The sequence below is a fragment of the Falco biarmicus genome, chromosome 2, assembly GCF_023638135.1.
Source record: "Falco biarmicus isolate bFalBia1 chromosome 2, bFalBia1.pri, whole genome shotgun sequence".
Lineage (NCBI taxonomy): Eukaryota > Metazoa > Chordata > Aves > Falconiformes > Falconidae > Falco > Falco biarmicus.
In genome coordinates, this window is record NC_079289.1 from 106,461,905 (window position 1) to 106,606,083 (window position 144,179).

General features: G+C 41.6%; 1 protein-coding gene across 3 annotated transcripts; it reads right to left on the bottom strand.

Moving 5' to 3' along the window:
- Positions 1–28,008: 28,008 nt before the first annotated feature.
- On the bottom strand, positions 28,009–102,078 carry CXADR (CXADR Ig-like cell adhesion molecule). 3 transcript variants are annotated; one of them, XM_056328033.1, is made up of 8 exons: positions 65,026–65,181; positions 46,857–47,026; positions 45,986–46,190; positions 45,467–45,622; positions 43,259–43,381; positions 42,795–42,933; positions 41,677–41,863; positions 28,009–28,560 (listed from the first exon to the last, which is right to left on the bottom strand). In XM_056328033.1, exons 1-8 carry the CDS (start codon positions 65,075–65,077, stop codon positions 28,519–28,521), a joined length of 1,074 nt encoding a protein of 357 aa, XP_056184008.1. In that variant the 5' UTR covers positions 65,078–65,181; the 3' UTR covers positions 28,009–28,518. The 3 variants fall into 3 exon arrangements, with proteins under 3 accessions (XP_056184008.1, XP_056184009.1, XP_056184007.1); XM_056328034.1 differs by lacking the exons at positions 28,009–28,560; positions 65,026–65,181 and adding exons at positions 90,356–90,447; positions 101,936–102,078 and having other exon boundaries at positions 37,428–41,863; XM_056328032.1 differs by lacking the exon at positions 28,009–28,560 and having other exon boundaries at positions 37,428–41,863.
- Between the last annotated feature and the right edge of the window lie 42,101 nt (positions 102,079–144,179).

A 144,179-nucleotide genomic window follows, 5' to 3' on the forward strand; every position in this document is an offset into this window, starting at 1 on the left:
TGTGAAAATCCTGAGAAACACCATCGTTCTTTTGTTAGCATAAACAGCAAAATCCTAGTTAACTTCTCAGTACTTGTAATACCCAAAATTTTCCATTCTGCCCTTCTGACGCTCAGCTTGCACTGAGGGTAGCCTGCAGGTACCTTCCCTGCTCACCCCTGCACCATTCGGCCACTGGCCTGCCCCGGGTCCTGGGCATCACTGCCCAGCCCCTGCTGCAGGTGCCAAAACGGTGCTGCCACGTGAGACAGCGCCATGAGAAAGAGGAGAAGTAAATCACAGGCTGAAGTTGGATTGTTGACAGAGCAATTTATTGCTAGCTCAAGGATTCAAGAGTAAAGCATGAACATGAAAAGGTAGGAAATTTGGAAGAAATGAAGGGTGTCGAGCCTGCAGCTGGCGTTCAGTCAGCTCATTGGTGTCAACAGCATCGGTGGATTTAGGGTGTGGGTGTAGGTCAGCAGTCCTCAAGAGCTGTGGCTGTGTTCTCGCGGCCGGCGCCCCGATCCCCACCACCCCTCCCCAGCCGATGCCCGCCTGCTCAGCAGCGGCTCTTCAACATCTTACAGGGTGTCAGCGCACTGGTGCTTAGCTGAGTAGCTCAGCAAGCCCTGCTGATCTTGTGTGTGTGTGTGAGAAACAGTAAATATTTACTTTGTACTTGTATGTTTGTATACGGCTTGCAGAGCTTCCGTGTGCGGCTACAGATGGTCAAATATAATGACTTAAGCAGTAGAAGATGTCTGCTTCTGTATGGCAAATGCATCTCTAGGTAGGTGCAGGCATATTGTTACGTGCTGGCTGAACCTGAGATAAGCACGCAGAGAATGTCCTTGATGCTACATACGGGTATCGGTGCTACAGGTCAAGTATTTCAGAGGGAAAAAATCCGATGCTAGGTTCAGGTCATAAATTTGCAGTGAAGGTGATCACTGACAAAGTTAAGAAAAGTGATGTTTATGCACAAATGGAGACAAAACCTGAAATTTAAAGTTGTCATTAAGCATACAACAAATGTACTACCGGTACACCTAACCGAAAAGATTCTTATTATTTCATTTGCAGTAGCATACCTATGTGCCCCTGTGCTAATGGAAAGAATGCATAAGCACACTGGTTGTGCATTTCTTATCCTTTGATAAGATGTGTGGGTAAGCTTCAATTCTTCATATTAAAAAGAGGGACAAAAAGGGCAATACTCCTTCATACATAGTTTTTGTCTAATGGAAGAGCATCGAGGGAGATCAGGTCAGCAACATGCTACACTAATGAAGTGCAGCTGATGATGAGGTGAAAGAGGGCCTACCTACATACTAAAGGAAGTGTTGAAAATATGTTATTTTGGGGAAGATATTACTTAGCATGGATGCAAGATGTGCATGATTCTCAATAATCCCTGATAAGCGAAGGCTTACGCAGTTCTGTGTGCCTCTGTCCTGTTCTCTCACTCTACCCCAGTAACTCAGGAATCCACTAATGTTGTCCAGATTTGATAGAAATTTCGTAGAAAGCTAAAAAAAATCTCAAAATCTTTAGGAGATTTTATGAAGTCCTCTACATGGTTCCACTTAAGAGGAAAGAAGTCTGCAGGACAGAGTCACACCAAAGCATCAGCAGAAAGAGACCGGGGCAAGGGGAGTGTTTGGGAATGCCCCAACCACAAAGAAAGCTTTGTCAGGTGCTTAGGAATAAAGAGAAGTCATGAAGCTGTGGGCAAAAGAGCTTCGCTCCTCTGCAGCTATGTTACCTTGCTGAGAAGCTCCAGTGCTGGTAATGCAGCCCCACGGTATCCCCACAAGCTGAGATCAACACGCCGTGTGTCCGATGGATTTCTTGCTGTGGGTTGACGTGGCAGCAGAGCAGTTCCCACTGAGTTACTGGGACAGCCCTGTGATGTCATGTTCTTTTCAGAATGCATCGGATCTATGGATCGTCATGCCATCAGATGGAGGCATTATATGAACTAGTGGCGTTTCACTTCAGAGCAGCAGCAGTGTCACTGTTAAACCTGTACAGGGACACTTGACCTGCTGTGTGGAATGGCAGAGAAACACCAACTTACCAGGATGCATACTCAGCTGGAAGCTTTTCTTTTAAAATTGCAGACCTCGTACACAAGAAATGAGGTTAACGAGATTAATGAAGAGAGTGTTTAATAAATGTGATGCAAAGCCACCTTGAGTCTTTGGAACACTTCTTTTTTACAACCATAACTTCCAGCAGTTCTAAAATCCGACATGACCCAATGGTGCCTTTTCCAGCTCTTTAAAGGGTAGTCTGTGTATTAGGCTAGCATTTAAAAAACACTCTCATTGTAGTGTTTAGTTTTACTCACAACAATAAAATAATTAATGCAAGTTCAGTTCAAACCTAAGGTACTATATTGACTCTAGATCAAGGTGCCTCTGAGTAAAATCCTCAGGAGTAACAAAAGACCTAGCAAGACTGGTCCTGGAGTAAATCGTATGTGAACCTTTATTACAATAACTTCAGGACCTTCATCATTTTCATCCTTATTTCAAAAGTAGATTGCAATGCTGAGAGACTAAGCAGAAATAGGTTCTCAGATAGAGGTAGCCTTTGCAGTCTGAGTTCTGTGATGCATCTATATGTCTATATTCATAAAATTGATGAGATACATTCATATATATCTAAAATATATAAATATAAATATATATATATAAATATATATATATAGAAATAGAACTTGGCTAAGACTTTTCTGCCTCTTATTTGAAAGTGTCTAAACATGTATTGTGCTTTTCTGTCTAGTTTGAATGTACACGAGTCAGTGCGTTGGTCGCATGGTCACTCAAGCACATAGCAGCCTTCATTGACTTCTGGTAAGGATACACAATACCTCTGTATATAGCACGTACATATAAAGTATGCACAACAGTGTATGTTACCAAGCATGAATCATTGTATCCCGTAAGTGAAGAAACATGGCTAAAGATTGGGTTTATTAACCAAGGGCAGCCTAACTTCCTTTTTTTTTAATAACACCAGTTCAGTACAGGTTCCTGAGCAGAACAGTTCCAGTAATTCCTCTTTAAATACTTTTTCTTCCTGATATAGCAGAAAACGTAAGTGGTATGTGAAGCCAAATGCCAGCTTTAAATTATAAGACTTCTTTAATCCCCCTTAAGAAAGATGACATTTTCAAAAAACAGTTCCATGGTTTTCGCCTATTTTTCAGTGATTTCTTCTAATCTGCTGAAGCTAAAGGATATTGTGGGAAGTCAGTTTTAAGGGGGTTGAGGGAGGAGTGGTAACAGTTTGATATTAATTAGAATTCTAAATCAAAGGCAGCCAGACTTCAAAATGAAAAGATCATAGACTGAAAATTATTCTGTTTATAGCTGTGTATTGAAATAAACAATATGGGACTTCTTTCCCAAGATGGTTTTAAATAGTGATCCTGAATATATGTTTATGTAGGCTGCAGTTTTGAAAAATATTTGTGCTCCTAACTAGAGATCTGTTTGAAGTGCCATCTCTTGAAGTTCTTTGTGTCATTAATCTTGAACATGGCTTTTGTACAGGTGACTTTATTTAAAAATATATAGTCTTTCCATGTGGAGATAGGTGAAGGAATACTACAATTTGAATTTGCAATTAACTTTGGAACATGCAATATTTCTCCTCTCCCAGCACACTACAGGCTTCAAAGAGTTTGAGAAGCAGCAGCATCCTTCATAATGCTAATGCAGCAGCCATTCAGAACAGCTGGACTGTATTCTTTGTCCAAAAGCTCATCACCTAAACATAAGTCAATTTGTTACAATCTTTTCATAATTAACGGTTGACAGCAATGTGCAGCAAAACCCAATGTGCGGGGCTGTGCCTGCTGGCACCCGTACCGCAGCTGTGGATGCTGGGTTAGCGGGAGGGGAGCGGATGACTGGGAAGCCCAGCTCCCCTGAGCTCACTACACAGCCTCTTCTCTTGCCGCTGTTGTGGTCACGCTACTGGGCTAAACGGGCTGTTGCTCTGACACAGCAGGGCATTTCTTACATGTTTCTCTTTCCAGACAGATTAGTTGGAGCACACCAACAGCCAAGTAAGAGCCCTGAATAGCCCTGTTTGCTGTCACTGCTACTATTCTCTTTCTTCTGTCCCTGCTGCCCAAAGAAGAAATTGGAGGAATTCTTTCTCCCTTCAAAAACCTGCTTCAAAAAATCATCCTTTTGTAGAATTGTAGCTACTGAGAGGGGAAAAAAAAAAAAAAAAGAAAAAAAAAACCCAAACCAACTTTACAAAATGCTGACTCTAATTGTGAGAAAGATGAGAAAGAGGCACTCACCTGTACCACTAACCAGCAGGCCAGTCAAACTGGTCTCCATTAGGCTGAAATCATCCCATATATATTGTTCTCAGCAGTAAATGAGCACTTATTTTTATTACTGTATGTAGTTACGAAGCATCCCCCTTACAAGTTTCATCCAAACTCCTCAGTTCTCAAAAACTGTATCTTCTTTGCATAATCAACTCTTAAGAAGGAAAGGAAATTCATTTTTGAAGGCACTGTGGTGCTATATATTGGTAGGCAAAGGAAAGGGAAGGAAAAGGCAAGGCCTCTTTTTCTTTTGCTTATCTTTTTTAAAAAAGATATTAATAAGATTTCTCACTGCAGTAACAGGTGACCATGACTTCAGAGGAAGCAGTGTACGTCCCCAAGCGAGCTCCTATCAGCATCAGCTACCTTTGTAGTTGGCTTCACTAACACTTTACCCTGAGATAAGTGAGACAAGGAGGAGTGGAAGTCTGGTCTTTCCCAGCCCCCACCCCTCCCAAATGTAGCTGTAACTGCCTTGCTTGAGATCGCTCCATGTGGACCTCAGGAGTTGGGTCTGTGAGCAGCAGGCCTGAGACTGGCTCCCTGCACCCTCTCTGCCCAGCAGAGACAGTAGCATTGTCCTTGTACTGTCTCACAGCACCCACCACCTGTCTCTGGGCTTGCAGGGAGAGGGCTGGGGGCAAAGAAGAACAGCCCATACCAAGGACATGGTTTTCTGCTGGCTGTGACCCGCTGCACCGCAGCAGAGCTGGCTGATGCGCTTCGGCTTGGCCACAGGGACACACCTGCCCCGTTCCTCATGAACAATTACACTTCTTTTCTTTTAAAGTGACGAATGGCCAGGGTTGTTGACTTTCACATATTTTTGTACGTGTTAAAATAACACAGCACTGAAGAATTTGAGTTTTGGCATATGAGTCAAAGACATTGATCCAACAGGAAAAGCAGGACAGCTCTTGCTGCCAGTAATGCGATGTTCAGTGCCAGAAAAATAAAACTAGTAGCCAGATGCTTTCATCTGTTTCTTTATTTCTGTTCTGTCCTATTCAACCACAACAAATCTGTTAATTGACTGCATTGATCAAAATTAAGTGCCTAATGTTTGGATTCAACATTTTAGCGTTTGATGCTGCATCATGGTTAATGTAATCTCTTTGCTAGCTCTAGTTTTGTACTCGTTTTCTTACGCTCCACATAATTTAGCAGGCAAGGTTTTCCACAGGGGAAAAATCAGATGACAAAAATATTCTAAAAGCCTGTAATTTATACTCAGTAATAGTTAACATTTCTGTGTAAATAAAACACCTATGTGTCTGCAAATCTCAATCACAGGTATATTCATTGTTCTCTCTAGCCAAGGCACTTCAAAACAGCTCCAGCAGTGACAGCGAGGCAACCGGTTCAGTGTCATCTTCCACAAGACATGAGCAGGCTCTGCTGAGGAAATCACCATGGGGATGTGTTGCTTCATGTTGAAGGCCAGCTCAAGGCTTTGCCAGTTTAGATTTTAAATTCTTCATGTTGTTATCAGAGAGGCAGATCCTAGACACTGCACAGCCAAATGTGAAATGCAGCTTTTTACCCTGCTAAAAGCACATGGCTTAATCATCAGCTATATTATGTATGTTAACCTTTGACGCATCAGTTCTTCAGCACACAGTGCCGTTTTCTATAGGACTATGTGAATTTTTCAGTTTGGTTTGCTGATCACAGACCTTTTTTAAGGTGTTACTGGGGCAAGACTAATCTTTTTTAAAAACATGTTATCTCTTGAAAAAAATGTATTTTACATAGCTGATATAAGCAGGGGAAATAGCTTTGCCTTGCATTACAGTTTTCAGAGTCATTTGATCGTAACATGCTGCTGCAGTTGCTAGTTTGGCTGCTGAACATCACCCTGTTGGTGTACGCTCCTCAGCATGAGGTGCTTACTTCAGAGGCTGTCCTTTCTTACCACCAAACGCCGGTAGCCGTAGCTCTGACGAGCTTTTATGCATTTATGCATTGGCATGAGGATACAGAACCATCCCTGATGCCAAGCGTTTCCTGGAAGGATGCCTTCTGCCCCTGTGAGCCTGTGCCCAAAGCTGACCAACCTACGCACCTCTGAGAAGCCCTTTGTGCTCCAGCCACCACCTGCAAGGTTGCCACTTTGACCGTGGCTGGCAGGGCTGTCCGTGCCAGGCTGAATCCTGCCTCAACCTGAGCAAAGTGTGCTTTGGGGTTTAAGTGACGATGTAGGTCATTCCACCTCCTGCCAGCTCAGCACTGGGTCTGGTGGGGCGAAGGGACCTTCTGCCCACACAGGCCTTTGGTCACCAATGGGGCAGGTGAGGAACACCTGTTCCCATCCCATTCATAGCCATCCTGAAACAACAACAACCATAATTCCCAGTGTTAAATAAAGTCAAAATTAACCTGGCTTATGTTGAAAGAAAATGAATCAGAGACCAGCTGAGGTGAGCAGTTGCCCTGCAACGCTGAGGAGGCTGCAAAGACCTGGCGGTGCTGGAGATGGGCTGGGACCTGCTTCTTGCCACTCTGGTAAAGACCCCCAGAACTGTCATCAGCTCATTGCACTCCCACCTCCAAGACACTTGCAGACCACCAGCCAACACCACTCGGTACGAGTGGGAGCCCTGGGTGCCAGCTCTCCCAAGGACCCAGCACACAGGTCCAGCTTCCCCAGGCAGCAGCCCAGCACCACAGGGGCACCAAGCGCCGAGAGGCACACACTGGCAAAACCCTGCCGCTGAGCAGCCTAGCGTGATGGGCTTTGGGCTCGGGATGAGGGGGAGCTGCAGATGAGAATTACCCCAAAAAGGGGTTGGAAGCTGGTCAGGGCAAATAAAGCCTGCTGGCACACTCCAGGACGCCAAGTAGTCCATGTTGGTTTTCAGTACATGACCACACAGACTGGTCAAACACTGAATAAGGTTAAAAGACAACGTTGTTTGTTCAGTGAGTCCCATCCATCATGGTAATGAGGAAAGTACAGAAAAAACCCTTATGTGATGGTCTGAGCAAATACTGTCTCATGACTAACCACAAAGGGACAAACTGCTGCGCTGCTGACTTTAACTCTGGCACGGCAAACCAGAACACTTCACTTTGCAAACTTAGTTGCATGTGCTGTGTTTTCTACTGTGCCTTGTTGCTGGTTTTAATACACTTTTTGGAATTTTGAACTAAAACAGGAAAAAGCCCAAATGTAGTCCCTTCTTGCATCATATTCAGATGCAAGATCAGATCTATCCAGAAACACTTATCAAGCTAATATCTTTGCTTACGCTCATGGGAAAGGCAAATTCATAGTGCTCTGACAGAACCCTCGTTGCCAAGCCAGGCTTAAGGCTCACCCAGAAAACAGAGACTAAATTACAACCTGCAAATGAGTAGCATGCACTGGCTGTAGGCCACTGAGCAGCCCTTGCAGTCACGGTCACTGTCTCGCATGCACACGCACATCTCCCCCATCACAGGCTGGCTGAGGCAGGAGTGCAGCTCAGGAGATCACCCAGTCCAACCCCTGCCCAGAGCAGGGTCAGCCAGAGCAGGTTGCTTGATGCTGTGTCCAGCTGGGTTTTGAATATCTCCAGGTATGGAGACTTCACAGCCTCTCTGGGCATTCTCTTCTAGAAGTCAAACACCATTACAGAAGAAATGTGGTTTCTTACAATAAATGAAATTTTTTGTATTTCAGTTTGTGCTTATTGCCTCCCACCGTCCTGGCACTGGGCACCACTGACAAGAGCCTGTGTCCCTCTTCTTTACTCCCCACATCAGGTATTGTGGTGGACTTGGTTAGGCTAGCAGTTGGCCTCAATGATCTTGAGGGTCTTTTCCAGCTTAAATGGTTCTATGATTCTATGATTCATATACATGGATCAGATTCCCTTGAGCTTTTTCTGCTCCAGCCTGGACAGTCCCAGCTCTCTCAGCCTCTCCTCACTGGAGATGCTCCGGTCCCTTAATCACCTCTGTGGCCTTTCACTTGACTCTCTCCAGGACGTTGCTTGTACTGGGGAGCCCAGCACTGTACTCCCAGGCTAAAGCTCCTTCAAAGTAATAAAGCAACTCACAGACACACTCACAACACACACTCAGAGTGTGTCACCTCCTGTCGCAGTTGCACTACCTTTCAGCATCTTTTGGCTCACTGGAGCCAAAGCTGGTCAATGCAAGGCTGCGAAGCTGTCTTCAACTCTGGTCACTCTTTCTAGCTGTGTCACTGGATTTTTTAAGGGGATGGCCATACGCAAATCCATTACCAGTAACATACCTGTGCTTGTTTCTTCAACTACAAATTGTGGCAATACTGAATTTGATTGCAAAGCTTCATCTGTTTATGTCAGAGAGCATGTACAGCTGTGTGCTATGCACTAGTGTCGCTGCTCACTACTTCTCAGCCTTTTGGGAGGATTAATTCTTCCAAAAGTCTCTGAGATGAACTGCAGGGTTCTTCAGCCTTATTTAGAAAATGTAAAGCCCAAAACACAAACAGAAGGTGTTCTGTGCAGTACAGTCCTCACTGTAAATTCAATGTCGCCTGAGACCCAGTGGCAGCTACTTTCATTGTCCATAGTTTAAAGCAGTCTTCCTGAACAAGCTGTGTGTGCCTGGTCACCCATAACACAATGGCTTTTTTTCTGCCTTAGATGGGTAAATCTGCTTGTGTTGCTCTGTATTTTGAATGTAATGACAACCACCTTCTCCCTCTACCACAACTGCTGCATGAAATCAGTGTAAAAATTCCTATTATTTTCTCTTTGATAGGAGTCAGCTATTTTATATCGCAAGACTGTATGCCACTGCATTCTGAAATGCTGCTCTTTGGACCCAGTTTTTACCTCATGTTATGTCTTCAGCTAAGGAACATGCTGAAATTGGAAGCCCTTGGCTAAAATACTGATAGAAGAAAAGGAATTTTTCAGTCCCCTGCTTCAAAAATTGAGTGTAAACTCTCAACCTGGAACTGGCATTTAAGAAAGCAGTGCAGAGCAGCTTGTCTGCTATGTCACTTCCCCTTTATAAACGTCACAAAGGTACAGTTGAAAAGGATAGAGGACTCATTTGCAGGGAAAAGAAGTGCTGAAATCTATCAAGACAGATCAGGCACACTGGGCGATGAAACTGTAATTGAAATGACATCCTGAGCACTGGAGCCCCTGTTGTTTTCAGGGCTTTTCTTCCCCGCTCTCAGTTGGAGGATGCTTTATCACCCAGGTACAGAAGGTCTCAGACAGCAAGGATGCACCAACACCCCACTCCCTTAGCAAACCAAGAGCCTTCAGGTGCAGCAGCTTTTGAAGCAGGCTACCTCATGCTGGCACAGTGCTTTCCTGGCCAGCTGAACCAAGCTGCCCCATCTTCCCTCCTTCAGCACCAGATTACCCTGTCTCCCCACCGCTGCCGCCAAGCCAGCCCTGGCCTTTGCCAGCCCCTTCTGGGAGCTGCTCATTCAAGAAGCAGAAAACGGGCTGCAGCCTTTGCTGCGGTCCCGCTGGCTCACAGAGGAGCACCCAAGCCCCGGCAGGACGGCGGAAGGTCGGGCAGGCAGCAGCGTTGGTGTTGAGTCGGCGTTGGTGTGGCTGGTCGGCCGACGCTCTGTGCCTGCCCAGGGCACGAGGCGGGCTGAGGGGCTGCGTGCTGCCAGCTCACACCCCGCTTACCTGACATGAAGGAAGGCAAAGCGGCCTCCTTTGCTTTTGCAAGTGAGCAGGCACAGCTCCCGGTGGCACTGTGTTTTGCTGGCTTATTTTCAAGCAAATCAGTTCACTGAGCTGATTCCCAGTGCGATCTGACAAACGGTGGAGTTGATGCTGTTTCCCAGGGCAGCATCGCAGGGCTGGCCCTGGCAGCAGGCACTGCTGGGCAGAGGGAGGGTCCGTGCCCTGGGTTGGAAAAGTCCTTTAGGATCAACAGTAAGTCCCACCATAAACCCGGCACTGCCAAGTCCACCACTAAACCATGTCCCCAAGTGCCACATCTACATGTCTTTTAAATACCTCCAGGGATGGTGGCTCCACCGCTCCAGACTAAACCCCGGTCCCTCAGCCACTCCTCATAGCAGCTGCGCTGCAGACCCTTCACCAGCTTTTCCGCCCTTCTCTGGACATGCTCCAGCACCTCAATGTCTTGCAGTGAGGGGCCCAAAACAGAACACAGTATTCGAGGTGTGGCCTCACCAGTGCCAAATACAGGGGGACAATCACCTCCCTAATCCTGCTGGCCACACTCTTTCTGATACAAGCCAGGATGCTCTTGGCCTCCTTGGCCACCTGGGCATGCTGCCAGCTCATATTCAGCCGGCTGTCAACCAGCACCCCCAGGTCCTTTTCCATCAGGCAGCTTTCCAGCCACTCTGCCTCAAGCCCGTAGTGTTCCATGGGGCTGTTGTGACCCAAGGGCAGGACCCTGCACTTCTTCTTGTTGAACCGCATACAGTTGGCCTTGGTCATTGGTCTAGCCTGTCCAGATCTCTACAGAGCCTCCAGCAGATCAATACTCCCCAACAACTTGGTGTCATCTGCAAACTTACTGAGGGTGCATTTGATCCTCTCATCCAGATCATTGATAAAGATATTAAACATTCATAAACTTATTAAATAAATGCTTTATTTCACACCCTTACATCCCAGTTAAAGAACCACATGTCCTCAGGAAAGGTCAGCACCTACATGCCTTGAGCTGTGTGCTCAAGTCTCCTGAACATAGCAGCGTGTTGACAACTCCAGGGGCATCCCAGGGATTTTTCTAGCAAGGGATCCACTGGGGCACGTGATTTCTCAGTGCAAACTCAGTGGCATGACAGAAAGAAAGATTGTCCTTTGCCCATACGCTGAGCCCTTCATGAAATTATCAGAAAGACTGCAGAAGACTGCAGAGAACTGACAACAGGAGTAAAGATTTCTTTAATTATCATTAACTCTGAATGAGGAAAGTGGTTAAGAGGATAATTTCACATATTATCAAAGGTATTCAATATCTTGCAGGGTTGAATCCTGTAGTATTTAAGCCAGCTTTTCACCTTTTCTCTAAAGCAGTCCTGAACTGTAACAACTTTAAAACCACACTTGGAGCCGATGAGTTTTTTTATATGATCAGCGCTGATCACATATGGGGTCAATCAAGTGGTGCAGCAATGTGTCTGCTCTGTTGATGTCAAGGGCTGGAATACCACAGGACTCACAGCAAGCAGCTTGTGCAACACTCACGAATAAAGAGCTCACTCTGGGGTGAAAATTAGGGTGGAATGCATTTAAGAGGCCCATTTCTGTTAAAATAATTTTTTGAAAACTACATTGGAATACACGTACTGCCACAATGTTTTTTTCCAAGTAAGCAAAAAAAATTAGAGCCTGCTTCTGTAGTAGGATATTTGTGCAGTCACACAAACCTAGGAGGAACTGCTGAAGTTTGAAGCTTTGTATGACTCTCAAGCCAAAATTAATAGCTCAGGTTTTTTTAGGACTTCACAAAAATTGTTGGCTGTCAGTGTTGTTATTTATTTAGTGACACACACACAAAATAAAAACCCAGAACACAGCATTAAACACAGCCTATAATTAAGTTGGCTTGATGCAATCTGCCAGAATAATCCACGTGACCTGTAGCATGGTCTTTCTTCAGAGTTTCTTGGATGGCTGTATGTACATATGATTAGATTGTGTGGACTTTGGTCATGGTTTTGGCTCACTTATATCACTTCCATGATATGTGTTGCTTTGGTGGCTGTTTACTACATTGTTTGATCTGTTTCTAACAAAATAAAAATTGAGTACACTGGGACATTGCAATGAGGAATACTAGAATATTTAAAAGACTAAGAAATTCCTAGGTCAGGCATTCCTAGGACCAGATGGCTTCTGGAAGAGTACAGAGGCAGCTGCAATTATTCTACATGTACTGAGAAGTGTTTCTCTACAGGCCTGAACATGCTTATTTCCCAGAAGTGCCTGAAGTTTTAATGTGGGAAGGACTAGTGAGGGCCAGCTATTTGAAAGAAAGGAATGATAACAATGTTCATAACAAGATTATACCTGAGATCTCATGGCAAAGGTGCAGCATATGTCCCCACTCAGCCAGTTCAACTCCGAGTGCAGTTCCACCCTTCAAAAAATGCCCCTGGCTCTCTTGACAATACCAGATCAAACTAAAACCAAAAGAACCGTATCAGATAAGGACCTTTGTAGATATGAGTCATTCAGTTCCTGCCAGTTTTTCCCTCCAGCTGTCTGACCATTTTCTAAGCTATCCTGATAGTTGTCACAGGACCAAGTGTGCAATTAAAATGATTTGTATTCAAGTGTACACACACACAAACACACACACACACACGCACACACACATTGCACTTATGTTTCCTATCGGTGCTGTGAATTTTGCTTCTTTACTCTCCTCCTGATATCTAAAGAGGAATATTTTAATACTTATAAAACCTTGCATTAGAAGACCAGAGATGAAGTACTGCTTGGTGCAGTGTGCCGCTTCGCGTTAGCGAGCCCAAGGCTCCCTCTGGTGGTAGGGTTTAGTAATTGCATTTTCTTTTCCTCCCCCTTAAGAACGTTGAGCAGCCAAGTGCTTTCACTCTGTGCTTTTCACTCACTCATAGTACAGCTATGAGCCCAAGCTGTACTAGTGACAGCACTGTATGAAACAAAACAGGGCATTGTCCTGTTTGAATAGAGCAGCATATACTTGGGATATGATAGCGTATACATGGTGAGCTGGAAACTAGATGTAAAGCTGTGAGGTCAGAAAATTCCCATATATTGGCATTTATGACTGCTTCATACATACCGTTAAACACAAAGATGTCCAGGAACTCAGGAAACAGAAACTGCCCCAGGTTTCAATGATTTAGTTATTCTTACAGGTACAATTTCTTACCACAGCAAAATATCAGCTGGTTGCATTGTCAGCCACAGGAGAAAGCTTGGAGCAGAAAACATGTTTACATTCAAATCCAATTTTTATAACTATCACTGACTGCTGAGCAGCTATCACTCTAAATACATTTGCCATTGCCAGTGTGGAAACACAACTACAAGTAAGTTAACGCCCTAGGAGAGAAGAGGGACAGAGGTAGCCATAACTTGTATAAATTGCTGTGATTTCTCTGAGCTTAGTTCACATCAGCAGAAGGTTTATGTTTAATAAGGATAGTGTTAGTGAAGCTAGCAATAGAGTATAAGACAATATGTCTTCCAGTCTTTTCACATATCATTATGCATCTTCCTTTTGGGAATATATTCTCAAAAAAAAAAAAAAAGGAGACAAAATATCATCTACAAGATCAAAAATACACGACACCAAGGAATCCTTTTGTCTCTAAGTCAAAAGCTAAGTCACAGACTGTGTTGTTTCTTTGCATGCAAATAATATTCACTTGTCTGTCAGCTACAGCTCAGTTATGTTTGAACACTGGAAAAAATTGGATGTCACACAAATAGGCATATTATGGTTGTCTCCTTATTAGATATTTACCTGTATTCACTATAGGTTTGTCATTCAACATACTGTGTGAACAATGGATTTCACAAATTGCCTTTTCATTTCACCAACTTATTTGTACCTTTTGGTGCATACATCTATGGAAGCTAGGAGAAGCTGAAGTCAAATACAACTAGCAATGCTCAAAACCTCTTCTAATTGAATACATTAGTGTCTTTTGTACAGAAAGAGATATATATGTACATATACACATGTATATAAAGATTTGATTTTTGCTTTCTATGTTACAAACAAACACATGATTGGGAAAATCACATGCAGAACTTCAGACATGTGACTTCAGTAAAACTGTTCACACGTACAAATGAAAGATTTGCTTAGGGACTTGCTTATACTGGTACCCAGGCATCTTGGAATGATTTGCAGGCACAAGAAGATTCTATAAGCAAACATATTTACTTTTATTATTATAACAAATGATTGCACATGCCATGGTTCAGGTGCCTTTAGCACCTTGTCATATCTCGGAGGAATTTTAAGACAAGCAAATATATTTCATAATAATCTGGTGTCATCTCTTTCTCTGTCATGTACACGTCTACAGGTTGCCAATCTGCCACAAGAGCGAAACTCACTAAGTCTTATTTATTATTCCTTTAAAGCTTGTCATTAATGTTTAGTAAACAATGTATTCTACATACAGGTGGGTTTACAACACCCCTAAAGCAACCAAGGAGCTTGGGTACTGTGCCATAGTTCTATCAGTTCTTGCAAGCCCACAATTCCATGTCTTTGAAGAAGTATTTCTTGTATTAAAAAGACAGATTCTGATGTTTCTTTTACAGCAGATCATTGGTATGTTCCAGTAGCAGCACACTGCAGATGAATGAGAACATACAGAGCTGCAGTACAAATATACATAAAAGACAATATGTATTTATACTGCTTATTGCAGAAACACACCTGAACATCTGTGTCACAGCCCCAGTAGATAAAGAGGCTTCCAGTGGAGGTTTTGAACAGGCAGGGCAGAATATGTTGGCATGGCCAGCAAGAGCCTTATTTTAAAGGAGGATTTCTCCAGCTGATGTAATGCATTTTGCCAAACTTGACCTCATTCCATCCCAGCAGTTTAGAGGTGTAAATCTCCCTGTCACTTTTCATATTACTTTGTTCATTGCTGAAGCTGGTGTCTCACCTAGGACAGTCAGCACCAGGGGAACAAGGGTTTTGCCCATTTCAAAAGAAGCTCCGAGAGCGATTGCTATCTCCTCACACACTTCTAGGCTGCTAGTCCAAAGGAGACACCAAGCTGATGACAAGGGGGAGACTGGATGTTATCTGACAGAATGACAAGTTTGGGATTGAATCAGAAGCAACCCGCTGACCTTTATCTGGAGCAGGGACAAAGCTTCTCGCTGCTTGTCCAGGCTTGCTCTGAACACAGAAACAATGGTGCGAGTTCACCCGTCATTGGTGAATCCGGCAGTTTTAGCTTGTTCACACCTCTCCCCAGCGTGTCAGGGCACAGGGGTGCCACCAGGACTATGGTCTGGAGCTGTTCCTGTCTAAACAGAGGAGACGATAGTGCTGCTGGATCTGGACTTGCCTTAATGTAAAGCTGCCTGGATCTAGAGCTTCAGCACACATTTATTTCCATCATCACAGTAATGGCTAGCTGCTTTTGCTCTTCTTCCCCAGGGGTTTTATAATGCCCAGAAAATTGGAGTGTTTTCTTCAAAGACTGCCTTCCTTGCGTACTGAAACCACTTCATAGACAGATACCATTTCATACACAGAATATGCTTGGTTTCCCTACTTCTAGTGCATGATCTCCAAGTGAGTTCTTGCCCTTCACTTCTCTTCCCACCCCTTTACAGCACCCCAAGAGACTGCTTCTGGATAGATGGTGCTGCTTAAGACTTTGTGAGGTCGGAAATGCAGCCAGTAATGGTTTTATATCTATTAATAAATGGCCAGAACCTAGGCCAACAGGGAGGCAGCACACCAATTTGTTGTGTAAAACAGTGATGACACAGCTACAGGCATGATGGAGTCAAACATTAAACTACTGGAACAGGACATTGCTATTTATATATGGATAAATGGTGTTTCTAATCACCTTGTTACTTATATCATGACAGTCTTACTTAACTGAAAGGCAGATTAATTTAGCAACATACACTATCGGTGAAATGGTAATAAAGCTCTTCTTCAGACTTCACTGGAATATGAAAGACTTAAACTAGAGAACCAGTGGGACTGAACCCTGGCCAGATAGCACAGTCTTCTCCCTGTCTCACAAATCAAGCTGTAAGCCACAATGGACAGTCAAACAATGATCCTTCAAAGCAGCATTTAAACCTACATGCAACTGCTGTCAGCCAAACTGCAGCTTAGGCTGCTTCCACCGTGCCTCCTCCCTCTCCCAAAAAGTACGGTCATTAATTTTCAGTTGCTTAGTAGTATGTCACATAATCTGTCTTCTAGACACAAACACTGTCAAAATACTATTAATTAGTGTATGAAAATCCATTTGATAAAATAATGTTCTCAAAAAAAAAAAAACCACACACACAAAACAACCAATTAATGGCTCACATTGGAGCTGTCTGCTGCATTATACAAAGTGCCTGCTTCACTGGACAACTAATCCAAAGTAATCCTCTTTTGAGATCACTGATTCACCATCTGATTTGCACTCTGATTTGTACTGGGAATGCCTGCTGCTGCAAGTTATTCCAGAGTGGTAGATTATTTTTCACTGCCTACACTTTGATCCCTGGAAACTGAGAGACAGCACACTCATTCCAACAGCTGATGAAATAAAACTGAAAAAAATAAGATCAACGCATTTTTATAAAGTGTCCTACTGGAAATAAAGCTATAACATCTTATTTTGGCAGTCATACCTCAAATAGACATGAAAGGGAAGTTCATAGATTAAAAGCTTTGCTTTTAGCTTTTCCATAAGCCTATCCTCCACCTTCCAATTTCCTCTTTTTGCCTATTGACTCACAATTCTCAGTCATTTCAACTAATGCCCTGCTATACTTACTCTTCTTTTACTCCAGCAGCTGTTGTTGCTGGCAGAACACTGACCTGGTGAGTGCATTGGACTTTGATGCAGGAAACCTGGTTTGGGGTTATCTTTCTGTTGCAGGACATCTTTTTGATCTGAGGCATCTCACCTAACCAATCTGTGGCTTGGTTCCCCCTCTGTAAAATAAAGGCAACCATCTGCCCACCCCCTCATCTCCCAGCATTTGGTTGTCTTTACTATTTCACCTGTCAGGTTTATGTGGTAGGACAGGTTTCCTACTGTTTGCCTATAGGTCTAGCACAGTGAGGTCAGTCTGAGTTGGAACATTTAGACTGAACCCTCCCGTAAGAACAGCAACTGCACATTATTTGCTAGTGACACGAGTAAGCATGTTTAACATTTAACCAAATTAGCATCTGAAAGAACATTAGTAGTTTTCTGGCTTACTACATTCCTATTCCTTAACTACATCATAAAGGTAACGATATTGTACATGTGGATACGTGTGTGGATTTTTTTGTATGTAAAATTTGTGGGCTTTTTTTGCTTTTATACTTGTTTCATATTCTTAATTAAATATTCACCCCAATAATTGCCCTTTCATTAAATAATTTCAGCAGTTAAGAGACTGAAGTGAAAATCAAACATCATGAAATACAGTAAGACTGCATAATCTAGTACTTTCTTCACATTTGTATGGGCCATTTCATAACCAAGAACGTATAATACCATAATAAATCATTAAGGAATAAATTCATGTTGTGTTTTTCTCTTCAGTTACTTAGACTAAATTAACATTAACTAAGTCCATAAGATAAATCAGGATTACAAACTGAGAACAGAGGAGTACAGAGGAGATAAAAGGAAAGGGTTTTTTTCAGATTTCAGAAAGTTTTTAACTCATGGCTATGACACTTTTCCATATCCAGTGAAGACACCGGGTGCTGGTCCCCACTTGAGTTTCTGGATGATGTACAGCAACAATATTAACAGTCATTTTAAAAACCTTGACATTCCTAATTAGGTTGAGGCTAATTTTATGAAGGCTGTCAGATTTCTTAGATGGCTGTATGATACATCCAACAGAACTGAATATTGGCAAAAGGCTATTAACCACATTTCTCTCTTCAGGGTCTGCCAAAACACATTGTAGAGTCAGCAGATATTCCCTACAGTAACTTCCAAATAGCAGCAGCATTCAAATGCCTATAACCAAACACAAACTTCCCATGGAAGTTTTGCTGCTTCTGTGGTGAAATTGACTGAAATTGCTATTTTTGTAAGCACCCAGGTTAGATCTCAGAATGTGTTCAACACAGGTTTCCACAGGCAACCACAGTAAGCCCTTTGCACTGCTTTTAGTGGAGCTGTAGTTTTCATTCTTACCTACATCTTGTTGCCTAAGCAACAATGGTTTGGATTTGGCTTTCTTTGTTTTTCAATTCCACTCAATCAAATTGCAGGGGGGGGCAGGGGGAAGCCAAAAAACAAAGCCAAAAAACATCACAGAGCTCAGCAAAAAGTGCTGTGCTTTTGTAGCCCCATCTCCCTTTGATTCAACGCCTACCCTGTCTATAAGTTGTACCCCAACAGAAGTCAAAAAACCTGAAAGGATACTTGCTGCACAAGTTTACAGGCACAGCATCCATAACTTACAGTACACGTTGACTCTAATAGTAAAAGCTACTTGACAGGGGAAATTTTTATAAAGGAGAGATTCAGGAAGGTAAGGAGGGGAAAGGGAAAGTGGCCAGCAGGGAGAGCAGCAACAGGGTGCAGGAGGCTTAGGAGGCTTTCTCCCTTGCAGCAGTTGGCAGCGATGAAGACGATGACGCTTTTTTAACATGCTTTTCCTTTGTTATTATATAGCAGTTCTTACTGGCACAGCACTCATGACCAGCAGTCATGTGAAGGGATCTGCAGTGGCTGGAAGAAGGGGCCTCTCTGGTGAGATCACCTGGCCAGTGGGAACCAAGCTGAGAGGCATAAACAAGTTTCATGTAGGTTTCCGAGCAGTCTTCCAGCGGCAGGAACGCTTGCCTTTCATCCACTTAGACAGAAGTCAAACTGACAAGCTAAAGACAACTGCAGTCTTATTTGTGGTTTTGCTTTGTGAATCTTATCTTTCAGGGCTTGTATACCAGAACCATGGTGTCATGCCTGGGTTGCTCCCAATGAAGACAAGAGCTGAAATGTGCGCAGAATAACTGTTTCTAGCTTGATGTTTGTATACTGCCAATTTTTTTCTTTTTTTATTTTATTTTTCCAGAGGAGAGAGTTCAAATGCAGATGTTCTCAAAGTGTCTGTTTAACATAACATGCTATTGGAAATCAGGCACTCACATCCACATGAAAATCTTTCAGAGAAGGCTTTCTACTGAGAAATATGTTAAGCCTGAAGTTCCCTTTCCCTTCAGAATAAATTAATCGTACAGAAGGAAAATCAGCCACACTCAAATGCACAGCTTGTTATATCCTATGAATTTCCACTGTGCCTTAAAAACAAGTAACAAACATAACATGCATTTCTTACAGTGCTCACTGCTGGATAGAATTCATGCCAATTACAGGTTTATGTTAAGATCTCTGGGAAATCATGAATAGTATCAAAGTTGTGAAACACACTTATTTTGCTAAATATTAGCTCATATCTTAGACATTTTTAGATAAATAAGTTTGACATCTAGTTGCTGTATATTAACTTTAAATATCCAGCCTTATCCTAGTATTTTATGTGTTGACATTGTACTATTGCAAAATCATATAATAAAATTGGAAATTTACGTCAGGGAGTGCATATTATTAAAATATATACACATACATATAAAAAATATCTAAAATAAATAGAAATTAATATGTATATATTACATCAAAGAATAAAATAGCTATAAAACACTTTTTAAAAAGATTGAATAACAGCATCTTTAGTAGAAATGGTCAGACACACAATCATAAGATTTCAACTTTAAATTAAATTGCTTTTATTAAATACATTTTTTCCCTGCTCAGCTATTGGTTTATTGTTGTTTCTTATCACAAGCCTGTCTTTAGTGATGTACTCTTGAAATCTCACTCTTTCTGAATATGCGCATTCCCCATACATGAATCATCTCATAGCAGGACAAACCTAATCCTTATTCTTCTGCATGAAAACACAGTGTCAAGCCAGTACACTCAGGGAACACAACAGAAGAGCAGCCACCACCAATATCAGCACACAATATATCATTTACCTTCTTCCATGGATTTTCTTGCTTCTGGCAACCCATTGACATGCTAAAATACGGCTTTTTAGTGTAATGTAATAGGACAAGAATTTACTGGCATACAATGCATTTTATGAAAAGTAATAGTTTTATTTTAGGTCAAAGAACAGTTTGGCTTACTTTCCAGCTAAAGGGATCTGTGGAGCTAGTCCTAGGCATCAAGGAAAGTGGCTCTGAAGCAGACACTTTCTCTTGGTCCCCTGGAGCTCCTCCATGCTGTGCCAGCAACTTTCCTGCTACTAAAGGAAAAAAAGCAAAACATGAGTTTTGCATCCACCACCGCGGTAGCCAGGGAATCTGGGAGAGGTAAATAAGCACACTTTTACGGAGGCTCTGCCACCAAAGGGCATTCAGCACCCTGCCTCCAGCCCACGCCATCGGGATCCCACCCTGGTCCATGCCACCGGTGTCCCCTCCAGCCTGCAGCTGTGGGTGGCACAGGAGCACAGTGCACCTGTCTGATGCCTTCCTGACACTCCTGGCACCCCCAAACAGCTCACAATCAACAAGCCAGAAGGAAGATGAGATTGCCAGGTCCCAAGCTCATGTGAATAATGCTAAGCAAGGGCAAAGGCCCAGTCCCTGGACTACAGCTTGTCCACTTTGATTCCTTTTTATAGCAGAGTTGTCTTGGAGACACCAATTGGAGATCTAAAATAGCACTAGGGAGTGAGCTTTCTCCCCATCCCAGGCAGTCACAGACACAGTGCTCAAGCTCATTTCTCTTTTACTTAGAAGTATATATGTATACCTCTATAGAAGTATACATCCCCCCCCAGGATGCAAGGGGGAAGCCATCATCCTCCATTCCAGTCCCACACTGATTCCTTGTGGATGACCATTTTGCTTCTTTCCACAAATAATAATGTGCTACAGGAGACAGCTTTGGTGGGCAGCACTCCTGGGTTTATGAGGATGTGCAACCAGGGACATAGGCTGTCCATAAGGGGCCACAATGCACCAGAAAGACAGAAGGGGTGTTAGCTGCATACATGCTTCCTTAATCCCCTGTTGCAATAAGAACAACTGCTACGTTCTTGAACAGGGTGCTCGGTGGACCTCTGAGCCCAATTGTCCGCTGTGACAGATCACAGAGGATCTAAGTATCCACCAGTGGTCCAAGCAAGCCACTCAGTTGTCACCAGGGCCTGGGCTATGGGCTGATTGGCACAAAAGAGTCAATGGGATTCAGGAATTGGGGGACTGCCATTGCACGCATGTGTTAAACAAAATCATAGTTATCATCAAATAAACTGATAAAACCCTACTGAAAGAATTAAGAAGTTTCTTTCTTACATGTCTCAAAACTTCTATAAATAACGAAGGAATTACTACAGTTTTCTCTTCTGATCAGCTGTGGCGGTGTGCTTCCCCCCTGCCATCTTGCACCTTATTTCCTTAAGGGACCACCAGTGGCAGTGACCAGGGATGCCTCCAGTCCCTGACAGCAGCATTCCACTCAGAGTAGCTCTGGTGGTTTGCCTGGGGATCCCACAGAACAGGCAAGGGCTCTGACACCAGCCCAGCCGCGTGGGGCCTGGCCCGAGGCGAAGGCCTCACAGCCGCTGTGGCTGCAGGAGAGGCCGGGACGGCCCCTGCACGTGTCACAACGCCCCTGCCCCGTGCTGACACGCCAGGCCCCGCTGGCCTCCAAGGGCCGGTCAGCACAGAGTAACTGACTGAGTCCCACCTCGCCGTGAGCACAAACCTGGCGTTTAGAATCCTCTGTTTTGAGGATGAAACTCCAACCACTGGATGGGTGGAGGCGCCTGGACCTCTCCCACCCTGAGCAGGGACACCTTGTTGGGAAGACTCGTGCCTCCAACTATGTTGGATATTACCTGGGAAAGCGTTGTTTACTAAAGCACTGAACTCTGAACTCGAGCTCGATTGTTGCAATAAGTGCATTTATCAACGGCAATTTTGAATTTTTATATCTGTCTCCTTAATAAATCATCTATTTTTATCAACTTTGTGAAACCATTTCAGAGAAAGGCCTTAAACTGGGCTCTGAGAGGCACACGACAACACTGATGAGTGGCTGCACATATAATCCTTTAGACTTAAACCCACTGACCAAGTCTGAGACTTTGATTGGATCTAGGCACACCTAGACTCCTTTCTGGGAAGAAGGAGTTTAGAAAGTAAGAGGGTCCCTCCTGAACCTCACAACTTAATGGGAGAGCTGTGTCCCCCCTCCCCTGGCCACTTGTCAGACTCTTACCCCTCAATGTGCCATCAGCTATGTAGACAACAAAGCTATGTAGCTTTGTGGCTGTTCATACCACAAACATGGCATTTTATGTTAGCATTTCCATTGCTTGCTGCCGTATAAACCAGGCCAACAGCAGCTCTGCAGAGATTCTGCACAACAGTCATTAGAATTTGTATTCTGACATCGTCAAATCCTTTGCTTACGACACCTTTGTTCTACACAGGTGCCTTCCAACAACATCTCCTCTTCTGTATCTAGATGGAGCCGCTGAAGATATTACCTACCCACCAGCTCCTTTTTGCTGCCAGATAGTTCTGCGGACATAGTAGAAATTGTACACACACACACCAAATTTACTCCAGCAAAAACTTACCCAAGCCAGTTTAATCCATCCTCATCAGCTTATTGCACTGAAGCCAGAGCAGAGGCCCTAGAGCCATAAACAACCATCAGATGGTCAAACACTCGTCATTCAAATACGGCACTGAGAGACAACAAAAGAATCCTCTTGCTTTAAGAAAAGAATAAAAAAGCCAAGGAAAAAAAAAGAAAAGAAAAAAAAAAAACCAACCTCGTGCAAAATGTAAGACACCTGCCATGTCCTAGGGAAGTAACCTCCCCAGTTTTCTGCAGCATATAGTCCGGGTCAAGAGACCAAGGGCTAGGAATTGCCTGGAAACTTAAGACTTCTTATAAAAGGCCAAGATTTTTAATTGAGGGAGAGGCAGAAGAGCAGAGAAAGGAAGTCCCCCACCTCAGCTGTGGTTTCCCTGCCCAAGAGCTCTCAGGCTCCCTCTGGGACTAAAATCACCCGGGATGGCAGCCAGCACTTCTAACTATAAGGCAGGGGGTCTGTGGTTTGGGATTGCACGCTCGCAGCTAATCCAGGGTACAATTGCTATAGACCAGTGCTTTGCACAGTGACAATGAATGGCAATTCTTACTGTTAAATGCAGTCAGACCAGCAAGATTTTGCCCTAAGGCTTGAAACTAGCCTAGCTTCTTCTAAGCCTTCTCATCATGAAAATGTCTAGTTCCCAATTTAAATTATAAAAAAAAAAAATATGAAAATGTGGATTTGTAAATATGAAACTTTTCTGTCTGTCATAGGACAGGCTTCGGTGTGTTAGCACCCTTTCGCAGTTTCAGCAGCTCACATAGAGCTTCCTTTGAGGAGTCCTGCAAGGCTTACATGCACTTTGTTTCCATGTTAGTGACGATGTGAGATTTATTAGAGTTATCACCTTCTTTACTGTTAATCTCAGGAGTAAGACTATCAGCCTTTGGAAAAGTTTGTTTTCTGGTAAGAGGACTACAGGGAAAAAGGTTCAAAACTGAGAAAAACGTATGTAAAAAGAACATGATTTTTCTGTAAAGACAGAAAATTCTTGTTGCGTTAATGATGCCTCAGTCATGCGGACAGAGAGAACAGCAAGCTAGACTCTCAGAGATGGTAAAATGCAGCATGACCCAGTGTTAATGCAGAAGGCAGTAATTCCGTGGGGGTTTTTTGTCAGCCAAAACATTCATGGCTTATGTTGTGATAATTGTAATTGATGCCATTTACTTTGTAACTGGGGAACTACTTACAAAGTACACAGTACATTGTAAACATTTTTGCATAATCAATATTAGCTCAGGCTCCTGCTATTGTCTAGCTGCTTCCTGAATGTTAATGCAGCCTGCATTATACTATTAAGCAAGCAACTCAAAATAAATTACTTGGGAATTCTTAACATATCACATTTTCCTGTAAACAATGAAAGTCACATGAGGAATACAAATGAACTGGAATGAACCACAGTGAAGTTATAGCCATGTCACGCTAAGAGTCACGTTAAAATCCAGTGAGTTGGGCCTCATGTATGTGGATTTCAGCAAGCAATCTTTGAACATGGCATCAAATTGTAGTGAAAGACGCTGCGGCTTCCTTTTAAGTAATGGTTTCCCTCTTTACCTTCCACATATTACTGGAGTTGAGATTGAAGTCAGCTAATCCTCTTCCTTTGTATTTGATCCATCTGTATTTTGTAAGTAACACAGGAGGCCTGGAGCCTGCAAAGACAACTGCAGTGCCAGCGACCCATCTGCATGGCCGCTGAAGCCAAAGGCGATTTGCCCACCTGAATGTTTCACAAGATGCCTTAGGGAGAGACTCGGAATTACTTCATTCAAATAAAATAACTGCATACATTTTTGCAAGCTCATAGTTGAAGACATCATCAGCTTTATCATCTACCATCTCCTGTAAGTATTAAAAGAAAAGTGGCAACTGCTGCCAGTGTGCTTTGTCCCAATACTTACTGGGGCAGGATGGCCTGGGAACATGCTCCAGGTATCTGTGGCCGTTTGTGAAAGTTCATACGTGTGGCAGCCAATAAGATGTGCATGCGATACAATTCAAGCTGTGTATCCTATTCAGACTAAAGGTTTCTGAGCAGGGTAAGAGGCCAGAGGTGTCTGGAAACATCAGTGTCAAAAGCTGAGGTGTCTGTAGCCTTCCAGCATCTTCAACTTTACACGGCAGCTGTGGATTGCCATTTTTTGATGCAAAGAGAATTTGGGTACATGCATCTTTTTCACAGGACCACAGAAGAGCTGAAGTTGGAAAGCACCTCTGGAGTTTGCCGGGTCCAAGCCCCTGCTCAAAGCAGGGCATTCGAGTGTGTCCTTGACACCTTCTAGCACTGCTGCTGAAAGCAGCTCTCTGCCTTTTTCTTGTACTTTGATCCTTGTTTCCACTTTCACACTGCCTCCTTCCCCTGTTGTCAGCACAAATACTGGTGCAGCCGCTTGCTGAACTGAAATGATGAACATACCTGAGTTAAAACCACACTACATCACATGGAACTGATTTTAAACTGTATCGTGTCTCTGATGTGGCTCCCGGCAGCTGCACCAATGCTTACACTGACAAGATAGGAGGTAGCCCAAGGCCAGGAAAGAAAAGCCAAGACGCAGACAGGCTGAGCCAATTCCTTCTGTAGCATGCAAACTCTGTCATTCAAAATGCACATGCCAGAGTCATGATTTGAGGTTTCTTAATTTTATGCAAATAATCACAATGTTGATACAAATTCAGGCACGGATACAGCTGTAGCAGTATGAAATTGCCCTGCACTTGCACAGATTTTCCCATTTCTGAGCCTGTTGCAGTGGTATTGCCTGTAGGGCAAAGTTTAATCCGAATCAGCCCCTAGACCACGAGCCAGTTCATCTGCTGAACTACCTGACTCACCCTAAACCTCAGACAGCATGTGAGACACCACTGAGGCAGTCTGAACCCACATAACCAGCCTTGGTACACAGCTTGCAACACGTATTCTCCAAAGTCTACATCAAACCTAAAGGTCTACATGACTGCAAGGGTTGGTAACTACAAAGAAAATGCTGGTAAGCGTGAGAATGGATGAGCACAGTGCTACTCTTCAGATGTCTGTAATTATAATGGCTTTTGGAGAAATGAAACTGAAGTGGTCTGAACTAAATGGAGTAAAGTACCAGCTTGATCTAACAATTCCCATTTGATAGAACAACGTATTATGCAAGGATTGTGGGAAAGCACTGCAAGTTAGTTTACCTGTTTTGTGGCAACGATGCAGGCTACCAAGTATAGGCAACTATAGGCTTTGTCTGACTCTCCAGGTCCAGGCCAGTTAGCTTCCACATGAAACACCAGATGAGATATTTTTGGGTGTGGACAAGAGCACAGTTACCAAACAAGCACCTGCTTGAACTCTCCTGTGAAAAGCAAGCCCTGGCAAGAAATTAAGGTATGTGAAACACACTACTTCTTCTCACTTAACAGTACTGGCACAAGAGCCAGGGTGTTTTCCACCCACTGACCACGCATGACCAAGCTATTCTGCATTATTAGATACAAAGGATAAACGGTTCAAAAATTAATCTATAACCAAGTAAAAATGCCTCCTGACACCTGCAATCAGTCCTAAACAGCCACCCGGTCACAATAATCTACACAGGCACGACCTCCAGGCTTCATTATTGTATCCTCCAAGCCTGAGAAAGGTGGCAGAAAGCAGACTAACAGTCAGACTCCATCTTCAGAGCTCCTGTGTGTTATCAGACGAGCTTTCAAACTTGTCTCCTGTTTATGCCACAACAACATACAGCGAACAACACTTACTCAGTGACCTCACTGGGGTAGACTTCTGGGCTAAATACCCAACACACAGTACCTTTCAAGAGACTCAGTACTGGTATCTGGATATCTGGTAAGAACATGTGAATTAGCTAAGCAAGACGTTAGAAAGATGACAAAGTAGTTGTACAGTTACTAGTTTCTTGCAGAAAAACTAAATGCAAATTTCTTTGCAAAATGGACACACATATAACTTCAACAAAGTATTTGTTACACACTTTTTTACTTAATATATACACATATCAGAAGTTAATTTAGGTAGGAATTTGGGTACAAAAATAGTTTATTCCATGTATTCCTTCAAGAACATACTTTGGTGCATCGTTTTGCAGATTTTTCTGCAAAAAAACCATTCTTTTACAAAACTCAATTTTTAAACAAAACTATAAGCTTCCTACCTTTCTCCTCCCTTCCTAAAACACCAGCAATTAAACACTTAGACGATGGTGATCACTGAGGGGGGAGGAGGGGGGAGACACTTATTCACTGTAGCAAAAAGGAAAGTTATATCTATAAATCACTACCTTGAAGAATATACAGTTCAACAGGCACTTGCTGCTTCTTGACCAGGCAACTTTCATACTGATCCCAATGGAATTTTACCTTGATTAATTACTTGCCAGATTCACTCACAGACAAGTTCAGGCAGCATAGAGTCAAAGGAGAGAATGAGGAATGTAAAGTTTTGGCATAAAAACAAGTGCTTCTTAAAGGCAAAGTATCTTTTCTGCAATTATAATATCAAAATTAAATAAGATTTGGAATAATTTTATTTTGCTACTTAAACCTATGACATTTAGAAACCCTCCTCTGTTTCATTTTTCTCATGAAGATATTACTACTTCCTTAGATGATTTTACTTGTTTTTTCATGTGCAGTGACAAACCCAATTATATGGAACTTTTGGTCTGAACTTTTGCATCTGAGTGTGAGTTTATTCTAGTACTAGTTGTGCTCTTCTCAAAAACAGAAGCAAAAATAATTTAATAAGTAACATTTTTTCAGCCTTGGATTTCACCAGTTTCACCAATGGATTATACGGTTACCTTCAGACCACAAAATAACAGGTATCACTGGATTAAGGTTTAAATTAGTATCTACATATTATCTATGTAGATATGCACACACACCCAGTATTTCTCAAAAGCAAAGGAAGATGTAGTTGATCAAAGCCAGGTTGTAAGTTGCTCGCTGTTACTCTGTAAATGCTGGGGCACCCTTCAGTGTGCTCGTGTGGACTGTGACAGATAATGAGTTATCAAAAATGCATGAGTACCAGCAGAGCACCAGGCTCCAAAAACTAATTAATAAGCTCCTATCTACAGAGTTAGTCACAGTGATCATCCTTACATGGTTAGGTAGATTATTATTTTCATTATGAAACCAATACCCAAAGTTTCCATGCCGTAGGAGGCAACAAGGACCCTGCAAACAGCCTGGTTTAAAGAACGTGCTCTTCTTCCCTCTGGTGTCCTGCATGGTAAATTGGGGGGCAGAAGGAATGAGGCAGTGTACAGACATGAATGACCACAACACCTGCATTAACAGATTATGCTGAAGCACGTGTTAACTGTAACGTTCAAGTGCATTTTATTGTGTTACATAATATATACAATCTTAAAATGGAGAACATTTCACACACAGGTTTTAAGACCTCATTGCTGTCACTACAGCATTGAACAGATGATACACTTCCTATCAAATCATCAAGAAAACCCAAAACTACTCTATTTCAGATTACAATCTCTTTCAATGTCCCACTGCTTAAGGCTATAGTTCTACTACCTGAGCTGATTTTGTTAATTTCAATTTTTTTAATCTCCATGGTTGGGGGGCAGCGTGGAATGATTGCGCACACTTTTCAAAAAACAGGACTAGCAAGAAAAATGTTGGTAGTCACTTTGTAAACTTTGCATTAAAAATATGTAAAATAAAAAATGTGGTACTTACAAAACTGAATACAGCATACTTAACAATCTTGAATCTAAAGTGAAAAAACAGCACTTCATTTTATAATGTACTTCAGTCTCACCATACTTGAAAGTCATGCAAAAAATGGTGCCTGTTTCTTCATATTTATACCACTGTTATGTCACCAATCTTGTGAGCGATGTCATACTATAAAAAGAAAGAATATCATTAATCTATATTAACAAGAGGCTAGATACTGTAAAATACAGCAACTCAATGTACAATCCAGATCACCACCCAAATTATGGTCATTCAGATTACAGAGTTTACACCTGTGTCTTGCAGAAAATGAGTGCAGTGGCGTAGCAAATTGCCTCCATTTATCAGTGGATGCTAAATGACTGTAAGTTTAACTTCATAGCAAATTTTCAGTATCTTCACATCAGTTATTTGAAAATCCTCGTGGATTTCCCAGCGCATGCCAACTGCAATTCATTTTTAAAGTATCTGTCAAGTCTGCTTAGATGTCTCTTTCTTCAGTTTCATACTGGTAACTTGAATTACCAAAGAACCACACTTTTTTGTGGTTACTGCTATAAACACTCAGTTTTCTCAAAGAATCCAGTGACTCATCCCAATCTGCACACTTGCTTGTTTCACCATTTCCTTAGAAGTCAGTTCTAGCTCCTTGCCTATTTTTGTTGACTTTTTCTGGGGATACTTTTCTGCACAAAGATAACAAAAAATAATTCTTTGTTCCAATTACAGTCCTTTATCAGCTCTGTATTCTTTCAGTTAATATTCCAAGACTGATATTGTAAGAAAAATTATAACTAAGCATTTTTGCTACCACTCCATGCTGCAAACCTGCCTTACCTATATGCTGCCTGTACTCAAACTCTGCTGACAGTCACCAATATTAATTTTCCAAACATGATATGCTAACAAGAAACAAATCTTCCTAATCAATATTCCACAAATGTATATGGATATATTGCATTTACTGGAAACAACTCATATTCTAATCCATCATTGCAGCTTATTACAGGCTTTTGTGTAATTAAACCAGTCCTCACAGATTTTTAAAATGTGCCTCAATGCCACAATAGTTTCTCCGTAAAACCAGTAATTTAAAAAACTGACTCAGGCGACCTCTTAACATCTCACTTTCTTCCTTGCAAACTGTCACATTTCAATTAGAACTACACATCAAATAAAATCTTTCAGCTGCACGTGACAGTGAAAATAATTGAGTACCTTCACAAAACCTTGCTTGAAAGCACAACTCAAATTAGGACGAAGTACTGCTTGGCGTTAAAACCCCACATTTGCCTTCTTTCTATTTAAAGCTATTATCTAGCATGAGAATCGGTTTAACAGCTACATTCTGGGTATTGTTTATATACTTACTCTTTTAAGGAATATTAAGAGGCACATTAATTGGGACAAAGTGTCCTTTCTGTCTGTTTTCTTGCCTTTGCACCACAGCTAACACAGCACTCCACTTTCCCACCTCTTGCATTAATAGCTCTTGAACAGATAACTAGTTAATAATTAGTAAACGTGTGCCTTTTAAATAAAGATTAAACTGCTCCACACACAGTTCATCCTACCACACTCTATTAGAAAAGCCTGAATAAATAGAGTTCTTACATGCTAAAACGTTTCTAAATCTAGCTGTTCTCGGGGATAAGGCTGGGGTGCAAGTAGGGGCTCATGCAATGACGGCTCTCCATCAAGCACGTCCTGTTCGCTCCCTCTCATGAATGAGTCAAGAGACAGCATACCCTGCTTAAGAAGAAAAAAGTCTGCTACGTGGCACAGAGACAAGCTGGGACGGGGTGAGAGCTTTCGATCCCCCAGCTGTTTGGAAAAGCAAATTTTTTTAAAAATCAGATGCCTAAATGAGCTAGAAAGGCACAACAGAACAAATACAAGACAACATAATCTGTTCTCATTTGCCTGCACTGTCCTGATACTTTCAGTCTTGATTTTCTTCTTCTTTACTTCTCATCTAAGTGAATCTCTAGCAATAAAAACCAAAGAAGTAGTAAAGAAAAATGCAGTCCGGCAAGTGAACCCTAGCATGCAGCCAGAGGTTATTCACGCAGCTGTGGTAAAGAAAAAAAAAAAAAAAAATCCACCCACCAGTGTTGTCACTTATAAACAAGATGTGGTAACTCTTTTGGATCTTGCAAGAAAAATATCAATTAACGAGATACTGCTGTCTGCCCAGGTACTTGCAATCATAACTTTGCTACATTTGAGCTGATAAAACAGGACCCAGTCTAAAATATATCTGTATATAGTTCAAAGCACCTAGTGCCTAAACCAGAGATAAAGGAGAGAAACTGGCTAGGAACAAAAATTATGACAGAAAAGATCAGTAAAAGGCATGACCCTCCACAAACACATGATCAAGAGCAGAACTCAGAAAAAGGAAAAAGTGTCTAAAAATCCATCCTGCTTCAGCGGTGAAATCAATCCAGCAATCAGAAATAAAAAGGCAGCATGTGATAGAAAGAGGAAGGTCAGCTGGCAGTGTAAGTGGGAAGCTGACGTTGCAGGCAAAGTGGTATGAAAAGCCCAACACAAAGAGTAATTTGTTACGCGCAGGGCCAACGATGACAGGAAGGAGCTTTACATCTCTCTTTACATATCCCAGCCTGGCAGTGTGAGTACACACAGCCAGGCACCTCCAACAGCAGTAACGATGATCATCAACACATCTTGATTCTGTATTTCCAAAACAAATAGGAAGAACTACCTTACCCTGAGAATACCTTCCAACGTGCTAATAAGGGAGCAGGAAGGAAAAAGGTGGTGAGGGAGTGCCAAGGGACCCAGCTGAGTGCCAAGGGGCACCAGCCCAGGTGCATACCCTCTCCTACATGCTACTGAGCAGAAGGAGAGAGAAGCCACCTACTTCTGAGGTGATGCCAAGCAGGCATCCAAGCTGCAATCTCTGACAAAGCCTCCATTTCCCCTTGAGCTGGCAATGGGCTTTGGGGAATTTTCCACCCTCAAGAAACTGCCTAATGAGATCTGCCCTACTATTATTTTTACTACAACTTGAAATATCCAGGTAGCGCTGGGAAGTACTGGAAGAGCGACTACTGTCAGGACAGAATTAAAAACCAGCAAGCAGCAGGGGACAGAGACAACCACAGATGGTCTCACCAAGATAACTATCTTTAAATACATATACTTGAAAATTTTCTAAGATCACGAAAGAAGTAAAAATAAGCACTAGATGGGCAGCTGGTGAAGACTAAAAAGACCCATCACAGATAGTTTTAAAAAAACAGACAGTGCAATGGGACACACTAGTTCCAAAAGTCCCTAGAAGTCAAGACAACTATCTCTTATTCTAACAGACATGGAAGCTGAGGAATAAGGAAAAGATGTCAATGTTTAGAGAAAAAAAACCAACAACAAAACAACAGAAAAAACATCACACAGCTAAGTCATGACAGAGCCAGGATATCAATCCTCATCCTCCACTTCATTAATAAGACTCCCTTGCCTTGGAATTATTTTATTTTTGTTATTATTGCAGGTGAGTGAGCTTTTGTTAGCTATGCTGGGCATTACGGATGTCCTAAGCTTCCCTGCATGTTCAGCAATTTCCCCACCACCTACAAACCATAAAGCCAGCAGCAAGTTAGCTAGTTAATATGGTTGGCACAGACACAGGATGTTGTCAGAATAAAATTCACGTGTGTAACAGAATGACCCAATTTTCACTGTCAGTTGGATACCCCACTCAGGGTGCTGATTAAAATCCTAGCTTGCTCAGGTAACACCAGAGGCAGGGAAATTATGCTGATTCAGGCAACAAAAAAAGACCGTTGAGCGTAAAGGCTCTAACACTCCTTCCAGCTCTTTTATCTAGGAATAAAGGATTTTAGCGGGTGTCTGAGATTCCTGCCTACCCACCCACTTCACGCACTATTAAAAAAATCACACTGATATGCATATATCATATTTAAATAATACACCTAAAATATTTCAAGTAGCAACATAACCCTGATTTTAAGAGCATGTAATTGATGTTTAGAACTTCAATGTCTTTCAAGTATGCAAGTCTAGCATAATCAGAACTGCATGTTATCTGTACAAGAACCACAATTTTCATTGTCTTGCTCCTAAAAGAAAACCAACATATACAATTATGATGTCTGAGATTTTTTTTCCTGAATGAGCTGCAAATGAGGAACCATCTCTGGTGACCTTTGGTGACCTCAGATCTTCAGTATGAGGAAAACAGACATTTTAATGATGAACCCTAAGCTCTTGTCCATACTAGTCAGTCCGGCTTCAGATACACTTTTTTTTTTTTTTTTAAATGAATAAAAGGGATATAGGAATATGCACCTCCATCCTAGCAACGTTGGTAAAGGTAATACAGCATTTCTCACTCTTTTAAAGACTGTCAAAAACTACATTCATACCTCAGCTGTATGTTTCCTTTAATGATCTCTGTACAGCTTTACAGCTGTCGGTTTATACAGAAAAACAAAATGTCTTAATTGAAGCAGATTACAACAACCATTTCCTTACATCAATTATTTTCCTAAGTGCTACAAAAATAACTTTCCAGCACCTAAGGTGATTATTTTGCTTTCCGTTGGAAAACGTACCATTTCTTAGCAAGTCCCTGCAAACCACCTGCCGAGCCACACGGTCGCAACTCAGCCACCGAGAAAGGGAGGCAGGCTGCCGGACAGCCGCCAGAGGGCGCCCAGGATCCTCAACACTACATTTATTACTTTATTTCAATACAAAGCACTCGTAATTAGCCATAACACGTTTTTTTCCCCAAGTGGGCTGGAGACCGTATGGGAGACCACAGAATTTTTTTTTAAGGTTCTGTGCTTTAAAGACTGTGATTTTCCCCATCTTAAATAAGGATACAAGGTAATTAAATTAAATAGGTTACCTAAAGAGGTCACCCAAACCACACATCGAGTCTGACGCCAGAGAAAAAGATACTGCAATTCCTAAGCAATTTCATATTTAATTACAAAACACAAGGACGAAACCAGGGCAAGACCAAACAGTTCATCTGAACCTGCGTCCTTTCAGTAAGTTGTAATTTTTCTTGTGTACCAAAAAGAAACAGGCAAGAATATATTAAAATACAGTAATTGCAAGATTTACTTTGTATTTTACAGTTCTTACAGCTGAGACAAACTGTTTCTGGTCTTGACAGTTACAGGATTGGAAGTGACACGGAAAGGCATTTTATTTATCTGGGTAAGAAGTTTTGTGCTAGCAGCCACAACATAAGCTTTTTGACATGTTCCACAAACCATCAGCTATGCCCCAGAGTTGGTATCATCTTTAGCAGTCACAAGCAATTCAGTGGGTTTATGTATCGCCAACAGTTGCCTTTATCTCTGGCCTAAGCCTCCCTCCCACCTGGGCTATTCTACTGGTAAATGGAAATCTTAAGTAATTTTTTTACCTTGATTCCTACAGTTAAGCAAAGCACAGCACAAGTGTTCTGGCTTCAGCAAAGTTTCTTAGAAACACCACCCTTTCAGTTGACTAACGAGTCATCTGTGAGTTGATGATGATGATGGTTGCAATCAGAGACCTTAAACACCAAAGAGGGCTGCTCTGCTGCACGTTAACTTCTGTGACATCTGACTAATCCTGACTGCTGTTTCAGAAGTAAAATGTTACCAAGTGATATGGAATAGGGAGATTCAGATTCGTGTATGGGATAATAGTTTCACTGACAAATCATGGAGCAGGCCAAAGCGTAAGCTAGGAAGAGGTGTTACTTCACTTGTACAGCAGTAACTGGCCACAAGAAACAAAATGTCAAGTTTCTTTCCTATTCACACAGAACGTAATTTGCAAAATTGACATAATTGGAAGCTATTATACTAATGGTACTAAATTACCTTTATAGCTCTTTACTATCTGATTTAGTATTCCTTGACACAACACTCACCATGAATTGCTACCTAACCTGAGTGAACACTGCACCCCCAGAGATGTTGGTGCCGAGAGCAGCAAGTAGCCGTGCTGTCACCAGACAGCCCTGTCTGGGGTGTTCAGGAGACTCTAGTCTACAGTTTCTTCTAACTGCTTCTTTATACAGTATTGTTAGTAAGGATAACCAAAAATGTCACATGCAGAAATTATGCATGATAGGAAGAGTACAAGATTGCAATTTAACTAACAAAGATATGCTGACTATATAAGCAACTCTAAATGTAAAAAAGGTTTTGCAGAATGTCTGAAAACCACTAAATCAGATGCTGTTTTCCAGAGTAGGGAAATGCTTCAAGAAGTTGGACAGTTATTTGTGCTTCGAGAATTCAGATTCCTCCTACAAAGCTCCTCACAAACTCATCAGGCTTGCTGCTTTCCTCTGTTTTGCAATTAGAAAAAACACTCCAGGAAGCATCCAATACCCTTCAGGTACAGCACTCAACTTTCGTCCTACCCGCCTGCAGCTCACAGAACCACAGCACCCAGCCCTGAGAAGTGGGACAACTGTCACTGCATCACACAGCTTTTCTGTGCTTCCCAGTGGACATACTGCCTCCAGAGGTTTTTCCCTGAAGGAAAAATTAGATTACTGAAGGTAAAATGATGTGGTTTCAGATGTTAACGTCTATTCTAATATTGCCATGTTTTGAAATTGTTACATAATCAAGTTGTGTAACCAACTCATTCAACTGTTTCATAAAGCTACTCCCCTCCCGCCACCTAACAATCCTGGCATTGTACAAGGTTCCTGTATGAGTGGCACAGCTTTCTGATGCTTCCTGAATAATACAGTAGAATTGTCCTTCATCTGTTTTTTTTTTAGATAGCATTGACCAAAGGAAATTTCAATGACTGTTAATCCACTAAAAATGAAGACCCAGCTAGCGGCTGAATCTCCCTATTCCATATCACTTGGTAACATTTTACTTCTGAAACAGCAGTCAGGATTAGTCAGATGTCACAGAAGTTAACGTGCAGCAGAGCAGCCATCTTTGGTGTTTAAGGTCTCTGATTGCAACCATCATCATCATCATACTGACTTTGCATATTCGAAGCAAGCTGACCCACACTCAACAGCTGAAAACTTAAGCCTTCAAAACTCCAACTTACGAGGAGGGTGCCACCACATCGACTTACAACAATACGAAAATCACAGCAGGGACAATGCAATCCTGTTTACTGTCACAGTGGTCATTTTATAAAATGCAGGTTTATAGTTTTCTCCTGATAGCTGAGCCTGTACCGTTCTGCAAAAAGCCTAAAGCAAGTTTAAAAAAGCAACAGAATCATCATAACTCGTTATTTTTATATTAAGATGCAAGTCTTCATGTTGTTATTGTTCAAGCAATCATCTACAGTGAAATCACCCACAAGTGAAGAGGAATTTTAGAGTTAAGCTAGGAGTTGGAAAGGTAGGCAACATCCATAGACTTTCTTTCCCTCTACTCTTGTTTTTGCCCCTTGATCAGGTATTTTCTTCACAGGCTCTCTTGGTTGCACAAGAAAGCAAGGCTAAGTTCCTGTCATCAACTGTTTTCTAAAATAGCCTAACAATGCATTATCACAGAGCTTGACAGAACCTGAACTTCTCCATGTGTGAATTTGAACCAGTAAGCACAAATACGCAAAGATGTTCACAGAATGAAACCCTGCAAGGCAGACCTTTTAAAGAAACTTCACCCAAGGCATTGTCTAATACATATAGAAGGACCACAAAGGTTTTGTAGAACGACCACATAACGGAAAGGCCTCTATTCTTTAAGGACACTCTCAGGAAAGCGCTAGTGGATTTGTTGGAATTCCCACAGACAAGCTGGGAGTACTCAGCTTCTCTGACTCACAATCTTCTTGTCTCCAAATAAAAGACCTGGGGCAGCAGAGGCATGAGAGTACCATCTGTGACAGAACTGCCACCTAGGAAAGGATGGAAGTCTTGAACTTAACATTAAAAGGGCGTAGAAAGGTTTCTTAGAGCTCTACAAATGAAGACAAATCTGAAACTTCATTTTTATCAGGTTTTCTTTGGTATTTAAGCACAAGTCTTAATTTGAAATAAAATAAAATAAAAAACCTAAAGGTTTTTCCACCAGACTCCATTTAATTTTATATGTTTGTACACATGTATTAGGTTTTTTATAGATATATATACACAAAGAAGTGACCAAAACATCTGGCATGACACAGGTACATATATGAAGATACGCAGCCCTTATGAACAAATGTAAGTTAATTAGGCCTCCAAGTATTATATCACAGAACAATTTGGGTTGGAAGCAACCTTAAAGATCATCTAGTTCCAACCCCCCGACCCCAACATGGGCAGGGACACCTTTTACTAGACCAGGTCGCTCAAAGCTCCATCCAGTCTGGCCTTGAACACTCCAGTGACGAGGCAAAAGGGGGTCTACAAGAAAGCTGGAGAGGGACTTTTTAAAAGGGCATGTAGTGATAGCACAAGGGGTAATGGTTTTAAGCTGAAAGAGGGTACATTTAGATTAGATATTAGGATGAAATTCTTCACTGAGACACTGCAACAGGTTGCCCAGAAAAGTTACGGGTAATAGGTGCCAGACTTTGTTTCCTAAAACTAAATACGTGCCCAAGACAACACTGGATAAGTTACATTAATCTTAGGTAAAGCGGCAAGGACAGTAATCAGCTGGTTTACAAGGCCAAGGGGTGAGGAGTATCCCAAGTCAACTTCATTTGAATCAAAAGAGATGCACATTAACTGGCAATATAAACCCAAGCATTTTATCAGCATGCTCTGAGTGCTGTAAACCTGCCTGTTTGAATTTTAAAAGACAAGAATTTATCTGTTTCAAGGAATTTTTGGTTCTACCTAAAATAGAGAGGGATTAAATTTATTTTATAGTTCCTTTCCAACTTTACATTTCAGAATAACTGTTGAGACTGCTCTGGTATGGTTTTAAAATTGTAGATACACAGATGATATGATCAATCAGAAACCACAAATAAGCTCATGTTTTAAAATATCTGAAGTCTTACTTGCCTCAGAAATTGGGGGTGGGGTGGGGCAAGAAATAAAATGATTAATGCCAGCATGGTACACACAGCCATATTTATTAGTTCACGTCCAATTACATAAAGAGAAAGCTGAAGCCATACACAAGTGCTGCTTTAAAATAAAGACAGACTACTGTTTTCTCCAACAGTTTTATTTCAAAAAGTACACAAGTCTGTCATGGAACTACAGCATTTTAAAATTCTGGATTTTGTTTTTACAAATTCACTCACAACACTTGTATTGTAAAATACCATTCCCCCAAAAGTGTGAATAGAAAACCTCATACTGAAATTCATATCAATATTCAAGTCCATGCCTTGTGCATGGGAAGTGTAACGTAACATCGTAACGTTTTGGATTCCAGGAAATATTATTGCTCCCATTTCAATTGAGCTGTGCCTCAATGCTAAAGGACCGATAACCAAAGGGTCTCATAAAGCACCTATCAAGTGTATAAAACACTGTTTCAGTGACACAAATAGTATGTCTTTAGACTGAACAAAGATCTAAAGTGATCCAGAATATACACTGTTAAGAACAAAACCAAAAGCTTATAATGAAAACCAGTAATATACAATATTAAGCATTACAGAAAAACTTGCAATTATGAAGTACTTGTACTATTAAGCAGGACGCATACATCTAATACGAGTGCAACTATCAGAGCTGATAAAGATGTATGCATTGTACATTTCTTTCAGAAGTCATGTTTTACCCCTCCAACAAGGCATTTCTGTGCACTACACTGCTTTGGAAGAAGTGTTTATTTCTAGGTAATGAAGTTTCACACAAGTATCTTTAAATACCCATTTCAGAAAGTTTATGAAAATGCTTGTAATGAATGGACAAGTGTTACGTAACCTCCACAGTATTACAAGTCTAACACTTTATTCACACCATGCTAAAATTGAGAGGTTTCTTCTATATATAGTAGTCCTCAACAGGCAAGTTTACAGTCATGACATTAACTAGAGGTTTCTTGAGTTCACTTGGAGTATTTACATAATGGTACCACACACACACTTTTTTTTTTTTTTAAACCAGACATTAAAATGCCACCTTTTAACTGGTGTATCAGCTGCCGTTACTTCCTAAAAGAGTTCTGTTAGCAGAGTTATCTGTAAGATCGGACTCCTCACATGTTTAACCAGTTCATCTCCTACACAGCTAGAAATTCATTGCTAAACTATAGTAGCTGCTTTTGAGAATCATAATCCAGTATAAGTGAACAATCTATTGACAAAACAATTTATAATAGCGGTATTATGTTTTCATAGTAGTGTTGTATCCATTAAAAAAGGCATGATGATAGCAACTTGAGGCAAAGTTTACCCCAAGTCAGAGGTTCTTTATTTCAGATAAGGACTATGTCAGATTCTATTTCTTTTATTTTCCATGCAATTACATAAATAGACAGACACTGTCAAGGCTGCTAAACCTAACAGCTAGGCTCTGAGGGCACATCATGCTGTCCTTTGTCCATTTATTATTTTGTACAAGCCGACAGAGCATTAAGCATGTGTAAACTCTGCTCTGTATGCTTTAGTGAGACGGGTTTCTGTTCTTGAGTGTCCTAGGGCTTACCTGACTGTAAGTACAGGGTCTCAGGCCAAACAAAAAGAACCACCACCAAAACAAACAAAAAAAAGCAAACAAACAAAAACTAAAAACCACATCTAATCTCACGTATGTCCACAGATTACCAAGAACCAAAATTCAATAGGTTTGTTGCCTGGTTGCTTAGGTTTATAGCTATCTCTCAGTCTGTGGTTCAGTTTAGTTTTGTACTCAACTTGTATTTGTAACAACTATACCCTTTCAATTAAAGAAGGCCTTAGTCTCAAGGTAAACAATCATTGTATGATTAAAACCTCTGAAGTCTCTTCTATCACAATAATTGGATGCAAGACGATGTCTCCTCATCTATTGTTCTTCATAAGCATGTGTTTGGCACAGTTACTAAACCTACTATTTACGACACAAGTAAAAGTCAACCACCCATCTCACTGGTACAACTGAGCAGTTTTCAGGAATATAAACACCTAGATCATAATTAGCAACTGAAGGAGTAACTGACATTTTGAAATACAGAACAATACAGAGAGTGAGACTAAAGTCACATCCAAAATAGGCTTGGAGAGGTATAAATAGTACATACGAATCAAGAAATCAGATCACAGTGTCGTGTTTTAAAAACTGTACCATCATCTAAGCACCTGTTCAAACAGCAAGTTTAGGCACCAGAAATTTCATAAAAACTGAAGTTACAATCAGGTAAAGTTTATTGACAAGGCACACATGAAAGATTAAAAAATCTGATATCTAACAGCATCAGTTTACAATCTAAAAAAGTCCCAAATTTGTAAAACTGTAAGTCTAGAATACTTAATAGCCATTCAAGTTTTTAAATTCAGTATGAAGGGTATGTTCTTTACATTAATAGTGCCAGCCAAAAATTGTGCACTTAACTACAGATAGGACAAACATCTAGTAGTAAGCCAAAGGATTTATTACAGATCTATAAGCAGCTACAAAAAAAAGCAGACACTAAACCTAGAAGTCTGGGAAAATGTTTTCTCTCGCGCTGTTGCTACATACAAATAATCCTAACATCTTTCAACAGGCTATTCAGGTATTTCCTTCATCAACATGAGTGCCACATACTATATGCCTTTAGAGTTTTCCAAAATACCTTGCAGTTTAACATCTACAGCTGGAATAAGCTGAAGGGACTCCCCACTTCCACCCCCTCAGCACAGGATCAAAAAGGAGAAAGTGGAAATTAGGAAGGAAGAAAATAAAAAAAAAATCCACAAAGACTCAAACTGCACTAACTAAGCTTTAAATCCAGCTTCCACAGCTATATAGTATCAGTCATTAGAAGCTGTACATGTAGAAGATAAGGAATTGTTCTGTTCCTCCTGTAATGCTGTAAGTTTGCAAAACTGAGAAGGGTTTTTAATCTAGAAACACAAGATTTGTATTAACTATTCTGGATAACTATTAACTCTATCCCAGCCGAAACACGGACACTATTTCCCTCAGATTCTGGTTGCATGAAACTCTTGCTCTTAAAAGTCCGAACAACTGTTCATAATATTTAGGGCTGTTGAAGAGGCAAGGAGAAACAAGCTTTAAACTCCCTGCAAATTCATACAGAAAAATTTCAGCGTCTTAAGTAAAGGCTAACTACTACTTACATGTATATGGAAAAAAGATGTTTCCACAGTGATGTTAAGAGCAGGAGGACAGATATCAAATACCAGTTACTTAACAGCTTTCATTAAAACCACATGGAGCTTCTAGGTAATTGGTTTGGAAAGAAGTAGAGCACGCTCCCTTAAAATCTAAACAGGCTTTGGAAAATGCAAGGTACAACTAACTTAAGAACTGTATAAAGATACATAGTCATTCTTGCTGTGACCGTAACAGTTGGATCTATAGATTTTAAAGCTTAGATACCACCAACAACCACCCGATAGGACCTCTTGCGTCAGATAACATAAGCATTACATTATCTCCATGACTACAATGAGTTATTATTAAAAAAAAAATCATGTTTCAAAGAGCTTCTGAGGTCTCCTGTCACACTTCCACTCACTGGAATTTTAAATTCAGAGCAGATTAATTATATTACTTGAACCAATGAAATAACTGGTAGCCCCTGAAATAAGAGCTCAAGAAGCGCTCCAAACAAACATTACCAGGTTAAAGAACTGCATAAATACTCAGTTTGAACAGAACTCAAAGCCATCCTCAGTATTTCAGCCCCCTGCAACTACATCAGACAGTGGCCAGGTTCAAATATTTGTCATTGCAAAATTGAGGATAAAGTTTCAGGAACTCTGAGAAACTTCATGGTCTACATATGAAATGCCTTTGTTACTTCTCACTTGTGTCTCGCTGTTACATATTCGGAACTGCACATTAACTGGCATCTCTTCAGCAACCTACCAAAGGTCCAAATGCCTTCAGTGTCCGATATTTATTTAGAAACTTCAATGCTTTTAGCAAATTGTTCAACTGTCATATACTAGTAAGTTTAAAATTAAAAATGAGAATTGGTGGCTTTTCAAACTAACTTGTTCATTATTTTTTTTTCCAAGGAAAATTGCATGCCATTCTTTAAACGAGGGATGGAACACAGTAGTTTTCTCTAATACTTACAATGAACACTTTAAAAACAGCATTAAATTAACAATACTTTATACTATGGACCCATCTTTGCTTTGTGCTGGAATCATCACAGGAACAGCTCCCATTCTACTTAAATTAGGTGCAGCTACCTTTGAAGGTGCAAAGGTTGGGTTTTGACCAGGAGTACGTTCAAAGTCTTCACTTGGGACTTGGCTATATGGAGTTTTCGTATATCCTTCCATATTTGAGGGAGACATTGAACCCAGAGAAGAACGGTTGCTGCCTATGTAACTGCGGGCTGTTGAACTGCGACTTTTTGGAGGTGGAACATCTTCTCTAAAATAAAGAAAAAAAAAAACAGTTGTAGAACAACAGTGTTAAACAAAATGTATTTTGAATTAAGAAATTTAAAGTGCTGAAGCTGCTAAATGGCTGAACCAGGCCTCGTCCCTTGTATAGCCCTAATCCAAGGCTGGTTTAAAACTTGGTCAAGTTAATGAGCAGGACAATAGAAAAACAACAGATGATCAATCTGTGTACTCGGGTGCTCTCAGAAATGCAAGTGTTTCTAGAAAAATTAGTATATGTGAATAGGAATTACTTGTTCAAAGACTGAGTGTGCTTAAAGGATCGTGTTAGTTAAAGCAGGCAGAAAGATCATGATCCGAGGAGGACCTTGGAACCGAGGCAGAGACTGGAACTGAATAGATGAATCAACTGGGACAGGGTCAGGTGATGGATTCGCGCAACTGACAAGACCAAAGGAAACTTCTAAGAACTGCGGACATTTACTAATGATTTGATAAGTGTATCTAAGCTGTGCTGTATCCCTTTGTTCTCTGCCACTCACTGGGGTGGTGACCCAGCTCTGAGTTGTGATTAAAGCAAGCCTAGTGGTACCCACGTCTGTGTGAATTTTTCCTTTAACAAGGAGTTCAGTCACCATTCCTATGTGAAAGCAAATTTCCAGTTTGTTTCTTTCTATGGTGATACAGTACCCAGAAGAGGCTCACATATTACTTGAAGTTAAAAAATAAATAATAAAAAAAATATCAAGTATTCATTGCCTTTAAAATCTTTATTGAAGTTACACACGACTACCTAACACCACATGCAAAACAAAAAGTTCTCTGACAAGCTGTTAGTACGTTAATAAGCTTTCCAGATTAAGACAGAAATGTCAACTGTTAAGTATCTTATTTGCAGAAATACATATTTAAAAGTTAATCTTCAAATAATACTGCTCAGAAACTAGCTATGTCATTACCTGATATCGTGATGTACTTCTTTCTCATATTTCTTTTCTCTATGTTTCTTACAGCAACAGATGACGAGAAAAGCCAGTACAGAAAGACCCAGCAGAGTTCCTATAATAGCTCCAGCAATTATGCCAGCTGTATTTATAGCTAGAACAGATAAATAACAATACTGTTTAAGTGTCAGATTTGTATGACCAACTACTTTGCTCAAACTCAACATTACAAACAGTATGCTTCCATATGATCCAGGTTAATAGTATAGCGCTGAATCACAGCGGATACGCTTCACTCACATGCATTTAAAACAACTCTAAGAGTTAACAGTTTTCCACACAAAAAGCAACATTTTGGGAAGTAAAGGCTTCAAGTTACACAAGAGGATTTTAAAAAAACTTTTAGGAGTTCATTTAAACAAGATTATTCATTTCTAATACACAAAACACTATGTGACCATTACACAGCAAACACTTACGAGGGGTGACATTCAGCTCAACAGAACATTCATCCATGCCCACTCTGTTTGAGGCAATACAACTGTATGTACCAGAATAGTCTTGAGAGGCATTTTTCAAGAGAAGTTCCCCTGTATTTTTATCTACAAACAATGAAAGATAGAATTTTTGTGAACAGATAGAAAGATACCATTTCCCAAAGTTTAATTCCATATTTAATACTACAGAATTAATCCAGCACATAGATGAAATCTTAACTAAAAAATACCATATTGAAAATATCCAAATAAAACCAAATATGTATCACGCTGCAAAATACTGTTATTCGTAAAAGTCCTTTACCTTGTTAGAAATTTATTCCACAGCATTTGACTTTAACATTAAGCCTACAGACTAATTACTCTGTCAATGGATAGGATCAGATACTTAAAACAGCCAATTATCTCACCCTAACAGAGTTGTATGATACAAAAGATTAACTGCAACCCAGAAGTACCTCCTGCTCTTCTGTCTAAACCTATTCTACACTACCAGCTCAGAAGCCTGCAGAACCCATGCCAACATGAGGTGGATCTAACCTGAAAATTGCACCCCAGTGGGTCACCGAAGTCTAGCTATGCTGACAGGGTAGGAGACAATCAGTGAAAACAAAGGCTATTCCCCCAGGGCTTTAAAACCCATTGACAGCTAACTTTGTGAGGTTCTACTATATGAACTTCAATTGGCTTGCATGCTTTAATTGCCAGGAGATTTCCATCAACACTGCAAAAGGCTACATCACACGAACAAAGCACCACACAAATACTTTGCTCTTCCTGCTGAAGAAGTTCAGCAGTGTCTAGATTCTCAAGAACATGTTCAGTGTCCCCAGACCTACATCCACAAGCCCAAAACATTGTTTTATCAGGTTACATGCCACTTTTGCATACTTCCTCACTCATTCTTGTCCAGCACTGCTACAGCCAATTGATATTTTTGTTACCATGAGACCAGTTTGGGATCTGGAGATAGAAGGGGCATAACAAGAGAAGCTTAAGGTCTCGAGTGGTACAGAGGACACTTGTCAAAACAAGAAGATATCAAATAGCACTACCAGAAGGCAAGTTTTCAAAATTGAGAACAGTATGAGAATCTTCATATGTAGCTGATTTTTAGGGATCTGTGTTCTATCTAAACTATTACAGATTCTCATAGACTATAGAAGTTAAAAAGAAAACTGAAGAATTCACAAAAGTAAATTTTTGTTTGTTTTAAATGAATTAGACTGAAGCCACACCTGAATTTACTGAGACAAAAATTACAGGAGGATAGGAGACCCCTACGAGGAAGAAACACACAACTTCTTATTCTGTCTTCTAGGCATCCACTTTTGCTACTCTTAGACACAACACCACTTTGTCCTGTATGTCCTACACAAGCTGAGTTAAAGTAGGTCTATTACAGATTCTTAAACTGCCTCACCTGCAAGAAAACTTCACCATCAAGGTTTAAGGTTTTCATAACTACAAAGAAGATCAAGAAGAACTGGTACTGAGCAGTACTCTTCCAAAAAATATTCCAGAATAACTTTCACAAAGCCAAAACTCACAAATTAACCTTCTACAATGAAATTCTCCCAACAAAAATCCAATACTGCCCCTATAATAATTTAGAACCCATAAGTCAAAACTCAGAATATGTAACTCCTTCCTGTATGTCAGCTCTTGTAAGAAGAGGGTAAGCCTTCTCTTCTCCATTACTCTTGAAACTTTTCTTCTAAAGACATGTGCCTCTTTTTAACCAAGAAGTTCTGTCGCTTGATCAGGAATTGAAGACCTCAGTTCAATCTCTAACAGAATTCAAGCTTTTATCTCCCCTTGCCTGCAGGCAGCTCTAACCACTAGTCTAGACTGTTCTGACTCTTCCCTACTGTCCATACATGCATCAAAACTGCCAACATCAGCAAGCAAGAGAACTCACAATGCTTAGGCACGGGTTAGTATGATTCTGCAGCCTAACAGTAAGAATCTCAACTTAAAAGCTTGAAACATTTCCCTGTATGAATAAAAAAAAGCAAACCCACTTGTTTCAATGCCAATTTTATTAACCAGTGAGAGGGCAGAAGTGACACTTATCTTGACTACTCTATACTAATGTTAAGTATGAGATGCTCACAAGTCAAGATAAGCCAAAAACACAAATGCAATCTTTCTTAAATATTTCAGAGTAATAAATAAGTTTGACAGTACTCAGCATGGAAGTGGCAGGAAGTTCCTGTGAGCCAGATACTCTCCTCCAGTCATAAGACAAAAGCGGGGATCCTTCTTGTGATGCACATTTCAAGAGAACATCTTTTCCAATCTCCTGTGATCCTTCAACGGAACATTTAGTTCTTGCTGGCTTTACTAATAAACAAAGTACCATTGATCAGTCACAATCAAAATGGTTACTATTTGCATTCCAGTAGGTCAGTCTATTTTGCTTAAGACCAAGCTTGTGCAACAAACTGTTGCTGTGCATGGAAATGTATTTCTACGAAATACAAGCCAAGCACAGAATTTTAAAAATGCTCATTTAGCTGGAATATTGTTCCCTTCATCTCCCGGAACAGAATGATGTCCACCCCTCCCAAAGCCTCAATAATCGATGCATCATCACAGATTCAGTACGACTTTGCCCAATAAAAGTTTTCATTTTAGGTACCAAAGATAGAACGGAATAAACACATAAAATATGTCAATGAAAATTCAAGAAAAACATTATCTTACCAAGTACAGTCAACTGTATTTTTTGGCTTTGAACTCCAGGAGCCTTCTTCACTTTGCACTGGTATGTGCCCGTGTCTGCTGACTTTAAATTCAGGATATCCAACGAACCATCACCAGATTTGGGATCAGGATTTGTAAACTGCATCCGCCCAGTCATAGCAGCATAATAATGATTATAGATCCTGTCTACAGCATACATAATTATCTATAAAACAGAGAAATAAGATTCAGAAATCCACTTGGCATGTAAGCATTCAAAATAATTTGCCATCTTCAGATTCCTGACAGTTTCTTTCTGCTCTTTTAAATAATCTCAGAAGTTTGACATAGCCAAATACCTCTGTCTTCAAAATATCACTACACACAGCACTCTAACGAATACTTCAACTAAACACCTGCCCAAGTAGCAGTATGTCAGCATTTACTTCTAACTGAAAGAAAACTGTTTAAAATTACTCAGATTTCATTCTGCACAACCTGTCTACCAAAAGGAGTCATCTTATTGATACGAAAGGGTAGGGTTAGTAACTAAAAGAGTTAATATATTTGAAATTAAGTCCTCATAAATCAGTTTTCAATCAGGAAAATAATGCAGGTACAAAAGCATCCTTTGTTTTCTGGAACTGAAGCATATTTAATTTGTGAGTTCTTTAGAAGACACATTTATAGTGAGAAACTTCTTGACACTTCATACTTAATCTGCTATTCCAAAACTACCACTATATTTCATATGACTGGTGCTTCCAAGGAATTTAAGATCACAAGCATCCCAGCCTGAAAAGGTGGAAGTTTAAAAAGTCAGTTCCAAAGTTCATACATTAACCCACGCAAACAACTGAATTAACCCTGTCCAAAACAATTCTCTACTTACTATTTGTTCCTTCTTTTGATTATCTGCTGGTATCAATACCCACTCAATATCTAGTGGGCCTTCGTCTTCTTCCGAGAGTACAAAAGTACATGGCAATGTAACTTTCTCTCCTTGTGCTTTCTCAAACATCGATTGGTCAACTGAAGTTATACTTAGGCTTCTTGTTAGACCTATAAAAACCGTATTTTTTATATTTTAAAAACAGGCTACATACAGTTTTCACCGTAAGTGTTCTATTGTATATTATTATATATTCAGATCCATAATACTTTCCCTGTATAGAAATCATGCCACTAGTCAGACCTGTTACTGCTTAAGAGATGCAGCGTGTTACTGAACACAATGCAAAGTCACATGCTGTCCATTTGGAATCATACCCAACAAGCAGTTACATCTTTCAAACCATGTTTGGGTTTTGTACAATTCCAGTCCCATACAAGCTAAACCAAAAATTTCTGGCAGCAGGTTTTTCAAGCTATTAGATAATCACCTTATCACTACTCTCCCACTGTAAAATGAAAGCCTGGATGAAGCCCACCAGGATGGACAGACTTCTTGTGATGTCCTGCGTTAGACCAAGTTAAGCCACTCTGCCTTAAGGTGTAAGGCCTCTTCTATCTACAGGGAGCGAACAAATTAATCCTTTCCAAAAATCTCAATCAGTTTTTTTTAAAATTTGTTTGCCCTTTCTGCTTGTTTTAGTCCTCAAAAAAAAAAAAAAAAAAAAAAAAAAAAAAAAAAAAAAAAAAAAGCTGTGTAATCCTTACCTGCATGCCTCTAAGCAAAACATGTCTCCAAACAACAATTTTTCCTCAATTCAGTGCTGAACTGAGCAGGCTTACGCAGAAGGTCTGAAGCAATATTTCCCCAATTTTACAACAAATATAGGCTCCCCTTATCAAGTGCATAGCCCCATACATGACAGTCAGGAAGCGGAAAGCTCTCATTGCTTGTTATGGAAACGGGTTTGGCATTTGTACATCCACTGTTTTGTCCACCTTGCTGGGTACCAAGCTCAGATTTCCAGTCATTTTACATGTGTAGTTTGCTGCTCGTCACAGCTAGACAGTCACACAGATGTTACCACAGCCACAACAGATGCAAGGCCACAAGAAGAGTGGCCAGTGTAAAGATAGGATTGTTTTGGTGCATCTGTAGAATTATAGCCTCAGAAATAAAATTTTAAATTCTTATAAACAGTGCATTTATGCTCTAACTTGCACTTCCGCACTAGCTCAAGTTATTATCTAAATTGCACTTCTCCATATCATTTAGAAAGAAGAAGCACCTGACAATTTACAGACAAAAGCCTGCAAGAAAAGACCTTCACAATAGTTGATTACGAACACAGTTGCAAACTAGGTAGGATTATTTTGCTTCCTACCATTCATGGTATTACTCTACATGGCATTACCTTCTTTCCAGGAAGGAAAAAGAAGAAAAAAACCCAAACCACCGAACACCAAGAAACATCAATTTCAGGTACAAAAGAGATTTAGGCACAATGGTTCTTACCAACTAGTGTACATCTTTTCAAAGATAGTTCTAACAGGTTTGTATCACCTCTTTTTTGACCGCAGTAAACATATCTGAGCAACTAACTGCTACTGTGCTGAATTAATACCATTTCCGAAATGATACTGACCTCCACGAATGCTGGTTGACTTGCCACAGATGCTATCCCCTTCTAAAGGATCCTTTCAGATTTCCAACTGTAAAACTAGCCATTCTAAACGGCTTAAAAACGTCATTTGGCTAGTGAATTATATTACAGTGTAATCCTTAAGTTTGATCAGCATTGCATAAACAAAGACAATATTACTACCAGCCATCATCTCTAGAAATGGGTATATTCAGAGTACATTCATGTTTCCATAAAGCACAGTAGCAAAGAATGAAAATTCCCAGTCTGTTTTTCAGTGACTTCCATACTCTTCTGTTCCCCTCTCCCCTACTGCCTCATTAGGGAACTCTGATACAATATTCTCAAGTTCCATCTCAAATTGCATTTCTGCATTTTCATTTTACTATATTAAAGCAGCAAGATGGAATGTCAAGCACGATTTAGTGACTGATGATGAAATACATTATGATGTCACTTCTTTAAGAGCCTCAAATGTATAACCCAGGAAATGAGAAGCTTTTATCCAGAAGTAAAAAGTTAATTACCAAAGCAGTACTTCTGCTCTGTGACAGTATCTCCAAGAACAGTTACTTTGCCATTTGAAGTTCCACAGGGATGACCACAGAACCACACTTGCTTTCCCCTCCGCACGAGAGGATCTGCTGAGGATTTCTCAAGGTGCTCGGTAATTTGGTTACGAGGAATACACCACCTGCCCCTTCACAATGGGTAGTGGGTAGCAATTCATGTTGGAGATGCTGTAATACATCTGTACTACTAAAAAAGCATAACATCTCTGATTTTTAGTTGGCACCTGCTGAAACACACAATACACCCAAAACAAACTGGACAGCCAAGTACTCCTGTATTCCTATGTTGATATTGGGGGTTTTACTAATTTTCTAAACAAACACAACTTGTACAGTGTTTTACTTCTCTCCCTCTTCTGCCATGACTTTGCTTCTCTGACAATTTCAAACAAATACCGAAGTAGAAATAACAGTCCAGTGCAACCAGAAGTCCCTGAAGTTACTCATTTGTTCTGACATTGCTAAGAAGCACGAGATCCTTCAACTATCTCTTGCCTCTTCATTGTCAGACGACTCCCTGCAAGTATAATTTCAAAGTGGACATTACACGCGCTCTTGTTCAGACAGCAAAACACTGAGAAAGGGACACTGGGAACAGGGAAGAAAAATTATGGTAAACACTGGAAGTACTCCATTTCAGAGGCATACTCCTAGGAAACTAGGCTTAACAGTCCCGCCTATCACATGGCAGCTTGCTTAAAGTGCTTTACAAGCCACAAACAGCAAGAAGTTCAGTCACAGCTTCTACTACAACGATCATTTCTCTGATCCAAATCATATGAATCAACGTAGTAACCATAGGCCAAACACAAGCAGGACCCAGCAGCCCGAAATTACTTGCCAGAAATTTATCACACATAGAAGACTTACAAAAAATGAAACTTTTGAAGCACGAGTAGTATGTTCCTGCACACTGACTGCATGTAAATTTGCCAATGGAAGATGAAGTACGTGAACCTCAAGATAGCTCTCAAAAATCACTCCTGCATGCAAAGTTTGCAGCACACATTAGCTGGTAGGAGAGCTTCCCAATCTCAATTCCCTTCTTAACACATGTTCCCCAACACCTCGTTTTTATTACACCAGCACTCCACAGTCTTTCTTATTAAGAACACAAGCATATAAAGTTATTTTCCACTTCCCTTTTTTTTGTCAACATTAGAATGACAGGCAGAAGCAGCAAGCACCTCAATTAAGAGCTAGGCGTCAGAGCTAGCTGTTTGAACTAACCGTTAGCAATATGAGGGAACTGCAGGTAACACTAGTCGGGGAGATTCTGTTCTGCAGAGGAGGCACACGCATCTGCTGCCAGATATGCTGCTGAAGGAGGTTTGACCAGATTCAGCATGTTAAAGAGATTGCCAAGGGTCCTCTGGCCACTGGACTATTAACTATTAAACTACTAACACTTATTATTAGCACCACTACTGCCTTCTCCCACCTCCCTCCCATAACTATTACTATTACCTGCTCATGCAGGCACCCATGCTATTAACAAGAGACCTGAAGCAAATCAGAGTGACTAGAAAACTCCAAGGACAAAGAAGGATATGGAACCCCAGGTGACATTTGTTCTCCTTGCTCTGTCATGTGACGGTTTGGGAAAAGGCTTGTAGAGACACATCCTACAAGTTAACAACTCGCTGTAGGACTGGCACTGCAGGCAGTGTTTTAATTTTTATGGCTCCACGTACCTCTGAGAAATGAGGGCTGCTAAGTTACATATGAGATCTACTTGACAAAGTGGTTAAGAACATCCTCATCAGATGTGGTGACAAGCGCTTTAAATGAGAGGTCTGTCAGGGAATAGGGACCGAAGTTTGAATCACTGTTCTCTCCCTTAACTGCAGACGTGTTAAATACACAGGTCAGGTTGGCAGGAGGAAAAAAAAAAAAAAAAAAGAGACCTTGGGAAGGATAAAACACGCTGAAAGGGGAACCCCCTCAAGTACCTGTACAGAACTATGACACCAGAGTAACTGAGACATGTGGGATAGCTCACAGAACTGGATGCATGCTAGCTTTTCAAGAAAGCCAGGAAGGAAAGAACAGGAGGTGAATTGCCCTCTACCTGAAGGAGCACCTGGAACACAAAATGCTGTTCTACGGGATAGACGACAGGCTGGTTAAAAGCTTGTGGGTCAGGATTAAAGGAGAGGTCCATATAGGCAACATCATAGTTGAAGTTTGTTACAAATCATCTGTTCAGGGTAACAAAGCAAAATCAAGTCTACTTCAGGAATTGCAGAAAGTCTCTAAATTCACAGAGACTGGTTATTGTGGGACACCTTAACCTTCCCAACATCTACTGGCGGGCAATACAGCAGGACACAAACAATCTAGGAGGCTTCTGGAATACTTCAGGGAAAAACAGATGCTAAATGGGTCATTTGATACTTTCCTGGAATTGCTTTCCACAAAAATAAGGAAGAACTTGCTGAGGATGGGATCAATGGCAACCTTGACTGTAGCGACCATGAAATATTGGAGCTTAAAATCCGGAGACGAGCCAAAGCACATCCACATAGACCCTGCACTTCAGAAGGGCAGGCGGACTTATTCAGTAGGCAGAATTCTGTGGGACACTGTTCTGAAAAGCAAAAAAGCTCAAGAAAGGTGGTGGGTATTTAAGGACCATGGCTTCTAACCACAAGAAAAATGCATCCTAACACTCAGGAAAAAAAGCAGATCAATGATCAGCTCAGCCTAAGGAGGAAGAAACGAGAAGTTTACCAAGGGAGGAATACACAACTTTTGCCCCAGCATGCAGCGTACCTGCTAGGGAAGTCAAAATACCAATAAAGTTGACTCCAGTGCAACATGAAAAGCTTCTACTAGTACACGAGCAGTAAAGAATCAAAAAGGAAAATAGGACAGGTGACTTAGTGACAGCAGGTACTGACAAGACCAAAGTACTCAGTGTTGGCTCTGCTTGGAGCAGAAGGCTGGATGACCGAGGTCACATCCAACACAAACAACTCTGTAACTGCATTAAAGATCTATATGAAGCCAATACACACAGTGACAAGACGGCATTTTCCCAAAGTTTTCCCACACCTCACCCCCTTCAGTTTCCACTCAAATCAGGAAGATTCCATTTCTTTTCACTCCCCTAGTGCGCTCCTCAAAACATGAGTGGATCAACTGTGGCATCTAACATTGCGAGTATGCGACAGAAGCATTTTATCAAGCTGAGTGAAGCTGTCTATTTGTTTCGGCTAGCAGGGTTTCATGGCTAAAATTTCGGACCTTTCTCAAACTTGTTTTAACACACCAGAAAGATGAGGGTTCTTCAAGTTCTTCAAGTTCTTTCTATCCTGCTTATCCAGAGATGCTTAGAATTAAAATATCTGATTCTTAATTGCAGCAAACAAATCACTGTAAAGCTTAAGACTCAGAAGCATGCAACAGATCTCAAAAAAAAAACCCCAACTGAAAACAACATAAGTGCAATAGTCCAAATGCATGTATACTGTTCTCCAAATATTTTGCAAGGAGAACACATGCTATACTCAGTTGGGGCAAATAGAAGAATGAACCCTCATGACTGGGTGAGAAGAGACAAGTAATATTCCTCAATGCAGGATAAGTATTATGCCTTATAAAAGTTTCTGTCAGAAGGTGGTAAGAGGTCAATACAAACCTGAATGCTTAGAATCCAAAATGTAAGTTTCTTAACATGAAATAAAATACTCTTTCTCCAGGAGATTGACCCTAAAAGAGCATTGCAAACTATCTGCATGACTGAACAAGTTTTTCACATCATTTCTGAAGGGGTGCAAACCAATATAACATCTTTAGAGAAACCGTATTTCCTTCTGAATATCTGGACATACCTTCAAATACCACTCAAGTGGAACACAGCTTGGCAAACTACATTATTAATCTTTTAAAAAATAATCTGGGGAAAATGAAATGTTTGATAGAATTTGATGGAAACTGTCTTCTAGTATGAAAGAATCCTCAACACAGAAAGCAGACAAAAAGTAAAATGAAGCCAAGATTTCTCCATTCCAGCACAGATACAAATAGAGCTATACTATATATAGTAGATATATACTAACAAATAACAAAGCAAATTTTCATCAGATGAATTACTTATGCATTTAGTATTTTCTTATTTAAATGAAAAAAGTTACACATTCAAGATACACTGAAATTCTGGATTGCTGGCTTACACAAATTTAAGTGTAAATTTAAACATGGCATGAACATTTTCTGGCATCAGATAGGACCACGTTACAGAACAGCTGTGTAACCCAATAAGCACAGTCCCCTGCTACAGTCGGTAACAGGAGGAACACAATCAGCTGGGACAGCGGAGAGTATGGCAGCTGACCTATACTGAAAGGCAGAAGTAAGGGAGATGCACCACAAAGGCAGGACTGCTGCCAGGTTCAACTGATGTCCAAACTGGCAATCACCGAGGAGCACAACTGCAAAGAAGCACAGACTGCCTCCACATGGGTTAAGAGTTGAGTTCAAAGATGCTGCTGTACTTAAAGCCACATGTGATCCACCTGCAATCTGCATTTGCACAGTACTTCTGACTTTACTAGCAGGCTCTCCAAAAACAATCTTGTTTGCCAATACCTGCTTGTAAACAAGGAATGGCTGTAAATACACAAACCCTTTTCTTCACAGAATCAGGCCTTAAGAAGTAAATAACAATGACAACCAGAAACACATGCTAGTGCTTTGAGAGATAACAAGCTATAAAGTTCACTTAAGAGATGCTTCAGCTTAGATTCCTCTTTCAAATACAGGTTATAGATCTGAATATGCCTCTCATTCACAGTTAAATCTCTTACTTTTTTCTCTAGCTTTAACAGTACTATAAAGCAAAGTTCCCTTACTCTCCCCTTTCCCACCCCCACTCACACGTAAGTTCTTATTTCAAAACCGCATTTCTGAAATAAGCCCCTGTAGAACTGGGGGAGTCAACTTAAATTTACACCCTTGGCAAGTAGGGAGTACACACCAAACTAAGTACACACTGAGGGGTGCCTAGCTGAGGGAGACTTCCCCGTGTTTACTGGTACAGTCTACTTAAGTCTTAAGTTTCCTTGATGGCTGAAATCCCTACAAGAAGCCACCACCACAATCTTCTCCTGCTTCCTCATTACATAAAACTTCACTATCCTCAAATGATGCAAAACAAGGCTCTGCAAGGCAGGGTGCCACTAATGAAGTGGGTTAAAAGTTAATTTTGCAAAAATAAAGGGAAAGGAATGCTTGACATTACTCACATTAGTGATTTTTACAGCACCCAGGAGCTGAGTCACATCAGCACAGCCAAGACGGCCAGAGGCTGAGGTTTCCTTATGCTGTTTTGCCTCAGTTTATCATAATTGACTGCACCACAAACTGAATCCTAGCTTTACCGGTGAAACCCCCAAAGGCCAAAAAAGCCTAGCTTCAGATTTGGATTCTCATGGTTTCCAGCATCTTGCTTACAACAGCAAGAGCAAGACTCTATTACTAGCTTTCAGGAACCTGGGTCCAAAATACTATGAAGCTTTGATGCATGTACTTTTCCATGTGTCATAAATCTTACAGCTTCTGGCAAGCATCACCATACCCCAAAAAATCCTGCAATCATCATGTCCCTGGTCCTGAAGAGGCCTAACAAAGATTAAGGCAGAGTCATCCCTACTTCAGTTTCTCTAGAAGTTATACCAGGCTTCGGAAACTCAGGCTGAGCAACTTAGGGGGGTACAGAGAGTGAAGGGAAAAGAGACAATGAGTTTTTCAACCAGCTCTGCTCATGCTTACTTTCTCAACTTCACTGTTTTTCCATGGGACACATGACATGGAACAATACAAAGAAAGGTCGCTAAAGACTCTTCTTTAACTCAGTGAACATCAAAAGGAACAATGGCAGTAAAGAAAACGAGAAGTTTAATGGAAGGATTAAAATCAGTTGCCTTCCCTTCAGAAAGCAAATTTAACAGGTTTGGGGACTTCTGAGGCACGAATGAAATTCTAAAATTCTCTTTTACAACCAAAGTACACCAATACTCTCACCGAATGTTTCACGACAGAATCCAAAATACATATTAGCTCAATACACGTCCTTTTAATTCAGTGAGGCACCTAGAATACAGAAGAACACTTAAAAGTCACAGCAACTTCACCTAAGGTAAGAATCAGGAAGAGACGAGGAAAAGAAACAAGCAAGCAATAGGCAATGAACTACCAATAATCAAACAGCAGTGAATAAAACAAGAAAAGAAAAAACAGCACAGCATTACTGCACCTGAATCTGTATTGGATATGCATCCAAAGAGCAGGTTTGGGTTTAGTATGTAACAACTGTAGAACTCTGCAGACAATTCAGATTTTTAGGATAACCCACTGCTGATAAAGGCAAACTGCAAAGCTTGTTCTAACAAAGAAAGTACTATTCTGCTAGTATTAGAAATGTTAAACAGCTAATGTTTAATACACTCCACAGACCGCCGTTTTCCCCATGTTTGACACTCAAACTGTGGTTACGAAATGCTACAATACAAATTTCATAGAAAAGCATGGTTCACAGTCAGTAGTTAAAAACAAACAAACAAACAAACAACAAACCTTACACCATCTAACAGAAGCATCAAGCACTTCTAAATCTACCATTCGCAAGCTACTGACATACTACATACCCCTCTATTTCAACTTCAAAAAGGCCCAGCCCAAAAAAGGTTAGAGAGAAGACAAAAACTTGCTTCTCTATACCAGGCCAAGTTCACTAGGCAGAACACTGATTAATCCCCAAAGACAGAGATTTAACATTCAGACAAAAGATGTTCACACTTGTATTTCATACCTCCCAGAATCATATTCTCTAAGCTAATCAGTCACAGATCTCCATGATGCCCTTCTGCTATGCAGAGAGGATACAGTTTATGGAGCCAGTGAAAGCAAAGACAACCCAGGAATAAAAACACTCGCCTAGAAGAGATTTGGTTCCCAGTCCTCCAAATGTTGTCTCCTCCTTCCTAGTCCATTTAATCTCAGACTAAATACAAAAATAGTTAAGGAAACTAAATCCACAAAGCAATTTCTGGAGAAAAGGGCTAGAGTTTGACGTGGACACACTTAGTGTTAGCAGAGACAAGATTTTAAATCCTTCTTTCTCCCATTTCACCTCTCTGCTTTACCAATAGCACAATGAAGCTGAGTGACCAAACTTCCAGAGCTCTGGTCTGATTAGGTTTTCAGGACACTTCTTCCACAGACAGTGCAGCTAGAACTGACACACATGAAGGAAGGTTCCGCCATAAACTACAAAGAGAAGGCTGATAAAACCGCAGAAGCACTTAAAGCAAAACACAGAAAAAAATCCTGCATGTTAGAAGAAACCTGGCAAAGTTCTACCACCTGGATAGTCAACTCTGCTGCTGCTGGGTTTGTATTTCCACACTTCACTTCCTCTGAGTAACCAGGAGGAAGCACCACTTTTCTGAGGCACAACTTACTGGGCAAAGTCTCCCAGTCCTACCTTCCCTTAAAGTAAACAGTGTGACATTACTTCTTCAAATCATGGATATACTTTCTCCCTGCTTATTTCTGACTTCTCTTTTTTCATCTGCTTCCACTATTAAGAAGGACTCCACTACTAAGTCTTAAGATTCCTTTCTACTTGTCTGATCCCCAGACTCACAAAAAGAAACAATTTTCAGCAACCTCTGAAATCTGATGAGTTCCAACAACGGAATTTTGCCACTCGAAACTCACAATTTCTACAGAACAGTTCAAAAAGACCTATTCCCCTTCGGAATACTACAAACACCACCTTAAGGTGGTCTGCTCTGAACAAAAGCCAAAGCTGAAGCAATCCTGCATTGCTCTAGCTTGAAAAATCTGACAAAATACATCAATTCAACAATAACCATTAAGTTACCGAGTATCTACCAGAGTTCACCTGAATCCACAAATCCTCTCAAACCACACAAAGAAAAAAAAAAAACCTAAACCAACATGAAACAGGCTAAGCATACTTCTTCAAGGACAGAAAAACAAAAAATGCTCTTTCAGTCTGGATATCCTCAGACACCATTAAATGAATAACTAGCTCTAATTCACGCAGCGTTGCATATCCATGCCCCACTTTAAAATGTACTGCACAATTAAGTTAGAAGTTACTCATCCTCCCAATCTAATAAAAATATTAACTTTAAGATTCATGTAAACTGAACTACAAATAACCCCAACCTTGCAAATACACAAGATGAGCTCAATATCATTCCCAAACACAATTCACTGATATCTGCTGGAATAGTTATGCAACTAAGAAAGCCTAAAAATCACGGGCTAAAGCTTACTGATATTTTACTTCCCCCTGCCCCCCCAACTTTCGCTTCTTCCCTGACATCCCCTTTGCCTACAGATTCTATCCCCTTCCTTTTACAATTGTTCTCATGCTCCTTACTTGTTCAGCGCATTCTTGAAGCTTTTTTGTTGCTAAACCCAAAGACACCAGCCCAGTATCCTAGCAACTGCAGCAGTTGATGACCTTACTTGAGAGGGACAGTACTTATCAAGTGTAGAGAGGGAGCATGTGTCCCTCATTGCTGAAGGAAAGGAAGGATACACTTTTGGAGGCCAACTAAAAGGGGAAGGGGATCCTGTAACACAAACTGGGGTTAAGATTAATTTTAAGCACAGGAGTACTGTTTAGCCCAACATCTACAGAAGATCACTTCAAGTCCTCAGTTTTAAGGCCTGGTCACATTTAAATGATCCAGCACGACCCAATTCAACCTGCAGCGTTAAAGGAATGACAACTAGAATACTTTGGACTTGCTGAGGTCCTGCCTGGTCGTCCTCGGGTTTGAACCCATCACCTCCCTTTACGCCAGTATAACACCTTATGCAAAATGGCAGAAAACCAGAACAAAGATTTGACTCGGCTAAAAACTGACACTGCACGGGAAGCTCTGCTCTTCCTCTCCTGGTGGGGTTTTCCAAACACAAGGTCAGCGGCAGGAGCACAAAGCCAGAGGCAGAAAAGTGAGCAGGTAAGGGTTCGCTTACGCTGGCGGGGAGCCCCACCCAGAGAGCCATCTCACATCACACCTAGGCAGCTCCGGAGCCAGCAGCACTGCCCAGTCGCAAAGCGGGTTAGATCAGTGACATCACCCAGCAGGAAAACAACATATGCCAAACAAAGTTTTCTTTTGTACCAGCTGAACAGACTCAACGCAGCAGCTGCATGACACTGCTCTGACACGAGGGAGAGAAGGAGAGACCCAAGACCACCACTGCAAGCAGCAGCAACCTCCACAGACACATGAAGTTACACCAGAGGTAACTGCATCGTATCTGTAATGCAGCCAGGTGTAAAGTGCAACTGCACCTTCAGACTGCACTTTAGAGCCATTAAGAAACCAGCTATACATAGTATTAAGAAGTGTAAAATGAAGTAGGGATCAATCTACAGACTTGTTTCAGCCAAAGGGAGGGGGGTGAGGGCGAAGAAAAAACACCATGACACAAACACCAAAACTCAGAACTCAAACTTAGACACAACTTACACAAAAGCCTGCCTCTCCTCTACCAAGTCTATATCAACTGCACGGGTTGTTTCTGCTTTTAGCCCTGCAAGTCACTGATTTTCCCATTACAAACATTGAAGGCTTATACAGTCACTAAGCAATCAAGTCACATGATTTGATTTTTTTTTTTCCTGCCAATTTGATGGCATTTAAAAGGCAACTGAATGAAGCAGCTCTTTTGCAGTGTGAATGCATTAAGCACATCTGTCAGTCAATGCATCAGAGAGTTAAGTACAATCAAACACTCAACTAGGCAGCCATATTATTTTCACTTGAGTAAAAGGGGGTTTGGCTCTTCAAGCTACTGAACAAGCAATGCTTCTTCCTAGCACATGCAATTTTTGCATCAAGACTGAAAATTATTTAATTCAGTAGCACAGGGTTGGGTGTTTTGGTCTTCATTGTTGCTGGTTTTTAAATATGAAGTTGAAGCATCACGATAACAGAAAGAATTGGCTGCCTGCCTGCTTTGGCTTCTCTTCCTGCCCTGCCCCACCCTCACCCCCCCATAAAAAACAGCCAGAAAGGAATAAGCTCAAAGGATTAGAATATGCACCCTAAACAGCCACAAAGTTAACAAGTCATTTCAAAATTTAGGGAGGTTTTAACATATACATACACATTATTTTTACATGCCTTAAAACAACTGAGATGAAACATTCTTTGTAGCTTATGCTGTTAATACATCTAAAAAGAAGAACTGAAAATGCAGGATCAGTGAATACATGGAATTTCAATTCCCTCTACAAACTTACTCTGCACAAGTTAGAACAGTTGTGAAGTTATGGAATTCTCATCCTGTTCTCTAGCACACCAAATACTCCTTGTTGATTGATCGCTGTTCAGCATAGTAAGCGTAGGTTTTAGCTAGAGGGCATGAAAAACAAATCTATTAAAAAAACGTAGCCTCATGTGGAACTGCAAGATTTGTGACCATCAAGTACCTCAGATGCTTCTTAACAGTAGCTAGAGGATATCACACCACTGGTGAACAGCTCCAGCCTACAGCCAATAAAGCTCCAAATCTTGCCTCTCTATCACATCACAAGTTTTGATTATATGATTAAAAAAAAATTAAAGTACATTAAAACAATAGTAATATATTCCACCCATGTGGGTTTGAGGATCCAGCTGACCCTCTTTTGTTACAATTCAGACTTCACCTCATTGTGCTGGATCAGGAAAACAAACAGGTAGAATACTGCATTTTTCTGACCTTGAAACTCCCTTAACTGGCTTGCCATACAGCCAGAAGAATGCCAAGTACAACATAAATTAATAATCAAAATAATGCAAAAATAATCTTTGTGGTAGCATCTAGCCATTCAGCCAATTGTGTGATTTAGCATTGCAGTCAGACTCCCAAACTAAGCTCGCCCCAGGCCAAGGTTATATAGATATGCCTCTCCTATGGGAGAACACTGATCAAGCAGAATAGGTTTTCCTCCTAATGCTCTTCTGCCAACCTTCCTATCACTCATTCCTGCCCTGTACCAGGACAAGTTGCTGGCAAAACTCTTTGTTTCAAAGCATGCAATCTAACCGGTTAAAAAATATTAAAGTTTTAAGCAGCCTCAACTCAGACCCATTCACCACGCACTCACACAATCAAGGCAGTTGTGCAGTAAAAGAAATGACCAGCAAGGATGCAGGGGCTGCTTATGCTCAAGCTGCTATTCAAACAGGTTTCCACAGAACTATAGCTTCACTGCCACTTACTCCCATGGCAACAGGCTGAAGTGGCTCTTCCTATAACCATCCCGCTAAAGATGCAAACTAGTAAAAAAAGGATTTCCCTAAAAAAAAAGAAAAAAAAAAGGGGAGTGGGGTGGGGAGATTAAATTATTACTTTACTTAGGAAGTATGATGAAACAATACTGGCCCTCAAAACAAGTTCCCACGTCTGTACAAATCTCTGTGGGCACTGTGGCAAGTGAGTTTTTAAATGCTCTAATATGGAGGCAGAATCAAAGATACTCATAAAGAATTTCATAGAATCATTTAGGTTGGAAAAGACGTTTGAGATGGTCAAGTCCAACTGCTAACCCAAGGACTGCCAAATCCATCACTAAACCATGTTGCTAAGCATAATTTCTCGGTTTCTCAAAGCACGGATGGAATCGGTAGCAAAGCACACAAGCCCCCATATGAAAGTGTATTTTTTGTAAAGCTGCAATAGAAGCTATACCAGCCATTTAGGAGTGGCAGTTTCACCTTAATATTAAGCAGACTTTGCTTTGCAAGAGGCTGTGACAAGCACTGGAAGTGAAGACAGGCAGCTGAAACCTGATGCAACACAGGGAAAGCTAGCAGAGGGGAGAGGGCAGTCAGAGACCGAAGTGACAGACTATAATAATCTCTGCAGCAGCATTCCAAATGCATAAAATACCTTCTGATAAACACATATTAGTTAAGGCATAATTAAAAATTCAAACCTCACAGCTGATGTCACTGCAGGAACTAGTTGATTAAGTCATCTCCAGTTAAAGCTTTTCACGTTTCTTGAGACACTTAGATCTGGGAAACCTAGGAAAGGAGTCCTGAACTTCAGACAACTTTTCATGTCAAGGGACACTTAAGAACCTGACTGCTGGAACTTGTTACAATTATTCCCCAAAGGATTAAGCATACCAGGTTTAGCAATTAAGACACCAGGATAGGAATGACCATTTAACTCCTGTGGCAGTCACATTTCTCCTAATTTAAGCTTCTGTAAGATCCTGTTACATGCATAAAAACATGAACAGGCTTAAGTTCCTTATTATACATATCTGACAAAGCGTACTAGCCACCAAATGCTGACTCACCATGTCTGTGTTAGGTCCTGCTCCTGCATGCATGTTATTGGAAATATTTTTGCAAGTTTAGTGACAGGGCTCTAATCACAGACTTTTCTCAAAGCTTACCTGAACTTTATTTTTATTTAAAAGCTTAATAGTCTATTAATAAAGAATCACACACTGCAGAATTTCAATACTACAAAATTACTTCCTACTACTATTGTAATAAAAAAACCACCACCAAAAAAACACCACCACAAAACCAAGAGATATCACCACCAACTAAAGACTCTGCTCAAACTCTTATCCTCAATTTAAGGATTTATGCGCACAGCATTACAGTTTTGTATAATGTATCCTCTGAAGACTAAAAGGATCACCACATATGTAATCACTCTTTTATACCTACACAAAGACAGATAAAACTGGCTATGTTAACATTTCACGGCTGTTTAAATTTTGTGTTTTGCCATTACACATTCCTGAAAGTTTAACAGCCATAGGTCACTATTTTATTCATTAAAACAGGATCACAAGTTAGGCACCTATACTTATGCTCAGTCTTCTAAAACCCTACACAAACTTGAATTTACGCCAAATGTAATGAGACTATTTCCCCAACACTGCATAGCCAGGAAAAGGTTACCAGTACATACACAGTCCCTCTGAAGTCACAGCATAGGCAAACATGTGCTCAGTGTAACTGACAATGAGCAACAACAGACTTCCTTTTGTATTAGTTCTGGAGATGACCACCCACTCTGGAAAGCTTAGAATTAATAAAAAAAAAACCATACACCACTTTATATACATCCGTAAGAAACAATCTGCCAGCACTTAACATCAGGACTGAGCCTTCCTCTCCAAACCAGATCTGTATTGCCCTTTGGAAAACAGTTTAGTATCTGTTACACCAATAAAATATTTCAAGATCTGAAGAGGCACATGATTTCTATTACCCTAGTCCAGAATTTGTTGATGACAGCTATACAATGTTCATTTAAGTTAAACAGAATTTGCGCATTTTGGGTATCCCCAATTACTTAAAGTAACTGATCATACACAACTACAACACATATCAAGAGACCCTTCAAATGGCCATCAAGTTCTCCCTCAGACTTGCAGGGCATTTTTAGATACAGAAGAATTAGTACAATTAGAAGAGCTGTTACGAGTGCAGAAATAGCCGCCCAAATGTAAATTAATTCCCTGCAAGGGAAAGGGAAGTTCCCAATTCAGTTATTTCTGACTGCAAAATTGACCTTAACAGAGGGATTAAATCCCTGAATACGGTTCAGGGACAGCTTAGACCCAACACTTTCCCATTTCAACATGTAACGGTATAGCCCCATTGCCTGTTGAAAGGGTATTCTGTACAGTCAAGATAAGCCTCCTTATTTATGCAAAATCGGTTTCTTTGAATCCCCTACTCTTAGCAACAGTGAAACAAGGAAAACGAGGCTTACAGGGGAAAAACAAGCTGTGAAAATAGCACATAGTGCAAGCCTTAAAATAGCATACAGCGCAAGCCTTAAAAAATAGCACAACAAATTGCTGCAGTACCACAAACCTAAGTAAAGACTTCAGTACCTAGACAATCATTCACTGCCAACAACTTTCACTCAACTGCACAAGCATTAGCTTCCTCCAAGTTTGGTCCGTATGGAGAACTGCAATTTACTGACATCTGTTCCCTCAGTGAAGGAAGCAATGTCTATCTGGAACACAGACCCAGAAATATTGACTCAATCTGATGGGGGGAAAAAACACAAACAAGCTCAGAGAATGTATCAAGTCTTAAGACATATAGATTACTAAATTACTTCCTTCAGAGGACTGTGGAACGTATGTATCTTTCAGGGCACAGTCATCCAAATAACTATGCAAAAGATATTTCTAATCAAAACATAAATATATTACTGTCTTTACAAATTCATCCAATTTCACAGTGAAGTCTGAAGACACCCGTATACTCCAGTAGAGCTGAAGTGTAAAACTTCGTTCTGGCTTTACATTTCCTCATATATTAATTACTCCTAGCTTCATAGCGTCATAGCCTTTGAAATCCTAACACTGATCTAGCTCACTCATAGTACATACAGTTCCACCCACAACAAGCTTTTTTCATGTCTTCAGTTATATGAAGCGTGTCAATACAAACCTTAAATTGGTAACCCCATCAACTAAATACATGTAACTCATAGTTCTTATGCAGCATCCATCTTCTTTTTAACTCTGCTAAGAGAAAAAGTTAATACAGAACTACCAATATCCTTTCATGCTGAAGATCAGAGTTCACCATTCCATTATGGACACAGAATTTTGATCCCATGAGTAATTTCCCAAAACAGCAGCGACATCAACAAAGTCATTAACATTTCAGCAGGAAACAAAAAAAAAAAAAAAAAAAAAGCCTCCTGACACCACTGATACGCATTTTGAACCTCCATAGGTGTTTTGTCATCTTTTGTAGTTCCAACGTAAGTTTGGGTCAACTTCAGTGGAAACTCACTCTTCTTAAGGATATGTCTAGGAAACATTAACATAGCGCTGCAAGCAAGCTCATCACAGGAACCTAACGGCACCTAATGTCTGAAATGAAAAACATTTCCCGACTTTTTAGTAGCCCAGGCACGTTTGGTTTGTTTCTGGTTTGTGGGGGGGTTTTGCTTTGGGAATACCCACTCCTTTGTTTTGCCTCGGCAAGGAAAACAGACGAGTTTAGATCCATCTAATTCAACTCCTTTCCCCCCACCCTCAAATTTCCGTACAGATCCAGTCACGGCCACCGGGTCCGGGACAAGCAGGACCCGAGGTCTCCCTGGCAGCCACCCGGGCCTTCCACCCGCTCAAAACAGGGCCAGCCTTCCACGTTACAGCCAGAACTGAAGCGGCATTACAGATGCGTTACATGGTGGGGTTTTTTTTTTTTGCTCTGTTCGCTTGGGTTTTCACACGTGACGCTCCCCCAGCCGCAGCGGGAGCGGCTCCGGCCGCCCTGCCCAGCCGCGCCCGGGCAGCGGGGCGCATCCACCGGCGGGACCCGGGAGCGGCGCCGGGCGGGCGGCACGGCACGGCACAGCGCGGCACCGCACCGCTGCCAGGGCCGCGCACGGCCCCCGCCGCCGCCTGAGGAGAGACACGCAGCGCCCACGGCGGGGCAGGTCGACCCCCAGCCACGTCGAGGGACGCCCGGGAGGGAGGCGGGCAGAGCGAGGCGGGGCGGGGGGGGCAGAAGGAACCAGACAAACCGCGGCAGCGGCGCTGGCCGCCCCGCCGGCGGGCGGCGAACAAAGCCCAGGTCCGCCCCGCAGCGCGCCCCAGCCGCCAGCGCCCACCCGCGCACCTCGCCTCAGGCGCCGCTACCCGGCCGCGGGTGGGCAGGGGCCGGGCGGCGCCGCCCGCCCGGGAGAGGGGCTAGCGGAGACGCAGCCCCCCGCCCAGCCACCGCCTGTCCCCGCGCACACACGGGCAGGGGCGGACGGGCGGGCGGAGGTACGGCGGGAAAGGCGCCCCCCGCTCACCGGCGGAAGGGCCCCCTCCCCCCTTTCTCCCAACAACGCCGCCGCCCCCTCCCCCGCCGCCGCCCCCTCGCCCCCTCCCGCCCCTCCACCTGCGCCCGCCGCCCACCTGCGGCGCAGAGCAGCACGAGGGACACCACCACCACCAGCGGCGGCTCCATGGCGCGGCGCGAGCGGCGGGCACCCGGCACCGGCGGCTCCGTCCCCCCGACTCCCGGCGGGCACCTCCCCGCGCGCACCGCCCAGCAGGTGAATCAGTCCAGCCCCAGCCCGTCACTTCCGGCCGCCACCCGCCCCAGTCCCACCCCGACGGCCGCTCGGCGGCGCCCGCCCCCGGCGGTGGCACCTGCCGCCGCCCCCCGCCCCGCCCGGTGCCGCCGCGGACCCCCCGGGGCTGCCCGCCGGCGCGGCAGCGTGCGCCCGCACCCCTCGGCGGGGGGAGCCCCCCCCGCGCCGCGGCTCCCCGCGCCTGTCCCGGCGGCGCCGCCTGCAGGCAGGGCTCGCCGGCGCCTGCCCCGGCCCGGCCCGGCGGTACGAACGGCGCGGCGCGCTGGCCCGGGCGCGCGGGGCCCCGTGTGGGCGGGGGAGGGGTGCCCGTGGCAGCTGCAGCGGCGGCCGGGGTGCTGGCGGGGGGCACCGCTCCCGCCGGCAGCTCTGTCCCCGCTGCGGCTGTGGGCGCCCAAAGGGCTCGTCTTCGCCGGTCCCCATAGCAACGCTGCTGCGATGCCGTGTGCTCTCCTGTACGGAGCTTACGTCTTTTGACTGGAAGACCTGGAATGGGAAGAAGACTGGGAAGCGAGACAAAAGGAAGATGAGCCCGCTTGCGAAGGGGGACAGGCAGGTTCCCTTGGGGAGCGTGATGCTGCTGCGTGACACCCAAAATGGCAGCCCCGGCCAATGCTGGAAAAGCACGGTTTGTAACCACATGGAGCAAGCAATACCATCAGTTACGCTTGCCAGAAGATAAAACAAGGCTTGGCGATAACTGAGTGTGTTCTAGGAATTTATTCTGTGCATGTGTTACCATACACTGCAGTGGCAAAGCTCTTAACTGACGTGAACGTGTTTCTTTGGTTTATCCTTGTAAAGGGGTAAGTTGTATCGCTACCATACATGCTTTGTTACAGCCACAGCTCTGGCTGTATTAAGAAAGCATCCCCATAACCAAATATTTACAGAAATGCAAAAGCTATGTAGTACAGATTTCACAGTCCAAATGGATTTTGAGAGGGAACGTATTGTTACTTTTGACATCCATAATAAAGTCTGAATACATTTTTATGTGATTACGTTCCATATGTACGAGACGAGAGTTTAAAATGCGACGTTCTTTCTGCCTTGTTGAAAACATCAGCTCAAATGGGTAACTATGCATAAGGGTATTTTCCTAAGCACCTGGCTAAAAAAGAGGCATTATACCTTACGTGCTATAAAGGATCCCTAGCGATGAAATCGGTTGTGTCCCCACTTCTGCTGTAATTATGAATATATGAATGTGCACGGACATCCTTCAAAATGGTTGTTTACTAAATAAAGCAGCAGCTTTTACTTGCTAGCTCAGAATTAGTTTTTTTGGTAAGCAGGGTAGATGCATTGTCATTTTCCGTGAAGGTTCAAATAAGTACTGCTTGTGTATTGTAAGGACACGACAATTCAAAGGGAGATCTAACAGACACAGTGAAAACACAGCTACCCAATAAGATGCTAGATACTATACATAAAGTGTAGCTTTTCAGGTGGGGAGATCTCAAGCATCATATTTAATGAGGGAACAGAATTGTCTTTCCCTTCTACACGGGAACGAAAATACCATTCATGTAATATGACGCTAAAGGAACCAGTACCTCAAAGAAGGAATATTAAGATTTTGCTTTCTTCTGTGGTTTTATATGTGCTGCAGACTTGTGCTTTAGAGGGCAATCTGACTTGAGTATCCCAGGCTGACTGGGTGAGTGAGGGTTTTTTGCTATACACCCACTTATGTCAACACAGAAATTATATACCATGGAAAGTATAATGAGGCAATCACAGTCATTACAGAAAGAGAAAATGATTTGTCATTAGAATGGAGATGCTCACCCTTCTGTGACATAAATCCGAGCTAGTAATTAAAATAAATACTGTACTGCATTTAGGAAACATGAGGTCCACACTTCATCTAGCCTAGACAGACCTATTCCTGGTCCCTCGTAAATCAAAAGCAACACTGATGCGACCATGTTGACACTCCTGAAAATTGCTCACACTCCTGCGAATTAAGAGTATGTCAGAGTACAATGCCTACATAATTATTATTTTTAAAATGCAAAGAATCTTCCCCCTTCCCCACTGCAAACATTCGTCTGGCTAATAAGGCATAAAGCTACCAGACTTAGTAGAGGATGTGACACTGTGGATTCTCAGTGGCCTGTGCTTCCTGGAACGCTGAACACAGTAAGGGAAAAAGATAACTGTGAAAATGACCACTCACAAAGGAAAAGGTCAGGTTCAAAACTTTTTGAGCAGATTTCTACCACTGCCAGCATTTTGGATTAAGTCCAAAAAAGGCTCCAGGGTGAAGGCAAAATCCAGTCAACAAGGAAGAGATATCCACTGGAGCAGAGGCTTGCGGTCCAGACCCATATTTTACAGATGGGTAATTGTTTAGCATTTCTTTTATGGAGAATGGCGTCTCATGCTCAGGAAACTGAAGATTTATGTTAAATATAAAAAAATAATTTCATGTGTTTAAAATTAAGAAAACCTTCAGTATGAAAACCCCTAAATGTATAGATAGCTTGAAATAAAAAAAATATGATTTTTTTTAAAAAGTTAACTTTTTTATAATTATTACACAAAAAGCACAAATTTGGAAGTTTAAAATTAGTTTACAAAATCATGTGATGGCACTGTTTGGTATATCCAGAACTAAAGTTTTCAGGACCTGAATAAAATGGTTTGCCTATTTCTGCAACTTTCCTCGACTTTTTGAAGGGAAATTATCCACCAGTTTCAACCTCAGGCTGCGAATAATTTATTTTCCCTGATTTGGAAACACTTCCTTATCTGCCTGACCTTCCAGAAAGTGAAATTGCTATCGATTTGGTTTTTCGAGGGGATGGGTGGAAGAGTATCACGTGAGGTTACTCGCAGGCTTGACCCACAGAAGCAATGAAATGCGAGTCACCCATGCTGCCTTAACACAGGTCACACAGGATGTGACCATGGCATACAAGGAATACAGGGGGTTTTTTTCTGTTTCAGTTTCTGTCCTGCACTGGAGAAGCTGCTGTGCTCAGCCACTGCAATTCTTGAGGGAAAATTCCCCATAGGGCTGTACAGTTCCCAACACTGATAACAACATGTCTCCATAAGGGCAAGGTGGCAAAATAGGGAAAAAAGATGAAGGGAAGGAGCAAACAGTACCCTGGGGATTTGGGGTCTGGATTTCTAAGTGTAGGAGGGAGTCACTGCATTTTCAAGGACACGTTTTCTCCTGAATCAGCAGAGTCCATTGGTTTACTCTGTCATTTAGGACAGAGCCAGCATGAGGGAGGATGCAGGGGTATTTGTCCAGGGGAGGGGAGGTGGGGTGGGAGGCTGGGACCATTTCTGTTCATTAGTTGCTGGCTGCTGGCGTTAGGTGTGAGTCTGCCTGGAGGCTGGTCATTTAAACTAGAGGTGCCACAGTCCTGCTCTCCCTAGCCCAAATATTCCCACAGGTGTACTTGTACTGGAGCTCACAACACTAGCGGATGAGAGAGTTTGGGAAGCCAGACTGGCCAAAGATGAATACCTTTTGTTTTCAGCCAGCTGAGCTCCCTGAACCGTTTTCCTGCTTATTTGCCTGTGCCAGCTGGCATAAAAAAGGGGGGCTGGGAGGCAGGCAGGGAAAGGGCAGGATTGTGAATCAGCTGGAATCAGTTTAAGCTGCTATAGCACCACATCCAGAGGTGTGAGAAGGGGAAGGTCCAGCTTGCACGACCATTTTTTGCAAAATAATTTTTGGCATTGCTTATACTGGTGTCTGTGCCATGATGCGAAGAACGGGCATTTCTGTACTGCTAAGCTTTTTGGTGCTAGCTGTCCTTATCAGCATTAGTTCAACTAGCCCAGGGCAAATCAGGCTGATATGCTGAAAATAGCTGCCAGAGTCAAGAGACAGACTACATTAAGGTCTCATCAACATGGGGAGATTACAGCAAAGGATTTTAGAAGGCAAAGTTACAGAGTGCTAAGTATTTCATAATAAAGCGTTGAGCACAGGCTCTCACATTATGTCCCAACTGGCAGAGCCCAGAGCAGTGTAACAACGCTGAGGCGGGGGAGTGCAGCCTTCCAGCTTCCCCCAGGAGGAGTCCAGCGAGGTATCAGGTATCGCCACCCCCTTCCTCACGTCAGCTTCCACGAGGAGAGCACCCCGGTGATGCCTCGAAGTCACCGATCCACACGCGCGGGGTGACCGGATGACTAGGTTCTGCCTTCTTCTTTAACAACCTTGGGCTGTTTCCAATTAAGCTTTTGTGCACTTGCTAACTTTTATAATGGCAACTATATGCAATCCATTACTGGGGAAAATTAAGAAGAAGTAAAGGAAAAATTATCCAACAATAGCTGAGGTTTAATTATCTTCAATTTGGGTTAATGTTTTTCAAGCTGTCTTGTTCAGAGTTAAAATAACATTTAGCACCTCAATCAAGTGACAGTCGCTATCAGCCTAAAATTCACACCTTGCTATGCTCCCCTTTTTGGAGAGACAATTTTTAGCAAAGGCATTTTAAGAGTGCAGCAATTTACACCTTTGTGTCCCTGTGATATTAAAGTCTAGAAATATAATTTGCCTCGAATAATTTTCTCTCAGAGGTTACTTGAATGTTTGCATCGGTTAGATGCAGAAACAGCAGAAAGAAGAAACACCAGTCCCCTGAGTTGACCCAAACTTAAAGCTACATAGTTACGCTGTGAAAGAGAAGCAAAATCCATATAATACAAGATAATTTGATTAGTTCAAAGCCCAGAAGAGGAGTGCGTTGTGTGATTCATCTTTATAAAGACTACTAATGTTACATATCTTTTATAAGTTACATATTGGAGATTTATTGGTATTCAGACTTTCATTGTATATGCATGTGGCAGTAAAAGTGCAATGTCTGTTGCCTGGATCATTGACACAATTGACTATACAAATCTGTCCTGTAGCAAACTGTTTTTCTGAGCTAATATTCAACACAGTGACTCCTTGATTGAAGAAAACTTTTCTTAAGAGGAAAAATAGATGCTATGTTCAGAAGTGGTGAGGAAGTGCTTCTTTAGTAGCTGATCTGAAGATTTGCTGTCTCCAAAAGAGGTTACATTCACATTCCTCTCTCCTCTTTTCTCTCTCTTTTCACTGCATTTCAGCTGTGACATTTGCTGATGCCTGTATGAGCCAGCAACAGCATTTCACAGAAAGCACATCCCTAGTCCCCTCTCTCCACTTTCAGTTTTGCATACTTTCCCATGTGCCAGTTTTGACAGAGCTTTGATAGTAATCTCACAACTCAGTGAGCTACTGCAGTTCACCAGACTAGCAAATAATTACTTCCTTCCACTTTGCTGTGGAAATCAGCTTGGTTTACCTGCAGAACGGATTACTGACCATTGCTGGTGCCACAAAAGCAGCACAAGCACAAGCTAAGAGGAGGTGAAGTTGTGAGAAAGGACTGGAAGAACAGGCCCGTGCTTGTTGGTTGTAGCAGTAACTACATCTTCTCGGCTGCCTCATGAAATTTGGCCTTTAGAGTGAAGATAGCTTTATCATGGGACAGTTGTGTTGAAGCACAGCTACACTTATGAAGAAGGGCTGCATTCCCAATCCTACAGCTGTCTGCTTGTAGAGGGAACACAGCATTGACACCCAGCATCCATCCAGAGGTTGCACCCCTAACATGGATCTTTCAAATTACAGCCAGAGAACGACAGCAGTTATGTGCTTCTTCACAGGGTTACCATGGGTTATGCTTGCTTTGGGTTGTATTCTCCAACCAGAGTTGCTCAGCACTGAGGGGGAATTCTTGCATTGCCAGGCTGGAAGTGATCATGAGAGAACTGAAAGGCCAAGGGCAATCTGGAAACTACCTATAAATAAGCAGAGAGGTGTAAAAGCTGGCATCTGTGCATAGGAGGAGAATGTTTGTAGTTTGTTTTTCTAGTGCCCAGAAAAAAAGGGATTGTCTTGTGAGAATCGAAAGGCAGGACTAGGAACAGGATCCACACTTGTGAAGGAGAGGAGAAGCTGTGTCTGAAAACCAGGAGCATTCATGAGCTAAGAGTAGTGGGAAGGGATTTTTCCAGCCCTTTATGGAGTACAGTTAAACAGGCAGTTAATCACAGATATGCCAGAGGCAATGGCATTTCATACTTTATCCCAAAATTAACTCAGATCAGTTTTAATAGTGCAGAACTAGCAGCTGATGGTGGCTTGGACTGCATTATGAACTTTCAGATTATTTTGTTTGTGCCATGTGTTTATAAACAGTGCTTTAGCACTTACCAGCCTCTTTGGTGTCTGTGTCTACCACTTAAGACACCAGTGACATTTTCTGAACTGCTACTCAGCTGCCACTATCCTACTGGGCATCCAAGTTTCTCTTGGTTGCCACTGCTGACATTGCCCAGTCACTACTAAACTGCTCAAAGGCCTTCCCTGAGATGAAATCTGGAAACCCCTGAGGCAAGATCCTCCATAACCAGGGGAAATTACCCCTTCATACCAAGCTTGAGGCATACTTGTTAAGTGGTGTGAGGGACAGCCTGTGACCTGGAGTGCACAAGCCGGCTATGCAGTATTTCTCGTGGCTGTCTTAACAACTGTGTTGTGATACAACCATTAGCCAGTGCAAGAAGGTGCATTAAGATGGGAGTCAACTAGAAGTAACACTCAGTTCATCTGACATGCATTCACTTATTCTGCCAGTGAGACCAGATCCCACAGGCGTGCCTAGCGTGCTTGAAGGTCTGGGTACGAGCCAACGGTGGATGGAAGAACAGCATCAGCTCAAAAGACAGCAGGAGGAATAAAAGCAGAAGGGCAAAAATAAGAGATAGGGAGTGCAAGTACAGGATGGGAAAACAAAACGTTTCATCTGCTACTGGCAAACCAATCTTTGTTGCTGATGTAAGGGAGGTGCTCATAGACCTCAAGAACAGGTAGGTAGGTGCCATTTCAGGTCCATCAGCTTGTTCCATGGAGTCAGTAGCTTAGATGCCTACACTTCACTCCTTGTCCCACACTTCACCTTTCACTCTTTACCAGTGTGAGACACAGTGCTCAGCTGGCTGCTTTCTGAAATATTTCCTGTGTAGGTGTGTGATATTCCCCTTCTCGGGGGAAGCCTGGCTAGTTAGCTCAGGGCTGTAAAATCTGCTGGTCACAGGAGTTTAGGTGTTTCAGGGTAATTGCAACAGCTCTTAGAGCCAAGCTTCTCAAGGTATCTCAGTGCCAACCGCTGTTGTTCCCGACCGAATAGTTAAATAACGCTGAGAATCTCTGTGCTGGGGCCCACAGTTACAAAGATTCTGCCAGTACTTCCATCAAATACCTATTTGTCACTATACATTAAAGAATGGCAATATTCTCCAGTCTGTTTAGAAGCCTTGTACTGGTCAGTCTTTTCTTTTAAGACATCAGCTTCTACTGTCATGAAAAACAGAACTTTCATTAAAAATGAACAAATATCAGAACCTGTTTGCAGCTGATAGACTGGGGAGAAGACCTGCAGAAACCACAATTAAAAAACCAAAAATACCATTAACTTTTTTATCAAGTTTTTGTTTTTTTTTTTTTAATAGTGTCTCAGCATTTGGGGGTGTGTGGGGGTGTGTACTCGTAAGTTTTTGGTTTTCAGTATTACACAATAGGGTTTCCTAGAACTTTCTGAGATGGATGCCACCTTCTCCTCCTCCTCATTTCCATATACTCCTGCCTCTTCTGCTTAACCTTCAATGTCACCTCTTCAGGTTCCCTTCCTTGAATTTCATTTTTTTTCGGGTGGATATGTACCCAGGGTACATTTTACCATGGCAATCCCTAAAAGTCTGAAATTCTGCCTAGTAGTGCCTAGGAGCCTGAGAATGCTGAAATTGCTGTTGTGAGTCACTTATAGGTGTCCCTGCTTGAAATTATGTAGCGTGTCAAGGGGATACTGCACAAGCAGATGTGACTGTCTAAATAGCAAACTGTGAGTAAAATAGTCATACTCTTGGCCCCATGTTTCTTCCACTTCATTATGTTGCCCTCCATTTCCCTTACCTTGGGTACTGATCATGTACCGTCAGAGTAGGTCCAGCTGACTGATACACTGGCAAGTGCAACATAAACCAGCCTTTTTTCCTTATTGCTTCCCTCCCCATGACCACACCTGCTGGGTAAGGCAGGGACTTTGGCCCAGGGAACCCACATTTTTTTTCCAGGGTAAAGTTTCTGATTGTCCAAGTTAGAAGTTCTGGAGGAGCCTTCCCCCACGGGTTCAAAAATAAAGGTCTAACAAGGTTCAGTACAGAACTTTAGCAGTTTCTGGAATGGAGTGTATGACGTGACTGCTTGAGATAGCAATGGACATTACTTGCTGACCCAAAGAGAAGCCCTCTCAAAAGTGCAGGTGTCTTTTGCTGAGATTTTTCTTCCCTGCTCAGTGCACTTAAACAGCGTCTTGTCGTAACGGAGAGCTCCATTTTGTGATCCAGGTTGACTTGGATGCATTTCTAGTTGCTGGATCATTTAAAATCACACTGCTGTAAAATCTGTAAAAGTTTCACTTGTAAAGGTTTTTTTTTGTGGTTTTGTTTTTTAGGTAGGGTTATGTAATTTTCCTTCCTACTTTATAAACAGGCTAGGTTGGTTTCAATGGTGCTTTGTAATTACATTAGGTCAGGAAAAAATGCTGACAGTGTAAGGAATACATACTTTTACTGATAACAACCTTTGTAATGTGTTGTGTAACTGTTTACAATGAAACCAGTTTTAAATGACCTCCCAGAGAACCAATGAAAAGTATTTGCTCAGTAGAAGTAGCCCATAACTGGAAGTCTAGTACTGTTAACCTGATGGCAAATTAATAATGCCATTGCTATTTGCAGGTGGCACTTATTGCATAATTGTGGTGTATTTGGGGACATTCTGCAAGTAGTCCTCTGCAAATATATGAAACTACTTATAAAATTCTGCAATTCATTTTTTCTGAAAGCATTTTTTCCCTTTCCTCCATGGTTTCAGCTTATTGCATCTTGTTAAGGCAGACTTCAGTGGTGAATGTCATTGTGAATTATATTTTAATCTTTCATCAATTAGTGAAATGCTCCAGGAGGATGAGCAAAATGTATTCACGAGTTCAAAGCCAAATGGGATGACATGGAGAGGACAGTGGGGAGGCCGGACAGCCAGAGCCTTAGTTTTACTGTTTGCTGAAATCTCTTGACTATTTGCTTCATCTGTCTGTTCCCTATTTTTTTCATCTGAATAATTGTATAATTATTTTCTTGTCTGAAAGGGACAGTATGAAAACCTAAGATCAATAACTTACACTTGGCAAAACACTTTGTCCTACCCCTTACTGAAGTGCAAGAAAAGTTGCAGGTGCTGTAATGTCTTAGTATGTAATGCTTAAACATAGCACAATTTAATGCATTTTATGACCTCGCACTGGAAGTTCAGAGATCTGTTTACAGTACAGGGTGGCAAAGGCTGATGTTTGGTCTGCAGTGACATCAAAAGCAGCAGCCCTGGCCCTTCCCTCCCCCCCTGCTCTCACTGCTGGGTGCTACTCCTTTGTGCTTGGGCTGTGTTCATTGCCTTGCAGCCTCTGGGGAGATGGGATAAGGCAAATCCCACAGTTTAGGAGGAGGGAAAGCAGCATCAACCCGGGACAGATGAGGGTCAGGCCCCGCCTCTTTCCGCAGCAGCAAACTTTTTGATCAGCTCAGCTGCCTTGTGAAACCTGATCTTGAGACAACCCGGTATCGATGAAAGCCATTGATACTTCAGCTAAGTACAGGCTGCAAGAAAAGTCCTGGCACCGCTGGAAGGAAGGGCCCAGCTCACATGGAGCTCAGAGGTCAGAGCTTCCCCTTGCAAGGTGTCTGCTTCCTATCAGCCCCCAGGCAGCAGCTTGGGATGGCTTAGGCAGCTGCCAACACAGCCCTGCTGTTGGCAGCAGGCGTCTTTACCAGCTTGCTGAATCGATTCCTGAATCACTCACTGCTGGTTATGAATATACATATGAGGATTGGTTAAGAGGATGCATACAAGGATCAACATATGCTTTCCTGATAGCATCATTGGAGGAGGATCGGTTTTGCAAAAAGGCAAGGATGATTCTGTGGCTAGGATTATTACATCAGCTAAAGTGATTGCCATTTTAGCTGAATCTGCTATTAAAAGACTGGCAAAACTATATCTATTATTGTCTGGTTGTGCTACAGTGGTGTCTAAAGGCTCCGCTTATGAGTGGTGACTCTGTTTCACCACGTGCACCAAGTATACATAAAAAGATGTTGATCCCTGCCCTAAGTAATGTGTCTACTCTGTTCTCTAAAGCTAATGTTTCTTTTTAGCTTTCCTAAAGGTGTGCAATTAAACTGTCATAATGAACCCAGCTATTTCAAGATACATTCTTGGAAGAGATAGGGAACTTTAATTTTAGTATTACTCTGATGATGATTGATCTCATATTGTAACCTCATAGCAGGTCAAACATGACTGATTTTCAGCATGACTTCATTTTGTAATAGGCCCTTCTTTTTACGGCTGTAGCCTTCGAGCATTTTTTTCCCAGTCATTTAAGATGGTACTATTCCATATGTTTTTCTTTCCCTTCTGTTGGATATTATTACTCCAACAGCAGAAGCAGCAAAACAGCAAGTGCATCCACACCTCTGCTTCTCCAGTTCACTGGAAATCCATCAAATCAAAAAGCTTTCAGCTCATCAGCTTCAACATGAACTGAAGGGACCAGAAAAGGGAAGGAAGGAGAATGACCCTTCTGTTTGTTCCTGCTTTTGCTGCCCAACATAACTTTTAGTGGCTGGAGGCTGGGGGGTGGGGGGGGGGGGTGGAGGGAGGAGGATCTTTGTGGAGGGAGCAGGGTAGGATACTCTAAAAAATATCCTTTTTTTAAAGCAGATGTTTATAGTTTGCTTTAGCTGGCCTGAAAATAAGTATTTTGTACATACTATCCTTTAGCAGCACAGACAAATCAGGACTGAAACCCAAGTATTTGTAGTCTTGACTAGAACTACGGAGGGTACACTTCTCCCTACAAATGGACTAAATACCATGAATTAACTGACCTTTTTTTGTAAAAAAAAACCCCAAAGCGAAACCCAAAACCCAACAAACAACACCCACTCAACATCTGACACGGACTTGTAATTTAATTAATTCATGCAAAAATGCATCAAAAAATTGGAAGTCTCTGAGGCTCGCTACTCCGGCAGAGGTGCTGCAGCATGGAGGATCTGGCCGAGGGACCATAAGGAGCTTTCTGAGAGCTGGCACAACCAAGAAGCGCAGGCAGAGGGGGGGTTCCCCTGCCTCCCCCCTGCAGCGGGAGGCGCTGAGGCCCTGCCAGGTGGCAGGTCTGGCTCAGCGTGGGGGGCCTGGGAGCGTGGGCGGCTCAACCCCCACACGTACAAACGCAGCCCCCGGGGGGCACAGTGCAGCAGTCAGGAGGGGCGAGTGTGGGCGCTGACCCCCTGACGGCTCCAAGAGGCCAGCTCCAATAGTGCTCATTGCCCCCTGAGAAGAAACCTAGCCATGGTTTCCACTTGGCCAAAAGGCAGCGCCAGAAGGCACGTGGCGACCCTGACAGAGCGCCCAGGTGAACACACAGCTGGCTGGGTCACAGCCGCAGGGAGTGCCGGAGCCTGTCACTGCTAGCGGAGGGCAGCAGAGATAACACCTGTGTGAGGTGCGACCAGGTGGGCCATCTGCTCAGCCTGGTGGCAGAGCTGGAAGGGAGAGGTTAAGGAGTGTCAGGGAGCGTGAGAGGGAGATAGGCTGGTGGAGCCGCTCCCTGCCATCGCTGGGGCGAATGCACCAGATGGACACATCATAAGAAGTGGAGGCTCCCCTACCTACTTGCCACCAGGCACAAGGAGGGGTCCTAAGTGCCAGGGAGGAATGGAAACAGGTCCCTGGCTTGGGGTAGCAGGTGAATCACCCTACGACCTCCTTCACCTTCCCAGGTACCCCCATACCATAGGTATGGGGCTCTGGAACATGGCAGCCAGGAAATCTCTGATGTAGACAAAAGTCTGTACAGGTCGGTGGAGTTACTTGGGGAGAGTTGGTCAACCCACACGTGATGAACACCTCTGCTAAGAAGAAAAAAAGGTGGTTGTCATCAGCAACTCCATTCTCAGAGGAACAGAGGGCCCGATATGCTGACCGGACCCAGCCCAACAATAGGGAAGCCTGCTGCCTCCCTGGGGCTCGAGCAAAGGATGTTACTAGAAAAGTCCCTTGCCTGGCACGGCCCTCTGAGTACTGCCCCCATTACTGGTCTTGCAAGTGGGCAATCATGAAGTCCAAGTGACAAGAAGTCTGAGGGCAATCAAGAGAGACCTCAGGGCCTTGGGGTGACTGGTTGAGGGGATCAGGAGCACAAGTAGTGTTTTCTTCTATCCTGCCAGTTGCAGGGAACGATGAGGCACATAATCGGAAGATCTCACAGATCAGTACCTGGCTCTGGGCCTGGTGTCAATGGCTAAATTTCACTTTTTTTGATCATCGGTCAATTTACACAGCACCAGGCCTGCTGGCAACAGATGGGGTTCACCTGTCTCAAGGGGGAAAAGGATCCTAGGTCAGGAGTTAGCAGGGCTCATTGAGAGAGCTTTAAGGTAGATTCAGAGGCGGAAGGGAATAAAACTGAGCTCTTTAGAGATGCACCCAAGGGTGGCATGCCTGGGTTGGAGGTGAGATCAATAGTGCAGCTGAAGTGCATCTGTGCCAATGCCCAAAGCATGGGCAACAAAGAGGAGCTGGAAGCCCTCATGCAGCAGGAAGACTATGACATAGTCACCATCATGGAAACATGGTGGGGTGACTCGCATGACTAGAGTGCTGCCATGGGTGGCTACAAACTCTTCAGAAGGGATAGGCAAGGAAGGAGAGGCAGTGGGGTAGCTCTGTGTGTTAGGGACTGAGTTTTGACTGCCTAGAGCTTAATGATGGTGACAATAGGATTGAGTGTTTATGGGTAAGGATTGGGGAGGGCCAATAATGCTGATACCCTGGTGGAAGACTGTTACAGACCACCTAACCAGGTTGAAGAGACAGTTGAAACATTCTACAGGCAGCTGGGAGAAGTCTCAAGGTTGCTCAGGGGGGACCTCATTGCTCTCTACAACTACCTGAAAGGAGGCTGTAAGCAGGTGGGGGTAGGTCTCTTCTCCTAGATAACAAGTGGTAGGACAAGAGGAAATGGCCTCAAGTTGTTACACCAGGGGAGGTTTACATTGGATATTAGGAAAAAATTTCTTCAATGAACGGGTGGTCAAGCATTGGACCAGGCTACCCAGGGAGGTGGTGGAATCGCTGTCCCTGGAGGTGCTTAAAAAATACATAAATGTGGTGCTTAGGGACATGGTTTAGTGGTGGACTTGGAAGTCCTGGGTTAATGGTTGGACTTGATGATCTCAGAGGTCTTTTCCAACCTAAATGATTCTATGATTCTATGGAAAAGTTAAAAGATGTCCAGTGAGGAAAAATACAAAGTGCCTCTAAATTAAGTATAAACAGACAGAAGTAGATGGTTATGATACAAGTAATAACACCTAACTGCCTACTTACTAGCTATTTATGTTTCCTGGGAGAGGCTTTAAGCAAGGATTTAAATAAATTAACTTGGTGGCCCTTTTTTTTTTTTTTTGGGGGGGGGGTCTGGTATCCTTTGATGCCACTGATGATCAAAAGAAAAAGCAGAAAGGTGTTATGTGCAATGAAAGATGATACCACCTGACAAAGCAGAGGCCAAGAAGGTGAGCAGATTGAAAGGATGTAAGAAAATTTAGACAGATTAAATCTCAACCAACACAGGACCGAAACAAGTAGTATTTTTGAGGTGGTGGGAAAATGGAAATAATGGAGAGGCACAAAAGCAGACGTGGTATGGTCCAAGTGATGAGGGTGGAATAAAGATATGTTTAAACTAGAATTTAAAAAAACAAGATTTTACCTGCTAAACTGGGGGGAAAGTGATGGCAGCAGCTTATCTACATGACTTTGCTATAACATAAGAAGCAAACACTTGGTAACTTAAGAGAACTTACCATGAAGTGCAAAACAATTACTTATAATGCAGATACAATTCGCCTCTAGTTGAAGACAGGGAATAAACTGAGCCTCAAGTGTGTCTTGGGCTACGAAGAGTCCTGTGCTGCCCTCAGGACCTGGATGAGGCTTTGTGCCACCTCTGCCTTGTGAGATCCTTTCCAGATGCCTCACACTTTCTTCTAATAGAATCTGTTGCCTTTCTCTGTAGGTCTGTATCTTTTACAGCATTTTAGAAGTGCCTAGTATCTCTTCAGACAGTCAAAACAATCCTGGCTTTTTGATGAGTTTACATTTTGCTTCAAGAATTTAAAGTGAAGACCCCACAATCTTCCCCTTAGCAATTTGTATTCAGGTTTCTTTGTCCCTATCATGTATCTTTGCTCACATACAAATGGGAACTGGGTGGCCTATTATGAATATGACGATATTTGTGTATTTACCAGTGCACAGAAGTTACTCTCACCAACCTTCAGGACCTCCACTGCCACCAGTAACAATCTGGCTGCAGGGACTGTTACCTTTATGCAGAGATTTTTCTTAGGATCTAGTCCAAGACTCATTCCACCAGAAATACTTGAAACCTGCCCATGTTGGCACAAATATAAAATCCATTTTTCCCCGTTCTTCATTATCACAGATGAAATATATATTTAATAAAAACTGAAACCAAACAAATCCCCTCAAATGCTGTTCTTTATTGCCAGAAAGGAAAAAGGTTGAGCCAGATTCTGATCTTTATGTTTCCACTGCTTATCTCTTATATTTGTTAACGGTTATAAAATGATCAGCTACTTTACAGCTGAGCAGAACAGAGCCATGTTATAAACATCAAAGGCTGATCAGCTTGGAAACAGGGATTAGGAGATTTTGAAGCATGTTTCAAATGCATTAGAAACACACGATGACCCTGTGAAACTGCCCCAAGTGGAAAAAGCTGCCCCTGTAGCTGTGTGCCACCAGCTGAGGACCACCGTGGGAGAGGGCAGTCTGATGGATGCTGCTGACTCAGGGCAAAGGCTCATCCTGGGATTTCCAACACTTCTGGTGATATTCCACCCATTCTCCCTCTCTGGCCACTATAACTACAGGTATAGGATCCAAGAAGATGTTTTAGAAGAGGCAGACATCACTCTCTGGAGGTCAGGCTATTGATGTCTGACAGGGGAAGGTGCAGTTCAGTGACACGGAACAAAAGCAACCCCTCTCATCTTACCCTGCACCCCATCTCCCTCTTCTTTAGCTTCTGTCTTTTCAGGCAATTCTGTTACAAAACAACCCTTCAAAAGTCTGCCTCAGAACCCCTGTGGGGACAATGAGTTGCCCGGGAGAAGCAAACAGCAAGAGGGAAGGGGGCAGATAAACCAGGAGCTTCTTAGGGCTCAGCTGGGGAATGTAGCATATCCTTCAGTTGCACCAAAGGAATAGTGCACTGGCTTGAGCATGACAGAAACAAAGAGGACAGGAGGAAACACAGCCTGAGAGAGAGGTTTGTCCCTGTTAAAGTGTTGGTGATACTTTTTAATAGATGTGGAGGTAAGGTACCCAGTTATAATCTCTTGTATTTGAAAATGTTGACCGCAGGCGATACAAATGAAGGATATATTAATAGGAGCAAATAAAGCTAGACAAATAATGTTTGACACTTCCCTACATCCTCTGCTCAGCTAACTCTACATTTCTACATTAAGAGAGCTCATTGTTAAGGATACACGGGGAACAATCACAGCAAAAAATGCTTCAGGTAAAATAGGGTGATAAAGGCAAACAGTTCAACAATTTAAGTGCATTTTAAGCACTAATAAATTCGTAAGCACTGGTGAAGACATAATCTTTTAACAAAGTGAGGCAAGTAAACAAATATAAGAGCTACGTTTGTAGTTAGCCTACGGGAAGAAATAAGAAACAACCAAATGAATAAAATAACTCTTTGAGTTAAACAGCCTGTAGGGACCATTTAAATTCAAGCCAACACAGATGCCAGTTTCAGTTTTTAAAGACCAGGAGGGATGCTTAGAAATGCAAACCTTTTTTTAAAAAACTATTATAATATTCAGAATAATTCATTTAAAGACCTCCTTTTTCTGAAGGTCTTCAGGGTCTTAATTGTGTCTCTGAAGTGAGTGAGGCTATTTAAGGAAAAAATAACAGAAGCAGAGAAAAAGATACTGTTCAAGAAGATAATAAAAAGACAGCCTTTAAAAATGTAAAAGAAGCCTAACCTTCCAAGGAAAAAAAAAAAAAAACAAACAAACAAAAACCAAGAAACAAACAAACAAACCAAACAGCTCACAGATATTTAACTGCATGCAAAACAAAACACTGTCTACAAAAAGGCCCTTATATTTTCAAAGATATGTTAGGAGTTCACAGCAAATATTGTTTTAAAGTCCATTTTCTTCTAAGAATTAGACAACATTTTTGTCACGTTACAGTATTTTGTGCCAGCGTAACTGCGTTCAAACAAAAAGCTACAGTGATGCAAATGCTCTTCCTCCCCCCAAGTGCCTAAATCCAAAAATTAACTTCCAGACAAGACAATCACAGGCAAAACCAAAGGCAACAAAAAGGAACATTTGAAACAGTTAAAATGAAAGAGAAAAATAAAAACATGCAGGTCTTATCTATACATTATAAAAGAAACCCAAAAAATTACATATAAAACCCCAGAGTGCTTTTAAGATTCTGAAATGCCTCAAGCAGCGTTCCCAGCATGAGCTAGTTCTGTCATGAACTACAGCAAGAAGCAAAAGGTGGAAGTTACAGTTGTCTTTCAAAGTAACTTTTTTTTAATACAGAAAGATATTTTTTGTGAATTTCAGAGATCTAGAGAAGTGCTTTCTTCAGCTAAAACCAGAAGTCAAGAAGTAGAATAAAACCTGAAGTAAATCAGAGGTAGAAAAAAAATTAGTGTAGGGCAGCAACAAAAAAAGAATGAAAATACAGTGGATGGAAAAGTGGAATTAAACATGGGGGGAAAAAATAGCTGAATTTCTTTTTTTTTTTTTTTTGTATGTATGTATACTTTTTCCCTGTGTGCTTTTTTTTTCTTTTTCTGAATGAGATTAGTTGTTCCAAATATTCAATTTATTTTACCAGGCAAAATCAAACAAGAAGGGAAGGCAGGGCAGTCAGGAATGCAGCACTTTTCACACTGAAATCTGATACCACCAAGCTGGATGTAGCCGCCGTAAAGCATTTCTTGGTCAAAGGGGGGGTGATTAGCAAAGTGAACTCTGAATCGTGTTTCATTGTGCACGGCTCGGGGGCGGGGGGGGAAATAAATAAATAATAATTAAAAAGTAACAAAAACATTAGACCGAAAAGACTACGAACAGCTTGGTGGAGAAGAAGAACATAACGAAAATAAAATATTGAAGTGGTATCACTGGAACAGCATGTTGACCGTGTGAACTTTTAAAGTAATTTCTAAGATTTTTATCCCATTTTTTTTTGCACATAAGCAAAACCCAGATCGTTGAGAGATCAACGTGCAGGGGCTATACGGGGCTCTATATACAGGGATAAAGCTGACTAGGCAAAAACTGCACCAGCCTGCCAAAACGCTATCATCTAATAGGGGAACAAACGGCACAGCCTGAACCCGGAGCAGTTCAGGCAGCCCGGCCCCGCTGCGTGCCCCTGCGCAGCCAGACACCGCCTGGGGCGGGCGGTTCAGCCACTGAAAAGGTGCAATCCCTGGAACAACAATGCTGCGATTTTCCTTTGGTGCTGACAGTGAGAGATGAGGCTTTCCGGGAATTTTGATTTCCGATCGGGGAAAACAATGATATTCCTACCTCAGCGATTAAGTACCGAATTAGCTTATTTTAAAGAAAATGTTTGTCCGTGCTGTATGTGCTTTTACGAATCTACATGGACTAGAAATAATCTGTTAAAAATGCATGGAGTAACTACCCCAGCACGTGTCACAGTAAAACGGACCAGAATAACGACATTAGTGGTAACCCAGCATCTAATTACCGCACATCCAGCTATCTGTTCCTCCTTCGGATACTTAGGAAAAAGGAGGTCAGTGGTGTGACTTGAGGGTTAACAAATGCAGCCTGCCTCTGCCAGCACGGGAAACATGCGAATACCTGCCATGCATTATTTACCATGTTTTAACTATGATAACCATGTTTACAACCGTCACTCAAGGTTTGTCTCTACTAGCGCATTTTTGGCCTCTCGCTGGCATTGGTAGCAGCTTCCCTGGCTGTACCACTCAGGTACCCTTGCTTGCAATTCTGCTATAATAAGTGTAAGAGGGGCTGCTCCTATCAGCCTCTTCCACGCAGCTGCCTGGCAGCAGCAGGGCTGTTGGCAATAACAGGAACGCGAGACATTTGCTCCTTATGGCCATCATTAGCGCCAGATAACAGAAGCAGGGCCAGGGTTTGGTGGTTTTTTCCCTTTTTGTATTTTTTCTTTTCTTCTTTCTTTCTAGCACTACTATCCAGAACATCAAAAGGAAAGAGCAGAAAGAAGCAAAATGTGGAAAAGAGAGATCGGCAATCAAAATGTACAAGAAGAAAACAAAAGAGGAAAGAGGCAGACAAGGAGGCGCTGTAAGGAATTAAAATTAAAAAATAAATTTACACTTCATTGCTATTGTATGGGGTGTTTGTCTATATGAGACATGCACCCATGTCTCAGAAAATAAGCCTGTCTCAAAAAGAACATGCTTTTCTAGCTAGATTTGTATTTCACAGTGCTATAAACCCATTTAACAATTTAGGTTATGTATTACCATTTAAATCCTGAAAGTAACCCGGGCTGGGTGTGTATACCTTCATTTCATTTAACTGGTTCATCATATGTTGCTGCTTATTTGCTGTCTTTGTCTGGGTGGAGTCCTATGAGAACTGGTTCCTTCACAAACTTCTCAGTTCTGCTGCTTGTGAAATGTATGTAGCTCATCACAGGTACACATTTACTTTCTAAATATACCTCTATGGCCTTTGTTATTCATCCTAACCCAGCAAGAACTTCCTTGATTTGTAAGACTGATAATATGATCCTTACTTTTAATGGCAATTTCTCATGTTTACAAACTTTCCCAGACAACCTTTATGAGTCAGAACCAGGGATGAAACAGCCAAGTGCAGTTCTGCTGAGCTATGGGTGCTAGCCCTGCCAGCAAAAGATGCTAATTACGATGAAGAAATTATAAAACATAAAGCAGATCAAGAGGAAGGTGGACCTTTAATGGACAGTGTCAACATCATTGGGGTTGTCTATTAAGGGTGTTCTTGAGTGATCAAGTAGTTCTGCATAAACACATTTTATTAAGCAAGGAGTATTTAACCTCTTGCTAGGGTATATTTGTAAATACTGGAAAACCAGTCTTCAGATTAGAGGAAAATGTGGGATGCCTAATACCTAATGGGTAAGAATGGGAATGGATATTGGGAAGATAAGAAACTATTACACCCAGCTGCTGGTAGGAAACAAGCACAGTGCCCGTTTCAGACATAGGGTCTTGAGGAGCACAGTGGGGACACAAGTAAGAAGTTGCAGCCTGAGAGGTGGCACTGCCTTTCTGCTGTCAGTCCTGCACACTGGCTGCTCCCCTGGGCTCCTGTGCATGTTCTCTCTGGGCTACAGACCACACCGAATGCCAGCACTCGTGGCACAGAAGCTGCCTCTGCCATTGCCTATGCTGCCTGGCCTCCTGCATGAGGTCTTTGACCTGTGGGCACCTGGGCTGGGCTTCCACATGTATTGCACGTAGAGTTTTGGGAAGCTGGCACTGCTGCAGCTGGAGACTCTTGAATTTTCCAGTCATTGCCTGTGCAGAGTGGCCTTTTGATTCTGCCTGAGCAGACCTGCACAGCCGCTCAACATGTGGAGACCTTACAGTTAACAGGTTCTGCAACTTGAAGCAGTACTACAAAGGGACCAGGTGATGAGATGACACATAGTCTTACAGGCTTGTTTTCTTTGTGCTGCAAAAAGTCTTTTAATGTTGGAAGAAAATCCTGGAGGAGAGAGCACTGCTGCTGGTGTTTCACAGCTCGTCATTTGTTGTGGTTTATTTGGTCACTAGATCAACAAGGAGCCTCACTCTATTCTGTCAAAATAACTTTGATTACAAAAGGACTTGCTATGAGGAAATGAGCATTAGTGTTTGGGCAGAGATTGCTGAAATGGGTGGTTGGCTACACACCAATTAAAACAATCTTTGTTCAAAAGCTCACGTATAGGAGTTCCAAGATCTGGATAATTCCCACTCATCAGAAGGCTAAAAATTTGGCTTATATTAGGAAAACATACTGACTGACATTTAGACATGCTCAGTGTAGCTACTACGTCAGAAAAGTGGGAATAACTTACAACTTCAGGTACAATGGAAAGGAATGCGTCTTGCTGAGTTGACAGTAAAACCTGAAGCTGTCCAACTTTCAGTTCGGTTTATTCATTATACTCACTGACACAGAAAGATTTAATAAGACGATTTGCCAGAAGTCAACATTTATTAACAGTTTTGTTAATCAGCTTCCAATTAATTAGAAATCTCTGTTAAACAAAAAAAAATTAGTAATCAGGTAATGATTTGGTATTTTCAAGGAGAATTGGGAGATAAGCAAATCTGGGCAACAGCAGCTGGTACTGGGGGTAAAAATGGACACACTTAGAAAGCTTCTTACTTTGGGAAAACTGCTCCGTAAGACAAATACTTTTGATAACTTTCAGCTAAATACCTCTATCATTCATCTACTGAAATACATTTTTATTCCATTCACCAAAACATCTGAGTAATTAATGAATATGTTGTTACTGTTTCAAACTTTTTTGGATTTTGCAAGTCTGGTATCTTTTTGTCATTATTTGCTCATTATCCTGACTGGGATTTTTTTGCTATTTGTGGTCACCCATACTTCCTCCTTCTGTTCACTGCTGAAGTAATGATGCAGTATGCGTGCTCACACGCATGCTTTCGACATCTTTAATTTCTTGCATCAGCTCCATGATGACTTTCAGGAGAGTTCATCTGTAGGCCATAATTTGCCATAATAATAAAAGCTCAGGGTCAGAAAGTTAGACGTATGTGGAGTACAGGACTTGACATTTTCAGTGCTGAACATCAAAGTACAAAACTAAGGAAGGAGACCTGTGATGGATTTGAAACCTGATGCATTGTGAAACACCAGGAGTGCAAATAAACGTTTTGTATCAGCACAGAGCGTATGTTCCTAGACAGTCTGCTGTAGACGCCTATGGTTCAGAAGCTATCTGATGTTCCTATCATACCCTCCCAATTTTCATCGTTTCTTTTGTTTCCAAATTAACATTTAGATGCATTTTAGTACATTGATTCTTTGGAAGGGCTGCTCTGGGATGGCAGTTCTTTGCAACAGCTAACTCTCTGGTTTGAGCAGTAATTCTCATTGTGGACAGTTCATGAGGGGGAGCGAGTTAAATTAATCATGCAGCAAAATGTATAACACTGCAGAAGTCAATGGAGGCACTTTGCATGTACAGCAGCGCTGCTGAGAGCACATCTCTCACCATTATCTATAAATGATGTGGAAGATTCCCCTCCAGCAGCATATTGATTTAACAGCCTATAAACACACACAACATAATACTTTCTGTTGTTCTCAGTCCACAATCAAAGCAAGTTCAAGGACGTAAACCCAAGTATTATCAGCTAGGTTACTCCAGTGAATTTATACTACACCCACTAGTAAACATCTTTCTGCTCCGCTTTCTGCAAGACCAAAGTATCACATGGAGAAGTCCAGGACAGAAACACATAGAAAGGAAATGCCATGACTGAGTTATGCCCTAGAAATGCGATCACTGGCCATAGCCACCAACAGCAGCTAAATGAAGGCAGACCAGATAGTCCAGTATTTAATCCTGTTTGATAGGCACTGGTTTCTAAACAGTGTTACTGGGATGAGAAAGAGCAGCAGGTACACCTACAGGCCACTCAAGGAGCACCAGAACCAGGGGAACTTGATTTCCTGCATATTTGTCATATGCATGACCAACTCGGGTGGTTTTCCTGCTGCTGGAGGGTCCTGCTCCTTGTCTCTGCTTCCTCTAGCCTTTCCCAGGTAAACTCTAGTGTATTGTAAAGTATGAGCTCACACAGCAGTTTCAGAAGGTAATTACTAGAGTCTCTCTATATTGTAACGATGTGTACAAGCATTATTTTTGAGCCCTCTGTATATCTGTGAAGTTGCATTGGCCAGTATGTCCTGAGCTACTGAGGAACAGGGAGGACTCACAGGTAGACAAATACAGCAATTGGAAGCATGATCACGAAAGGCTTGTTCCTGTAGAAAAATGGCTAAAAATGGGAAAGTTCAGTCATTAAGTCCCTGAACCTAGGTCCATTTTTATGGTAAAGAGATACCAAATTCACCAAACTGTCACAATATACATGTTGTTGATGTCAGATGGAGGGAATGATGGTTCTGGCAATTTGAGAACTTCCCATGGCATTGATACAACAGCAAATAAATCTTCGTTCTGAAATTACACTAGAGTAATGTGAACACAAACACAAAATATTTGGAAAAAAGCGCAGAAATGCACATGAAATAATATAATCTTATATTTTATGCGCACACACACCTGCAGATGAATGTATTACCGGGGATTTAATTCTATTGTTTTGAGTTTTGAAGAATTAATTTACCTTTGCTTACAGATGGGCTAGAGATTATCAAGTTAAAAGCACAGGACATGCAAAATCTTTTAGTATGTCAGTTTATCAAACACGTTTACAAAATACTTTAACTCATATCCATTTTTTCTGGATGAACTCACCTATTTTGTTGATTAAAAAAGTGTTCTTTTTCTTTTGTACAATAATAAGAGTTTTAAAGGGTAAAGACGGTTCGGTTTACTGTTAATTATCTTCAGGTTTACCGTTAATTAACTTCAGCTGTTAATATTAAAATTTTAGAGTCTCTAGATAACTAGAGTACTCTAGTGTGTGCTTCTAAATGTGTGGGATTTGTAATGGAGGTCAGAAACAGGAATTGCAAAATGTAAGAGTCTGAGAATCTAGTTTATAAGCTCTTGGAGTAGTGGCAGTAGGAAAAGGAGATGGCAAACACAGTCCCAATCCAAAATTCCTCTCATAAAAATTCCAGAAATTAATTCGTTTGTTTGCTTGCTTCATCAGCAGTTGTTTGCTGCTAAAAAGGTCAGGGACTGTTTTTTTAAACAACTTCTCCCCACCCCATACCAATCCCCAGCAAAGTGATACCCAGGCAGGAATAAGGGATATCAGCTGGTCCTAGGAAGTCAGTCTCCCAAAACAGATGCAGTGTAAGTCAGTGCAGGATGTACCAATGCTACATTTATTTTGTTATGTCACAGATCTCACAAGCTCTCAAAAAATTACCCAGAACTGAATGTTTCTGTAAATAAATCAAACCTTGCTGATTGCAGCATAGAGGCAGAAAGGCCTGAGATTTGAGAAGGTAAATTTCATATATGCAGGTTTTAAAAAAACAAACAAAAACCCACCACAGAAAGAATTTCTGTTTTGAACATGTAGACAATACATATAATTCATGAAGAAAGGAAAATAGCTTTTCTTGTTGCTCCCATTTGTTAAGGACTCGTAACTCTTTTCTTTCCCTTGGAGAGCTATTTACAGAAAATAGAGTCCAGGGTGCTGGTGGTCTATATACTTTCCCCTTCATAAGTGGTTTCCCAGCCACATCCTCTCTTGAGTGTCTGGCTCTGACTGGCAGTGAGGTGGGTCAGCCCTCCCTCCTGCCCACCCTGTGCCTCTAGGTGGGAGGAGGCAGCTTTGCAGCCTGGCACTCAGCGAGCGTGGTTGAGGAGAAAGCACCACAGGTTTTGGTTCGGTTGTTGATGAAGACAGAGATCTCAGTCTGCCAGAAGTACACCCTAATGGCTATGTCAAGAGTGGTCCTTTCCCCTCCTCTTCTGTTTTAGGTAGCTCTGGTTCCTTTGCATCAGCTCAGCAAGAGTGCAGAGGCCATGGCCAAAATAGCTAATAGCCCTCAGGCTAAGATTCATCTTTTAAAAGTGCAAAACAAGTTTTACAAGAAAGTTGTTGCTTTTACTGAATTTTGTGGGAAGTCCTAGGCTATTGATTGCATAATGTGGAATTAGAGCGTAACGGCAGATGGCCATTGGGGAAGTACATGGAAGTATTTCTCCACTGGTTCCTAAAAGCAGATGAGGCTTTGTGGTAGGTTTGACATCACACTAACTTGTACCTTTTTTGAAAAATGAGGTGCTGTGGTTGCAGAGAAGTAGCATTTTGGTTCTTGAGGAACCACACCTAACCCAGGGTGCCAGCAGTCTCCCTCGTCAACAAATAGTTGAATGAGATTTCTGAATAGAAGGTTTTAGTGCCCCAGTTTCAGATTTAGATGCCTAACTTCTGCTGCTTGAGAGTCCGACATCACATATGTCTTCTCCTCAGCTCTGTTTCAGGGGGCTGTTATTTATGCACAGATAAATTTTTTCAATCCAAAAATCTCAGTGTATACACATGAATAGTTGCAAAGCCAAAATCAACTCCACACAGTTCTACTGTTGTCAATTGCATTACATGGATCTATATTCTTAAACTGTGGGCTGAATAGCTTTTGGCATGTTCTGCACAGGCTTCTTACAGAAGATTATTAAATGCAATTAATAAAAGCCTGCTAGAAAATCTTTTCAGCTGTAAAATACTGAAAAATAATTCAGCTTCTTTACAAAATGGTGCAATGTGGCACTTAGGGATGTGGTTTAGTGGTGGACTTGCCCGTGCTAGGTAGTTGGACTCAATGCTCTTATAGGTCTTTTCCAACCTAAACAATTCTATGATTTGATGAATCATAAACTGAGAATTCTGAATGAAATTCCCAGCTGGGATTTAAAAGCATATATCTATCCCATTCACTTTTTCACTACTCCTTTTTGTTGTCCACAGTGAGAACTGGTCCATTGCTAAAGGCAGATAGCAGATGGTAAACCTCCACTGCCATATGACTCTGCTATTACCCATTCCTCTGCATACCTAATCTAATAAATTGAGCGTAATTGACTGTAAGTGTTCACCCTACATACGAATGCATGCTAGCACATTATACCTCTAACAAGAAGACTAAGCAGACTCTTGGAGCCGATGCTGCGTTTCCCATGTCTATTTACTTACACAATGTAGATAGTCAGGATAATTTAAATGTGAGGTTCAATAGGGAAAGTAAGCTTCTCATAGCACTGACAAAACTCCGCTTCCATCAGCTCCTCCAATCCAAAATTAAACAGTTTATCAGACTTACCCAGTTCTCTTAAACCACAATAAATACCACAGTCAACAAAGTGTATCATCATTTAAAAACAAACAAACACCATGGGTTTAATTCATATAATTTCATTGTCATTGAATATATCTTTGTATTATCACTTTCAGCTTGTAACATAACAACCCAAATACTTTCTTAATTTTTTAATTTTTAATTTCATTTCTTTCTTCAACACTACTTTGACAGCTCTCAAAAGAGGTTAACTTGCATGTTTTTCAGTCTCTAAATCAATGACTCCGCGCAGGAAAACATGTAAGCACATGTTTATTTTTAAGCTCAAACTTCAATCCTAGTGCTTTTAGTGAAATTCAAGTATGTGTTGAAGTGCACTCCTGAATGAGGGCACTTTTCTCAACCGAAAATCATCTTTCTCTGGATTAAAGTGAGAGATTCACATGGACATCAAAGAACACTGATGCATTCCAGGCTGATCATCAGCTGTATCCTGACTAGTACTGATTCTCTTTGGAGTCCTCATTTATCTGACCATTATTTAGTACTCACTGTTTACTATGGTCTTGCAGGCCTCGTCTAGATAATGGTATTATTTTGTTAGGTCTTATGTCAATGCAAAACATATCCTTACACTATCACAGCTACAACACTGTGATTTTAGTACTCCAAAACATTTCCCTTTAAGCTGAAAATCTACTGAATTATCATGGCTTAACAAGTTACTGTGGACCAAGTGAGCCATGATAACAATCCACATGAATGCTTTTAGTCCATGGTAAACCTGAAGTGATGTGACTTGGTGTAGCTTTTAATGCAAGACAGTACCTTGCATTTGCTGCAATCAGACCCGAGTTACTTAGCTGCCACCATTCAATGCATATATCAAGCTAATCCTTTTTTTGTGCTAGAAAAATGCGAGTCTTCCAGTTTGTCAATATAATTGAAATAGTGTAATCTTCCTAGTTATAGTATATTTAGTACAATATCTATTTAGCACATTTAATTATAGCATAAGTAAACCAGCATATATTTCCAATCTGAATTCACAATTAGTATAAAAAAGTTTTATACCAGTACAGCTGTTTTCAGAGGGAAGACTAAAAACTACCCCGTGTACTTCCACCTGGAAGTGTAGCCACATTCCTTCTAAAAGTGTTTCTCACTAATTATTTCAGTGTCTAAAACCTGCAAATGAAAATTAGCTCACTAAAAAAACTACCAGAGAAGAATGCTGTTATATATAGAAGCAGTCATGGTAACTTTAGTTAAGGTTATTCACAATTACCCTCTAAATTCCTGGGTTTGGTTGTTTCTAACTTCACCAAATGTAAGTTATCCAAGCTCTGATTTTTCCAACCCTAATTTTTTTTATGTTGTATGTATACTTCAGGTTGAATTACAAGCAAATTAATAAAATCATGTTGAGAAATATAGCTGTTCTGAGAACATTATTACAAGAAAATAAACTTAATTTGCCATGTAAGAACAGAACAGATCTGTTGAAAAATCCTGCTATTTCTTTGCCTGGACAGCTGAATACTGTCTTCCTCCCTCCCACCTCTTGAGCCAGCTGCGCTGCAGTGGCACCTGTGAGCCTGGGAGTTTGTTTAAAGGGGTTTACCCTGGCACTGCTTTTCTCCTCCAGCAGTTTGCAGACATTTCTATTGCAGATTTGGCTATTCCTGCTTCAGCTGTGGCACAAGCCCAACCTTGGGATAGTCGTATTCATTTATTATTTGGGAGACTGCCAATGCTCTGGCATGCAAGCCACAGAAGCGAAACCAGAATAGAACTTTATGAAATTAAGTGAGTTAATTAAATCCTATGCATTTAATCCAAGTTCATTAGCAGTGAGGGGGCACTTTTCTAGCCTATGGGCTTTCTCTTTGTTAATTTGCGAAGAGCTGTTACACCAATGGCAATAGAATTTTATAAAATGGTTATACATTTCTGAGTTGAAAGCATTTTATGTAAGTCACTACCAGTGCATACTTGGCACATGAAAGTTACTGCCAGCAACTTCTGTCATAATGAACACAGCGACATTTATGAGGTACCACAAAGAGATAAAGTAAGTGTAACTTCTTCTCATCTTCGCAGCAATTCATTTCACAGAAGTACATTAGCAAAGGTGGGTCTGAAGGAATGATTGAAATGGCCTTACAAAATCAGATCAGGGAGGATTTTCTCTATGTGTGAGCAGTCTTTGCTGAGTTAATTTAGATAATTGGTGAGGGCAGCCACTCCACAAAGCACTGCATGAATTACCATGTCAGCACTTGCTGGGTTTTCTGGGGATATATCCCATGGCTCTTTCACTCCATTAAGAAGAATTACCCTGTGATCCCAATGAACTGTGGGAAGATGTTTCCTTCTGAACAACTCTAGAAGACTGTCTGCACTGAAGTTGTTTAGTTCTATTCCAAATCCTGAAGGGATGCTTATTAAGGTTTTTTGTCTAGGCCCCTGGGCAGGTTAGCTAGCTATGGCTGAGAGCAGCATCATTCCCGTGACAGGGAGGGAATACTGCTTATGAAAAAAGTGTTTAGGGAGAATACCTAAGTCAGTCTCACTCTTTCAGTGTAATTCATGTAATTCTTGCGTTAGTATTTCTATGAGGACATATCTTAGGAAGCCCTGTCACCAGGAAGCCCAAGCCCATGTACAGATAAACCTGAGGAACAAACAGGCGAGGCTGGCATCTGTAACAGCAAAACAGAAGCTGCGGGGCATGGGATGGGAGGAAGCAGGTGATGAAGAACAAGTGCCGGGAAATACAGTTGTTGCTTTTCTGAATCAGAAACAAAACACATGCCAATATTGGGCAAGGTGATAGCTGTACCAACCAAACAACATTCATTAAAGTATGCATTTGGGTTAAGCCCACCCTGAAAATCATGGAATTTCCTACCTTTTTCCAGCATCTTCTTGTTACTGTACGTGTGATCAGAGGTCACAAATATGAGCACAAATGAAATACAGGCAATGTAATTGTTTAAAGTCTTGTAAGTTAGGAAGCCAAAGCATGATTTTCTTTGCACCCATGCATGCCTTTGATGTCAGCTGAATGTATACATAAGCCCAGTTTTGACTTGAGTGTTAACATACATTTCTTTCCAAGGAGGAATGTAGGGCTAAGATCAGGCTAGTTGCTTAGTAACCTCTGATCAAAAACCCAGCCACAAATCAGAAACCCTTCTGCTTGGTTGTCTGTTTGCCTTGCATGATACTAAGTGAACAGCCATTTTTTCCTAATGAAAAAAAAAAAAAAAAAGACGAATAGCTGTTTCTTATCTAGGATTTTGCAGTGATGGCACTCAGAACTTTGTAAGGCCAGGACAATTAATCCAATAAATCAAAAAGTGCCTTATTAAACATTCTTTTGATTAGAAAGGGAAAGCTGGAGGAATTCTCATATCACCAGTTTCAAGACAGACGACGACTCTGGACTTTTTCCTGCAAGGGAGGTGAGTCATCCTCTCATTCCTGCCTAGGATCCTCCTAATCTATGTGCCATCCCTATGCATGGCAGTTTACTGTGTCTGTGCCAGAATGAATGTCAGTTTGCCTGCTAGCTTTCAACTAAACATCCAGTCTCACTTTTTTCCCACTGACATTAATGCTTTTTTCCCCCATTGTTAATGGTTGTCCCCTGTCTGCGAACAGGGTACAGAGAACAGTCTGTGAATCTCATATTTCTAGAGCAGTTAAATAAGCGTAAGAATTTTTCATTAGAAAGGAGGCATTAAATCTTGGCCACCTAGAGGGAGCTGCCTTATTTCTGATCCACAAGTAAGTGCAGGAACAGAGGAGAGTGGGAAAAGTCTCCCTTTTCATTGCAGCAGTGCCAGGATCATGTCTATGACAGTCAAGATTTTAAAGCATGTGGATAAGAAGGACTATTCTACCTAACCCCTGCCTAACCAACTTCTGTACTGAACAGGACAAGAAAAGTGGTCAGAAAATGAGCAACCATACCCCCAATCCTCATGTGCTGCTGCTGTGCTAGATGTCATTTCAGTTGCCTGTGCTGGATCTGTGCTCTGTGACTTTCCCATCACACAACCCCGCTCAACAGGTAGCCACAGAAAATTAAATAGTGAAGTGAGCATCCTTTATAGAAGAAAAAGGAATGACATAGACTTTATTTCATAATATTTTTCCCACTCTTTTTGTCTCCTTTGGGGTCTATGTGTGTGTATGTTGTGAGAGTTGAAAGGAAGATTTTGATTTTGTTCTTACCTTTAAGACAACCTTTAGAAATAAGTGTGGAAATATATACCTTAGCTGCATGTAATGATGAATTCCCACTAATTCCCAGATGGATGATAAATTCATCCCCAGATGGATGATGAGTTCTCACTAACTTGGATAGGAGATAAACTGCCTGAATACTTTAAAAAGTTTAAACCCACACGACCTAATTAAAAAAAAAAGAAAAAGATGACAAAAAAAGATAAAACTTGATGATTAAAACTATCTTTTCTGTCAGTGGACTCTGAGGTGTGAAACTCAGGATTTATGACTTCACAATGGATGACAGAAAGAGTCTGGGAAGGACTTTGAGAGGGTCTGTTGCCATGCTGCTGGCCAAAGTAGAATGAAGTACACCACAAGGATTCCCATTAGACATTTGCCTAACATGTTTTTTCAAGGTTACGCACTGGACTTCTTATAGCCCTGCAGTGCATTCCAACATATCTCCTTGCTTGCCACAAGAACCATTTTTCTACTGCCCAAATTTCATTTGCAGTTCAAGACTATTACTGAGTCCAGGAAAAAGGAAAGACTAATTCTCTGCTCTGCAGTAGTGTCTCTCCTCACATGTCTCCTCTCCTCTTCAGACTAAACAAGCAAAATCTTTCAGCCTTTCTCTTATTGGCCATGTTTCATACCGCCACTATCATCCACTTCCTTCTCCTCTGGGCTCTCCATGTGCTTGTGAAAGTTTGCATGTGCCTAATGCAGCTGCTCCCAGCCAGGGCAGCCAGACATCTCTGGGGATGGCAGGGAATGTGCTCAGGGTCCTGACAGTTACATGTACCTTTACAGATCTTAGTATGCTGCTGTGTATCTTTGAGGGGACAGCTTGCACTTCTAGTGTGTACAAAAGCAGAGGTTTCTCCTGTGGACTCTTCTCCCTTTTGCTCAAAGTCCATGTGAAACTGAAAGTCCAGTTCCCTTGGGAGCCGGCCCTGGCACTTCTGATATGCCACCCACAAACACATGCAGGAGAAAAAGATCAACTATCGACAGGCATTTAGCAAACTGGAAAAAAAAATCATAGAATGGTTTAGCTTGGGACTTTAAAGATCACTTAGTTCCACCCCCCCTGCCATAGGCAGGAGCATCTTCCACTAGATCAGGTGGAAGCCCCATCCGTAGGTTTTTAACCACATGTGATTTTCCCTCCTAACCAAAGACTTGGATCTCTGGCTTGGTTTCAGTGTTACAACACTGTCTTGCTTACATAATTTTTGAAATTGGTCTGGCTTACAGTAGTCTTAAAACATACATCTTTGCACAAAGAATACCATGCAAAGGGGTGTATGTTTATTGCAGTCACACAGGATGAGTGGCATATAGTTAACGTGAAACATCCACACTCATGAGCTGCCTGATTGTGGAGACACCTGAAATTGATCCTAAAGGTACACCAGGTGCTGGAAAGTTTTGTTCTTGGTCAGATCCGAAAGCACTTTGGTTGTGACAAGGCTGAATATCGAGGCTGAACGGCTCATGCTCACATTCCTGAAACTATGGGTGGGGTTTCTTTCACCTAAACTTGGAGGTCTGCATCCCAGTAACAGTTCACCCTACATACTTTTTACGGTTAACAGAGTAACATAGGCACTTCTAGTGCTCACAGTGAGATGAACCATCCCTTGGAGGAGTCTATTTCTCAGACAACAAAAACATTTAGATGACTCACTCTACACCAAGATCCGTACTTGGCCACCTGAAAAGCAATTCCTCCTGTGTTCTCTGAAGGCTGCACCTACTAAGCATTCCCAAGGAACATGGGGCCAATCCCGCAGCATGGGATGCCTCCAGCTCAGCACCTGCACACACACATGCAGTCTGGTGACTGTGAAGCAAACCTTCATCTGTGAAGATCAGTTACGCACCAGCTTCAGGCCTTCTTCAAGCTGGTAAACAGTGTCGGGAGAGAGCACCATGTTGTAAACCGAGGCAAAACCTCAGCCAGGAGAGGCCCGTGTGCTAGCACAGCTGCTTAAGGCGCTCGAGTGTGCAGTTACACGGGGAGAAACAGGTAGATCCGAGCCAGATGCGCCTACTCGAAGCAGAGCAGCGGATGCCGGCCGTAGGCGCCGGCGTTGCGGCGGGGGAGCCTGTCTCTGTCAGGCACTGACCTCCGCTGGTGGCTTTCCCAATTACAAGCTAGGTTCCCACGCTCCTGCCTGCAATTGCATCAACCGTTTCAATAGGGCAGGGATTCCTAAATCTCTCCCGAAGTTTGACTTGAAATCCAGGGAGATCCCGGTGTACAACAGAGCAGTAACCCCGACGCGTCCTTAGATGGTCCCAGGCTTGTCACAGTACCTGTGGCTCGCTTTCACAAAAGCAGTCTTGGGGGAAAAAATAAATCAATCATGAACTGTTACAAGCCCAGACCCCCAAACTGGTTCTTTGCCTTTTTAATCATGATATTAACAGTAGGTAAATGGCCACATCTTATGTCTTATTCATTAGGCAGAAAACCATAAGAAATACAACTTTCTGCACTGTGGTGATTCAGGTTGAGGAATGCAATGCTTTCTTTATCTCTGAGGATTTTAGAGCACTTTATGAACACATAAAACCACTGTACAAACAAAAGTTCTCCTCTCCCTTCCCTACATGCTTGCTCATGTGTGCCATATCAGCACCAGTGTTCAAGATGGGCAAGAAAGTAATGTGCTTTTACTGCTACCACTCACACAGTAGAAGCCTAAAAGGATCAGCCTCTGCCAAGACTGTGACTGGCATAAAATGGGAAGCCCTCAGGTGCCAAGTTACTCCTCTATTACTCACAGATGAACTCATGAACTTTGTGGGATTTACTGGAAAATTATCGACAGAACAAGCCAAGCGATACAGCTTGAGTGGTAAGGTGATGACCGGCGGGTGAGGATGGGTATCGACATGTTAAGACTGACCTGTGCCTGAGAACTCTGTCAGACACTGTTTGTGATCTGCCTCTCTTGCCACTAAATGCCTTACTTTGCCTTTACATTCCATGTAAGGGAATGACTGGACTGAAAGGAAAGGAATTTATAGAGCTAATATGGGGGAGAGAAAAAACCCTGCAAGACACGTGGATTTCAAAGACAGAGTCTTAAGTGGAGAACCACAGTGTTTGAGCATACTTCTGGATTTGCCCCTACCTGATCCTGCTGTGCCACAGCTACAGGAGTTGTTATGTTGTTGTGAACCCCGTGGCTTTGCTATTCCTCCACTTAAGTAAGGAACAGCTGGAGCAGTGGAAATTGTCTACACGTGGCAGACTGGAAAATTGAGACTGAACAGAGATATGGGTGTTGTATATTGACAGGCAGTGTCTCTTGCTGATTTTACCTGCTTTCTCTCAGCTGTTCTTCTCTTTTTCTGTAATTTTTCCTAAATCCAGGGAGCTTGCTAAATACAATCTTTGTAAAAAGCATCATTGTATCTATGAGAAACAGAGCTGGCTCTTGGCAGAAGCAAAGTAGAGAGCTACTAAGGAGCAGATAGATGGGCACAGTGCATAAAGTACAGCCCAATGGCTACATTATCTAAGCCCGGTTGCTCTTGCTGCTGCAGGGGAAGAAGGGGAATGTGCCAGCAGCAGAGGTAAAGGGCCCTCTCTGCACCAGCTGTTGCCATCCCTTGCATCTCCCCTCCCTCCACCAACAGCTGGGAAGCCACAACTCTGGAGCACCCATCTCTGCCACAGCCTCCCTCTCCCCTGCCAGAAGCACCCCAGCCCAGGCCTCTTTGCCTGTATTGCTGTAAGACCTTGAGCTCATGTTGACCAGAATCTATATACATGGAGTATCAAGGCTCTATCAGTGCATCCCAACTAAAAGTCTGTTTACAAATAATTCTGGAGCATTACCTACATTAGAGGCAATGGTCATTCTGCTGTACTATTTATTAGGCTAAAGGATAATTCCTGTATCTACCTTAGAACAAGTCCACACACTGGAATACAGCAGTGTGTTAGCTCCAGTTTAATCCCATACAGGCTGATAGCGTCTACGTGACACAGGGCAGGATGAACAAGCAGCATGGACTAGTTAGACCTGTTTCTTCATCAGATATCATTTGGGAGGTGCTTCTTCAGGAGCCCCTATGAGGAGCCATGTTCTCCTCCTGTGCTCCATTTCAAAGATGCCCCTATGGCTGTGTTTAGTGGTCAGAGCACACAGGCACTGAGCCACCTGATGAGGTGGAAGCCAAAAAAGGGTTCCAACCAGAGGGTGTCTGTAGGACACCAATACCCTTGTACTCTGCCCTTGCACTCTGATGTTCCTCAAGCAGAACAGCAATTCCTTCTGCAGTGACTGTCACAGTAAAGCTGGCAGTCTTAAGCAAAAATAACATGAAAAAGGAAGTAGATCACTTGCATAAAAACCATAGCATCCAAATATCTATTAAGACTTCATTTATACACATGAGCACTATCTATGCCTAGCATTCAAGGACACTCCCACCCATCTGAGGTGTGCTCGACTGATTTCCTTTACAAGAGTTAATAGTCTGTTCTTTGGCACTTGCTCAGGTATCTCCATAGTATTCAGTGCCCCACTAATATCTGTTATGGGGGATCTACATGAGACAGTAGTTCTGTGAGTACCAAGGCATAGAAAGCCTGCCATCTTCCACTTTTTGTCCTGTGTTTTCTGGATCTTCTACGGTAGCATACCGATTTCCTCTTCTTGTTCCATACAGCCAACGCTGCAATATTCCCAGGTTCTCTTTTTTCACCCAAACCATCTCCGTACTCCATTTTCTCCTCTGCTTTCCTGAGACACTTAGCTCCCTCCTATTTTGCCTAAGGCCTCCTGCTACACTCAGCTCTCATGCTTTCTGTAGCTATCTTGTAGTAGTTCTATTCCAATTGTTTTACATGATGGCTGTGCAAGATACATTATATACTGTGGCAGCTTCAAAGTCTAGGTGTGCTACTTGGTCAACTGTCTGACAGGTATACCAGAAAAAAGTAACAGCTGAACTTAATGGAGCAAAAAGCACTATCTGCTCACTAGTTTTCAAGAAACCTGTGGGACACAAGATTTTTAAGATGCCACGCTACCTGTGACATTTCTATGTTATGGCTTAAAGGGTTTAAAAATGTGATGATGACAGTGTGGCTGCACAAGCCTTAACTCTATGAAATCTGACTAAAACCCAAAAGCCATTCTGGAGCAGCAGATGGCAGTGATAATGGTGGCATCAGATCAAAGCTAGTATAAGGTAGACTCTGTACTTGTCATTGCTGCCGGCAGCTGCTGCTCTCTAGGTATGGATATTCTACTACAGCAAATTCTTAAATGGCAAGGCTACTGGGAAGTTATGCCTTGCAAACTCCACTAGTCACAGAGTGAACAATCATAGTAACAAGTCACTAGGAATTAGTCCACAATGCCTAAAGCATCTCGGAGAACTTGGCATGTCCCTTAACAGCACAGAGTGAACCCACACATGACAGATCATTCCCTGACCCAGAGAATGGGATCTGCCTTCTCCCTGGGACCTGGAGAAGGGGATCTTCCCCCTGGCCTGCGGCAGGGCAGACCTGATTCCTGTCTCTGGAAAGGTCTGAAATCCACATGACTTCAGGGCCTGAATTTTCAAAGGATAAGTGTTGCTGATTTTCACTTAAACTTGGGCTCAGAAAGACCAAAGCTGCGTTTGAAAAAGAAATTTAGAGTCAGTTAAGAACCCTTGAAAAAATTACCCTTGTGCCTGGCTCTGTCTTGCCTAAACACAGCAAGTCATGAAAAACAGTCTGGTGTTTTGAGAGCCTCTATTTTTTTTTCCATAATTTAATATATTGTTTACATTTAATTTTCTTTAATTTTTTAAATCTTTGATTTCTTTAATCTTAAATCTTTAATTTTCTAAATCTTTCAAGATGTTGCCACTTCAGACAGAAGGGAGATTGTTGCAACTGAACATAATGCATATACATAGAAATGTAAAACCAGAGCTAAGCTAATATAGATTAACTTTATAGCCATAGAGAGAAGTAAGAATTTTTAATATATGATCCGCCTGAGGGAGGGGAGTCACAGCCTTTTGCAACGGCCAGCTCTCTGAGCTCTGTCACTTCACACTCAGACATAGCAGTCTTTGACAATTGGAAAGACAATGGAATATCTTTTCTCTTGTGTACTTTCTTCTTTGTTTTTGACCTAACCAGTCTCCCGCCTTGCTTAGTTCAGGTTGTGTCTAGAGTCAGATACTGGCTCCTGACCTAGAGGTAACCAGAAGAGATGTAGTGGCCTTGTTTCTGATGTGATTCTCCTGCTCGTTAGTCTTTCAGTTCTCCCTCCCAGAGATGCAAAGTACAAACAAATAATATTTATGAAAGCAGCAGGACCAATGCAGCCTGGTTTTCTACGGATTAATGTTGCAAGGTGCGGGTTCTCTGTTGCGTAGTAAGAGTACAGAGATGGCAGCTGCCGGCTCTTCCTGAGCTGTAGGCTCGTACAGCCTCCCTCTATGTTAGACTACCTATCTCCTCAAAACATGCTTAAAATGGTTAACTTCGACACCTCTGATCTATTAGTTGAATTGGTCAGAGTCAGACAGTGGCCAGAAGAGACAGAGAGATGTTTATATGTATAAGCACAGAGCCGTATGACTTAACCTTAATTTGCCTAAACAGTCAAGCCCAAAGCGGTAAGGGTAGAGTTACACCAAAGGCATGTCACAAATCATTTGGCTGTGATTATTCAAGGTCAGGTGCACACACATAGTTTTTTGTGATCATGCCTGCATGAGGAGTTTGCACTTGCCTGGCTCAACAGCCTAGCTGGAACACTGCAAATCCCAAACTGAAATAATCCACTGAAGTAAGAGTCACTTTTAATTTTAAGCTGGGGCAGCTTTATGGAGATACGAAGTCTGAGAAACTGCCCAAGGACACGACGGCTGCTGCTGCCAAGAGAGGCTGGCAAGCGGCTCCTCGCAGGCAGTGCAGTTACAACCTCACAGCCAGGATCTGCCTTTACAGTGCATGCTCTTAACCCCTGCATTAAGTTACGCTGACGTCTGCCTCCCTGGGAAAAGCAGAAGCAAGTCTGCAGACAGAGCTGTGTTACTACAGCTGTTAGCGGCCGTGAGGAAAGTGAAAACTTTCAGCACGCAAATGCCTTTCCAGCTTTAAAATAAAAGCAGAGAGCCTCCGAGCTAAGCCCGGGTTCGACCAGCTGTTCCGAGTGCAATCAGACGTGCACGGGAGCGGCCAGAAAGAAATGCAGTACCTGTGAAACGCGTCGGCGCGCGCGCAGCGTTAACGGCCAGGAAAGCGGTAAGCAGCAGCGAGTAACGGGGGGGCCCGCAGCCAGGGGCACCGCCGCGGGCTGCCCGCTGCCCCGCAGCGCTCCCGCAGCTACCGCCCGGCCTTCCGCAAACGCCCCGCCCGCGGCCGGCATGGAGACCCCCGGCGGCGTAGCTATGGGGGCGTGACTATGGGGGCGTGACTATGAGGGCGTGGCTCCGGGGGCGTGGCTCCGGGGGCGGGGCTCCGGGGGCGGGGCTCCGGGGGCGGGGCTCCGGGGGCGGGGCTATGGGGGCGGGACTCCGGGGGCGGGACTCCGGGGCGGGGCTCCAGGGCGGGGCTCCGGGGGCGGGGCTCCGGGGGCGGGGCTCCGGGGGCGGGGCCGGGCCGAGGCACCCCCTGGCGGCAGCAGGCGGGGCAGCGCCCCGCGGCAGCTCAGCAGCGGGGGCGGCGCCGCGAGTGGCGGGGCGGCGGTGAGGGGCGCCGGCACTTCGGGGCTCCTGGTGCAGCGCGGCGCTTTGTTGCAGCACCCAGAAAACGAGCTGCTGCTTCGTGGGGAAGTGCCCCGGGGGCCCGGCTGAAGGTTTTGGGTGCAGCAGGGTCTTGAGCATGAGCGGTGGGACTGCTAGCGCGTCCCCTCACCGCTGCGTGTTAGCTTGCTGCGCATCCAACAGAGACAAAACAAGCACGAAATCATACTCATCCACGTCTTTTAAAGAATATTCATTTACTTACAGCTGACTAAGATGCGAGAAGAAAGACAAGCGTACTGATAAATGCCAGCTTCACATAACTGAGTTAATACCCAAGCCTTAATGCAAACCTGGGAAGCCTGATTTCATTTTTGGGGGGGTTGCTCCAACACTCAGCTCCTCACAGCTCCTGTCTAACTGAACACAGAACGGCTCCGGTATCCAGCAGAGCAGCCAATGCCAGGCTTTTTGGAGGATAAGCCTGTGATTTCAGCTGTGTGACAGAAAAATAATGTAAATAGCACAGCCTCTCAGAAACGGAGGAGGGGTCTCTCCACACCAAAGTGCAACTTTGGTAAAGGTCGAATTCCATCCCCAAAGGTACAGAGCTGTATTGCCAGGCATTGTCAGTTCTGCTCTCAGAGTTCTAACTCTGTAATTAGTCTTCCCTCTGAATTTCTATATATAAATCATAATATGTCTATGTATGAATGCATATGTACATGTAGGTATACCTATACTTGGGTTATGTGGGAAGTCGGCATTAGATTTAATTAATTAGTTAAAAATATACTGAAAAAAATGGAAAATATTTTTTTTCCCCATCAGATGTACTACATAATAAAGGGAACATTTATTCCTCAGAAGTTTTATTCCTTAAAGTCATGAACAATTTTTAATCTGCTCTGGTAGATACTTCCAACTGAAAACGTCAATACAGATGTCCATTATTGGTCCTCTATCAAAACATTAAACATCTGTATAAGAACATTTATGTCTTTCCGTAGCCATCGGTTTGATAAAACATCTCTGCTCCAGATGGATTCATTATGGGACAGAGGAAGGTAGGAATTATGGAAGACGCGGAAAGATGAAGAATTAGTGACTGGCTGATAGACAAGACTTTATGAGCACCTGGAAAACTGTTTTAGTTCTAAAGTTCATATAATTATAGACAAATTCTTTAGAGCTCTCCTTGTTTTCCAGTTGTTTTCCCCCAGTTTTACACAGTGCCCTCACCAATGTTAGAGATTTTTGTCATTAGTTTCTATGGGAGTTAATTCTAATCCAGCATGTTGTAAGAACACAAAATATTGGCCCCTAATTTATCATAATTCATACATAATTTCCCAATAAAATGGCCAATAAATCCCAAGTACAGAGAAAATAGAAAAAGAGTAGAATTAATAGGGGGAAAGAAAGTCATTAAACTAGAAAGAAGGCGTAAAGGGGCAGAAAAAATGCTTATTAAAAATCATAGCCTTACATCTGGAATCTGCAAAACATAGTCAATACTGAAAAAATATTAATTTATTGAAATAGGCAGGAAAGTAATATTTTCCTGAACAAAAATGTCATTTACACAAAAGCCAGTGAAATCATTTGATAAAATAAAAAGTTTATTTCCCCTTTCCTTACACTAGGTTATTTGAATCATTAATTAAAAATATTTCAATTAATATGACTTCCTTTAAGTGAGCCACCCCCCAAAAAAAAACCCAACAGCACAACACTCAGCTGAAGGTATTCTTGATCCTTTGTCTGAAGTGACAAATCTGAGGTTCTGCCAGTCACAAAAGTCCCCACAGGGGCACACTCACTGTTACATCATTGAGCTTCAACCTGAAAAAAGATATTGTGTGTGATGCAAAGGCAATAAGATCAATGGCAGGAAAGCCAAAATTAAGGCACAATACCAATTGAATTGATGAAAACACAATCCAGCTAGACTCCCATCAGTACAGAACAAAACACAGATTGAAGGCGGACAGGATGGTGCTCCAGAGACAATCTATATAGCATGCTACGTAACCTAATCATGCAAGAGCTCTTCATCAAAATCTAGTGGCATTTCTTCATAGATTTGTCCTGTGGTGTATTTTGGTTTAATATTTTAAAATCTGCTAGTCCATTATCTGTTGCTGTCTTTGGTTCAATCACTCTAAATCTCTGGACCAAAACAACCCATCAGACCTTAGCTCCTCTGTCTCTACTTCATTGACTTTTGCTTCATTTTGGTGCCAGGCTTTCCTTTACTTCAGCGATTACTCTGACTCCTGAATTAGATTAAATGGCCCTAGGGACATTCTTCAATGTTCATATTGATGTTCTCTGGAGCTATTCATGGTCCTAATCTATCATCTACTAATTAGTAAAATTAACCTTTTGTATTCAGTACCTTCCACCTAACAAAATCCCTGACACTGCAGCAACATCCCCTGACTGCAGCAACCTGTCACGGATGCTGATATTAACGAATGTGTGTTGTGGTGAGGGTAGGAGACTCTCCGTGTTATTCAAGTCACCCATCACATCCTGTTACATGAGTTTGTTTCCAGGCATTTGATTGGAAATATTTTCATACAGGGAAGTTCAGAGCAAGAGTAGAAAACTATTTTCAGCAAGGAAATGAATTTTTGCCTAGTATTTTCGGTTTTTCATGCTATTTGTGTTTTTTCCTGTTTCTTATCTGACACCTTGAAATCTAACATGTAGAAACAAAGAGCACGTAGCAGTACAAATCAAGTCAGTGAAAACTGAACTCTAGATACAAGTGCTACATAATGTTAAATACTCCACAAAATAAAGTCTTAGTGGCATCCAAAACTAGTGGAAACTTTCAACTCTCAGTGACTCAGTTCACCACCTGTAAAAAATGGACATAAGCCCCCTCTTCCTGTCAGCTCAGAGAGGTATTGTAAAAATAGATTTAAAATTATTGTGAACACTAACAGATGGAAGAACTAGTGCATTGAATAAGCAGACATAAATTAATATTGCATTGTGGTTTAGGAGACAGTTTGAAAAGAGTCTGTAATGATTAAGGTTTCAGTAGCTTTGATTCTGAAATTTCCTAACCTGTCTTTGAAATGTTGTAGATGATTTTTCAGATGAAGTCTCCTACGTCACATGTAACTATGTATTGTGTGTGCACACTGTTTTAGGCATCATTTTCTCTCTCACACCACAGGCTTCCAGTCTCCTCACTTTCTCATACCTTCAGACATAGACATCTAGTATTGGTGATAGTCCTTCAGAACATTACATTTAACATTATTTCACATATTCTCCACACTTTTGTTTTAAAGGAGCTATATATTTAAGTGCTAACTAAATTGCAGATAACTGATTAGACTAATCAGTGAGCAATGGCAAAACAAGTCCTACCAGTTATTAGAACAATTATAAACTGAGCTTCATGTATAATTTTACATCAGTAAATGATCAACTGCAAACATGTTATTTATTACATTAAAAAAACACCAACTTCAACTTGCATCTAAAATCTATAGTATAGAAGTAAATAGGAGAAAAATATTTTCAGTGTTATTAAATTGAAACATTTTTGCAACAGAATAGAAGCAAACTAAATTTTTATTCACCTTTTCATTTTGTTTCAGAAGCAAACGTGTCTTTTTCAAAAAGTCTTGAAACCCTTGGGTTTGACGCCTTTTATAATCCAAGTCTCTAGCCATACTATAAGCCCTTGTGATGAATTTTATATATATCAGTGTTACTAACCTTCCTGGATCCTGCTAACCTCTGCATCTCAGTAGCCTCCCAACCACTAAGGTGGATTTAAGCCAGATTTTTTAGCACAGTTGAATGCTAAAACCTGAATGTAGACTTATCAGCTGTACTGTTAATATAGACTAATTGATGTAGACCTTCTGTATCTTTCCCTGTGTTGTGCTGGAATTAGCTAACATACATTAAACCCAATAATTAACAACAATGACAATTTAGTGTCATCAAAAGAAGGTATTCAACAGATAACCCTCCTCAGCCTTTCTGCTCTCTGGTATCCTTTACTCATTGGACAGTCCTTCCTCTGAATGAATGAAAATTTTGTGGTTCTTTATTTAATTGTGCCATTTTATTCAAGAATGAGTAAGTACAAAAAAATATGGAATTCTTTATTTTCTGTGCTTTGTAATTGATTTGCTTGGTTGATGTTACCACAGTCCTTTGGTTACACTTGTGAAAACTCTTTATGAAGACAAAAGTGGCAAACATTTCCTACATCTCCCCACCAAAAAATCAGTCCTACAGAGACACGTTGAGCCTTTCTTTAAAAATTTAGTCTCATTCTTCAGTTTAAGAAGAAATGGAGATATACAAATTTGCCTTCAAAACAGATTTCACAGTGGCGCCACTTTTGTGCATTTTTTGATGTTATTTACAATTATTTTCAGTACTTTGGTGCTGAGCAATGGTAACAACAGCAGACTGGAAGTGATTCTTGTAAATGTTTGTTTCAGCTGGTGGAAATACAATGAAGTTGTTAAAATCTGGAGATTTGGTTTTTTGGTCTCAATGATGGGATTTATTTAAGAGTTCTGAATCCAAGAATTTATCCCTTCTGTTCAGAAAGTAGCTCAAGAAACACACAGCAGTAAGCACAGTTAAGAATAAGTTTCAGAACTTGCTCATTCTGAATGGCCTCGCATACAAGCTCTTGGTTTTCAGGCTCTCTCGTTATTGGGATGATATTTTCCTTTCAGTCATTGGTCAGTACTGCTGGAAAAGTTCTGCATTCCTGAAATAATTCGGGTTGGTATCACAGTGTTTCTAGCCAAGGCAGATGACAGGGTAGTAGAGGTTAGGATACCCTGTGTAGCCCCTCTTGGAGACCATTCTCCACCTCGCCTATGACTTCTTTCTTTGACTTCCTGCAGATCAGAGTTGAGCTCATCCTCTTCCCCAACCTTCTTCTGCAAACCAAAACTTCATACTCTCAGGTGACTCATCTTTTGTGTTTTTTCTGTCTTTTTCTCATGCTCCATTTTGTGTCAAGTGGACCTCCTGCTGCAATCTGCTAGAGTAAATTCAAAGGAGGATGATAATTATTGGAGACGGGGAGAAGTCTCATACCAAAAGGGGCAGAAAGAAAGTTCTTCTACTCTAGAAAGGTAAAGACAGGATGTGAAAGAAATGAACAGGAAGCAATGCCTGGGGTAGAAAAGGGAGATAAGAGAGTCCATGTGTTTTAAGACATTAAATGGTGCAGTGAGACATTGGCTGATATAAGCATCAGTTAATGAAAACAGAAGACCGCAAATGTAAAATTAAGACAGAAAATATTTTTTCCAGCGTTGTTGGGCTGTGAAGCATATGAGCACTGGAAGCCATTCTGGCTGAGGATTCAGAAGTATGTGAAAGGACTACTATTTACAGCAATAATAAAGATATCCAGAATTATAACAGTTAATGCAAAGTACTGTAAAGGTTTAAAAATTCGTTTACTGTGTCCTGACTATTAGGGAAGACATGAAATGACCTCTGTCAACTGTGTGGTGTTTGCACCTTCTTCTGACATGTCTGGTACTATTTACTATTGTAAGCAGACTACCAGACCAGATGGATCACAAATCTGATCCAATATGGTAACTCCTTATGTTCTTAAACGAAAATTTTACCAAAAGTGTATCAGGAAAGCTTTTGGAAAATCTCAACAAACTAACACAAAAAGTAAGAAATTGCCACCTTCTGTCTGCTAAAAGAATGTCAAAGAAAAATAATTTTATTGCTGTCTAATCCAGTATGCTCTCTGCTTTTTCAGGGCAACTATAGTCTTCAAACTGAACACTTCCTGAACTGTGTTATACTTTTTTAGGAATTACTTCCATCTGCCTTTGAATAAACTAGCTCTGATCTGTGTTCTGCATGGTAGGTTGTACCTCCAAATGTTTTCCCTGGTCACATTCTGAAACCTGGATAAAGTGTTTGCAAGGTAGATATATTTTAATGCTGGAACAAGGTACATGAAGAAATTTATGACCCTTCAGTATAGTGGGTGTGATAGTAATATAAAAAAAATAACATGAAATGCTCATCAGAAACAGGAGGAAAGCAGACATATTTTTCCAAGATATGTTTCTGATCTCCTTATCACATCTCTCCCTCCAAGACAGTAGCATTGATGAAATAACATTTTTTCCCAGTAAAACTGGTAACAGTTTCCCTTCAACCACCAATTACTCTAACACACTCATCTAGTGTATTTGTCTTCTGTCCCCAACTAATTCTGTTCTCATAGTAGTTGGACTGTTGAACCCCTGTAGGACTGCTGAGTGCGGTTACATGCAGACAAGACCTGGCTCATTGGCCCTTGTTCTCCACACTTAAGACACACTTGAGCACAGGGCATGTAAGTGTATTCAGATAGCTATTCACTGCTCCCTGTCCCATCCAATGATATTTTACACCCATTTTGCACAGAGTAAAGGATGCAGTGAAAAATCAGTCAATTATCCTCTAAAGCAGTGCCAAAACAGCTTCTGACCACACACATTAAAGCTGAGCAGTGACTTCAAGGCAGGATGACAGAGGTCTGCTGCACCATACCTGAGAAACCATAAGAAATATATTATTTCCCAGTGGATTGCTCCCCTGGAGGACATGGACATTTCCCTGCTTGACACAAGTCTAATAAGAAGCCTCATGATGTTGCCCTCCTTATACTCCACACTGAAGGTCAATCGCGCTGGATGTCAATTTACAAAATATCCAGGGATGTCAGGTCTCTATTATTTCCCTTCCTGTTCTCCCTGCAACAAGACAGTACAACAGTACAGTTTTGCTGAGTCCAGAACAACTGGAACATTCCCAGCACACCTGGAAGGTTTTCTTCTTACAGTTTGATCCATGAGTCCCAAAACCAGAGAAAAGCTGTGACAGGTCCATGGAGGCAACCCTGTGCTGCGGCCACATCTTTATCAATATACGTTGTATTTTTGGCACATCCTGTCTGTGATTTAACATAGGGGCTGCAAGCGCATTCTGCCATCTGATGGACAAGGATACAAGCATGCAACTTGAGGAATGGGGGTAAGGTCACATAGATTTCTAGCTACTTCATTCACCTCATGGCCTTATCTGACCCACCTGAAGATATATCTGTGTAATGGTATACAGGAAGCCTTATAGCAATGATATGGCATAAAATATCTAGGACAGATGAGATTTTAGAGATATGAAAAGGGTCTTGGCAGCACCACGGGTAACATGAGGCACCCATAGTAGTGATTCTACTTCACCAGTGATTTTTTGCCATTTCTAAGGACATCTTCAATAGGTGTCAGATGTATAAATGCATTTAGCATCTTGCAATAGTCTCCCACTTTCAGACTGCACTCTAAATTGCTTTCTCCTGGTTATATATCACACCTTTATCTTTTGTTAAGGTCTTGCAGTTTTGCTTCTCTAGGTAAAAAGGTATTAAGCAGCTCAAATGCCCTTTGTGAAAGAAAGACCATTATTTGGAACAACTGAAAAGAGAGAAAGCCCTTGGATAATGAGACATGTCTTGTCTTTTAAGCATGTGTAGCAATATCCTAAATGGAAAGGTTGTGTTACTTTCCTGTTTGATCTTGCCACAGCCCTCTGTTAAAAAAAAAAATCAATAAATTGATTCAGAAAAATATAATAACCCAACAGACCAGAGCTTTCCTTTGTGAGTTAGGTCATAGATAGGGTTGATAAAATGATGACATCTCGGAATTACTAAGTTAGTACACAGCAATTCTAAATAAGGAAGAGCTATGAACATAGATGTTAAAAACTGAAAAGGGATTTGGGGCTGGTCTTGAAAGGTGGGTTGTGGCTGGGAGACACACTAACTGCTGAGTCCAACAGTTAGAACTGGCTGGGGAGGGAGGAGTCCGATGCTGAAATGAAGGTGAGCCAAGATCATGCATCAGAGAAAGCCAGTTATACAGAGCCAAAGATCTGTGACAAAAGGATCCTGAGGAAACCAGGCAATTGAAGGTCAAGACACTACTTCTACCCCTCTGAGGCTGGCTGGCTGGGAGCAGGAGCTGTGCCTGGGACTGCAAGAGGCATAAGGTGCCTGAGGATGGCAGCAGAACCAGAGTGAGAAACAGGTGACTGGAGCTGAGCAACGCGGAGGCAGGATCAGGATTAAGGGTGGAGACTGGAGGTTGGCAACCGAGAAGCACAAATCTGTAAGACAGGAGAGGCCACTGAGCAGGGCAGGGAGGCTCACTGGGCTGCTTCAGCTGGCTGAGAAGTAGATCAAAAGCTCAAAAGTGTACCTTTGCTCATTATACTTTTCAAATTCTGATGGTCATCAACTGGCCAACTGCAAACTTTGGTTATTGCAGGGTAAGGATGCTGCAAAAATGACATTTCAATTTCTGTGGTCAGTTAAAGAAAAACAAAGCAGCCTGATTTGCCAAGCAGAGGTAGAAATAGAAATAGCTAAAGGAGCTCCAAGTAGGATGTTAGAAAATGGAGATACCCTAAATAATTAATCACCTTGAAAAAAAAAGGCATCAGTTACTAAATGATTTATCTGTATTTGGCAACAAGGATCCTGTTGACCAATCTATACTGTAAAGTATGTATGATATGGTAGTTTGAAGAGCAGAGGAGCAGTAACAGAAGTTAGGGAGACCACAGACTAATGCAGAGTTTCATCTACATGGGAATTAAAAGTGACTGAATAAACTGAAGAACTGATTATCCAAGAAACGTGAATACAGAAGATGCAGGGCTTGGCCATCAGGGAGCTGCAGACGCTCTCCAAAAGGGACCTGGTGGGGCAGCACAGTTGTACTATATACTTAATGTACAGTATCCTTTTTATAAGGACCTATTTAATCTCCCTTTTGGTTGTTCATGATACTGTTAGTGCTGACTGGAGTATGGTGATCAGGTGCAAATACCATACATTGTTTTTTAAGCTCCAATTTTGTACATTAATGGAAAAGAATAAATAAAGATTATAAAAAAGTAATGATTTATGCTAAATTATAATGAATTAAATTTTAGGTCACTTAATGATTTATAATGAATAAGGAATTAAATAGTGATAAAATAAGGGATAAAATAATGAAAAAATAAATAATGATTAAATAATAATGAAGTTACCTACTCTGTTGAACAATGTGGTCGTTTTTTGCCAACATAAACTGAGATGTAGAAAACAAGGTAACAAAGGGGGGGTTTTGTCCCTGTTGTCATGTCCCATCCCCCACCCCACAAACAGTTGTTGCTTCCTGTAAAAACTTCCCATAACAGCACTGCTGGTGTTTACAGGCTGCTAGAACAATAGTATGAAAATAATGGTGTGAGAAAACCAAAGGGGAAATATTCCAGAGGCTTTGGGAAATTCTGCCTCAGCGGCTTCAGAGAAAGGCTATAACAGTGCTAAGTGCTTGTTGTTTGCAGCTCTAAGGTACCCAAGGAGCTGTGCAGCACAAGTACTAGAGGCCTGTGATGGGGTGATAAAATTTCTTGAAGAACTGGTCAGGGATCTTAATGGAAACCATGGCTGTACAGACCATGACATTATGGGAACTCAAGATCCCAAGGGGCATGGGGAAGGCAACAGCGGAGCACAGACCCTGGGGCTCAGGAGAGCAAACTTCCTCCTCACACCAGAGATGGTGGAAGTCTGCATTCCATGAGAATGATACATACTACACCTACAGAAGAAAATGGAAGAATGTTAGGGCCTACAGACCTGTCAGTCTCATTTCAGTTGCTGGGAAAATGACAAAACAAATCTTGGAAGCTATTTCTTGGCAAATGAGTGAGAACAAGATAAGCAAGAGCAGTCAATATGAATTCATTAAGATTAAATGATGCTTGACCAATCTGATTGACTTCAGTGCTAAATAAGATGAATCATTGCAGAAGGTAAGAGTAAACGATGTTGTCTGTGTAGACTTGGTAGGGCTTGTGACATGGTTTCCCACAATAATCCTGTGCTATGCAAAGCACTGCTCTGGCTGGCTGGCTGGCTGGCTGGTGATAGAGGCTCTGGCTGACTGGCCAGGGTAGATGTTCCACCTGGCTGGCCAGGGTGAGCTGCTCTGGCTCGGTGACTGGGCAAAAATTCCAGCTGGCCAGCTGGGGCGAGAGTGACTGGCTGGGCAGGGTAGATGCTCTGGCAATTTGGCTGGAGTTGAGTGGCTCTGGCTGACTGGCTGGGGAAGGAGACTACAGCTGGCTGGCTGGCGTTGAGAGTCTCTGGCTGGTTGGCCGGGGTTTCGTGGCTTTGATTGCCTGGATGGGCAAGTTGATCCAACTGGTGAGCTGGGCTTGAGGCACGCTGGCTGGCTGGGTGGGGAAGCAGGCTCTAGCTCACTGACCAGGTAAGATGATCTGGCTGGATGGCTGGGGCAGAGCGGCTCTGGCTGGACAGCTGGGGAAAGAGGCTCTGACTGGCTAGCTGGAGAAACAGCCTCTGGCTGGCCGGGTGGGAAAAAAGGGCTCTGCCTGGCTACCTGACCAGGTGAGGTGATCTGGTTGTCTGGCTGGGGAAGGAGGCGCTGGCCGACTGGCTGGGCTTGAGAGTCTCTGGCTGGCTGGCTGACGAAGCAGGCTCTGGCTGGCTGGCTGACCGTGTTCTTACACATGGTCTGGTTAGCTGGCCAGGGAAAGAGGCTCTGGCTGGCCAGCTGGGGCTCAGAGTCTCTGGCCAACTAGCTGGAGAAACAAGCCCTGCCTGGGTGGCTGGCGTGAGCTGCTCTAGCTGGCCAGCTAGGGAAAGAGACTGGTTGGCTGGCCAGGGTGAGCTGCTCTAGCTGGCTGGCTCAGGCTGAGTCTCTGGCTGGCCAGCAGAGGAAAGGGGCTCTGGCTGGCCGGCTGGGCGAAAAGGGCTCTGGCTGGCTGACCAGGTAAGATGATCTAGTTGGCTGGCCAGGAAAAGAGCCTGGCTGGCCGGCTGGGCTTGAGAGTCTCTGGCTGGTCAGCTGCAGCTGAGTGGTTCTGGCTGCCTGGCCAGGGCAAACTGCTTTGGCTGGCTAGCTGGGGAAGATGATCCAGTTGGGTAGCTGTGGAGTGAGGCTCTGGCTGGCTGTGGGCCAGCTCTTGATTCCAGAGCAGAGCAATGCTGGGTCGTTTGAATGGAATTATTTTTGGTGATTTAGTGAGATTTGGTAATTTATTGGGGGAAAAAAAAGATAAATTCAAACACTGTGGTAAGTAAAAATATAACAAAATACTAAATTAATAATTAAAGAAAATAAAAGTATAAAGGTGAAAATTATCTCTGATGACCAATTTTTTTTCTTTTTTTTCTGTGCTGGATTTGTCACCTTCATGCAGTCCTCATAGCTAATGTCCCACAGTTTAACTCTTTAATTGTCATTAAATTAACAGCCCTTTTTGTCCAGGAAGACAATAGCAATATTTCTGCTCTCTGGAATTACTGTCTAATCAGCAAACCTTTAAATAGATACTGTTAAATAAAACAATTTAAGGAGAGACTATGAACGATTATTTCTGGAGCTGTGATCTCCATTCTAGTTTGTGCAGTTCTGGAAGCTAAAAGACACAAACCCCTGGGCACAGTAATTGCAAGCTGAGGTGGCTGGAGTCCTGCATGTCATCTGACACAGAGGTAGCTGCTGCAAGCTTGCTTCGTCAGCTGGAGTGAATCCCTTGTCTGGCCTCTTGTATCCTCTGTAGTGGCATACAGTTTACCAGGATTTTCTGCAGCATGGCCAAGTGAGTCATTCTCCTCCCTTGAGCTGCCACTGTAATGCCACTGAGAGTCTCTCACGCTGGTTTTTTTTGCAAAAAAGACTGTAACAAGGAAGATTCTGAAGCTTTCATCTCTGTAACTGGTTTGATAGTTTGATTTTTTTTTTTCATTCTGTATAAACAAAATCTTGTTAATTGGAGTCAAGATTGCTATTTCTTCCCCAACAGAAAGAAGTATCATTGTTTCACCAAAATTTTGTGTAGTGGAAAACTATGGTCACACACTGGTCATATCTACACACTGTTACTTGCACGGCCTCTGTCCATGCTCTTCTAGAAATACATAGTGGAATTTTCTACCCCTTCCCCATGGATTGTGATGATGAAATAATTCATCATTCTTGCTGTGCTGTGATATCCTCTAGTTTGCCTGCATTGAATCTAACATGCCACACTGGGAACAGTGCTTCATACTGAGTCATAACAAACAGATGCTGATCATTACCACCTTCTTACTTGACATAGGATCTTCTGACAGGGGTATCTTAGAATGAAGTGTTTGGGGAATGAATTGCGTGGCCAGCTCACATTGAAGCTGTGATCTCCAAATCTTTGTGCTTTTCTGTTACATGCTTATTTTCCATTTGTACGTATCTATGTGGTGTCTCCATCCCAGTCCTTCTGAGTGAATTTTACTTTGATTTGAGATAACTTTTGAACTCTCATCACTTTTTCTAAGATTGCAGCTCCTCCCCTGCCCATTTTATTAGTTCTTTCCCTTTTGTCATCTAAGACTTGATGCAAGGTTGAACAGGGGCCATCCTCTGAAAGATCCTCTCAGTTTCAGAGCTAACCACATTTTTTCCCCCCAGCTATCATAACAAGGTTGCATACTCAGTCATTCCCCAGGTCCCTCTGTTTTCCATATTTCAATTCACGTGCCATGGTTATGCTTCCCCAGTCCTCTAGGAAATCTCTAAAGGTGATTCAGAAATGGTTTTGGCTGGTTTCCAAAGCAGTTGAGTAAATTTCATCAGGTTCTGCTAACTGTAATATGTTTAATTAATCAAAATACTCGTTAGCCTGCTCCTCCCTTCTTTAAACCTGTGGTTTTGTTTTTTTCTTCCTGCATTTTGTTAAAATTAATTGTAAAATCCTGGTAAGTATGTGAAAGCAGCTGTAGAGAAAAGGCAGCAAAATGCTGTTGTGTACCCCAGCCCTCAGTCTCCTTCCCCTCCCTTTGGCCCCTGGCAGCCAGTGCTTCCAGGAGATTCCTGTGGTGGCTGCCTGCACCCTGTGCCTGATTATGGGATCCTGAACCTTGGCACTGAGAACTGTTAGCCTTCTTGGCCTGTACTTCTCCTTTGTCTCCCTCGTGACTGCCCAAAAAACAGGAGGACTCTGACCTCCAGAGCTGGAGTGAGTGGGTACTTTGATGTCCAAGCACGTGGAAGATGTGCACTGTGTTAGAGTTGCTTTTCCTCAGGAGAAAGGCCCCTGATCCCTGCTCAGCCATCTTATGGGCAACTATCATGGATGGAAGGCAAGGGTGCTCGTCTTTAAAAGCCACTTTCGTCAGCTCTTGCCTGTTGATATTCTCACCACTGTGGACCTGTGGACTAGGCTGGTATTCTGTGGATACAAAAGCCTCGATTTCTTCACATTTATTCTTGGTGACTGTACAAAGCGCTGGTGCGGAGGGTCTGTCAGGGGCTGGGGGCGGCCCCTGTGGGGTGCGGCCGGGGCTGCCCCGTACCGGGCACAACCGGTTCCAGCCGGTTCCAGCCGGCTCCAACAGCCCCAGCGCAGGGCACGGCCGGGCCCCGCAGCCGCCATGGCCGCCATGGCCGCCATGGCCGTGGGGAAACCTGCGCGAGGGAGGGCAGCGCTGCCGGCGCTGAGGGGGAACGGGTCAGGAACAGCCCGGCCGGCCCGAGGGGAGAGGGCAGGAGGGGAGGACGAGCTGCAGACACCAGAGTGAGGAGGAAGGAGCAGAGGGAGAAGCGGCCATGGCCTGGCCACAGCCTTTGCCTGCCAGGGGCTGAGTGTAACCTGGTCTGTGACAGGCAGAGGGGAGGGGTGCTGGGGGGAGATCAGCCTGGGAAAGGGGGAGTGTGTAAATGGGTCTTTTCATAGTGTTTCCCACTACCAGAACCTGTAGTCAAATATTTGTTTTAATTGTCAATTAATTGGCATTTAATTGGGAATTTTCTCAAGATGAGTCTGTCTGGCTCATGATAATAACCAGTGAGTGGATCCTCCTGCCTTCATCTCGATCCACCAGCTTTCCAACTCCTGTTCTTCCATCTTCTCCCCTGTCCCACTAAGGGGAGGGAGCAAGCGGCTGGGTGGGAGTTTGACTGCTGGCTGGGGCCAGCCTACCACACTGTATTAAGCACTGTACATTAGTACAAAACCCAGAATGCAAGGAAATCCAAATGGGAAATAAAAAAACCCAACAAAACCAACCAAAAACACTGCAGAGAGGAAGCATCTATTTCTCATCTATTCAGCTGACTGAGTGCTGCACATCAGTGGATTGGCTTTATTTATCCCAGCCATCTGTACAAAGGAAGTCTGCTTCAAATATTGGCTCTACTAAAGGAAGAACAAGAATGAGCAAAGAAAATATATTTGCATCATCAATCATGTGATCAGTGGTTTGGCACAGAACAATATATTATCTGTTAATGATTTTTATATACTTGGTTTAGCCTCAAGGATTATGTTATGCTTTGATGCACACTATCAAAGTAACTGTAGCATTAGCAAGAATTTGCAAACTATGTCAACACTGGTAAAGGTTTGGACAGTATCCAACATACAAAAACCATTCTCAGTACTCATCCAGCAGTAATTTCAGAGATGGCCATAGCAATCTTTTGGTCAAATAGTTACACAGGGAGTAATACAATTTTCTTTTCAGTGGTTCTCCTCAAATATTTCTTTGCCTTCCTGGTTAAGACAGTGCTGAACATACCAACTAATGAAATCAATTAAGAACTTAGCTAATCATTAATTTGGCCACTTTATGGCAACCATGAATATATTAATTATTGGTACTGTAGTTCATCCACAGCAGTGGGGACAATGATTTACACATCAAATTACTCTTCTATGGTGAATGACTTATTCTAAGAATGAAGGAGGTAGAGAAGTGGTGAAGCAAAAAACAAAAAAACAAAAAAAAGGAAAAAAAAGTGGGTAGGCAAAGTAAGAAGAAAAAATACTGTTCTGTAAAACTACACTGATTTTCTCACATGACCATAAGCAGTTTTGCCTCATTAAAACAGTTAATAATGAAAGTTTAAAATAAAATAACAGGATAATACAGTACGTAAATTGTTCCAAATAGTAACTCTTTAGCAGCCAAAGGGACACATGGAAGTTCTTTCAGTGGTGAGTCAAATTTGCTGCTGAAAAAATAGCCTAACTTTTTCCATGGCATTTGTCTAGTGGCAGAGTGTATTGATATTCCTACATGTATTGTTGTGGAATAGAAGTAGCAGCATGAAGCAAACTAACTTAAGAACTAATAGGTTTGAATCTACCGCTCAAGGTTAACTATGGAGAACAGCTGTATTTCCTTTCCTCTCAAAGGTATGTGAAGAACGGCACCTCTGAAAAAGATACAAAAGAATCTATATTATATAACCTGGTTACAAAAATACATTTTGTAGCTCAGCTTCTGTATTCTTCAGCTTTGAATTCTATTCTTTTTTTTTGATAAGAAACATGAATTTTCAGCTGGATAAAGAACGAAAAACAAATTGTAAAATTCAGAAATTGTAGGGCTGATGGTACTACGTTAGTATATATCAAGAGCAATTGTATTAGTCAAAAGAGTCAAACTATCATAAGATTTGTGAATGGTAGAGAATGGAAGAATGGTATTAAGGTTATTAAAGTTAGGAGCCTGCTATTTTCTGACCCTATCCATTATGTCAAGAGCATTTTGAATTCTAACCCTGTCTTCCAGTACATTTGCAGCCCCTCCTGATTTGGTATTATCTATAAATTTGATAAGCTCCAGCCTAGGGTGATGGGAAAATTATGGTTCTTTAAAAGTCTTGTGCTTACCCTGGAACAAAGGTGCCAGGTCTGATACTTGATGCTGGTTGTCCTGCAGCCATGATGGTTTCTAAAGTATGGCAAAGATACAAGAAATGTAAAGCTGTAGGAAAAGAGAGCCTTCTGTAGACTTTCAAAGAGAAACAGGAAATATTAAGGATTTATCTGGTCTGCAGGCCCCAGAGCTCATTCATTTTTTACACCAGTCTTGTCAGCTTGCCTCATAAAAGATCTCTCTCTCAAAAGCGTTTCTTCACCTCCCTCTTCCTGAGGCAGAAATGAGCTTCTCAGTCAAAATGCAGCTCTAAATTCACATACAGAAGCATCTTTTTCAGAAGGCACACCCCTTGTCTTCTTCTACAATAGAAGAGGAGCTGCCACTCCATTTCCTACCCATTTCTCACCTCTACAACTCTTCAACTTCTAAAACCTTTCCTGCATATTACTTTTTCAGCTTCATGTCCTCCTTTTGCTCTCATCTTTTTTCCTGCTTCAGCACCAGATCCCTCTCAGCATTTCTTCCACCATCAAGTCAGTTTTCCTGTCACCTTTTTTTCCTCTAAATCTTTCTCGGGCTCCCTTTCTCTTTCTTCCTCCTGTGCTTTTCAAATTGTCACCATTTCCCCCCTCTATTCCCATAAAAATATTTAGTTGTACATGATGTATGAGGAAACGCTGAGAGAACTGTACTTGTTCAACTCAGAGAAAGCCAAGCGGGAGCTCTGATTACTCTCTCTAGATACCTAATACATAAAGATTGAATTAAAGTATTCTCAGAGGTGCCCAGAAAAAGGACAACAGATACTAGCTGAAGCATGGGAAACTGAGGTTAGGCATAATGAAGATTAATTCAAAATGACAGTGGGTCAGATACGTACAGGTGCTCAGGGAGTCTGTGGAATTGCAAAATGTGGAGATAAGTAAAACCCAACTGGACAAAGAAAGCTCAGAGCAACCTAGCTTAACTTTGACATTAACCTTGCTTTGAACAGAGGGTTGGACCTCAAGTCCTACAGAGGTTCCTTACAACCTAAATAATTCCATGATTCTATGTCATTAAGACATAAGTTATATTAGAGGCCACATGAAGAGTGTGTGATAAAAAACACCTTTATCCAAGGCACCCTGTTTTCTGTGTCAGTTGACAGTAGGGAGATAGTGACCATCATCTTAATCATTTCAGCTTTAATAGTAATGGGAAGTCAAGGTTATTTTGAGTATGAGAAAATTCATCAAATGAAATAATTTCTTTTTACATGGAAACAAACAAACAAAAAAAATCACCAAATCCTAATGTATTTAGGTTCCTAATAAAATTAAATATTCTATAATGTTGTATTGCTCTCAGCATGATTATCCTGTTTACTGCATAAGCCATGGTGAAACATTCCAAAATTTTTAAGTGACCTTTACAAAGCATTTCAGAGCATCTTTCCCCAATCATACTGTTCTTCATCAACATAGTCATGTATGAATGTGCTCGTCTGAAAAAAAGAAAAGAAAAAATAGCTTTAAAACCGAAAGAAAATACTGCCATAAGAAAACTGTCCCTTTGGAAAACCTGAAATCCAGTTTCATCTCAAAACATGCATACATGCCATGAAAGTATTCCATGCTTTCTGAGTACCTGATGCCTCATCCAATGGCATCAGCAGGAGAACATTCCCCCCAACCCCTGCATTTCCTGCTACTTTGATTTATCAGGAGCAAACCATGCCTTGAGAGGATGGCTGCAATTCCTTTTTAAGTACTTCTGCTAAAGTGAGGCTTTCCAGATTTCAGCTACTCTGGACTTTGATATCAAGTCATAATTTTGTCTCTCCTTGAAAGATGTATAAAATTCCCTTGTGCTTGGAAACCAATATTTAATATTGCAATACTTTTCATACTACTACTTTGTAACCTCCTCAGCTTTACTTATTAAAAGTGGTGCTCCAATACAGACAAATAAAGCTTAGATAAAATGCTTAGAAGTTTTTCATTGTACTGGATTTAGATCTATGGCTATGTTGTTCCAGATATTTGTTACATTCAGTCTCCATTGCTTCCATGTATACGTAAGACATCTATGTGCTGGAAGAAGACTAAACTGTAAAAGGTAGCCCTTTTGCTTGGAAACAAATTCACCTTGGGTATATTATTCCGTTGTCCTGGTTATCCACTGCCTAAATCAAATCCCTCCGTGATAACAACTACTAGCTGGAGGGGCATAGTCTCTTCCTTTCCACGTGGCTTCCCGTGAGATGAGACTGTCTGAACAACAGTGATGAACCTTCAAAGGAGATGGACTCTGGCACTCAGCCGCACAGCTTGCACTGCTGTTAGGTCTGAATGTGAATCTCATTTTTCATTGCATCAGTACTTTTCCACCCCCGCAATCAGTTAAAACCCTAGCCAAAGTGAAACCCAACCACTCAATTTAAAATAAACAATTTGATTTGAATAATTTGAATGAAGAACCTGGTTTGTTTAGTAGGAAACAAACTCAAAGTAGATGTGTAATGTAGTAGTATAATGCCATTACCTTGTATCTCAGATGAACAAATAGTAGAAAATCAAGAAAGAGGGGAAGGAGTACAGAATATCACCTTCTCTTGGGGCTGGGTAGAATAAAAAAGTTGGCTTTCCCTTCAGCTCCACTGACGAAAGACTTCAAAGTTTTCCATTAGTTCTTCCAAGATGTATGCAGCTTTTGTTCCACTCCTCACTTGTTTCCCTCCCTCCTCCAGGAGTTCAGCTCCATGTTGCTCAGTGTCCTTCCCTAGGGAACCCCACAGGCTGTGGTTTGTCTCTGCTGCAGCTGCTTCTGGATCCCAAACATCTTTGCTGGAGCATTGAATTCTCTGTTGGTAATCACTGGAGGAAACAGAGCTGGGCTGCCTCTACCTAAAAGCAGAAGTTTACTGGCTGAATATTGTTTATCAATGCAAGCTGTCACCAGTCGTTAAGGATAGATATCACATAAGAAAACAAAGTTGAGTAGTGCTTTGGCAGAACCATTGACTCATGTAGGAATAATGGTAATATAGGAGCAATACAGGTCATTTTTGTAAACAGTAATTGCTGTTGAAAGGCAACGTAAAGGAAAATCCATAAGGCTTTGGCTTTTTTGTAGGCTATACAAAATGAAGGCTCCATTTAAATAGTGGAAAATCTTTTCACATAGACGTACAAGGACGGCAAAGCTTCAAAACACAGAAGCTAGCTGTGCAAAACAGTCATGGCAATAGCTCTGTGAGAGGAGTGGGTGATGGGGAGAAACAGTTCTAAGCTTCCATTCTTTCCCTACTTGATATGTCTGAGGAGTTTTCTATCCACTCATTATTTTCCCACACAACCGTTTTCTTACAATATGGTAGCTTGGAAGACAGTGCATGTAAGAGAAACATTAATCTATTAATGCATTCACAACAAGACAAGAGCATGCTCGTGTGCTCAGGATATTGTTATTTGACATGATAAAATACAGTTTCAGACCCTTCACTAGGAAAAGCTGGCTGGAGCCTAGTTATGCAGGTGCAAAGGTGTCCTGAGAAACAGGACATGCAATGGCACTGGTTAGCACAATGGTCAAGGTCAAAAACAGTGCAGTTGTACACACCACAGACCAAGTGAGATTCATCATATGGTCTAGGAACTTGGGACTCTGTAATAATAGGAAACTGATTCACTTTAATGAGGTGGATGTAAATATCAACTCCTTTGCACCACTGTATATCTTACCGCAAAAAGATTCCAACTGAGTTGAGTGCAATAATTCCTTTGACAAGCTGCAGGTGTTGGGCCTGGCATGTATTCTCTGACTGCTTGGGGTTGCTTTACCCTGGTTGTCTACAGTAGATCTTACAATATAAATGATTTAATTTTTCAGTGGGAAAAAAACCCACCCCAACATGGGGCTGAAATGTCTTCTATCATCCAATGAAAGGAAAGGATAAAACATACAGTACACAGAGCCGCTTTATATGATTATAGAAACTTGAGTTCTGAAAGAAAGGAGGCTCAGAAGAGATTTCTTTTGCTTCCCAGATAGAGCTTTTGTGAAACATTGTCCTAAACAAATAAAAGATTTTTGCTCAAATGATCTACCTTGCTGTTTTCCTTTCCTTTGAAGAATCCTGTGGTACAATAGGCAACCCATCAGGAATAATTAGATTATACGGCAGCACCCATGGAAACAATACAGCTTTTGAAAAGAACTCCTACAGAAGATCTTAGAAATCACATCTATTATGGATATCTTTTACTATTTCAAAGACAGCACAGCTCCAAATTATGGGAACTAACAGTGGGGCAAAATCTGACTGCTCCATGCTTTGTCCCTTTGTCAATAATTATTACTACATGAAACAGTCAAGTAGTCATTGTGCTGAAGAGAACAATTGGGTGACAGGAAGAAATTGGCCATGTTTTATTCTGAATTTTGGAAATCGGTAATGAAGTCAACATCTATTTTATATAGCATGTTTAGTAAACTCACACCTTTCACATTCTTCAGTTTTTCTCTAAGACTATTTATGAATGTTGCAAAAACCAAGGAAGACTTATCAGACAAAGGTATCTGCATTTTTGGGCCTCATTTATAGCAGTGCAAGAAACTGCAGACCTCTTTGGCCTTACTATGGTCATTTTTATGACCCAGTGTACCTTTTCTGTTGCAATGTATTAATGTTTTCAAAGCTGGAATTGCTTAAAGGTGATTAAATTGGAAGGAAAAATTTAATGGATTTGTAGTATTGAAAGCAGGGGAGAAAGATGCTGGTTCTGTTTTTCAATGGATTTTGAAACTAGAGGAAGCAAAGACATTTGACCTGATGATCCTACATGTTGTGTTGCAGATGATCTGTATTTCACACAACATTCTGTATTGTTAGAAGTCTCATTGTCTGTCTGGATTTCCTACTGTCCCTGGTCTCATTGTCCCTAGGTAGGGTGGGGGTGTCAAGAAAAGGACTTACATAATGAATCAGTTTCTTTAAAAAAAAGAAAAAAGGCAACAATAAAAAAACCCCCCACACTAGTGATCATGCCCTATTGACTAACTACAGTTTGAAGTTTCAAAAATGCTTAGGTAACTTAGGAAACAGTTTTTCTGAACCTCCATGAGATGTGTATTCCCACGTCACTGCCACATAGCCTTGTGTTTCTTTCCAGAACAGGTCCAGGAGCAGCAGCACATGATTCCCTCAAATGACATGCCAATCGACTTTTATACCTTAACTGGTAGATTAGCATTTTAAAGGAAAGACAATTAAAAAATTCATCCATTAGACCCATTAAGTCTCTGTATACACTGGGCTAAGTCATATGTTAGTTTTTTTGGGAAGGGGAGGCTGGAGACTTCTGTGGGATTTCACTGGGAAGTGAACTAAACCCATAGTCATTCAGGACTTCATAGAACATACTACTGTGAGAAGGTAATAGCATAGCATTCTTAACCAAGGATGAAATTGAACTGAAAACCAGATACACAGCAGAGGAAAGTGGTCAGATAAAAAAAAAAAAAAAAAAAGAAGAAAAATATAAACATCTGCTAGCAAAGCCCTTATCCATATAATTACTGTTTGCATGAATCTCCAAAGGAAAAAGAAAATAATTCTCTTTTCACATGTTGGTTCTTTGCCTTACTTGTTGTGAAAACTGGAAGGGAGAGATAACTCTCAATTTATACTGAAGATCACTATTATTATTGTTATTATCATCATCATCATAATTTTTAGAGCATCTGTCTGTAACACAGTGTAGATGTGCTTCCCCCCCTCCCCCCCCACCCCTCCCCGCCCGCCTTTTTTTTTATAACCCAGTGTTAGGTGATAGCACATAAAGCCAATAATCTGTTCAATGTACTTTTCTAGAAACAGTGGTTTTGGTCAGGTATAGTATTTTCTCCTAGTTCACACTGTTACTTGGTGTGCGTCTTTCCACTCCATTTCATTAAAAAAAAAATCTTTCCTGGAACCAGCAGTGGAGCATATGGAGGTTGCAACCTTGTGAAGCGTAGTGTCCATAGTAGCAGTATAAGCACTGTCAGGGCTCACTTTATTTTCCAATAAACTCAACACCTGAGTCACAGAAGTGGTAGCCATCCACAGTTCCCACTGAATTCATCTGGAGTGTTAGGAGATGGGCAGCTCTGACAAATTAGATCTGTAACTATCACTATTCTGGGGAAAGTGATTGCTTTTGAAAGATTACTGAGTAAAGTGCAGGTTGTGCAGAAAGACCAGTGCTATTGCTTTAGATATTATCCTCCTAAAGAGACTCTTCCTATTAAATTAAAAAGAAATCTGTTTCTAAGTTCCACTTATCATGAAAACGGAGAATGACGGAAATCATGGGAGCTTAAAAAACCCAGGGAGAAAACCAAAGCAGAACAAATACATCAAAACCTTAGAAGCTAGGTAAAATGCGAGACTATGTTAAGACAACACTAGGAACAAATTGATTTAATTAAAAAAATGTTGTTCATTGTAGTACACACAGCTTCCACTGAGGTGTGCTAGCTCTCCAAGTATCATCGCCCACACCCTTCTCTTAGGCAACGAAACGTGCTGTTCCACCCTCAACAATGTCCACTACTGTGTCTCGGATTGCTAACCCTTTCACGCAACCATTTTATACACAGCATGTTTTCAGGCAAGAACAGCAAACTACCGTAGAGGGAATCTGTTAAAACAAAAGATTATTTCTCTATTTTTAAACAAGAAAGCACAACTAGCCATCTTTGTGAGGGAGTGACATGGATATTAGCTTTGAATTCATCAAAATTGTGTATGTTATTCTGGGAGAAGTCTGGGCAGCCTTAACAGTGTGCGAGAGGAGTTTTTCCTGCTGTTTTGACATTTGTCTGCTTCCAGGAGCCATTGTGTGATGTTGTACCATCATTATTGCTACCACTGTAAATGTAAGCTCCTTTTGCTTTTACATCACACTGATTTCTCCATTATTCAGACCTATTTAAACCCCAAGGATGTTCAAGCACACCTACTGATATCTGAAAAAACAGATAACACAGTAGGGCATTTTTAAATAAGCCACATAATCAGGAAAGTAACAGAGATCAAAGGTTTAACAAAGGTGAATCTGGGGAAAGGGAGAAGGAATTTCACATTGTCAGTTTTTTGTTACTTGCAGATCCTTAAAAACAGACTACCTGTGATTTTAAGAGGAGTTCATTTTATTTAAAGGGAATAATGACACAATAATTTTCAGCCTACAGGTAATCACTTTAAATTGCCATGAGGTGAATGCTGTGGTAGCTTTCCTTCTCAGCACAAAGCTCATGGACTCCTAGTGTTGCCAATATGGAATATACATTTATCAGCCCATCATCAAGACACGTGTTCCCCCAAGAGACTGCCACATCTTTAAATGTGGCTTCAATATGAAATATAAAAAAGGGGACAGGAAGGGTTTAAGAATGTGGCTGGAAGTAATTGAATCTTATAGTAATGTAACTATTAACATGAAAGTTGTCTCAAAAAATAACACTGTACTATCTCAAAGTATTACTTAGAAATGCAGGATAGATTCATCTCACCTAATATTATATACCTATGGTGTAGATATCTGAAGTCCCCTATGTACTGAATGGAAAGAAATAAGCACACTTCAACCAGCCCACCACGGGCATTTGCCTTACGATGAGAGGAAATGTCTTCCTCTCTACTGACTAGCAAAGGAAGCCTAGGAAACTAGCTCACATGTGGACATCTTGCATTTTATGAGACAAGTGCCTTTCAGAGTGTCCATATTTCCCTAAACTAAAAAAAAAATAATTATATATATATATATATATATATATATATATAACAATGCAAAGGATGACAGATAGATTGTTCCCTTCCATTAAGTGAAAGAGCAGCTATGAAGCAGGCTTAGTTGGCCTCGAGTCCCTCAGGAAGCCTAGGAAGGATTCTACTAATTTATGCTTTTCCCTTCCTGTATTGTATTGCAGCCTAAAAGCTTTGTTTAGGGAAAAGGTGGAATGGTCAAAGTACCCTTTGGATTAGTCATGAGCTCGGTGGGCTGCCCGTGATGGTGCGGTACTGCAATCTGGAGCTTGTGTTGAGAAGTTCCTCAGACCATATCAACACAACGTAAAAATCTCTAAGCAGCACAGCTGTCTGGGGACATCTGAATAAAACCCCAAACGCTGACACCTTTCTCACTAAATGGCAAACCAACAGCCCCCTTGGATATAACCTCAGACACAGCCAGGACATTCCTCTAACAGGAAATAAGCTTCTAATTAATTTTGCCAGTTTAGGGAACTGCATTCAGAGTACTGCTCAGGTATCACAAAGCTAGAGCATGCTGTGAGCACATGGGAAAGACGCCATCTGGAAGACAGGAGATCCAAAACGATCACTTTCATATGACAATTTGATTTGCAGGTTGAGATGCCAAAATAAGCAGATTCATACACTTTTACATTTGCATTGCATTTCAATAGCTCTACAACAGAGCTTGTCAATATATATATATTTTTTTTAAACTGAGGTCTGCTGGTGATTTTACCAAGATCTGTTCATCAAGAGTCTCCAGCTTTCTAGGCTCAAAGCTGGAAATTGAAGTAGCACACTCTAGCTGCTCTTAAAGGGATGTTGATAGATCTCTTATTGTAGCCTGAGAGACATAAGAGGACCCAGATCTTGAATCTGTCTTTTAGAGCAGCTCTTTCTTCAAATGAAACCTGGTAAAGACTCTGAAACATGCATCTGAGAGATGGACAGTGAGTCAAATGGGCATGTCAATCTAGAAAATGAGCAGAAGAGTGAGGTTTGCCAAAGGCTTACACAGCTATTAGATGAAATTATAATGTTACAATAAATATGAGAAAAGCTTAAAGAGGACAAGTTATGGTCTCTTGCAGTAGTTTTAGAGGGAAAATGGTCACTGCTGAGTTCATAATTTGCACAGATTATTATGCAGCTAGTCAGTGTTTCAGCAGAACACGGAGCTTGCAAGAAATCATGCACATCCTCTGCTGGCTACAGCTCTAAAGAGCCGGGAGGTTGGGTCAATGCCTTTCCTTGTAGGAGCACAATGATTTGTTCAAAATGCTTTTTCTACCAGTAAAGCAAAGCTACTAGGGATGAAAACCATCAAGTTGCCAGACTTGACCAGCTACACCCAGACAAGTGGAGAAATGCCTGTGTTGGGAACTCCACTAGTCATATGAGCACAAATTTCCCTGTGCCTTTAGAGCACACTTTCAGCAAATTCAGCATTGGCAGGTTCTTGGTGTATCGGGAAGGTCAGGCTTTAGGCAAAGTAAGCAATTTCGAGGGTAACAGGCTTCAGGGAATGGCAGAATGGCCAGCTTTTATTGCCAGAGACATGCTGCTAAGCATAAGTAGCAGCACCATGGTGTGGGATGGCAGTAGTCTCTCATACATTTCACTAACCCTGTTGTCTCACGAAGTGCTGAATGGGTGGGCAGCAAATCTGGTTCTCCAGGGCTCTCCCCAGCATGCTGTTGCATCACTACACTTTTCCTTCACTGCTTTTCCTACAGTAAAAGCAACTCTAATCCAGCCTGCCCTGAGCTTCTCATAGCTGCGGCAACAAAACTTTTATCAGCTTTTACTGTACTCTGAGAAAGTCATGTTTATATTTTGCAAAAGCAGTCTGAGTGTCTTACTGACTTTCCTTGGGAGCAGTGGGGTGCAGGGAGACAGGGTAGAAATAGAAATATTTTTGAAAGGGAGGAAAAAGTACTAATATTACAAGAGGGGCATTTTGATATCTGGCCATTCATCTGATGTCTCACATTCAGAGACCTCGAGTAATCAAATATTTGACCCAATTTTCAGTCCTTTTTGGATAGATTGGAACTGCTAAAAGGATTCTAAATTACCAAACAAATCTGAGCACCAAAATATCACTCCTATACATGTAAAAGAGGCTTCATTAAGTCTACCTATATCTGCTTGGAGTCTCCCAGAAGAGCCAACGGAGTTAAAACCTAAAAAAATTCTAAAATATGGCTTTCTTATTGTTTGTCTCTTTGTGCCATATAATAAATGCCTACAAGATTTATTTAAAACGGTGTTCAAGAGTGCCTGGAACCAAAACTTTGGCTGAGTCTTTTTACAGAGACAGCAGGAAACCACAAACTTTAAATCAATGCTGAACTTTCCCAAAGATCTGGAGCATTCAAACTGATGATTTTGATTCAGATCCATGTGTAATCATAAGGTCAGTGTTTGATTTTGGGGCGTGTGTTTGTGTTTCATTGTATTTTTGTGAATGATTGATAATACAATGATAATAACATTTGCAATATACTGAATGCATTGTCTCTCGCTCACTGTTGATTATTATCTATCTTCCTTTTTTTTTCAGATAACAAAATTGTGCACTTCTATCCATTTCAGGGTGCAAGTGCAGTATAGAACACATCAGAAAAAAACCTGCCTGCTTTCAGAGGAATTATAGAGAAAGGGTTAATTTTGCCAATGAGCTATTAACTCCTTTTTGTCTTCTGCTTTCCCTCCCTGTTCTTTAAACTACCCGCACGTCCAACAACAAATGAGACAGAGTTTGTTTCCCTGGCCATTGCCAAAGAAATCAGCTGGAGAAGTGATTTCTAGAGATATAGGTCTATGTTCTTAATGTTAACATGTAGATCTGAATTTCTGTTGTTGCCAGGCCAGATCCCAGTCAGAGAAGATTTTTTACATCACTCAAATGCTTATTCTTCTGCATTATCCAAATTCCTATTTTAGACCAATGTGAGTTCCTATAGTTATGCTCAGTAGCATACAAAAAGCCAAGGGGCTTTGAGATCATTCCTTCACAGCACTAATAATTTCAGCAGGCTAAGTAGTTACAGACCAAATTTTCCTGGATCTAGTGTCTATATTTTAAGAGAATATAGTACAGCATTAAAGCTTAGATGTGAGAGCAACTGGAAATGTCACTGTTACAAGAAAAACAAGTAAAGAGATATACAAAATGAAAAATAAAGTTCTTAATTCTCAGCACTGCTGATCTCTTGCTCACAGCAAGGAAAGAGTCATGGCTATCCCTAATGCTAATTGTCACTGTTGAATTTCCTAGCTTTTACATGAGCAAAGGCCTGAGTGGTGAGAATTTATACATCAGAAGAATGGCTAGAATACCCGATGGCATACGTAAATATAACCACTCATCTGAGGCAACAGAGAAAATCAGAGCACTAATATATGACCCTCATAGCCTGTTTTGTGTTGCACCCCGTGCTGAATGAAGCAGAGAGTTTGGGATTGGAAACCTAAATTAATATATTGCATATATGTGTCCTTTCCCCTAATTATAGAATGCCTCATCTTAAATCCAAGTGTTAATGTTATTTTTAAAGATTTGACTGTTTATATAGATGTCTGATCCTGCATGATGCTGAATTCCATTACACCACCTTTGTTTTTGTAGGAGTGGAGGATAAGACAACACCTCTATGGAATTGCATCCTGAAGGCCTAGGGAGCCTATTTTTAAACCTTGTAGTCTGTAGGAATGTGACAGTAACATCCAGTGAAGCCTGGCTGACCTACATTGGGTTGAACAGTTCCAAAAGGCGGCTCATCGGACGGAGAAGGATGCAAAAGCTGAACCGTTCCCAGTGAAACAAATAATGATGAGTGCATGAAAATGATACCTGACACATTATTCATTTAAAAAGGAAGCAAAACCAAAAGAAAGAAAGTTAACAGAAGAGTAACAAAGCAGATTCAACAGACCCTCATTAAAACAAGATACAGTTGACTAAGGAGGAACATTAAGCAACACCACAGAGGCTCTTGGATTCCTGAAGAGAATCCTTGTCTCATGTCTTTCACTGTTTCATAAATTTAAGATAGGTAATAGTAGTGCTGTCCTCAAAGCTGAGGGGGCTGGAGGGTAATTAAAATTGAATTCTATTAGGAATACCTCAGACAATTAGGGATCTATATTTAAAAGGAAGTTTTTTTTCAAGAAAAGCCTCTTGCCTCACAATAAATGAAAACAGCAGTGTTACTCATAGTGCTGAATTTCCTCCTAGGACTATATCAAGAGAATAACAGTAATACACATTCTGTAAAACATGAATTGCTCATATGGATGTGTTTGAAGAAGACTTAATTTTATACCATTTACACAAGCAAAATAAAGACAAGTACACGTGCTTGACTTTCTTCTGAATATATAAAACATCATGACCTGTGTATGTAAAATAGGGACAGCTACAGGATTCCAGCAAAATACCTATTTCTTCTGCCCCTAGAAAGCCAAACCATAAGCCTCATCCAGAATCTGATTCAGATGTCTTATAAATAAGGGTCCATATATATGTAAATCATCTGACTGTTTCTTTATTATGTATTGGTGCTAAATTTAATAGCTTTGGAAGACATTTGAGAGTTTGGTTTGCATTATCACCCTTTCTCTCTCTTTTCTGTCCCTCTTCCAGAATATAATAAAAAAATTAGTTAAGAGTTTTTGTTGCTTATACAGAATATGTAAAACACAGCTGAAGATAGTGTCTTCTCAGGCTTGTGTTTGTGTCCCTTTGATATTTGTGAGAAATTCTTACAGACACAGGATGAGTCAACGAGCAGGGAAACATTTTGTTTCATTCTGTGGTCAGTTTTCTAGAGAGTTCAAAAGTACTGCAGAAATGTGAAGCCATAGCATTTGAAAAGCAGGGTGTGGAAAAGGACTCATTAGGGCCTAAAGTCAGCCAAATGAGTCCAGAGAAGAAAAAACAAACAGAAACCCCCAAACCAAACTGAAAATATATTACAATAATAGAATCATAGTGTTGGCTGGAAGGGACCTCTGGAGGTCATTTAGTCCCAACCCCTGCTCCAAGCAGGATTATTGCCAGCACTAGATTGTGTCATCCATGGCTTTGTCTAGTTGAGTCTTGTAAATCTCTGAGGATGGAAATTTCACAGGGTGCTGGGGTAGGCTGTTCTATGGTGGCACTGTCCTCCCAGTGAAGAGGATTTTCCTAATGTCTGTTTTGAACCTCCCAAACCAGAATTTGTATTTTTTGCTTCTTGCTGTATTTTCTGCGACTATCAAAAAAGGTTTGGCTCTGTCATCTTTGTGACTGCCTTTAAAGAAGTCACCGACTGCTATTAACCACCCATTGGCCTTCTGTTTGCCACACTAAAGAAGCATGGCTCTGCCAGCCTCCCCTTGTAGGTCAGGTGCTCTAGCCCCTGACTGTCCTGAGAGCTCCTTGCAAGACACTGTCCAGTTTCTCAGTGTCCCTTTTGAACTCAAATATCTAACACTGGACACAATTCCAGGTGCAGCCACACAAGTGCTGAGCAGAGGCAGGTGCTGCCCTCCCCTGATCTGCTGACCATGTGTCTCCTGATGTTGTCTTGTCCACAGCTGGAGACCTCTGTTGGCTTGTTTTCAGCTGGCGTCAGTCATGACCTTATCTCCTTTCCATCAATTGTCACTCACCCAAGGGTTTCATAGCCTTTGCTAATGGATGGGTTTACTTCTCCCCTGGTGCAGAACTTTGTTTTACTCCTTGGAGAACTTCAGGAGGCCCTCCTTGATAAACTCTCAGGAGTCACAGGGCATCTTGGGATGGAAACTGTTATTTATATCATGTATTCCTGTAATAGCAGAAGTACATCACAAATCCCTGATCATTATCTCCACTAACAGGTGAAGAAAGTTCACAGTCAAGTAACAAGACTCCAGCAATACTGACCTTTAGAAATGTTTGGAAACCAAAAATGCATTGCTAAGGTCCTGAGAAGAACAACCAAGATCTAATTTTAGACAACCCCAAGGCTTAACTGTATTAAATCTATATAGTGAATGGGCTACTAAAACTCCATTAGAGCAGAAAAGTATTTAAAAAATGGAGAACCATGAAAATATACATAAATTCAGAGCAGAAAATCAACTTAAGAAAAAGAAGATCATATATGTGTTTGGAGAATGTCTTGATTGTGAGATTGAGCTTCAAGAGTGGTATCCCCATTTTTTCTTTTTGTGGTAATTAATGCTACAGGATACACATAAAGAAATTCCTCTTTTCCTTTTTTTCTTGCAATAATGACATGATTTCACCTGTAAAATGCTATGCAAAATATTTTCCCGCCATTTCTCACTGCGATCAAATGATTCTTACAATTTTTTTTTCGGATTATTCTACATTGCACACTTGTTTCAGTTATTGATAAGCATTGTTTTTGAATACAGTCAGGAGATGTTTATAGTGCTCATGTATAGACTATTGCCGTTGGAACAGACCTACAATGATCATCTAGTCCAACTGCCTGACCAATTCAGGGCTGACCAAATATTAAAGCATGTTATTAAGGTCAGTAACCAATGCCTCTTAAACACTGACAGACTCAGGGCACTGACCACCTCTCTAGGAAGTCTGTTCTAGCGCTTGACCGTCCTCTTGGTGAAGAAGTGCTTCCTAATAACCAGTCTAAACCTCCCTCGGAGCAGCCTTGAACCATTCCCATGTGTCTTATCACTGGATCCCAGGGAGAAGATATCAGCACCTCCCTCTCCACTTCCCTGGCTCAGGAAGCTGTACAGAGTAATGACATCACCCCTCAACCCCCTTTTCTCCAAACCAGACAAACCCAAAGTGCTTAGCCACTCCTCATAGGACATTCCTTCCAACCATTTCACCAGCTTTATTGGCCTCCTTTGGAACATTCATAGAATCATAGTATACCAGTTTGGAAGGGACCTCAAGAATCATCTGGTCCAACATGTCTTGGCAAAAGCACAGTCTAGGCAAAATGGCCCAGCACCCTATCCAATGGAATCAAAAGTGTCTGATGCTGAGGAATCCACCACTTCCCTGGGGAGATTATTTCAATGGCTGATTGTTCTCATTGTGAAAAGTTTTCCTCTGGTGTCTAAACAGAATATCCCCAGGAGTAACTTGTACCCATTACCCCGCATCTTTACCATGTGACTCCTTGTAAAAAGGGAGCCTCCATCTTCTTTTGTAGCTATCCTTGAAATACTGGAACATGGTGATGAGGTCTCCCTTAAGCCTTCTTTTCTCGAGGCTGAACAAATGCAGTTCTCTCAGCCTTTCCTCATCTGGCAGGAAAAGACCTTCATATCCTTCTTAAATTGTGGGGCCCAGAACTGCACACAGTACTCAGGGTGAGGCCACACCAACACTGAATACAGCAGGATAATCACCTCTTTTGACCAGCCTTTATACAGTGTTTGGTGCCACCCAGAATGCAGTTTGCCCTCTTGGCTGCCAGGGCACACTGCTGACTCATATTGAGCCTGCTGTCAGCCAGCACCCCCAGATCCCTTTCTGCAGCACTGCTCCCCAGCCAATCGTCTCCCAGTTTATGCTTGTGCCCAGCATTACGCCATCATAGGTGCAGAATCTGGCATTTCAACTTGTTAAATTTCATCCCGTTAATCACTGCTCAGTGGTCCAATCTATCTAGGTCCCTCTGTAAGGCTTCTTGTCCCTCAAGAGAGTCAATATCACCTCCCAGTTTGATATTGTTAGCAAATTTGCTGATGATGCGTTCAACTCCTGCATCCAGATAGCTGATAAATATATTGAACAGGACTGGCCCTAGGGTTGAATACTAAGGACCACTGCTGGTGACCCATCTCCAGCCAGACATAGCCCCATTCACTGCCACCCTTCGGAGCCCTGCTGTTCAGCCAGTTTTTCACCCAGCGCACGGTGAACCCACTCATCCCACAGCTGGACAACTTGTCCGGAAGGATGCTGTGAGGGACAGTATCAAAAGCCGTACTACAATCCAGAAAACCTACAGCCACCGCCTTCCCTTATTCCGCTAGGAGGCTGCCCTTATCATAGAAAGATATAAAAGTAGTTAAACAGGCCTTTCCCATTGTGGACCAGTTGACTGTGCCTGATGGTTGTATTATTCTTTAAATGCCTAATATTTAAAGAATATGTCTTCCTATTTTGCTCTTATTATTGTTCTCTGTAACAGACACAACCCCTGTGTCATGTAGCAGACTTCTCATTGTGCTAGATACTGTACAAAGAGAGAATAAAAATCTGGCAGTATGTGGGAACTGGTTTCTTGTCTCACATGGTATCATTTCAGCTCTCCAGTAGGAAGACTGACAATTTCTAGGCCGTAAGACAGAAACCAAATAGATTGCCAGAACTACAAAACTTGTAAGAATAAGCATTTGTTAGATGTTTGTTTTCCATGACTAAAATATGATCACTGTGAATATTCTTGGAAAATGAATTTAAATGCCCATGGATTTCAAATGCATTTAAGGAAATGCTCATGATTTTTTATTTTTTTTTAAATAATGTCCATCAATGATTTTATTGACATCTACACTTTATTACATTCCTTGTGCAGAGCTACATCTAAAATGGGTATCATTCCACTGACACTGGTGGATTTACACCAGGCATGAAAGCAGCCCACCCACTGACTTTACATTTTGAAAGCAAAGCTGTGCAATTGTAACAGGCACCACATTATGTCTTTGCTAAATTCAGAGACATTCTTCCACCCAAGAGCTCCCCTTCTCTTTATGCACCTTTCTCCTTTCTTCAATTTTTATTACCACACTGCTCCCTCAACATGATTGCATCTGCATTTTATTAAGATTATTGCTACTGTTCAAGAAACGCCATATCTCACTGCCTCATGCTGTTTTAATATTTCCTGTTTTATTCTACTTGTATTTCCTTTAATAGATAAGTATATATTTTCACATGCAACGAAATCAGACTGCTTTAAGGAATAAATTGATAAATTGGCATCTAGAACACTACCAAGCATCTTAACTCTGTGCCAGGCTCAGAGGAAATATCAGGGCTGCCAGTTACATTGGCTGAAGAGTCAGACTATAGCCAGCCAGGAAGAGATTGTCTGTCGCTGGAAATTATTATTGTCCTTATTTAGACTTGACGTGGTGCCTGCTGCTTCCTCTTCAAACATAGGCAAGGTACAAGAAACCCTACCCCCAAAATTATACAATACAGCTTGAAGCATACGAGCCACCAGTGAGCAACAGTGATTTCTGAGAGTGGGGAGAGGACAGAGGAGGGCAACAAATCCGTTAAGTAAGGAAAAAACCTGCCAGAGTTCCTCTTGCAAAATACACATGCACATATGTGTGTATATGTATGTATAAATATATGCATACTTACTTTTTGAAGACTCAGTCTCTCTCTCTCATACTGAAGAGCATCCTGATCATACAGTTGCCTTCATGGATGTACTTGGCAGCCACAGGGAAACCCCTGGCTAGCAGAGGGAACCTGCAGGGTGATGACATGCAGGGACAATTGCAGTGTCAGGGCTGTATACCCTGAAGAGTCCTATGAAGAGGGCAGCATTACTGAACATAAGTACAAATGTTGGCTGTGGCCTGAAACTATACTACAACAGAGAGGAACTGCTACTGCTGTTAGTCAAATGGTATTGCTAATTTAACATGAAAATATTGTTAAGTAAATATATGAACCTCCCCTTCCCTACCATACTTTCCTGTCCCAAAGCCTGAAGCTTTGGAGGCAGAAAGAGAAGCCCCAGGGATATTGTGGAGGACAGCTGCTAAGACGTTGGAGTGAATTTGGGCATGAGGGGTCCTGTGGGATCTGTTGAGTTTGCTCAGAATGTGTCCAAAGCTGTGCTTGCAAGCTCGCAATGCCAAAGACTAGAAAATCTGTCCCTGATGGCATTTTCTGAGCCATTTCTGCTAGACAGTGAAAGCATAGCCTGCCATTCTCTCCTTTATTTTCTTCTGTCCTGAAATCCTGCTCTATATCAACCCAGGGTTGCAAATTTCTTTCTGGAACTTCTTCCTTTATTTAGCCAGTAGATTCACTGGTGCGTAACAGGGAGTAAAAAACCCCAACCAAACAATGGGAAACAAAACAACAAAACAACCCCCAAACAACACAGCAACCAAAGACCAATGGGCCAACCAAACACCAACGCCCCCAAACCCTCCTTTCTGCCCCTGTTCACCCCAGCTGTAATATGCTTTGGTGTAAGAAGAAGGAGGTTTGGTCTGTGAAAAGACATGCTTCTAGCAACAAGATATGGTACAAAATTAATAAATTTGCTGGAAATCCATTTGCTTGATTAGTTCTTCTATTTCTTCATGCATTTCAGACATTAAAAATACATATTCAGCCTACGAACCTCCTGGCCAGAGAGGATCTAAAGGGTAAAGGAAAAGCAAAGAAATAAGGATGTGCAAACAGAATAGGGAAAGACTTGGATGACTGCCCTATAATGAAAACTGATATCACTGTAAGCCAATGTAATAATTCACCTCAACTGATAGATCAGCTAACTGCTAATATATTGTGAATATAATAGACAGTGTGGGCTCTGTAAGATGAATGTTTTTCTGCATGCAAGCTGCAACTAAAAGGGCTATTTTCCTCTTTCATTAATCTAGAATAAATAATGGTTATAATATTACATATCTCTTGTCTTATCTCTGACAGTTTCTTCGTGCTGAAAAAGGAGATTGCTGCAGTATGCAACACAGCTTCTCACTGTTTTCTGTGTGTGAGACAGAAAGGGAGTCATTCATGCTGGAAAATGTCTGGCAAAATTTCAAAGTTGCTTCCCTTTTTAATCAGTCTCAAACGCAGCCACAACGTGTTCCTGGAATTTTAAGTAGAGTTAGATACGTAGATATGTGTTTCTGTTTTCTCTTAGTGAGTTATTTCTTTTTTTTGCAATTTCCAATTGTTGACTAGGATCAAGTCTAGTGTCAGATTTTAAAAGGAAGTTAAGCAAAATCTAGTTTTAATTTTTGGAGTGTCTATATAAACCTTTAGGCTGAGCAGTCTGTTGTCATATGTGACATATGAAGCACCATGCAATACATAAAATAGGAGCAACTTACCTCTTGGTAGTTCTGACATGACAGGCAAGGTAAGATCGAATATAACATTCTCTAAGACTTGCTAAAATCTATTTGTATTTGACACTTATGTGAGAGTACAAGGCTGAAAAAGACCTCCTTGGTCATCAAAAATTGTCCCCTGCTCTCACTGGCAACCATATCATACTATCCCCTTGGCACCCATCTTGCCCAATGGCAAATTTCTTTTCCTCACTTTGCGTCACCTCACCTTCATGGAATAAATTAGTGTTGCTGCTAAACATCACCCAGCTCTGTGCACACACAGGCTTTTCACACGTTATCAGGGACTGGGACCTTTTTTCTGGAACGTGTTTGGATTTAACAACTTCTTCAGGTGCTTACTGTCTGGATCGCAAATACAAAGCCAAATTATTGTTATGCCGAGGACTGAGAGTCACAAGGTCTCCATTTTTGTGAGCTGCACCACACGTGTGAGACGCAATTTGCTTCTGTGCACGGCTTGTGCAGACCGTGACTTACTGCATTCCCTGGAGGAAAGCATGATGCACGCACAAGGGATTTTCAGGGAGGCAACAAAAGGAGTAACTGTGTGTCAATTTATGAAGAAAAGTCCAAAGGAAGCTTTGTGACATTCCTCTTCATGTTCTGGAGGCAAACACTGTTAAGGCAATGAAAGAAATTGGCCCCATGTTGTTGTTTTCTTTTGTAAGACTGACACTGAGGCAGCTCTTGGGATCTGAAGGACTTCGGCTCCTCCTTCCCCACCTCTCCCAAATAAGCAGACTTGAAACTTTATGTAAAACTTTTGGGCTGAAAAAACCTGCAAAACGTAATTATTGTATTCTTTTAATAAATTAATATAGCTTTAAAAAATATATATATGTCCTTTCTTTACAGTGCAAATTCCATGTCAGATTATCCAGAACATTACCTAAATAAAATGTTCTGGTTGAAATGACATCTTATCAGCATGAAAATCATGGAAAAGATCCACATAAATTGGCAGCACACAGACAACAATAGATTCCTCTTTTTCTTGAAATGAGATTAAAAAACATTTTTCTCTTTTTTTTCTGCGCTTTTTTTCCTGAGAGGAAGATGGATACTTTAGAAATGTCTGAGTAAAAATACTGCAAAATAGAATAGCAATTTGTTTGAAAATATTCAGACTGCACCTCTATTATGTTTACTTTAACCAGTTATCTCATATTTTGTGATGATGTAAGTTTTGTCCAAATGCTCTTTTTCCCCCTTCAAAACCTGTATGATTATGTAGAAATTTATAATTTGATAATTTATGCTGCCACAGTGATTAGGAAAGTTGCCTTCTACAGAAAGCAGATAGATTTCTGTATTTGTGTTTTTTTTCATATAGCCACTTTACTTGCTGGGAAGAGATGGATGGACAACTGATGAAGTAGAAAGGAATAAATATATCCTGTACGCAGGGTGAGCATGGGCAGTGCTGCTCATGCTGCCCCCTCCTTGACCTTCACATCACAGCTGGTTTTGTACTTTTCGCACATTTCAAAGCAAACACCTTAATCCCTTCATTTAATTTCTATGTATTGTTTTGTTATTCTGTTGAAAGGAAGGAGATTATTTACTAGTGATAAACAAGTCTAATTTGGTAAAAACTTTTACTTCAATGAAGAAGCTCTAGACTCTCAGTATAGCAAGGAACAACTCAAAACAAGTCCCGTTGAAGTACTCATCCCAAGTGTTTACTTTTAGACCTGTCAGTGCTCCTGATGGGGAGGTGTTGGGAGTGCAATTCAAACCTTAGCAAAAGTAAATATAGGTGCCATAATTACTGATCGGTGTACTGCTTACTATGAATCTGACTTCAGGTTGAAAATGAGACAGGCCATGCATTGGTTCCTACATGTTAGAATATTTTTTTTTTTACCCTGTTACTTTATCTGTAGTTTGCTCTAATGCAGAACGAGTCTCTTACATACCAGGGCTCATATTGATGCTTATTCTTTAGTTCAGCAAAGGAATACTTTTCATACATGCACTCATGGTGCTCCAATTTTGCTAAAAGGATAGGTGGAAAAAGTAATAAATTTGTAAAACAACAAAAAGAGCATTCAGAGAAATGAATGTGGGTAAACCTTTGATGTATAGAGGTCAACAGAAATGAGATCAGACAGCAAAATCAATGGCATGCATTTTCTGTAATTCAGATAGAATGTATTTATCTCAGTATAGAAATAAAAATTACTGAAGAAAAAGAGATGTTTAAACCCACCATAAAAGGAAGGAGAAGTTGGTTTTACTGTTACTGCAAGGTATGAGGAACTCAGGAGGGCTGGACTCAATAGCTGACTTTCCTACCAACTTGCTGCAGGACTTATGGCAAATCATGCAGGACTTGTCAACGCTGTGTCCCGGAGGGTGGTGGGGTTAGCAGCGCTGGTGCCAGCTCTGGGATCCGATAGCTCACCAGCACATGCCAGCACAGTTGTAGTGCCACAGGCTGGGTTCAGGGCCAGACAAGTTTGTGCCACACAACACTGAAGGAGGAGGACCAACCCACTTGGGTCAGCAATAGTTTGGAAGATTCCTTCTCACATTCCATGGTCCTTCGTTTCTCTTTGTCTCAGTTCCCCATTTGTGAAGTAAGACTAAATGACCATACAGTTATATAGCACTATAGAAGGAATGATGTGCACCAATGGTTTCATGTTTACTAAGAATTTTTTTTTTGTTTGAATAAAGTGAGGAGCAAGAAGACCCCAAACCTTCAAAGTAGTTTTACTGAAACATGCCTTGTGCTTAAATTCAGTATTATTAAATGAATGACAGAGTCTATAAAGCCAGATTAGTACACAAACATAATCTGGACACAGGAAAGTTTACCTTGATGTGGTCTGCTGGCACTGGGCAACAGAACAGTACCTCCCTCCGTTACTTTCCTAGGAGACAGAAATAAATTTTTTGCTTTGTTTACAAAACTAAATCCAATTCAGTTGATACTATGCCACTGAAGAGTTAAACCTGTGTATAAATTACTGCAACAACTTACTGGAAAGAAGGAGAAAAAAAAGGTCCTGGAAGTGGGAATTTATTACCTTTGGTGGTCTATGGAGAAAATCAGTATGGGACAGTAAACTGCAGTGATATCATTCATTATCATCGTATGCAGTCAAAAAAATGGCAGATGGCCAGTGAAGTACTTTGATGTTTAGGTTTCTCCATCCATATCTACAAGTGCATACACTTTTTATTGCATGTGATGGACAAGAAAGCTGTTTACCAGATTTGCAGCTCTGAGCACTTTAAACCTTCTTTAACGTTCATTTCAAACAATGAAATAAGTGTTATTCTCCTTTCGGTCTGTCTCAGAAACATAATGTTTACTTGCAGCTGTTGAAACCAAAGAAAATGGGTCATTCTAGTTATTTTCATAACTAGTACGAAAGTGTATTCCCACGCTAACAATTCTGAAGAGCATTATGTATAGCTTGTAATTTACTATTTTCAAATGCAAGTACTCTCTGTGAAATACACTGTTGATTCATAGTAGGTTTTGCTCGTATTTGAGATATATAGATGTTTGACTTCATTTGGAGAAAGCTAAGGGGGCTCAAGAGACTTAGAAACTGAAGTCGTTTAACTCTACTTCAAGTAAGGCTGTGAAACAGTTTGTGTCACCTCAGTGACTACAAGACTGCAAAACAAATGTCACTTTCCAGTACTGAATTTGGATTTTTATGTATTCCACTACAAAACTGCAAGCCTCACATACCAAGAAAACCAGTCTTTGACTTATCTACATGCGAGTAATATCAATATATCTCATCCAGTTTGTTGGTGCAGCTGGGTGGCCAAAAAAATAATTTTTTCTTCAGATTACATTGGTCTGTTTTCTGGAAAGTGAATGGTCTTTACAGGTCCCCCAAAGACCCATAAATATTTGAAAACACTTTAAAAATGATCATCTGGGACATTTTGGCAACTATGTTGAGGTATACATTTCACAAAGTATGTATTCTCACAGCACCTCACAATGGCTTGCTAATCATGCGTTCTCTGGCTCACTCACACACATAAAACTACTGCTGTACATTTGGATGCTTTTATAGTGCATATACAGAATGGATATTATTTGTAACATACGGGCAAAAGAAGCCATTTCAGTATGAAGAGGTAATGCCCATTCAAACCTTGATGCTTTTTTGTTGTCTTTAGAATCTGAAAAAAATATTTTCCTGCACTTTTAATAGAAACTGGTTTAATACTATGTGCAAAACGAAACAGATTTCATACAAATAAATGCTACAACAACTTTATAAAGAGGACCTGTACTGTAACAGATTAAAAAATATCCTGTTAGGATTTGTTAAAAATTTGGTGGCTATACCTCATTCAGCAAAGTTAACTGTACATGCATTTGTAGTTAACTTGGAACCATCTAATTTAAAAATGGATCCCTCAGTCCTGTAATCATCAAATCTGGAAGCATAAATACAAAAAGTTCAGTAATTAAGGGATTTTAAAGTACTTCATTAAAAAAGGACACTATGCAATTTGTCACAAAGTTAATACATCAGCCAACTGTAGCACTTTTTAAAAAAAGAAATGACAGAATTTTGTGAATCAGCTGAGTGAAAGACACTGTGCCTCTGTTTAGTGCCAAGCCCCAAAGTTGAGAATCTGCCCAAAAGTCATGGGATTATACAGCCTTTAACAATCATGGTTTCTGAGTATTTCCTGAATTTTTAAACCCTCTCTTTGCCAATGTGTGAACGACACTGATTTTTATCAGCTCTAAAAATGTTACCATGAATAAATGATTTCAGATCCAGCTGCAGCAGGGAGGTTCCCTCCCTCCTGCTCCTTCCTGCCAGTATAATCATATGAATGCTGCAGCTTCATACACCACAACAAAACCGCCTGCAGAAGGGACCAGGTTTGGAGCCTGTTTGCAAAAATGGACTGTGCTGTATCAAGCAACTGCTCTGCTTACAGTTGTAGGAGTATTTACAACAAAAGGTAAAGAGTGATACACTTTGTGATTGTACTTTTTGTAATAAAACTCAAGGAGGAGAGAGGAAAGGAAAGATGACCTTACAGTCAAGGAACTGAATTCAGACGCTTTTTCTGAGTTGGGTTCAATTCTTTCCTTTCCCTGAAAGCTCTTAAAGACTCCAGTGGAAACTATTTGATCACCTCATTTGCTAATCTATTAAACAAGGAATAAAGACTGCCTTTGCCTGCCTTGTCTATCCAGCAGCTAACTGCTTGAGGAGGCAATAATATCTCATTATAGGTACATTTAGCACACAGGTTTTTGAGCTCCTAATCTCACTGAGTACCCTTCTGACATAAAAATACCAGGAAACCTTTTGCAAATTGTGTATTTTATAGCACTCTGAAGGCTGGGTGTCATTTGTTTTCAGGTATCTGCTCATTAGCTTTTACAGATGCAAAGTTCAAGCCTGAGCTTTAGCCAAGTACGACTTCGAGAAACCCTCTTTCCCGCTGCTGCACCTTGGCCGCCTACTTGGCTCTCTGACAACAGTTAGTGCTGTCCCAATTTCTGCACGCAGTGTATGGCACCAGAAGACTATTAAGGCAGCCAGACACACTCAGCACAACTCAGCCAACAAAGGCAGACTCTTTTTCCTAGCTATGAAGGGTTAGGCTGATGAAGGAATTGCTAGCATGCTTCTCTGCTGTGCAAGGACCTCCTATAAACACTAGTGAGGGGAGAGGTTCACACAATTTCTTAAGGAAGCAGGTATTCCCATTTGCATCATTCCAAAGCCTTGAAAGCAGACAAAAGGGCAATACGGGGTGCTCCTCTATCAATAAGAATTGCTGATTTCTTCCTTTCCGATTAAATCTCATGCACATACAGACATAAAGCACCAGCAAGCAAATCTACAAACAAAACAGATCTTCCCTTCCCTGGTGCCAGCTTTGCCAAACTTCAGCTACAACAGCAGAAGACCTTGCCACCATCCAGGTGTCCATTCTGCGGTGGCAATCCCTACCTGTCAACCAGATGGCTTGTGGCAGCAAGTATCAGCAAGAAGGGAGGCCAGCTCCCTTTTTCTGTCCGTCTTATCTCCAGTGAGGACTTTGATGTAGATCTGATGTGAACTGGGATCTTGTAGGCTTTAGCTGGCAAAACCACTCAAAACAACCTCAGAGTTGTGAAGCAAGATGCTGCTCTGCACTGTTGGCTGCCATAATGTCAGATGCAATACTAAGGACACCATTTACTTGTGAGTAATTTCAAATCCAAGAAATTCTTTCCTGATGTGCCCTCCTTTGTTTATAGGTAGCTGTATAATCCCTGTGGTAGCAACAGGGCCTGATGAACTGGGACAGTTCATTTAGATGGTGCATCAAACTAACAAACTGCTATTGTGTACCTGAAAAAAAGGGAAAGAATAGGAAAAGAGAAAGGGAAAGATGCTCTGGTATAACATTTCCTAAATGTATCCATGCCATTTATTATTTAACAGATTGTTATCCAGGTTGCTGAAAACTTGAGTGGTTTCTCTTGATACATTCGGTTTATTTAGTCTTATAGGACACCTGAAAATAAGAATCATTGTCTAGGAATCTAAGTAAAAATTTTCCCTGCTTGACCTAAACACCAGAAGAAAATTCTGACAGTAGAATTATTTTAATCACAAACTAAACAATGACAAAGTGTTAAATACACTAAAAGGGAAAGTATTTGTTCATACTGCAGTAGATATGAAGGAAGGAAATCTCAATGCACTCTCTGTACTCTTGGCTACCAGACTGTAGTGACTTATTGTTAGAAGAAGTTTTGATGGTTTCAGGCGATATAAGTTACTCACTAAGATGAAAAAAGCCTCTTTAGTGGTAGTTTCTTCACTTTTGTAAGTGGACCAAGACAAGAGAATGCCAAAGTAAAAAAAACCTGTGCATAATCCTATAGGAAGTTCTCATAGCTGCTATCATCCTGCTAATTAAATACTCTTACCTGGTCTTGTTTTTGTTGATGTGGGGTGTTGAGGCTTAATTCAGTTCCTAGAGATTAGAAAGAAGCATGATGGAAAAATTATTCCTGACTCAGGAGCTCCTGATCAACTTTTACATGCATACCAATATAGGTGTATATATATTTTATATATATGTATATATACACATGTATATATATATATACACA

Bases quoted from the DNA above. Each gene is read 5' to 3' on its own strand.
- CXADR (XM_056328032.1), bottom strand. From the start codon at position 65,077: ATGGAGCCGCCGCTGGTGGTGGTGGTGTCCCTCGTGCTGCTCTGCGCC. The intron at 47,027-65,025 runs GTGGGCGGCGGG...CGGTTTTTATAG, and splicing joins CGTGCTGCTCTGCGCCGCAG to GTCTAACAAGAAGCCTAAGT. The intron at 46,191-46,856 runs GTAAGTAGAGAA...TCTGTTTTATAG, and splicing joins ATCAAAAGAAGGAACAAATA to ATAATTATGTATGCTGTAGA.